The 144,179-nt window shown below is 48.8% G+C and overlaps 2 protein-coding genes and 1 pseudogene across 3 annotated transcripts; 1 reads left to right on the top strand and 2 right to left on the bottom strand.

Annotated features, from left to right (window-relative positions):
- Nucleotides 1-41,562: 41,562 nt before the first annotated feature.
- Nucleotides 41,563-76,219, bottom strand: LOC144485844 (X-ray repair cross-complementing protein 5-like; annotated as a pseudogene). The gene is made up of 11 exons (XR_013496199.1): nucleotides 75,775-76,219; nucleotides 72,567-72,674; nucleotides 71,344-71,482; nucleotides 63,493-63,747; nucleotides 58,290-58,473; nucleotides 55,283-55,469; nucleotides 51,723-51,891; nucleotides 48,008-48,169; nucleotides 45,257-45,386; nucleotides 44,781-44,881; nucleotides 41,563-41,792 (listed from the first exon to the last, which is right to left on the bottom strand). The product of XR_013496199.1 is annotated as an X-ray repair cross-complementing protein 5-like (transcript).
- On the bottom strand, nucleotides 65,272-71,312 carry LOC144485849 (uncharacterized). Its single transcript, XM_078203927.1, has 2 exons — nucleotides 68,503-71,312; nucleotides 65,272-65,836 (listed from the first exon to the last, which is right to left on the bottom strand). The coding sequence occupies exons 1-2, from the start codon at nucleotides 69,607-69,609 to the stop codon at nucleotides 65,828-65,830; spliced, it is 1,116 nt and encodes a 371-aa protein (XP_078060053.1). The 5' UTR covers nucleotides 69,610-71,312; the 3' UTR covers nucleotides 65,272-65,827.
- A 322-nt stretch (nucleotides 76,220-76,541) lies between the features above and the next one.
- Nucleotides 76,542-124,068, top strand: LOC144485843 (X-ray repair cross-complementing protein 5-like). The gene is made up of 10 exons (XM_078203917.1): nucleotides 76,542-76,669; nucleotides 79,301-79,435; nucleotides 97,765-97,872; nucleotides 103,836-104,022; nucleotides 110,470-110,638; nucleotides 114,487-114,648; nucleotides 116,333-116,462; nucleotides 116,838-116,938; nucleotides 119,807-119,923; nucleotides 122,708-124,068. The coding sequence occupies exons 1-10, from the start codon at nucleotides 76,542-76,544 to the stop codon at nucleotides 122,908-122,910; spliced, it is 1,440 nt and encodes a 479-aa protein (XP_078060043.1). The 3' UTR covers nucleotides 122,911-124,068.
- Nucleotides 124,069-144,179: the final 20,111 nt, after the last annotated feature.

Raw genomic sequence — 144,179 nt, 5'->3', positions numbered from 1 at the left:
GGAGAGGAGCAGGAATTTCAGAGGGTCGTTCATGTTCAGAATCCTCTCCCCCAGGGAGCAGTTGAGGGGGAGGAGGGTCATTGCATTTATTCAAGGTTGAGTTAGACAGATTTTGAAATGATGGGGAGGGTCGAGGGTTATGGGGAGCAGGCAGGAAAGAGGATTAAGGTCACAATCAGACCAGCCACGGTCCTACTGACGGGTAGAGCAGGCTCAATGGGCTGAATGGCCGACTCCTGCTCCTCGGTTTTCATGATGTGGAGACGCCGGCGTTGGAGCGGCGGGCTTGGAGCTCCGAAAGCTTGTGTGGCTTTTGCTACCAAATAAACCTGTTGGACTTTAACCTGGTGTTGTTAAACTTCTTCCTCTGTTTTCAGCCAGATTTCCAGAAACGTTATGACATAGTTGGGGGGGTGGGTGGTGGGGAACGTCTCCTGGGTAACAGTAACAGCCTTGACTCATCCAGCCCACCTTCTGCACCGCCCCCCCCCCCACCCCCCGCCCCACCAGCCGTTGTGATCAATCATGTCTTCCAGGTTTCTTGTCCAGTTTGACTCAATTGTAACGATCCCAAGATCCGCTCCGTGAACTGGAATCCGATCCGATCCCGATCGACTGAACTCATCACCTTCTTGTTGTGCAGATTGTTCAGGATGTACAAGTCGGGGAATTCTCTCCCGGCCCTACGCCCAATACCGCTCCTCCCATTGACTCCCCGAGCCAGGTTATTAATGGTGGAAAGCAGTTAGAAGTGGAGACATTGAGAATGTGAAATTCTGTGTGGGATGTATAATAAAACTGTCAACTCTCTGTACCGACGTCTGTGTGTGTTTCTGTTGCTAAGGAGGTGAATTTTCACACGAATGGTCGTGGGGAGTTAAGCACAGCAATATTGAGAATGTCACCGAGTGGGCCACTGAGACAAGGCTCTCAGGCTTCTGTCCAATAGAAAGCCAGTGAGAGCCCTACCTTGCCTCTTATGGGATGACCCGCCCGTATCATGTGCCAATCAGGCATTTAATTCATAGAATCATAGAATCCCTACAGTGCAGAAGGAGGCCATTCGGCCCAATGAGTCTGCACTGACCACAATCCCAACCAGACCCTATCCCCATAACCCCCTGCACTTACCCTAACTAGTCCCCCTAACACTAAGGGGCAATTTAGCACGGCCAAGCCACCTAACCCGCACATTTTTGGACTGTGGGAGGAAACCGGAGCACCCGGAGGAAACCCATGCAGACATGGGGAGAACGTGCAAACTCCACACAGCTAGTGACCCAAGCTGGGAATCGAACCTGGGTTCCTGGCACTGTGAGGCAGCAGTGTTAACCATTGTGCCGCCTCTGTTCAGCATCAGGCCCTCGCCATGATCAAGGACCCCAAGGAGTGGAAGTCCCGCCCTCCCCGAATCCCCACTCCCACCCCGCATCTCTGAGGAACCCAGGTGATCAGTGTGTGATGGCAGGAGGGAGTCGTGGGGGAGGGGGCAGGATCACAGGGGAGAGGGTGATCGACGGCTAGGGCAAGGATGTGGTTCTCCCTTCCGGTTGTGTGGTGCCTCAGTCAAAGAAGAACAAAGAAAATTACAGCACAGGAACAGGCCCTTCGGCCCTCCAAGCCTGCACCGGCCATGCTGCCCGACTGAACTAAAACCCCCTACCCTTCCGGGGACCATATCCCTCCATTCCCATCCTATTCATGTATTTGTCCAGACGCCCCTTAAAACTCACTATCGTATCCGCTTCCACTACCTCCCCTGGCAGTGAGTTCTAGGCACCCACCACCCTCTGTGTAAAAAACTTGCCTTGTACACCTCCTTTAAACCTTGCCCCTCACACCTTAGAACTAAGCCCCCGAGTAATTGACTCCTCCACCCTGGGAAAAAGCTTCTGACTATCCGCTCTGTCCATGCCCCTCACAATCTTGTAGACTTCTATCAGGTCACCCCCCTCAACCTCCATCGTTCCAGTGGGAACTAACAAAGTTTCTCAAACCTTTCCTCATAGCCAATGCCCTCCATACCAGGCAACATCCTGGTAAATCTTTTCTGTACCCTCTCCAAAACCTCCACATCCTTCTGGTAGTGTGGCGACCAGAATTAAACACTATATTCCAAATGTGGCCTAACTAAGGTTCTATAAAGCTGCAACATGACTTGCCAACTTTTATACTCAATGCCCCAGCCGATGAAGGCAAGCATGCCGTATGCCTTCTTGACTACCTTCTCCATCTGTGTTGCCACTTTCAGTGACTTCTGTACCTGTACACCCAGATCCCTCTGCCTATCAATACTCTTGAGGGTTCTGCCATTTGCTGTATATTTCCCATCTGTATTAGACCTTCCAAAATGCATTACCTCACATTTGTTCGGGATTAAACTCCTTCTGCCATCTCTCCGCCCAAGTCTCCAACTGATCTACATCTTGCTGTATCCTCTGATGGTCCTCATCGCTATCTGGAATTCCACCAACCTTTGTGTTGTCTGCAAACTTACTAATTAAACCAGTTACATTTTCCTCCAAATCATTTATATATATTACAAACAGCAAAGGTCCCAGCACTGATCCCTGAGGAACGCCACTTGTCACAGCCCTCCATTCAGAAACGCACCCTTCCACTGCTACCCTCTGTCTTCTATGACCAAGCCAATTCTGTATCCATCTTGCCAGCTCACCACTGATCCCATGCGACTTCACTTTCTGTACCAGTCCTCCCATGAGCGACCTTGTCAAAGGCCTTACTGAAGTCCATGTGGACAACATCCACTGCCCTACCCTCATCAACATCTTTGTCACTTCCTCAGTCAGTCACTCAATAATTTTGAATGCGTGTCACCCCACCCCCACTCCCCCACCCCAGCCTGAAAATGACCCAACTGGGTTTGCTTTTTGGGTCTCACACATGGTAGGAGACCCCTTGCCCACCCCCACACCCCCCACCCCCTGTGCCCCCAGACCCCATCCCCATGCATCCCCACCCCCATCCCTTGCCACTGGGTGAATACTTGCAGGGGCAGGATGAGGGTCTTAAGTCGACATTAATTGCCCACATAAGGACCCCGATTGGGGGTCGGAGCAGGAAAGCCGACCATGAATCTTTCCAGCAGGGAGTTAATCGGGGCAGAGGCAGAAAGAATCAGAGGCTGGGTCAGGGCTGTATGAGCTCAGCAGACGTGATGCCAACTCTCCAATGAATCAAGAGTGGCTCTGGGCAACAGGCATAGTTGGCACAACACAGACATGCCAAAACCAAAGTGGGGGCGAATCAAGTGACAGGAGGCACAATCCCCATGTTGGATGGATCGCTAAATGGGAGCACTGCTTTGTAAGGTCGGTGTCCTCACGTGTTTGCACAGAGACGCTGTGGGCCGTGTACCTGGCAGTAGGTGGCACCCACAGTCAGCACTGTGGACAGGTCCATGCAGCACCAAGGAACAGATAAGGCAGATCATTCAACAATACAACACAGAAGGAGCCATGGAGCCCAGTATGTTTGTGCCAACACATCTCAAGAACTATCCAATCAGTGCCATGCCCTGATGTTTCTCCGGAGCCCTGTCTATTTCCTTCCCTCCGCAAGGTTTCTATCCAATTCCCTTTGGAAAGGGAATTATTGAATTCTATTCCATCTGCTTCCATTACACTTTCAGGAAATGAGTTCCAGATATGAATTCATTTTAAATACTTCTCACATCAACGGCCATTTATCCTAATTATGGAACTATGGCAGAGCTAAAGAAAGCTTTGAGGGGAAGATGTCCTTCGCTGATGACTACCAGGGGAGTGAGTGAATCTGGAAGACCCTTGACGCTGTAACATTGCAAATAGATACCAGGTGACTGTAAGACACCATTCCCACCCTGAACAAACGGTTAGTGATGTAGAAAGTGAGTGACAGATTGGGCATACATCCTTTAACTAACACCACATCTTTACTCTGATTAAAGGACAAGATCAGTTAATAATAGAAAGAACTTTCAATGCAATAGCACCTTGACACAAGGGGATACTGAACTTGAGAAAGAGCGAGTTACTGAGTGAGTGATATACGGTGTGAGGGAGGTTGTTATTGTGTGAGGGAGTGAGTTACTGAGAGTGAGGGAGTGAGTTAATGAGTGAGGGAGGGAGTTACTGAGAGGGAGGGAGTTACTGAGTGAGGGAGGGAGTTACTGAGTGAGGGAGGGAGTTACTGAGTGAGGGTGTGAGTTACTGAATAAGGGAGGGAGTTACTGAGTGAGGGTGTGAGTTACTGAGTGAGGGATTTACTGAGTGAGGGAGGGAGTTACTGAGTGAGGGAGCGAGTTACTGAGTGAGGGAGGGAGTTACTGAGTGAGGGTGTGAGTTACTGAGTGAGGGAGTGAGTTACTGAATAAGGGAGGGAGTTACTGAGTGAGGGTGTGAGTTACTGAGTGAGAGAGGGAGTTACTGATTGAGGGAGTGAGTTACTGAGTGAGGAGGGAGTTACTGAGTGAGGGAGTGAGTTCCTGGAAGTAAGGGAGGGAGTTAGAGGCATAGAGATTTACGGCACAAAAACAGGCCCTTCGGCCCAAATCATCCATGCCGACCACATTTCTTAAACTGATCTGGTCCCATTTGCCTGCGTTTGGCCCATATCCCTCTAAACCTTTCCCATCCATGTACCTATCCAAATGTCTTTTAAATGTTGTAATTGTACCCGCCTCTGGCAGCCCATTCCATACACACATCACCCTCTGTGAAAAGGTTGCCCCTCAGGTCCCCTTTAAATCTTTCCCCTCTCACCTTAAACCTATGACCTCTAGTTTTGGACTCCCTGGGGAAAGACCTTGGCTATTCACTTTATCTATGCCCCTCATGATTTTATAAACCTCTAAGGTCACCCCTCATCCTCCTATGCTCCAGGGAAAAATCTCCTTCCGATTCAGCCTCTCCTTTATAGTTCAAACCTTCCAGTCCCCGTAACATACTTGTAAATTATTTTTGAACCCTTTCCAGTTTAATAACATCCTTCCTATAGCAGGGTGATCAGAATTGTACGTAGGACTCCGAATGTGGCCTTAACAGTGTCTTGTACAGTTGTAACATAATGTCCCAACTCCTGTACCCAATGCTCTGACCAATGAAGGCAAGTGTGCCAAACACCACCTTCACCACCCTGTCTACCTGTGACAACACTTTCAAGGAGCTATGTACCTGCACCCTGAGGTCTCTCTGTTCGACTCCCCAGGGCCCTACCATTAACTGTGTAAGTCCTGCCCTGGTTTGTCTCAGCAAAATGCAACACCTCGCATTTATCTGAATAAAACTCCATCTGCCATTTCTCCAGTCACTGGCCCAGTTGATCAAGATTACATTGTAATCTTAGATAACCTTCTTCACTGTCCACTACACCACCAATTTTGGTGTCATCTGCAAACTTACTAACCATGCCTCCTATATTCTCATCCAAATGACAAACAACAGTGGACCCAGCACCAATTGCTGTGGCACACCGGTGGTCGCAGGCCTCCGGTCTGAAAAACAACCCTCTACCACCACCCTCTGTTTCCTACCAGCAAGCCAATTTTGTATCCAATTGGCTAGTACTCCCTGAATCCCATGTGATCTAACCTTACTGACTAGCCTATCATGTGGGGTACCTTGTTGAAGGCCTTGCTAAAGTCCATGTAGACAACGTCTATGCACTGCCCTCATCGACTTTCATGGTCACCCCTTCAAAAAAGTATCAAATTTGTCAGACACAATTTCCCACGCTCGCAGACATGCTGACTGTCCCTAATCAGTCCTTGCCTTTGCAAATGCATGTAGATCCGATCTCTCAGAATCCCCTCCAACAACTTACCCACCACTGATGTTACGCTCAATGGTCTGTAGATCCCTGGCTTTTCCCTGTCACCTTTCTTAAACAATGGCACAACACTTGCCTCCCTCCAGTCTTCACTTGTGGCTGTCGATGATTCATATATCTCATAAGACCATAAGACGTAGGAGCAGAGTTAGGCCGCTCGGCCCATCGAGTCTGCTGCGCCATTCAATCATGGCTGATATTTTTCTCATCCCCATTCTCCTGCCTTTTCCCCATAACCCCTGATCCCCTTATTAATCAAGAACCTATCTATCTATGTCTTAAAGACACTCAATGGCCTGCAGCAAAGGGTTCCACAAATTCATCACCCTCTGGCTGAAGAAATTCCTCCTCATCTCTGTTTTAAAGGATCGTCCCTTTAGCCTGAGGTTGGGCCCTCTGGTTCTAGTTTTTCCTACTAGTAGAAACATCCTCTCCATGTCCACTCTATCCAGGCCTCGCAGTATCCTGCATGTTTCAATAAGATTCCCCCCACCCCCCCTGCCCCCTCCTCATCCTTCTAATCTCCAATGAGTACAGACCCAGAGTCCTCAACCGTTCCTCATACGACAAGCTCTTTATTCCAAGGATCATTCTTGTGAGCCCATTCTGGACCCTTTCCAAGGCCAGCACATCCTTCCTTACATATGGGGCCCAAATCTGCTCACAATACTCCAAATGGGGTCTGACCAGAGCCTTATACAGCCTCAGGAGTACATCCCTGTTCTTGTATTCTAGCCCTCTCGACATGAATGCTCACATTGCATTTGCCTTCCTAACTGCCAACTGAACCTGCACGTTAACCTTAAGAGAATCTTGAACAATGATTCCCAAGTCCCTTTGTGTTTCCCATTTCCTAAGCATTTTCCCATTTAGAGAATAGTCTATGCCTCCATTCCTCCTTCCAAAGTGCATAACCTCACACTTTTCCACATTGTATTCCATCTGCCACTTCTTTGCCCACTCTCCTAACCTGTCCAAGTCCTTCTGCAGCCCCCCTGCTTCCTCAATACTACCTGTCTCTCTACGTATCTTTGTATCATCTGCAAACTTAGCAACAGTGTCTTCAGTTCCTTCCTCCAAATTGTTAATGTATATTGTGAAAAGCTGTGGTCCCAGCATCGACCCCGAGGCACACCACAAGTCACCGGCTGCCATCCTGAAAAAGACCCCTTTATCTCCACTCTCTGCCTTCTGCCAGTCAGCCAATCCTCTATCCATGCCGGGATTTTACCCTTAACACCATGATTTAAATATCTACGCTAGGAGCCCCGCAATTTCTTCCTGAGCTTCTCACAATGTCTTGGGATACACTTGATCGGGTCACAGAATCACAAAATCACAGAATCCTGCAGTGCAGAAGAGGCCCTTTGGCCCATCGAGTCTGCACCAACGCATGGAAGGCCCTGACCTGCCCACCTAATCCCACTTGCCAGCACTTGGCCCATAGCCTTGAATGTTCTGGCGTGCCAAGTACTCACCCAGGTACTTTTTAAAGGATGTGAGGTGTCCCGCCTCCACCACCCTCCCAGGCAGCGCATTTCAGACCTCACCACCCTCTGGGTAAAAATGATTTTCCTCAAATACCCCCTAAACCTCCCACCGCTCACTTTTAACTTGTGTCCCCTCATAGCTGACCCTTCAACTAAGGGGAACAGCTCTCCCTATCCACCCTGTCCATGCCCCTCATAATCTTGAACACCTCAATCAGGTCGCCCCTCAGTCTTCTCTGCTTCAACAAAAACAATTGTCTGTACCTTTAAGACTTGATTAGCTGTAAAGACTCACATTCCAATCATTATTCATGTAAATTGAGTTTGTGTCTTCGTGCCCTGTTTGTGATCAGAACTCCCACCCACCTGACGAAGGAACAGCCTGTTCCGAAAGCTCGTGGCTTTTGCTACCAAATAAACCTGTTGGACTTTAACCTGGTGTTGTTAGACTTCTTACCAACGAAAACAACCCAAGTCTATCCAACCTCTCTTCATAGTTTAAATGCTCCGTCCCTGGCAGCATCCTGGTGAATCTCCTCTGCACTCCCTCCAGTGCAATCACATCCTTCCGATAACATGGCGACTAGAACTGCACACAGTGCTCCAGCTGTGGCCTCACCAAAGTTCCAAACAACTCCATCATGATCTCTCTGCTTCTGTAATCTATACCCCGATTGATAAAGGCGGGTGTGCCATATGTCTTTTTCACCGCCCTATTAACCTGATTTTCTGCCTTCAGCGATCTATGGACAAAGGTCCCAGGGATTTATCTACCTTTATGCATTTTAAGGCCTCCAGCACCTCCTCTACTGTAATGTGGACGCTTTTCAAGACATCACTATTTACTTCCCCCAATTTCCTAGCTTCCATGTCTTTCTCCACGGTAAATACTGACAAGAACATAGAACATAGAACAGTACAGCACAGAACAGGCCCTTCGGCCCACGATGTTGTGCCGAGCTTTCTCTGAAACCAAGATCAAGCTATCCCACTCCCTATCATCCTGGTGTGCTCCATGTGCCTATCCAATATCCGCTTAAATATTCCTAAAATGTCTGACTCCACTATCACTGCAGGCAGTCCATTCCACACCCCAACCACTCCCTGAGTAAAGAACCTACCTCGGACATCCTTCCTATATCTCCCACCATGAACCCTATAGTCATGCCCCCTTGTAATAGCTCCATCCACCCGAGGAAATAGTCTTTGAACGTTCACTCTATCTATCCCCTTCATCATTTTATAAACCTCTATTAAGTCTCCCCTCAACCTCCTCCGCTCCAGAGAGAACAGCCCGAGCTCCCTCAACCTTTCCTCATAAGACCTACCCTCCAAACCAGGCAGCATCCTGGTAAATCTCCTCCGCACTCTTTCCAGCGCTTCCACATCCTTCTTATAGTGAGGTGACCAGAACTGCACACAATATTCCAAATGTGGTCTCACCAAGGTCCTGTACAGTTGCAGCATAACCCCACGGCTCTTAAACTCCAACCCCCTGTTAATAAAAGCTAACACAAAGAAATATTTGTTTAGGGTCTCACCCATCTCCTGTGGCTCCACACGTAGACAACCTCATTGATCTTTTGCCCTTAATATACTTATAGACTCTCTTTGGATTCTCCTTTGCCTTATCTGCCAAAGCTATCTCATGTCCCCTTTTTGCCTTCCTGATTTCCCTCTTACTTTACTCCGATACCCCCGATACTCCTCAAGGGATTCACTTGACCCCAGCTGCCTGGCCATAGGCGGCACGGTCACACAGTGGTTAGCGCTGCTGCTTCACAGCGCCAGGGGCCCAGGTTCGATTCCCAGCTTGGGTCACTGTCTGTGTGGAGTCTGCATGTTCTCACCGTGTCTGCGTGGGTTTCTTCCGGGTGCTCCGGTTTCTTCCCACATTCTGAAAGACGTGCTGGTTAGGGTGCATTGGCCTGAACAGGCGCCGGACTGTGGCGATTCGGGGAATTTCACAGTAACTTCATTACAGTGTTAATGTAAGCCTTACTTGTGACTAATAAAAAGACTTTAAATCTGCTTCCTTCGTTTTATTGACCAGTGCCTCAATATCTCGAGTCATCCAGTGACCCCTACTCCTGCCAACCTCGCCCTTCACACTAACAGGAACATGCTGACCTTGAACTCCTGTTATTCCGCTTTTGAAAGCCTCCCATTTGCCAGACGCTCCTTTACCCGCAAACAGCCTCCCCCAATCAGCTTTTGAAAGTTCCTGTTTAATACCATCAAAACTGGCCTTTCCCCAATTTAGAACTTTTCACTTATGGACCAGACCTATCCTTTTCCATAACTATCTTAAAACTAATAGTCACTGGTCCCAAAGTGACCCCTCACGAACACTTCAGACATTTGCTCTGCCTTATTTCCCAAGGGGAGGTCGAGTTTTGCCCCTTCTCTGGTACATATTGATTGAGAATTTTTTCCTGAACACACTTGACAAATTCCTCCCATTTAAGCTGTTAACACAATGGCAGCCCCAGTCTATGTTTGGAAAGTGAAATTCCCCCATGATTACAACCTTATCATTCTGGCAGCTATCTGTGATATTTGCTCTTCAATTTCCCGCTGACTATTTGGGGGGCCTATAGTACAATCCCATCAAAGTGATCTCTCCCTTCTTGTTTCTCAGTTCCAACCATATCGCCTCACTGGACGATCCCTCAGGAATATCCTCTCTAAGTGCTGCCGTGATGCACAACTCCCCCTCCTCTCTTTCCTCCCCTTCCACCCTTCCTATAGCATCTGTACCCCAGAACATTGATCTGCCAGTCCTGTCCCTCCCTCAGCCATGTTTCAGTTATTGCCATGATATCCCAGTCACATGTACCCACCCATGCCTTGAGTTCATCGGCCTTACCAGTCAGGCCTCTTGCATTGAAATAAATACAGTTTAATTCATCAGTCTTCCCTCTCGTTCCCTGCCATGCTCATGCCAGCCTTGTCTATTTAACTTTGCTCTCTTTAAATTCTGTATTAGCCTCAATATCCCCTTTTGTCTCACTACTCTTTAGGGTTCCACCCACCCCTCCCCCAAACCCTCGCCAGACCAGTTTAAACCCTCCCAAGTAGCTTTAGCAAATCTCTCCACCAGTACATTTGTCCCCTCCAGTTCGGTGTAACCTGACCCTCTAGTGCAGGTCACCTCTGCCCCAGAAGAGTTCCCAATGCTCCAATAATCTGAAACCTGGCCCCCTGCACCAGCTCCTCAGCCACGCATTCATCTGCCCTACCCTGTTCCTACTCTCACTAGTGCAGGGCACCAGGAGTAATCCAGAGATTACCATCCTTGAGGCCCTGCTTTTTAACCTCTTGCCTAATTCCTTATATTCTGATTGCAGGACCTCATCCTTCTTCTTACCTCTGTCAATGATACCGATGTGGACCAGGATCTCTGGCCGTACGCCCTCTCCTTTCAGGATGCCCTGCAGCCGTTCAGTGACATCCCTGACCCTAGCATCAGGGAGGCAACACACCATCCTGGAGTCACATCTTTGGCCGCAGAAAGGCCTGTCTACTCCCCCAACTAAAGAGTCCCTTATCTCTATTGCTCTTACACCCCCCTTCTGCCCCACCCCAACACCCCCCAACCCCCCCCACCCCCCCCCACCCATATAACCAAGCCGCTAGCGGTGCCAGAAGCTTGGCTCTGACTGTACTCCTCTGAGGTACCAGCGCCCGCATCAACTTCCAAACTAGAATACCGGTTAGTAAGTGGGATCCAGGCAACTCCTGCACTGCCTGCCTGTTCTTTCTGGACTGTCTGGTGGTCACCCATTCTTTTCTTAGAGCTGCGGTGTGAGCACCTCTCTAAACGTGCAGTCTACATAACTCTCAGCCTCGCCGATATGCCACAGTGTCTCCAGCCGCTGCTCAAGCTCCAAAACCCGGAGCTCCAGCTTCTGCAGTTGGGAGCACTTCCTGCCATGGCCATGTGGCCATCTCGGACACTGGCAGCGTCCAGGACTGCACACATTTTTTAAAAATTCATTTGTGGGACATGGGCGTCGCTGACTGGCCAGCATTTATTGCCCCATCCCCAGTTGCCTTGAGAAGGTGGGGGTGAGCTGCCTTCTTGAATCGCTGCAGTCCATGTGCTGTGGGTTGACCCACAATGCCGTTAGGGAGGGAATTCCAGGATTTTGACCCAGTGACAGTGAAAGAACGGCGATGTATTTCCAAGTCAGGATGGTGAGTGGCTTGGAGGGGAACTTGCAGGTGGTGGTTTTCCCATTTATCTGCTACCCTTGTCCTTCTAGATGGAAGTGGCCATGGTTTGGAAGGTGCTGTCTAAGGATCTTTGGTGAATTGCTACAGTGCATGTTGTAGATAGTCCACAGTTTTGCTATTGAGCGTCGGTGGTGGACGGAGTGGATGTTTGTAGATGTAGTGCCAATCAAGCGGGGCTGCTTTGTCCTGGATGGTGTTGAGTTTCTTCAGTGTTGGAGCTGCACCCATCCAGACAAGTGGATATGACATATGACAAGCTACACATTCCGCTTGGCAGGCCGCTCCGGACATCTCTTAAATTGACAATTAACAACTTAGACTAGAATTAACAGACTATTAGACTTATTATGAGACTTCCTACTCCTTATCACTAAGATTATGAAAGAATTAACTGTAGCTAAGATCCTACTGCTCTAACTCTGTTAGGATAAGAAAGAGTTAACCAGTAATTGTCAGGTAACCAGTTCTCACCAATCCAGAGCTTTTCTACCCACCAAGACCGGAATTCCCGCCCAAGGTCAAGCGATATTTCCATTGTCGGCTCCGATTCTGTGGTGGGCGGGATGGTAGAGTTCCAGCAAATGACTACTAACTTCAGAGTTACTGACTACTAACTATAGAGTTACTAACTAGTAACAATCGAGTTACTGGGTGGGATTTTATGGCCTTGCTCGAGCGAGACCGGAAATTCCTGCCCAAGGTCAAGCGATATTTCCATTGTCTGCTCCGATTCCGTGGTTTGCGGGACGGTAGAATTCCAGCAAATGACTACTAACTTCAGAGTTACTGACTACTGACTATCGCCACCAACTAGACTAACCTCTAAATAGTCAAAAAGGAACTCTTACCTTTCAGCTGTAGTCAGATTCCCAGTCCTGTAGAACTAAGGGACTGCTTCCCAGACTGCTTCAGAGTGACGGTGACTGTAGAGTACACTCTTCCCCAATATCTACCCTTGTCCTTCTAGGGTAGAGGTCGTGCGTTTGGAAGGTGCTGCCTAAGGAGCCTTGGTGATTTCCTGACTTGTGCCTTGTAGATGGTGGACAGGCTTTAGGGAGTCAGGAGATGAGTTACTCGCCAGAGTATTCCTAGCCTCTAACCTGCTCTGGTAGACACAATATTTATATTATTAAGGCCCAGGCCAGAAACGCCAAGGTGTTTTGTGAAGTTGGCCTAGACCCTAAGTTTACATTTGTTTTGGCGTGGGTGGGCATAAGGTGTTTCACTCCAGGTATGATTCAAGTGACCCATTAGGAAGCTTTTATCAAAGTTTATTTAAGAACACAGTTAAAATATAACAAAAATAATTAACATAGCTTTTACCAATTACAGGACTTCAACATGACACAGTATAGCTCCTAACAGCTAGCTATCTCTGTTGTTCCAGGTTAAGCACCATCCCACAGACATAAACTCTTCTTCAGACTTAGCACAAAACAAGTATACTCACATGAGGCTGGATTTTCAGCTTTGTAACATCTATGGACATCTATGGACAGGGCGGCACGGTAGCACAGTGGTTAGCACTGCTGCTTCACAGCTCCAGGGACCTGGGTTCGATTTCCGGCTGTGTGGAGTTTGCACATTCTCCTCGTGTCTGCGTGGGTTTCCTCCAGTCCGGTTTCCTCCCACAGTCCAAAGATGTGCGGGTTAGGTTGATTGGCCATGCTAAAATTTCCCCTTAGTGTCCTGAGATGCATAGGTTAGAGGGATTAGTGGGTAAAATATGTAGGGATATGGGGGTAGGGTGGGATTGTGGTCGGTGCAGACTCGATGGGCTGAATGGCCTCTTTCTGCACTGTAGGGTTTCTATGATTTCTATGATGATTTCTATGAAATCCAGGCCAGCTGTTTACAGAGAAGGATATATCCTCAAAACAGCCAAACTTCAGCAAGGTAAATGTAATCTCTGGCGACTTCCAGTCTTCACACTCCAGAGAGTGAAAAAAAACTGCTGTTGCTTCTCTGCTTCAAGCTGCTTCTGAAAATGAAACTAAAGCCTGGAATGCTCTGTGAAAAATAAATGTCCCCGGGCATATCACCTGACCTGTCAATTACCCCCAAATCCAGCTCCATTCAGAAATTCCAGGGCACCATTAAAAACCACAGAACACTGCATTAGTTCAGATTAAAAGCAACTTGGTATCAATTATCCAGCTTCAGTAATAATAAAGGATACTGGCTACTGGCCGACTAAACATCCTGCAGAGAAACATATTAAAATACATTTCTTAAAGGCACGGTATCGTCACAGTATGACTAGTCCAGCTCAGCTTCTGGTCAATGATAACCCCCAGGATGTTGACAGTGGCAAATTCAGCCATGGTAATGCAATTGAATGTCAAGAGACAATGGTTAGATTTTGCTTGGCCCTTGTGTGGCACGACTGTTACTTGTCTCTGGCCAGCCCAAGTCTGGATATTGTCCAGATCTGGTGGCATTTGGACATGGACTACTGCAGTATCTGAGGAGTCGTGAATGGTGCTGAACATTGTGCAATCATCGGCGAACATCCCCACTCCTGACCTTATGATGGAGGGAAGGTCAATGATGAAGCCATTGACGGTTGGACCGAGGACACTCCCCTGAGGAACTCCTGCAAAGATGCCCTGTAGTGAGATCATTGACCTCAACTTTCCTTATATTGAGTGGGGACCAGATGGACAGGTGGATCTTTCCCCTTTGACACTGTGGAATGGGCAAACCTACAGACACGGACAGCTGCAGTTTGTGACTCTCTGTTTTATACATCATTCACTGCGTTATTCATAACAGCTCAGGAAAGGCCAGCAGCAGCTCCTATGGGTCTTCCAGAATGAAGGATGGTAACTCATTGAGTATGCGAGGTGCTGCGGGGTTGAGGGAGGCCATTTACATCTCGAGTACTGAAATGGGATTCCCTCCAGCAAGTACAACGCTGGGCAGATAGGGGACAGCTTCACATGTCTCTTCTGTTATTTGAGGCCAAATGTAATAAATCAAGGGCAACTTGATGTGGCTCAAAGTAACAAGGGATTTATTGCCAATGATAAATAAGCCTTTACAACACAAGGTCAGACTCAAGCTTCTATGCAATTCTACAATTCTCCTCCCAGACTCCAACTGTGGGATCTCCTCGACCCGGGAAATGCACCCTCGCTCCCGATTGGCTTAGCTTCCCTCCTTGAAAGCCCTTAAGGTCCGGTCCAAACGCACAGCCCTCAGGGAACGCCCCCTTAAAGGGGTCACACGACCACATTCTTCCCCCCGCCACACCCCAACTCCTGAACTCACCTATGGAGGAAACAAATAACATCATTTGCAAAGACAAACAAATTTTAAAGGCAACATGAGTAACCCAGGGAAAATTTCAGCATGAGTTTAGTTGTTCCGGTGACTTCCTGGTAGAATGCCTCAGTTCTGTGGCAGGCTCCTTAGGATTTGAAGAATCAGGCCGGGTGGCTGCAAAAGGCATCAATCCGAGGTCTAGTTCCTCCTCGATAGCGGCTGGTTCCTCAGTTACCAATACTGCTAGCTGCTCATACCCTTCATTTCCAACCAGGATTCCAGTAACCAATCCTGACATCTTCGAATATACAGCAGGGGTCGCCTGTGGACCCCTTGTGTCCGTCACTATTCTCCTCCTCAGATAGTCTACGTATTTCTTGAGACAACAAACTTGACATCGGAGATCAATCCTGTTCCAACCACGATCTTGCCAACCACTCATGCCGGTCCTGCTGCAAAGTATCTGACCACGACTGAATCCTCAACTTGGAAACTCTGTCATTTTTCCTAGAATCATGATTGCCCTTCTGAGAGGCTAGCGTAACCTCCACATTCCCTGCCAAATGTGGAAATACCTCCACCCATGTTCTTAAGCAGTGTCCCATCGGTAGCGCGGCTGGTGTGACCCCCCTCTTGGTGTGGTGTTATAAGACAGCAAAAAGCTGGCTGTAGGTAGAGGAAGAGGCCAATTGATGGGTTTCTTCATTGACGACTTGACTGCCTGTCCAGCACATTCTGCTTGCCAATTGGAGGCTGGGTGGTAAGGTGCTGACCTCAAATGGCCAATCCCATTTGATTCGACTCATTTTTGAAACTCCTTTGCGGTGAATGATGTGCCAATGTCCAACACGATAACTTCTGGAATTTTCCTTAATTTGTCAATGGTGGCCATGACTGTTGTGAACTCCATTAACTACACATCTAACAACTTAGATTGCGCATCGACTAATATAAGAAACATGATCCATGAACTGTCCAGCAAAGTCGATATGATTCTTACCCAGGGTCTACCTGGCCGCTCCCAAGGATGCATGCTCGCCGGTGGTGGCAAGGCCTGTTAAGCTTCACAATTGGGGCACTGACTGACCATTCTTTCAATTTCTTTCTCAATGCCCAGCCACCAAACGTGATTCACAGCTCGGGCCTTCATTCTGCTTTGCCCGGGATGGGAGTCATGCAATTCCTGTAATAAAAGTGGTCTCCCCCGGGATTATAACTCTAGCCCCCACACAATAACACCCCGTTTTCACAGGTTATCTCCGTCCTTCTGTGCTGGTAAGATTTCAGCAACTCTGACTTCTCACATCGCCACCCTTGCATTACCATCTTCTTAACTTTTGAGAATACAGTTTCTCTTTCTGTCCACATCTTTATTTGTTTAGCTGAGACTGGCAAGGTCGCTGCCAGATTCAGTGTCAATACAACCTCTTGAGGCACCGATGATGATGGGTGGCAAAGGCAACCAGTTGAGTGCAACTGCATTTGATATCCATGTCCAGGGTGATGCTGAAACGTATAACTGTGATGCACCATCAATCGAGCAAAGACTAGTTTGAACGGAAGAACAAATAGGCTTTTATTAGCAAAAGACTTGGAGCACACCCATGCCGATGAACTGGTCCAGACTGAGGCGGGGGGGGGGGGGGGGGGGGTGGGGAGCAGTCACCTTTATATCTGGACCGGGGGGGGAGGAGTCTCGGGCAGGGCCGGCAGGGGATGTGTCCAGGCATGTCACATATACAGGTAATAAGCTAACAGTGGTTTACCACAAACTGTACGCTGATAATGAAAGAGCCATCTCTGCACCCTTACAGAGGCGATTTGGCAGCATGGACTTATCTTTTCTCAATAGACCGAACAATGGCTTGTGGTCTGAAACTATTGTGAAGTGCCAACTGTAAATATATTGATGAATGGACGGATGAATGAACACCGCTCGACAATCACCAGGCAGGAGCGTTCTCTTCCTGTCGGGGAACACTTCAGCAGTCACGGGCATTCAGCCTCTGATCTTCGGGTAAGCGTTCTCCAAGGCGGCCTTCATGACACATGACAATGCAGAATCGCCGAGCAAAAACTGATAGCCAAGTTCCGTACACATGAGGACGGCCTCAACCGGGATATTGGGTTCATGTCACACTATCTGTCACCCCCATGACTTAGCTGGGCTTGCAAAATCTCACTAACTGTCCTGGCTTGAGACAATTTACACCTCTTTAACCTGTGCTTAACCCTCTCTCCACTCGCATTGTCTGTATCTTTAAAGACTTACATTCCAAACATTATCTTGTAAATTGAGTCTGTATCTATGTATGCCCTGTCTGTGAACACAACTCTTCACACACCTGATGAAGGAGCAACGCTCCGAAAGCTTGTGCTACCAAATAAACCTGGTGGACTTTAATCTGGTGCTGTGAGACTTCTTACATTGCCAGCGATAGCCGCACCTCATGAATGAATAAACAGAGAATGGTCATACCTGAAGTGGATTACAATCCTCTGTCCTTTTTGGGACTATTGTGGATCAGGGATACTCCTCAGATGATCAGTCTCACTCATGATTGAGAAAGATGGGCCCCACAGATACTTCAGTGGGTCTGAAGAACTGATCCAACTCTCCCTGAAGGAAAGGAACCAGCAGAAAATAGCAGTGTTCTCCAGATAGCCTTTCTAACACAAACACAAATGAAGAATTCTGGAAAGACTCTGCAGCTTTGGCCCACAGGTAGTGCCAGACCAACTGGGTTTTACCAGAATTCTCTGGTTTTGTTTCAGACGCCAACCCCCTTTGACAAGGTACCGCATGGTAGGTTGTTGCATAAGGTTAGATCTCACGGGATCCAGGGTGAGGTAGCCAATTGGAAACAAAATTGGCTTGATGACAGGAGACAGAGGGTGGTTGTTTTTCAAACTGGGGGCCTGTGACCAGCGGTGTGCCTCAGGGATCGGTGCTGGGTCCACCGTTATTTGTCATTTATATTAATGATTTGGATGAGAATTTAGGAGGCATGGTTAGTAAGTTTGCAGATGGCACCAAGATTGGTGGTATAATGGGCAGTGAAGAAAGTTATCGAGGATTGCAGCAGGATCTTGATCAATTGGGCCAGTGGGCCGACGAATGGCAGATGGTGCTTAATTTAGATAAATGCGAGGTGATGCATTTTGGTAGGTTGAACCAGGGCAGGACTTACTCAGTTAATGGTAGGGCGTTGCGGAGAGTTGCAGAACAAAGAGATTTAGGGGTACTGATGCGCTATCAATAAGGCGAAAGACTACCGATATGCCAATATAAGTGTAGGCTTTTATTCACAACAGAATCAGGAGCAGATCCCAACAAATAACCAACCTGGACTGAACAAGGGGGAGGAGACAGCCACCTTTATACTAGGTGCCGAGGGGAGGAACCAAACTGGAAGGGGATGTGTCCAGGTATGACAAACACACACAATGGTGGTCCATATAGGACAAAGGCACAACTGAGGTCCACCACATTCACCCCTTCCTTTTAAAAAAACAACACGGGGTGAAGCAGAAACAATATTACAAGTTCAGACGAACCGGTGGCTTGATCCGCCGTCGCGATCGTCGTAGTACAGGTCGCAGAGTCGTCGGAGCAGGGTGCGATGTCGGCCCAGGCTCTGTACAGTGAGCGCGAGAGAAGGCGCCAGGTGGTGTGAAGCGGACCGATCCGTCGTCCCGTCCAGTCGTCGGGTACTGCGTGGCGACGGCTCCGGCGACTCAAGCGAGCTGTACACAGGGGCGAGAGGAGTGAGCAGTGGCCCTGGTGGCGTATGGGGAACAGTGGAAACAGGAGCTGGGGGGTAGGGGGCCACAACAAGCTCTGGGCACACTACATTGGGAACAGGGACTGAGGGAGGAAGAGGCGTAGCAGTCTCCGAATGGACGACACCAGGGACCGTGGGGCGGAAGGACGTGGTGACCTCAGGGGCACCCGCGGGTGCCAAGTCACGGACAGAAACCGTGTCCTCCCGCCCATCAGGGTACGCTACGTAAGCATATTGAGGATTAGCGTGGAGCAGTTGGACCTCCTCGACCAAGGGATCTGCCTTATGGGTCCGGACATGCTTCCGAAGCAGGACGGGTCCCGGGGACATCAGCCAATCCGGGAGCGAAGTACCCGAGGAGGACTTCCTGGGAAACGAAAACATCCGCTCGTGAGGGGTCGTATTGGTCGCTGTGCACAAGAGTGACCTAATGGAATGTAGTGCGTCCGGAAGGACGTCTTGCCAACGGCTGACTGGAAGGCCCCTAGACCGTAACGCTAATAGAACGGCCTTCCAGATGGTTGCGTTCTCCCGCTCTACTTGACCATTGCCCCTGGGGTTATAGCTAGTGGTGCGGCTGGAGGCAACGCCTTTGGCAAGCAGGTACTGCCTCAGCTCGTCACTCATGAAAGAGGACCCACGATCGCTATGGACATAGGCTGGGAAGCCGAACAGGGTGAAGAGCTTGTTCAGGGTCCGAATCACTGTAGCCGTGGTCATGTCCGAGCAGGGGAAGGCAAAAGGGAAATGTGAGTATTCGTCAATGATATTCAGGAAATAAACATTGCGGTTAGAGGAGGGGAGGGGGCCTTTAAAATCAATGCTAAGGCGCTCGAACGCGCGAGTGGCCTTTACAAGGTGCGCCCTACCTGGCCGGTAGAACTGCGGTTTGCACTCAGCGCAGACCCTGCATTGCCTGGTAATCGTCCGGACTTCCTCAAGGGAGAAGGGCAGGTTACGGGACTTGACAAAATGGAAAAATCTGGTGACACCCGGGTGACAGAGGTCGTTATGGAGGGACTGTAGCTGGTCTAGTTGGGCGCTGGCACATGATCCACGGGACAGGGCATCTGGGGGCTCATTGAGCTTTCCGGGCCGGTACATGATGTCATATCTGTAGGTGGAGAGTTCAATCCTCCACTGCAAGATCTTGTCATTCTTAATCTTGCCCTTTTGCCTGGTGTTAAACAGGAAGGCAACTGACCGCTGGTCTGTAATTAAGGTGAATCGTTGGCCCACGAGATAATGGCGCCAGTGCCGGACGGCTTCCACGATGGCCTGGGCCTCCTTCTCGACCGAGGAGTGTCGAATCTCAGGGCCTTGTAAGGTCCGGGAAAAGAAGGCCACCGGACGGCCCCTCTGGTTAAGGGTGGCAGCTAGGGCAAAGTCAGACGCATCACTTTCCACTTGGAATGGGATGGATTCGTCCACAGCGTGCATCGCGGCCTTCGCGATGTCCGCTTTGATGTCGTCGAAGGCCCGACGGGCCTCCTCCGCCAGGGGAAAAGAGGTTGATTTTAGGAGCGGACGGGCTTTATCTGCGTAACGGGGAACCCACTGGGCATAATAGGAGAAGAAGCCCAGGCATCTCCTCAGTGCTTTGAGGGTAGTAGGGAGGGGAAGCTGCATAAGGGGACGCATACGGGCTGGGTCGGGGCCAAGGACACCATTTTCGATCACGTACCCAAGTATGGCGAGGCGGCATGTCCGAAAAACACACTTCGCCTCATTATATGTGAGGTTCAGGAAAGTGGCCGTACGAAGGAATTTTTGTAGGTTGGCATCATGATCCTGCAGGTCATGGCCGCAGATGGTGACGTTATCCAGATATGGGAAAGTGGCCCGTAGCCCGTGCTGGTCTACCATTTGATCCATGGCCCGTTGGAAGACTGAGACCCCATTGGTGACACCAAAGGGGACTCGGAGGAACTGGTAGAGGCGGCCATCCGCCTCAAAGACAGTATATGGGCGATCCTCCGAGCGGATAGGGAGCTGGTGGTAAGCCAATTTCAAATCGATCGTCGGGAAAACCCTATAGTGCGCGATGCGGTTGACTATGTCCACGATACGGGGAAGAGGATACGCATCCAGTTGAGTATACCTATTTATGGTCTGGCTGTCGTCAATCACCATGCGGTGTTTCTCCCCCGATTTAACTACGACCACTTGCGCCCTCCAGGGGCTGGTGCTGGCCCGGATAATCCCTTCCCGGAGCAGCCGTTGTACCTCGGACCGAATGAAGGCCCGGTCATCCGCACTATAGCGCCTACTCTTGGTGGCTATAGGCCTACATCCGGGGTGAGGTTATCAAATAACGGGGGGGGGGGTGATCTTGAGGATCGAGAGACTGCAGGTGGTGCGCGAGGGGCGCTGCCGTGACGGCGCCTGGCAGACGGAGAGCGGGGGATAAGGGCCATCATACTGCAGGGTGACGCTCCTATGATGGCTGAGGAAATCTAACCCCAGCAGTACAGCTGCGCAGAGTCGCGGCAGCACGAGGAGCCGAAAACGCTCGTAGACTGTGCCCTGTACCGTCAGCAAACAGCACCCGAGGACCTCCACTGAGTGGGAATTCGAGGCCATGGAGATGGTCTGGCTCCAGGGTCACAAGGGAAGGGCATATTGACGCACTGTGCGAGGGTGTATAAAACTTTCTGTGCTCCCGCAGTCGAACAGGCAGATTGCTGCATGGTCATTTACCTTGATCTCCATTATGGACTTGGAGAGTTGATGAGGCTGCGACTGGTCCAGGCAAATCGATGCCACTGTTGAATTAAAGAAGAATCGATCTTCGTCGCCGTCTGATGACGTCACGGATGAAGCTTCCTGCTCAGCTCGCCTTGATGCCAGTCGCAAAGATGGCGACTCCCGCACTTCCGGTGACCGCATCAAAGATGGCGATTCCCGCACTTCCGGTGACCGCATCAAAGATGGCGATTCGCGTGCAGCCGCCGCCTGCATCAAAGATGGCTGCACCCTCGGAGCACACATGGCTCCACGAGGCTTCGGAAGCGGCTTTGCTCGGCAGACTTTAACGAAGTGGCCTAGCTTACCGCATCCGGAGCAAATCGCGTCCTTTGCCGGGCAGCAACGCCGAGGGTGCTTAGGTAGGCCACAAAAGTAACATTTGGGCCCCGCCGGAACAGCCGTCGCGGTGGAGCCGTCGGTGGAACGGGATGCAAGGTAAGACCTGAGATTATGGGAGGCCGCTTCTAACGTTTCAGCCATTGTGGCTGTTCTTCGGAGATCTAGGTCATCTTGTTCCAGCAGACGCTGCTGGATGTATGTAGACTCAATGCCCGCAACGTAGGCGTCGCGGATCAGGTCCTCCATGTTCTGAGCTGCTGTAACAGCCTTACAGTCATAAGCTCGAGCTAGGACCCGCAGGGCGCGCAGAAATTGGGCGTACGATTCTCCTGGCTGCTGCTTGCGGGTAGTTAGGAGGTGTCTGGCGTAAACCACGTTAGGGTTCTTTCGGAACTGCCCTTTTAGGAGTTCGATAGCGTCCGCGTAAGTAGCAGCGTCCCGGAAGATTCCATAGACAGCTTCGCTTACCCGGGCGCGGAGCACGTGGAGTTTAGCGGCGTCGGTGTCGATGGCCGTAGTGGTGTCGACGAATGCTTCGAAGCAGTCCAACCAATGATCAAATTTATCAGAGGTTCCAACCTCTTGAGGGTCTAATGCTAACTTGTCGGGTTTTAGAAACTGCTCCATACTGGTAGCTGTTGTGAATAAAATTGATGCGCTATCAATAAGGCGAAAGACTACCGATATGCCAATATAAGTGTAGGCTTTTATTCACAACAGAATCAGGAGCAGATCCCAACAAATAACCAACCTGGACTGAACAAGGGGGAGGAGACAGCCACCTTTATACTAGGTGCCGAGGGGAGGAACCAAACTGGAAGGGGATGTGTCCAGGTATAACAAACACACACAACGGTGGTCCATATAGGACAAAGGCACAACTGAGGTCCACCACAGGTACAGGTTCATAGCTCCTTGAAAGTGGAGTCACAGGTGGACAGAGTGGTGAAGAAGATATTCGGCATGCTTGGTTTCATTGGTCAGAACATTGAATACTGGAGTTGGGACGTCTTGTTGAAGTTGTACAAGACATTGGTAAGGTCACACTTGGAATACTGTGTACAGTTCTGGTCACCCTATTATAGAAAGGATATTATTAAACTAGACAAAAAAGATTTACGAGGATGCTACCAGGACTTGATAGTTTGAGTTATAAGGAAAGGTTGGAGAGACTGGGACGTTTTTCCTGGAGCATAAGTGGCTTAGGGGTGATCTTATGGAGGTTTATAAAATAATGAGGGACATAGATAAGGTAGATAGTCAACATCTTTCCCAACAGTAGGGGAGTCTAAAACTACAGGGCATAGGTTTAAGGTGAGAGGGGAGAGATGCAAAAGGGTCCAGAGGGGCATTTTTTCCACACAGAGGGCGATGAGTGTCTGGAACAAGCTGCCAGAGGTAGTAGTAGAGGCGGGTACAATTTTGTCTTTTAAAAAGCATTTAGACAGTTCCATGGATAAGATGGGTATAGAGGGATACGGGCCAAAAGCTGGCAATTGGGACTAGCTTAATGGTAAAAGCTGGGCGGTATGGACAAGTTGGGCCAAAGGGCCTGTTTCCATGCTGTAAACCTCTATGACTCTATCTATCCCCAGCGTTTTGCTTTTATTTTAGCCTTTTTAACATGTTTTTGCCAGATTTTAACAAGCCGGATGTTATGAGGGTCCGGGCACCTTTCCTCAACAATGCTCCTCTCCACTGAAGAGTGTACAGAGATGGGTTCATGAGATTGGGTATAACAGGTTATATGAGGCAATATACTTTCTAAATTATATAAAAGTTTATTAAAGAATCTAACGTGTAATTCACTTTTGATGATAAGTATAACATTGATGGATCTCGGAAGAATAAATTTAATTTTATTCCTATTGGAGAATCTCGTCCTATCAACGTTACAGACAATAGTTAAGATATCTATCAATATTTAAAGTAATATTCATCCTAAATCCCCAAGTAGAAAGCTATCGAGTCAGGCAAAGTGCCTCTATTCCAATTAAGGGAATAACTACCATCGCCACACTACAGTAGTTATGCCTTTACCTTTTGAGACATTGAAATGAATGTAATAAGTCCTACTGTGTGGTTCTGATATTCCTACTATAAAAGAACAGAACCAGCATATTGGCCACATGTGCTGGAAAACAGTCTTTGCTTTTGTCAACATCTTTCGGTTTAGTCAACATCCTTGAAGCAAACGATACCGTGCAGATAGTGTTCAATACACGCAGTTTCGAGGATTCAATTGACAAGTTATTTAGGGTCATCCATTAGGTTATCCATTGGCAGATGAAGTTTAGTCTGGACAAATGTGAGGTAATGCATTTTGGAAGGTCTAATACAGATGGGAAATATACAGTGAATGGCAGAACCTTAAGAGTATTGGTAGACAGAGGGATCTGGGTGTACAGGTACACAAGTCACTGAAAGTGGCAACGCAGGTGGATAAGGTAGTCAAGAAGGCCTACTGCATACTTGCCTTCATCGGCTGGGGTATTGAGTTTAAAAATTGGCAAGTCATGTTGCTGCTGTACAGAACCTTAGTTAGGCCACACTTGGAATATAGTGTTCAATTCTGGTCACCGCACTACCAGAAGGATGTAGAGGCTTTGGAGAAGGGACGGAAAAGATTTACCAGGATGTTGCCTGGTATGGAGGGCATTAGCTATGAGGAGAGGTTGGAGAAACTTGGTTTGTTCTCACTGGAACGATGGAGGTTGAGGGGGGTGACCTGATAGAAGTCTACAAGATTACGAGGGGCATGGGACAGAGTAAATAGTCAGAAGCTTTTTCCCAAGGTGGAAGAGTCAATTACGAGGGGGCATAGGTTTAAGGTGCGAGAGACAAGGTTTAAAGGAGATAGATGAGGCAAGTTTTTACACAGAGGGTGGTGGGTGCCTGGAACTCACTGCCAGGGGGAGGTAGTGGAAGCGGATACGGTAGTGACTTTTAAGGGGCGCCTTGACAAATACATGAATAGGATGGGAATAGAGGGATATGGTCCCCGGAAGGGGAGGGGGTTTTAGTTCAGTCGGGCAGCATGGTCGGTGCAGGCCTGGAGGGACGAAGGGCCTGTCCTTTTGCTGTAATTTTCTTTGTTCTTTGACTGCATAGACCACCTCCAAACTTCCCTTGCTTATCTGCGAATACTCGTTTTCTGCATCTGGCAGGGTTCTAGAAGCAAAGGCAAGGGGCCTCTCTGCCCTGTGGGATAAATCAGCTCCCACTCTGTATGGTGATGAGGCCTTGCATGGGATTGTTAGAGTCAAAGTATTGAAAAGAGTTAAAAAAATAATTTGCAAAGATGAGTCAGGAACATTTGACACGTTCAGCAATATTGATAATTGAAAGTGCGTTGTCACAAGATTTTACCTACGATGATGTAATTGATAATTATTTGAAGAAAGAGTGAAGAAAAGCTATCTAAATTGCCATGCCAACAAGGGATGAAGCAAGAAAATCTTAAAAATCAGTCCCGCTTCCATATTCTCCTGTTTAAATTCTGTGTTTCAAAGCGGGGAATATTGCTGCTCTGATACAGTGGCTGCAGCTGGTCACATGTTGATAGCTCTAACCATCATCACTCTCAAGACTTCCTCTTCAGAAAGTCTCTACAGGACAAGGAACGGAATCCTCCTGCAGACGGAGCCGCTGATATGGATTCACCAGACATTTCACTCACATGAATTTATGGCAATAACTTCTTTGATTTTGTAAGAGGAAGTGGGGAAGTTAACTTCTGAACCTGAATGATACTCTGGAATGTACGGAATGATGGCGTATTGGAGTATTTGCTCTGGATTGGCTCATGACCATCTGCACTGGCCTGTGCTGCAGTGATGTCATTGGTTGCAATTATACAGGGCCTCGGTGAGGCCACACCTAGAGTATTGTGCACAGTTTTGGTCTCCTTTTCTGAGGAAGGATGTTCTTGCTCTCCAGGGAGTGCAGCAAAAGTTTACCAGGCTGATTCCGGGATAGCGGGACTGATGTGTGAGGAGAGATTGACTAGGTTAGGATTGTTTTCGCTGGAGTTCAGACGAATGAGGGGGGATCTCATAGAGACTTATAAAATTCTAACAGGACTCGACAGGGTAGATGCAGGGAGGATGTTCCCGATGGTGGGGGGAGTCCAGAACCAGGGGTCACAGTCTGAGGATTCTGGGTAGACCGTTTAGGACGGAGGTGAGGAGACATTTCCTCACCAAAAGAGTGGTGAGCCTGTGGAATTCATTACCACAGGAAGTAGTTGATCGCAAAACATTGAATGTATCCAAGAGGCGGCTGGATATAGCACTTGGGGTGAATGGGATCAAAGGTTATGGGGAGAAAGCAGCATTGGGCTATTGAGTTGGATGATCAGCCATGATCGTGATGAATGGCAGAGCAGGTTCGAAGGGCCGAATGACCTCCTGACCTATTTCTAGATCTATGTTGATTTATCCATCTCGTTGCTCATCAGCAAGTTCCACATCTGCTCGTCTCAAAACTCACATTGCATTCTTGACCATCTTTACCGTCATCCTGACAAGACGGAAGCTTGGATTTCAGAGTCATAGGCTGGAATTCTCCAGACCTTCACGCCGGCGGGATTCTCCGGTCCTGCTGACAGCGCACCCCCTGCCCGTGGGATTGCCGCCGGTCTGGGGTGACGTCGATGGGAATTCCCATTGACAGCGGCAGGACCACGGAATCCCGCTGCTCGCAAGCAACACGCCACCTCCTGCAGGCGGGAAGCATGCGGCTGGGAGGCCAAACAATCCTGCCCATAGAGCCAAACAGCACAGAAAAGGCCCTTCCGTCCATCGAGTCTGCACTGACAATTACTACCACTAAAGTTGCGCGAATCGCATTTTCCAGCATGTGTCCCATATCCTTGAATGTTCTGATATTTCAAGTGCTCATCCAAATATTTTTTAAAGGTTGTAAGGTTTCCGGTCTCCACTACCTTCCCAGGCAGCGCATCCCAGATTCCCATCACCCTCTGAGTGAGAAAAAGTTTTCGCAAATCCCCTCTGAATCTTCTGCACCTCACCCTAAAACTGTGCCCCCTTGTGACTGACCCCTCAACCAAGGGGAACATCTGCTCCCTATTCACCCTGTCCACACCCCTCATAATCGTAGACACCTCAATCATGTCCCCCCTCAGCCTTCTCTGCTCCAGAGAAAACAATCCAAGCCTATCCAGTCTCTCCTTATCGCTCAAACGCTCTGTCCCAGGCAGCATCCTGGTGAATCTCCTCTGTACCCCCTCGAGTGCTATCACATCCTTCCTATAGTGAGGTGACCAGAACTGCACACAGTGCTCCAGCTGTGGCCTCACCAACGCTCTGTACAGCTCCAACATCACCTCCTCGCTCTTATACTCTATACCACGATTGATAAAAGCAAAAGTACCATATTCAGCAATTATTCACACACACATGTTTTCACAAGTGAAAAAGCAGTGATCGATGTGTGTATTTATGTGGCTTCCTTTCAGTTCTGTGGGGCGAGGGAGGGTCGGGAGGGACACGAAGTTGTGCCCTGACTGTAAGTGCGGTGGAGACAGGTTCAACTGAGGCATTCGGGGGGGCATTGAACAAACAAAGAACAAAGAACAATACAGCACAGGAACAGGCCCTTCGGCCCTCCAAGCCCACGCCGCTCCCTGGTCCAAACTAGACCATTCTTTTGTATCCCTCCATTCCCACTCCATTCATGTGGCTACCTAGATAAGTCTTAAACATTCCCAGTGTGCCCGCCTCCACCACCTTGCCTGGCAGCGCATTCCAGGCCCCCACCACCCTCTGTGTAAAATATGTCCTTCTGATATCCATGTTAAACCTCCCCCCCCTCACCTTGAACCTATGACCCCTCGTGAACGTCACCACTGACCTGGGAAAAAGCTTCCCACCGTTCACCCTATCTATGCCTTTCATAATTTTATACACCTCTATTAGGTCTCCACTCATCCTCCGTCTTTCCAGTGAGAACAACCCCAGTTTACCCAATCTCTCCTCATAACTAAGCCCCTCCATACCAGGCAACATCCTGGTAAACCTCTTCTGCACTCTCTCTAAAGCCTCCACGTCTTTCTGGTAGTGTGGCGACTAGAACTGGATGCAGTATTCCAAATGCAGCCGAACCAACGTTCTATACATCAGACCCCAACTTTTATACTCTATGCCCCGTCCTATAAAGGCAAGCATGCCATATGCCTTCTTCACCACTTTCTCCACCTGTGACGTCACCCTCAAGGATCTGTGGACTTGCAAACCCAGGTCCCTCTGCGTATCTACACCCTTTATGGTTCTGCCATTTATCGTATAGCTCCCCCCTACATTAGCTCTACCAAAATGCATCACTTCGCCTTTATCTGGATTGAATTCCATCTGCCATTTTTTGCCCAAATTTCCAGCCTATCTCTATCCATCTGTAGCCTCTGACAATGTTCCTCACTATCTGCAAGACCAGCCAATTTTGTGTCGTCCGCAAACTTGCTGATCACCCCAGTTACACCTTCTTCCAGATCGTTTATATAAATCACAAACAGCAGAGGTCCCAATACAGAGCCCTGCGGAACACCACTAGTCACAGGCCTCCAGCTGGAAAAAGACCCTTCCACTACCACCCTCTGTCTTCTGTGACCAAGCCAGTTCTCCACCCATCTAGCCACCTCCCCCTTTATCCCATGAAATCCAACCTTTTGCACAAACCTCCAACCTTTTGCACCAACCATGGATGATTATTTGAATAGAAACATTGTGTAAGGGTACGGGGAAAAGCCAGGGAAATGGCACAAAGTCATGAAGCAGACATGGTGGGCCAAATGGTCTCCTTCTGTGCTGTGATTGTGAACGTCACTCCGACTTCCCGCTCCCATCAATGGACTTTTGTCCAGAGTGGAAAATTCTGCTCAGATGTGGGCGTAACCGTACCCACACAGTGAATGGCCAATCAGGTGAGGTAGCTAGCTGCTGATCGGGGAGATATTTAGTACCACATGCGAGAGCCTTGAGGAGAGGAAGAGAGAAAAACGGGCTGGAGGGGAGGTGCTTCACTGCAACATATCACCATGGATGAAGCCTTCATGCTCCGCTTCAATGGAGCTGTTAACAGAGTCTTGGAGCAAAGTCAAACGACACTTTGAATCATCATTAATCAGCTGGAGGTCTCTCTATTCTCCTTTATGGTCTATTAATCACTGCAGAAAATTACACAAATGCACTTTGATCCTTCCTTCCCTTTCTGCTTCTGGATCTCAATGTTTTACAATCGCTTCATCAAAGGCCATGCTGTTTCAAAGAAACCTGGGCGTTCTCAGTGGCCCGTTCTCTCAGACTCCTGTTCCCAGTGTTCACCCTGCGGGCCTGTTCGATGAGGTTTGACCCCCATTAACCCCGACAGGAATGAAGATTGTGGGAGGGTAATCACCGCCTGCCCCCGCACTAACTCACCCGCAATACCACTCTTCCTTAAGGAGCAGGGCTACTTATCTCCTGGAGGACCCAATTCCCTTCCTATCCACCATCCTCAGGGAAACACGGGCTGGCGATGTGGGGGGTGGGGAGAGGCAATGGGGGGAGGGGACGGTGGGGGGAGGGGGGACAGGGCTGGACCCAGACAGATTTTCCTTCTCTCAGTCAGGAACAGTAGTCTTGTTAGAATCATAGAATCCTACAGTGCAGAAGGAGCCATTCAGCCCATCGAATCTGCACCGACCACAATCCTAACGACGCCCTATCCCCATAACCCCCATTTATTTACCCAGCTAATCCACCTGACACTAGGGGGAAATTTAGCATGGCCAATCCACCGAACCCGCACATCTTTGGACTGTGGGAGGAAACCGGAGCACCCGGAGGAAACCCACGCAGACACGGGGAGAACGTGCAAACTCCACACAGGCAGTGACCCAAGCCGGGAATCGAACCCGGGTCCCTGGCGCTGTGTAGCAGCAGTGTTAACCACTGTGTCACCGTGCCACCTGCTGCTGATGTTGGCTGACTCCTGCAGAGCTGAAGGATTGGGCCTGGATCCCCTGGACTGTGTCAGCCGTGTCTCAGAGACTAAAACAATCGTCACAGGGCTGTGGAGAGAGAATAGAGCCAATGATTCGAGTCAGGAGAGGGTCATCCAGACACGAAACATTGGCTCTATCCTCTCTCCACAGATGCTGTCAGACCTGTTGAGATCTTCCAGCATTTTCTGTTTTTGTTTCAGATTCCAGCATCCGCAGTATATTGCGTTTGCCACAGGGCTCTGGTGGTCTAATCCAAGAAGAGAGTCTTGGTGCTGCCTTTTGGATGAAACATTAAACCGAGGCCCCGTTCGCCCTCAGATAATCGCTAAAGATCCCTTTTCAAGGAGGAACAGTCGAGCTGTCCTCATGTCTGGTTAATAGTTATCCCTCAATAAACATCTCTAAAACAGATGAACAAGTCACTGATGGTGGGAGCTTGCTGTGTACAAATTGGCTGCTGTGATTCCTACTTCACAACTCTTCGAAAGAGAATTGGATAATTATCTGAAGAGAAATAATTTTGCAGGACTACAGGGTCAAGGGGGAGGGGAAGGGGAGTAGAGAGTTTGCTCTTGCATATTTGACACCTCGACAATGATTGAGAGCTTCAAGTTTTTAGGTGTCCAGATCACCAACAACCTGTCCTGGTCCCTTCACACCGACGCTATAGTTAAGAAAGCCCACCAACGCCTCTACTTTCTCAGAAGACTAGGGAAATTTGGCATGTCCACTATTCATCAACTTCTATAGATGCACCATAGAAAGCACTCTTTCTGGTTGTATCACAGCTTGGTATGGCTCCTACTCTGTCCAAGACCGCAAGAAACTACAAATGGTCGTGAATGAAGCCCAGTCCATCACTCAAACCAGCCTCTCATCCACTGACTCTGTCTACACTTCTGGCTGCCTCGGAAATGCAGCCAGCATAATCAAGGACCCCACACACCCAGGACATTCTCTCTTCCACCTTCTTCCATCGGGAAAAAGATACAAACCAACTCAAGAACAGCTTCTTCCCTGCTGCCATCAGACTTTTGAATGGACCTACCTTATATTAAGTTAATCTTTCTCTACACCCCAGCTATGACTGTAACACTACATTCTGCACTCTCTCCTTTCCTTCTCTATGTACGGTATGCTTTGTCTGTATAGCACGAAGTGTAGACTGAGTCAGCAGGAAGTGTAGACAGAGTCAGCGGGAAGTGTAGACAGAGTCAATGGATGGGAGGCTGGTTTGCGTGATGGACTGGGCTACGTTCGTGATCTTTTGGAGTTTCTTGTGGTCTTGGGCAGAGCAGGAGCCATACCAAGTTGTGATACAACCAGAAAGAATGCTTTCTATGGTGTATCTGTAAAAGTTGGTGAGAGTCGTAATCAAGCGGCACTTACTCAGCAGGAACCTGCTCAGTGACGCCCAGTTTGGGTTCCACTCAGTTCCTGACCTTATTACAGCCTTGGTTCAAACATGGACAAAAGAGCTGAATTCCAGAGGGTGAGGTGAGAGTTATTGCCCTTGGCATCAAGGGTGCACTTGACTGAGTGTGGCATCAAGGAGCCCCCGCAAAACTGGAATCAATGGGAATCAGGAGGGAATTCTACGTTGGTTAGAGTCATAGCTGGCACAAAGGAAAATGGTGGTGGTGATTGAAGAGCAATCATTTCAATCCAGGGACATCTCTGCAGGAGTCCCTCAAGGTAGTGTCCTCGGCCCAACAATCTTCAGCTGCTTCATCAATGACCTTCCCTCCATCATAAGGTCAGAAGTGGGGATGTTCGCCGATGATTGCACAATGTTCAGCACCATTCACAACTCCTCAGATACTGAAGCAGTCCATGTTCAAATGCAGCAAGATCTGGACAATATCCAGGCTTGGACTGACAAGTGGCAAGTAATATTCATAGAATCATAGAATCCCTACAGTGCAGAAGGAGGCATTTCGGCCCATCGAATCTGCACCGACTCTTACCCATGCCCTATCCCCTCAATCCTATCCTGGTAATCACACGTATTTTACCCCGTTAATCCCCCTAACCTATCTTTGGATGCTAAGAAGCAATTTAGCAAGACCAGTCCACCTAACTGGCATATCGTTGGACTGTGGGTTGAAACCGGAGCACCCAGAGGAAACCCACGCAGACACAGGGAGAACGTGCAAACTCCACACAGACAATGACCTAAGGCCAGAATTGAACCCGGGTCCCTGGCGCTTTGAGGCAGCAGTGCTAACCACTGTGCCACCGCGTTGCCCAAGAGCCAGACAATGACCATCTCCAACAAGAGAGGATCTAACCATCGCCACTTGACAGGTCCAAGACTAAGCCAGTTTCTGATCCATCTCACCAAGTTTCCCTGAATTCCATGTGCTTCAACCTTCTCAATCAGTCTCTCATGTGGGACCTTGTCAAAGGCTTTGCTAAAATCCATATAAACTACATCAACTGCACTTCCCTCATCCACACACTCGATCACATTTTTAAATAATTCTATCAAAGGTGGGAGGCTCTTTGCCAGAAACTGGCTGAAGGAGAGAGTGGTAAACAGGACAGGCCACCACTGATGTTGTTGAGGTTGGATTCAGATGAAGAGCTTCAAAATTTATTCTATGGAGGCAACGTGTTCCAGTCACTCAGGGGATGAAATTCTCCCAACAGCCTCCACCACCCCCCCCCCCCCCCGCCCCCCCCCGCCACAGGAATCGTAGCGGGCGGGACATGGACCATGCAAAGATCTATTGACCTCGGGCAGGGTTTTCCAGCCTTGGGGAGAGCACGGCCAGAAAATCCCACTCAGGGAGTGCAAGTCACTGCACTTTTACATACATTTTGTCAGCGAGATCTATGGTAGAAGCTGCAAAGTTCTAACATGAGGGAAAGGTGGGCTGTCTAATGAGGTTAGGCTGGTATCTGCCGGAGTTTAAAAGAATAAAAGGTGACTTGATCAGAACATTTATGATCCTGAGGGGTATTGACAGGGTGGATGTGGAGAGGATGTTTCCTCTTCTGGGAGAATCTAGAATGAGGGGTCACTGTTTAAAAATAAGGGGTCGCTCATTTAAGACAGAGATGAAGTGAATTATTCTCTTCTCAGGGAGTGCTCTCTTCTTCAAAAGGCAGTGGAAGCAGAGTCTTTCAATGTTTTTAAGGCAGAGCTGGATAGATTCTTGATTAATAAGGGGGTGAAAGGTTATCGGGGGTCGGCAGGAATGTGGGGTTGAGGTTACAATCAGATCCGTCAGGGTCTTATTGAATGGTGGAGCAGGCTCGTGGCATCTTTTGTTATGATCCCAATTGGTGTTACTACTGAACAGGGAGATCCCAGAATGGAAGCCCAGCTCAATAGACCCTAACTCTTACTTTTGTTTTAGAATATGTAGTAATAACGAATCTCAGGACAACTTTGAAAATTTGATAATAATGCAATATTTCTTCACTCCCCTCTTATTTTCACAAATGTACTCAGATTTCAAGAATAGCACAGGTCACACAACATAACTCATACTACAATGCTCTCAATAACCACACAGTCCCTGTAACTCAAGAGGCTAACTGTGGTCAGACAACACCCCTCTCTGAATCCCAGTGGCAGATGCCACTCAATCGATCTTCCATCTATTTCGCCTCAAATTCCCCCTCCTCAGATGATTGTCACATGAATGATTCTGAATTCCACTCTCAAAACAAATGCTTTAAAATCTTCTTTCAACCAATTATTTCCATCAGGTGTTTTCATCAAGGATCCACCTCCAGGTTTTCCAATTATCCTTTCAAACAAGGCTTTCTCTCAGCTGTTTTAGCAAGGACCCACATCCAGGTTTTCCAACTCTCCTTTCAGTATTCCTTTGTTTTTAATTGCAACATGCATCCAAACCTCTACACAAAAACTCCCGGGTACTGAGTCCCCAACAGAATACTATTGTTTCAAAAGGCTGGAAGTAAGGCTACCAAGCTTATGATTGCTTCAGATGTCTGGCTTTTCCCTCACTGACTTCACACAGGTCTGCACTTCCAGCTTTTCAGGGGCCAGTATCTTGTTCCAATGGCATTCCTCTTTCATCCTTTCACTTCAGTCTTCCGGGAAACTTGGGAGTTTCCAGAATTAACCGCCCTTGAGCTTCTTGGGAGCTTGCTTTCATGCCTATTACTCCAATGTACAGCTTTCCAGTTTCTAGCAGAGCTGGGAGTTGTCCCCTCTCTAGCATCCTATCTCCAACTACCTGGATTCAGTGAATCATTAAGACGCAAAAGGTTTTCTCCCGAAAAGTGCCCCTTTAGCTGCTAAGCAACATCTCATTCTTTCCACCAGCTTGTGTTTACTTTCCTCATCGTAAACTCACTCAGCACAACGCAGAAAACAGTTTCCCCCACATATACAAACAGCTTTGTTTAACATGAATCTAACCTGGGTTGTGCCCTTTCCGGGACAAACACTAAATTAATCCGACCTAAATCTGTACCATGTTTCTAATATTTAACAAAAAATGTATAGATCACTTAAACTACCTCTGTTTCCTGACACTTCTCCTGTTTCTAATTGCTACGTGCCAAAAAAATGCCTAACCAGGTATCTCTCCCACTCTTACCGCCTGCCGCTGGCATGTTTGGAAGGATTTGCAGGTTGATGGTTAACCTGTTTGACCACGTTTAGAATGTGTCGTCCTTGGCCGTCAAGTCCTGGATTGGGATTACGAACCTGGACCTTCTGGCTCAGGGGCAGGGACACTAACCCACCGCGCCACAAGTAAACAGGGTTCGTTTAATATCTTCTCCACCCAAAATCAAAAGCATATTGGAATTCGAGTGAGACTCACCAAGGACTTCCTGGGGGAGAGTGAGTTTGGGGTGGGGGGGAGGGGGGGGGTGTGATCAGAGTTTGAACAGTGTGGGTTTAGAGTGGGATAAGGCATCCTGAGCTGGAAAACGAGTTTCATTTTATTTGTGGCAATGTTAGGCCATTAATCATTCATCTGATCTCAGACATTTCAGTCCAGTAAAGAACAAGAGGTGGCAATGATAAACTTTTGAAAGAAAGCAAAGTTAAAATAAGGAGCCTCTCTGAACTAATACATCCGACCAAAATTATTCATCTATTCTTTTCTAAAACAAAGTCCTGGAACAAAGTTTGCTGATGAAATCAGCAGCAGTTTGAGAAGCTGGGAGGAATGACTGTACAACTCCGTCAGAGATTGTGAAGTAACAATCCTGTCACAAGAAATGTGATGTTTCATTAATTTGACTTCATTATGAGGACAGGCACAGTTAGATCTGCCGTGTTCATTATGCACTGGGTTTATTATTCACGTACAGTCTCCCACTCTCTGCCCAAAGCAATAATCCCACCAACGTGAGTGCTTATAGGTAATCCAACCATGAAAGGCATTACAACTGAGTGTTCGAGACAACGGCCACAGCTTCAAGGCACAACTAAATGCCTCCTTCTCAGCACAAAGTACTCTTCCGCGCAGGAAGTGAGGGATTTGCTGTGGTTTCGACAAGAAGCTGTCAGCTCAGAGTCACTCCAGCAGCACTGTCTTACTCTCTCTCAAAGCTGTCCCTGTCCCCAGTTTCGTTTCATCCTCCGCATCATTCGGTGTCTTAACAAAAAACTTTTCCTGTTTCTTGCCGATGTTAAGGAACACAGGCTTCAACAACTCATCAACACCACTGCCCATCCTCGGCTCTCCGCCAGTCCCAAATCCCTCAAACTCCATCTCTTCTAGCGCCAGCCCTTGCCGTGTGTTCACCATATCCTCCGACCCTCCCCTCTGAGGCTGAGCGTGCTGTTCTCAGCAAAGCACTCAGCTTTGTACCCTTACGTCCCCACCTCAATGAATTCCGGGCTCAACATGATGTGAACTCTTCTTCTGCCGCCTTCGACTCCGTGCCCACTTCTTTGGGCAAGAGTCCTCCCCCTGTTCCACAGATCCTTTCATGTGCCTCCAACATTCTGCCTCCAATTGGACACCCCCACCGAGACAATTACCTGCCCTCAATCTTTTCACTGGGAACAGTCAACAGGACATTGGTCATCTTAATTTTTCTGCCTCCCCCTCACCCATTCCAACCTCTCTCCTTCTGAACTTTCCGCTCTTCACTCCCTCAGGTCCAACCCCGACTTTGTCATCAAACCTGTCGACAAAGGGGCGCTGTTGCCGTCTGGTGTACTGACCGCTTCCTCGCAGAGGCTGTGTGCCAGCTCTCAGGTACTCTCAGATGTCACAAGTAGGCTTACATTAACACTGCAATGAAGTTAGTGTGAAAATCCCCTGGTCGCCACACTCCGGCGCCTGTTCGGGTACACTGAGGGAGAATTTAGCACGGGCAATGCACCTAACCAGCACGTTTTTTGGACTGTGGGAGGAAACTGGAACACCCGGAGGAAACCCACGCAGACACGGGGAGAACATGCAAACTCCACACAGACAGTGACCCAAGCTGGGAATCGAATCGAGGTCCCTGGCGCGGTGAGGCAATAGTGCTAACCACTGTGCCACCATGCCGCCTGTGGTGAACCATAGATGGTTACCACTATGGGTACTGAACCATAGATGGTTAGTACTATGGGTACTTGTACATATGTTACTGTTGTCACTGTTGGGGTTAGGGTTGGGGTGTTCTACCTGTTGGTATTGTTCTGTGGTACACTCCGGTTGGCTCCGCCTACCTGTAGGAGTATAAAGGTCACTGCACTGCCTGGTGACCCTTTAGTCTGGGATTGTATTGTTATATAGTATGCTCCATTCTTGTTACTAATAAAAGCCTTTATTTCCCGGGTACGATCCAGCCTCCCGAGTGATTTAATCGCACATCACCGCCCTAATCAGGACCACATCAACCATTCAACCCCTCCAATTCTCCAAGTTGCTGCACTTTCCCACGCGTGTTGTAGTCTGGAGGTATGGTCAGTGATGGTCGAGGCTCCAACATTCTTTCCATCACATGTCTGACCAGGAATCTTTCCCACTCTCACCGCCTGACATTGGCTTGTGTTTGGAAGGATTTTACAGGCTGATTCTCAACCTGTTTGGCCGCGTTATGAACTTCCTTGGGCATCAAGTCCTGGGGTGGGACTCGAACCCAGAGCTCCTGGCTCAGAGGCAGGGACAATAACCCACTGCGCCACAAGATCGCCAAATCACAGCGATCAATCTCTTATCAATTTGTCTCCAACAGCCTCAGACATGAGGTGAGGAAAACCCCCAGCGAGGGTAATCCTTGGGAACCAGAGATCGAAAAAACACCTGTTTCTTCCATACACTACACACACCAGACATCAAATCCAAAATTATTCATAGAGTATTCAAAAATATTATTTTCTGAAATCAATCCAATTTTGATTTGAATTAATTAATGCTCACCGCTCTCACCACCTCAAGAAGGTGGGGCGCTGCTCTATAAATCAACCAATCATCTCCTTGGAATATTGAGCTAAATTTGTGTCAAACTCCCTGGGCCAGGTTGGAAGGCAAGGTGCTGTTAAAATGGGGAGGGTAGTCAGGGGCTGGAGAATGGGGTGCTCGATTCTTTCTGACCATTTTACCAGCGGCAGAGAATGGAGTAGAAAGACCTCCTCCATCCAGAGGCTAATTAAACCACATACAGAGCCAATCAATCGTCTCTTCCCACATCTCACTGTGGGGGGCGGTGGGGGTCTGCCACCCTGTGGGGAGACCACTCAGTACCAATAGGCTCAGGCAGGTATGTAATCTCCTACCGAAAGAGGAAACGCTGGAAAATCTCAGCAGGTCCGGCAGCATCTGTAAGGAGAGAAAAGAGCTGATGTTTCGAGTCCAGACGACCCTTCGTCATGTGTGGTCTCCTATTTTGTCACTCTTTACTCAATGGGAGGGGGGCTCCCGGGAGCATTATCCAATTCCGTGACTAAAGATACAGCCTGCTGACACCATTCCCCCACCCCAGCCCAAGCATTGGAGCCTCTGTGACTGCCCCTGCCACCAATAGATTCCTCTCATCCACCTTCTGTGCCATCCTCTTCTTCCAGGTGCAGTCCCAGCAGTGGCCAGCACAGCCGATGAAGAAATCATAGAATCCCTACAGTGCAGAAGGAGGCCATTCGGCCCATCGTGTCTGCACCGACCACAATCCCACCGAGGCCCTATCTCCGTAACCCTACATATTTACCTTGCTAATCCCCCTTTAGCAAGGTAATTTAGCATGGCCAAGCGACCTAACCCGCACATCTTTGGAGTGTGGGAGAAAATTGGAGCATCTGGAGGAAACCCACGCAGACAAGGGGAGAATGTGCAGACTCCACACAGACAGTGACCCAAGCCGGGAATCGAACCCAAGTCTCTGTGAGGCAGAAGTGCTAACCACTGTGTCACCGTGGCGCCCATACGAGAGTGTCTTGAATGATGATTTAGGCAAAATAAAAGGCCTGCAAGTGAAGGTCTACGTGGACCCAGAGGTGGACCCAGGGTCTGACTCGTACCATGTGCTTTACAAGAGAATGTAGATACTGAATTGCAGTGATTGGAAGGACTGAGCATTATCCAGCCAGTTCAGTTCACGGAATGAGCAACACCTACAGTCTCCGTATTGAAACCGGAGAAGACTTTCCACACTTATGGTGATTACAAGTTAACAGCTCATTGTGCTGCCAAGTTGGATAAATATCCAATCCCAAAGATTGAAGACCTGTATGCAAAGCTGGCTGGAGGTCAGTCTTATACAAAGCTGGATATGAGTCATGGATATCAGCAACTCGAATTAGATGATGCTTCCCGAGGTTATGTCACGGTAAACACACACGTGTTCCAGTACACACGCCTGCCTTTTGGTGTGCCTTCAGCATGTGCGATTTTCCACAGGACAATGGAGAGTCTGCTGCAGGGGCTGTCACGAGTTGTGTGGACCTTGATGATGTTCTCATAACTGGATCGACAGAAGCCGAGCATTTAGCAAACTTAGAGGAGGCGCTAGAGAGATTTCAAGAGGCTGGAATCCACCTCAAGAAGGAGAAATGTACTTTTCAAGTCACTGAGGTCGCCTATCTGGGGTATTGTGTAGATGTCCAAGGATTACACCTCATGGAAGACAAGGTCAGAGCCACAAAGGAGGCACCTGCCCCCAGAAACACATCCGAGCTCGAGTCACTCTTAGGAATGGTGAATTACTGTGGGCATTTTTACTGAATTTGTTGACATTATTTTGCCCCCTTGTATATTCCGCTGAAGAAACACCAGCGTTGGTTTTGGAAGATTCCCCAGGAAGAAGCTTTCAACAGAGTAAAGCAATTGCTGCATTCTTCAATCCGACTAGAGAGGGGGCTATACTGGACCTAGTTCTGGGAAATGAGCCCGGTCAGGTCGTCAAAGTTTCGGTAGGGGAACATGTGGCAAATAGTGACCACAACTCTGTTAGCTTTAGGATAGTAATGGACAAGGATGAGTGCTGTCCTACGGGCAGGGAGCTAAATTGGGGGAAGGCTAACTATAACCGGATTAGGCAGGAATTGGTGGATGTTGATTGGGAGAGGATGTTCGAGGGTAAGTCCGCGTCTGGCATGTGGGAGTCTTTTAAGGAATTATTGATAAGGCTGCAGGATAGGCATGTGCCTGTAAAAAGGAAAGATAGGAAAGGTAGGATTCGAGAGCCGGGAATAACCAGGGAAATTGAGGATCTGATTAAAATGAAAAGGGAGGCGTACGTTAAGTCCAGGCAACTGGAAACAGATGGAGCTCTGGAGGAATACAGAGAGAGTAGGAAAGAACTCAAACGGGGAGTTAGAAGGGCAAAAAGAGGTCACGAGATGTTCTTGGCAGGCAGGATTAAGGAGAATCCTAAGGCATTCTATTCATACGTTAGGAACAAAAGAGTTGTCAGGGAGAAAATCGGACCTCTCAGGGACAAAGGAGGGGAATTATGCTTAGAACCCAAGGGAATAGGGGAGATCCTAAATGAATACTTTGCATCAGTATTCACGAAGGAGAGGGGCGTGTTAACCGGGAGTGTCTCGGAGGGAGGTGTTGACCCGTTAGAGAAAATCTCCATTACAAGAGAGGAAGTGTTAGGTTTTTTAGGGAACATTAAAACTGACAAAGCCCCAGGGCCTGATGGCATCTATCCTCGACTGCTCAGGGAGACGAGAGATGAAATTGCTGGGCCTCTGATGGAAATCTTTGTCGCTTCTTTGGACACGGGTGAGGTCCCTGAGGATTGGAGGATAGCGAATGGGGTCCCGTTGTTTAAGAAGGGTCGCAGGGATAACCCAGGAAATTATAGGCCGGTGAGCTTGACGTCCGTGGTAGGGAAGTTGTTGGAGAGGATTCTTAGAGACAGGATGTATGTGCATTTAGAACGGAACAATCTCATTAGTGACAGACAGCATGGTTTTGTAAGAGGGAGGTCGTGCCTTACAAATTTGGTGGAGTGTTTTGAGGAAGTGACAAAAACGGTTGATGAAGGAAGGGCCGTGGATGTCATCTATATGGATTTCAGTAAGGCATTTGACAAAGTCCCACATGGCAGGTTGGTTCAGAAGGTTAAGGCTCATGGGATACAAGGAGAAGTGGCTAGATGGGTGGAGAATTGGCTTGGCCATAGGAGACAGAGGGTAGTGGTCGAAGGGTCTTTTTCCGGCTGGAGGTCTGTGACCAGTGGTGTTCCGCAGGGCTCTGTACTGGGACCTCTGCTATTTGTGATATATATAAATGATTTGGAAGAAGGTGTAACTGGTGTAATCAGCAAGTTTGCGGATGACACGAAGATGGCTGGACTTGCAGATAGCGAAGAGCATTGTCGGGCAATACAGCAGGATATAGATAAGCTGGAAAATTGGGCGGAGAGGTGGCAGATGGAGTTTAAATGCGAAGTGATGCATTTTGGAAGAAATAATGTAGGGAGGAGTTATACAATAAATGGCAGAGTCATCAGGAGTATAGAAACACAAAGGCTCCTAGGTGTGCAAGTCCACAAATCCTTGAAGGTGGCAACACAGGTGGAGAAGGTGGTGAAGAAGGCATATGGTATGCTTGCCTTTATAGGATGGGGTATAGAGTATAAAAGCTGGAGTCTGATGATGCAGCTGTATAGAACGCTGGTTAGGCCACATTTGGAGTACTGCGTCCAGTTTTGGTCGCCGCACTACCAGAAGGACGTGGAGGTGTTAGAGAGAGTGCAGAGAAGGTTTACCAGGATGTTGCCTGGTATGGAGGGTCTTAGCTATGAGGAGAGATTGAGTAAACTGGGGTTGTTCTCCCTGGAAAGACGGAGAATGAGGGGAGATTTAATAGAGGTGTACAAGATTATGAAGGGGATAGATAGGGTGAACGGTGGGAAGCTTTTTCCCAGATCAGAAGTGACGTTCACGAGGGGTCACGGGCTCAAGGTGAGAGGGGCGAAGTATAACTCAGATATTAGAGGGATGTTTTTTACACAGAGGGTGGTGGGGGCCTGGAATGCGCTGCCAAGTAGGGTGGTGGAGGCAGGCACGCTGACATCGTTTAAGACTTACCTGGATAGTCACATGAGCAGCCTGGGAATGGAGGGATACAAACGATTGGTCTAGTTGGACCAAGGAGCGGCACAGGCTTGGAGGGCCGAAGGGCCTGTTTCCTGTGCTGTACTGTTCTTTGTTCTTTGATAAACTGCGGTGTTGAGTTAATAGTGCTTGCTTTGTTTAACTCTAAAATACAATAAAGTTTGTTTTTATTTGAAAAAGTTGAAATCTAGTGACGTAGTTCTGTCAGGTAATTATGGTCAGTTAATTCTCTATAAATGTTCCTAACAGGGTTGTAATAAATTACAGCGGCCACTACACTTCACTGACTGTAGTGTTTTACAATGTCCTGAGGAAAGGCGCTGAAGAAATGCAATTCTTTGTTTCTTTTGGCGACCAGCTGGTTCAGTTCTGAGAGAATTGAGCAGAGATTTCCGTGTCCGTGTGGCTCACTTGTATCCCACGCGGAGCATTTACTGACACAACATTTAATTTGCTCCCCTTGCCGCAGTACTCACTGAGCTTCCTCTTCTGTTGGCTCTTTGCACCTGGGTTATAGCCCGGGGGATAAACCAGCTCCAGGAACTCCTCTGCCAGCTGTCCGATTCTCCTGTCCATAACATCATTCTTTGGCACTGTGTGGGGAAAAGACGATTTCCCCTATTACGCTCCTCTATCAAAGTCATTTATTCGCACCTCTCCAGCTTCCTCTCTTCCCCCGCCCCGGCTTCTCCCCCCACGCTCCCTCCAGCCCCCGCGTCCCCACCCCCACCCGCCACGGCTCTCCCTCTCCAACCCCCCTTCTCCACCTCTCTACCTTTCCTCCTCCCCCCCCAGCACCCCATCTCCCCTCTGGCTCCCCCTCTCTCCCCCAGCTCCCCCTCTGCCCCCCAGCTCCCCCTCTCTGCCCCCAGCTCAGAATCACAGAATCCTCCAGTGCAGAAGAGGCCCTTCGGCCCACCAAATCTGCACTGATGCATGAAATGCCCTGACCTGCCCACCTAATCCCATTTACCAGCACTTGGCCCATAGCCTTGAATGTTATGACGTGCCAAGTGCTCATCCAGGTACTTTTTAAAGGATGTGAGGCATCCCGCCTCCACCACCCTCCCAGGCAGCGCATTCCAGACCCTCACCACCCTCTGGGTAAAAACCTTTTTCCTCAAATCCCCCTTAAACCTCCCACCCCTCACTTTTAACTTGTGTCCCCTCGTAACTGACCCTTCAACTCAGGGCAACAGCTGCTCCCTATCCATCCTGTCCATGTCCCTCATAATCTTGAACACCTCGATCAGGTCGCCCCTCAGTCTTCTCCGCTCCAGAGAAAACAACGCAAGCCAATCCAATCTCTCTTCATAACTTAAATGTTCCGTCCCAGGCAGCATCCTGGTGAATCTCCTCTCCACCCCCTCCAGTGTGTTCACATCCTTCCTATAATGTGGCGACCAGAACCGCACACAGTGCTCCAGCTGTGGCCTCACCAAAGTTCTATACAACTCCATCATGACCTCTCTGCTTTGTGATCTATACCCCGATTGATAAAGGCGAGTGTGCCATATGCCTTTTTCACCACCCTATTAACCTGCCTTTCCACCTTCAGAGATCTATGGACAAACACGCCAAGGTCCCTTTGTTCTTCGGAACTTCCCAGTGTCAGACATTTCACAGTATACTTCCACCCTCTCCCCACCCCCACTCCCCATCTCCACCCCCACCTCTCCACCCCAATTCTCCCTCCCCCCAGCTCCCCCTCTCCAACCCTAGGTCACCCCCTCTCCCCCCCCTCCCCCCACCCCCAGCTCCCCCTCTCTCCCGCCCCAGCTCCCCCTCTTCCCCCCCGCCAGCTACCCCCCCAGCTCTCCCCGCCCCAGCTCCCCCTCTCCCCCCCGCCAAGCTCCCCCTCTACCCCCCCCAGCTCCCCCTCTCCTCTCCCCCCCAAGCTAACCCTCTCTTCCCCAGCACCCCCTCTCTCTTCCCTAGCACCCCCTCTCTCTTCCCCAGCACCCCCTCTCTCCTCCCCAGCACCCCCTCTCTCTCTTCCCCAGCACCCCCTCTCTCTTCCCCAGCACCCCCTCTCTCTTCCCCAGCACCCCCTCTCTCTCTTCCCCAGCACCCCCTCTCTCTTCCCCAGCACCCCCTCTCTCTTCCCCAGCAGCCCCTCTCTCTTCCCCAGCACCCCCTCTCTCTTCCCCAGCACCCCCTCTCTCTTCCCCAGCACCCCCTATCTCTTCCCCAGCACCCCCTCTCTCTTCCCCAGCACCCACTCTCTCTCTTCCCCAGCACCCCCTCTCTCTCTTGCCCAGCACCCACTCTCTCTCTACCCCAGCACCCCCTCTCTCTTCCCCAGCACCCCCTCTCTCTCTTCCCCAGCACCCACCCTCTCTCTTCCCCAGCACCCCCTCTCTCTTCCCCAGCACCCCCTGTCTCTTCCCCCAGCACCCCCTCTCTCTCTTCCCCAGCACCCCCTCTCTCTCGCCCCCACTCCCCTCAGCTGCCCTTCTCCAACACGGTAAGAAGTTTAACAACACCAGGTTAAAGTCCAACAAGTTTATTTGGTAGCAAATGCCACTCGCTTTCGGAGCGCTGCCCCTTCGTCAGCTGGAGCTCAACACCCCCAGCTCCCCCTCCCCGCCAGCTCCCCCTTTCCCTGCCAGCTCCCCCTCTCCCCCCAGCTCCCCCTCTCTCCCCCCTATCTGCTCCTCCCCCCAGCTCTGCCCAGCTCTGCACCGCCGCCCCCCCCCCCCCGCCCCGCCCCGCCCCGAGCTCCCTCTTATTAACAGTGGAGGAATAATACAGCAGCTGGTCTTTTTCCTTCAGCAAGTTTATTCTACATGCAGCTCAGTACAGATACAAGCTCCTCTGATTCCCCCACAGTATCTGTTCCTGCTGTGTCCATTTATACTCTTTCAGAGGTTGAGTCAATAACCATCGCCTGTCTTCAATAAGGCAATTACTGTAATTGCCACAGTATGCATTTGCTGATACACTGACTCTCCTCTCCGCATCCCCCAGCTCCCCCACCCTAACCCCCCCCCCACTTTGCCATATTTCTCCCCTCTTCATGCCCCCAGCAACCCCTCTCTGCCCCCCAGGGAGCATTACAACTGGATTCAACAATTACCCAATATTCATACCTGCCCCGGGGCCCTGAATCCAATGGGAAATATTCCCGATATACTGCTCTGTTACAGACTACGTGTGAAAGCTGGGCTTTTTTAGTCTTTACAATCACTATCTTATCATAATCACTATCATTCCTTATCATAATCAAGGACCCCACGCACCTCGGACATTCTCTCTTCCACCTTCTTCTGTCGGGAAAAAGTCTGAGGTCACGTACCAACCGACTCAAGAACAGCTTCTTCCCTGCTGCTGTCAGACTTTTGAATGGACCGACCTCGCATTAAGTTGATCTTTCTCTCCACCCTAGCTATGACTGTAACACTACATTCTGCACTCTCTCCTTTCCTTCTCTATGAATGGTATGCTTTGTCTGTATAGTGCGCAAGAAACAATACTTTTCACTGTATGTTAATACATGTGACAATAATAAATCAAATCAAATCAAATTAATTCCTTTTGCTGCTGGGCAGTGGGTACGAGCTGTACAGCAGGATACTCACGTGTCAAATCTTCAACTTCTTCCGGTTCCTTCAAATCGAGGGCCAGTGCCTCCAGATTACGGAAATGCCGCTGAATAACCGGATTCTCAAAGCTCTCAGGCCTAATCCAGAGGGATAGAAATGGTCACCATTTTATTTTAAGGAGAATTTGCAGAAATTTCCTGTTCATCTGCACAGGGGAAATCATAGAAATCCTACAGTGCAGGAGGAGGCCATTCAGCCCATCGAGTCTGCACCGACAACAATCCCACCCCAGGTCCTATCCCCGTAACCCAATGTATTTACCCCGCTAGTCCCTCTAATCTACACATCTGGGTCACTGAGGGGCAATTTAGCACGGCCAATCCCGCACACCTTTCAGACTGTGGGAGGAACCCGGAGGAAACCCATGCAGACACGGGGAGAACGTGCAGACTCTCCGCACAGACAGTGATCCCCTAAAGGCGCAGAAAGTATCGCTGGAACCTCCGACTGACCTGTATTTAAACCGGAGCTTCTGCACCACTGATTTCATCTTCTCGATCTGATCCTCGCTGGCCACTCGCTTCTCCGTAAAGCCGATCTTCCTGACATCGTCGGCGTAAGGCAAATAAATCAGGTGGAATCCTGATGGGAAAACAATACTTTTTGTTTTGTTTGTACCAGGAATCGGTGAGCATTTCACACGCCCACTCTGCCCGACTCAGGAGTTGCGTTTGATGGGATGACCTGGGATGAACATTCGCGTTTTTGCAGAAATCAGGTCAAAGCTACGACTAGTAAAGTTTTAAAGTTTAAAGTTTCAAAGTTTATTTTATTAGTGTCACAAGTAGGTTTACATTAACACTGCAATGAAGTTACTGTGAAAATCCCCTAGTCGCCACACTCCTGTTCGGGTACACTGAGGGAGAATTTAGCACGGCCAATCCACCCTAACCCGCACGTCTTTCAGACTGTGGGAGGAAACCGGAGCACCCGGAGGAAACCCACGCAGACACGGGGAGAACGTGCAGACTCCGCACAGACAGTGACCCAAGCTGGAAATTGACCCAGGTCCCTGGGTGCGTGTGTGAGTGGGGATTGCAGCTCCGTGGGGTGTTTGGATTCTTCGCGTACTTTAATGCTTTTCAGACGTGACAGAAAACTGCGGTCCCCACATCCCTCGGAGATGGATGTTAACGACCCTGTTTTGAAGAGCAGCAGGGGAGTTTTCCCTGGTGTCTCGGCCAGTATTCATCCCTCAATCAACATCGCTTAAAAAACTCTGCCTATCGTCAGGTTACTGTTCCCAGGGAGGAAACCACAAGTGAAGACCCACGTCTAAAATCACTGCACTGCCAATGTAATGCAGGACTACAGCGATGGTAAATGATTCATTGAATGACACTGCATAGAAGCCATTCAGCCCATCATGGCTATACTGGCTCTTTGAAAGAGCTTATCCAATGCGTCTCAAGAGCCTTCTCTTTCCCCCAGCCCTGCAATCTTTTCTCCTTTATAGATTGGATCAATTTCCTCTCAGCAGTTATTATGTAATCTTCAATTTTCATCCACCCACTGTAACATGTATCCGCTGTAACTCTGAACTATAGAAATCTGAAGTTAGTTCATCTGAGTCCAAGCCCAGGCTGTGGTGCTATCTTTCTCTTACGTTGATCTTTCTCTACACCCCGAGCTGTGACTGTAACACTACATTCTGCACTCTCTCCTTTCCTTCTCTATGAACGGTATGTTTTGTCTGTATAGCGCGCAAGAAACAATACTTTTTACTGTATACTAATAAACGTGACAATAATAAATCAAATCAAATATCTGGTTTCAGTTCCTCTCTGCATTGGAGCTGCACACAATCAGCCAGGCTCCACTGTGTGTATATATGTGTGTGTACGTGCGGTGTGCGCGTACGTGTGTTGCGCGCGTGTACGTGTGGTGCGCTTGCACGTGTGGTGTGCGCGCGCACGTGTGGTGTGCGCACACGTGTGGTGCGCGCGTACGTGTGGTGTGCGCACATGTGTGGTGTGCGCTTGTACGTGTGGTGTGCGCTTGTACGTGTGGTGCGCGCTTGTACGTGTGGTGCGCGCTTGTACGTGTGGTGTGCGCGCATACGTGTGGTGTGCACGTACGTGTGGTGCGCGTGTATGTGTGGTGCGTGTGCGTACGTGTGGTCGTGTGTGTACGTGTGGTGCGTGCATGTACGTGTGGTGCGTGCATGTACGTGTGGTGCGTGCATACGTATGGTGCGCGTATACGTGTGGTGCGTGTGTACGTGTGGTGTGTGCGTGTGTGTGTGGTGCGCGTGTACATGTGCTGTGTGCGTGTACGTGTGGTGTGTGTGTGTACGTGTGGTGCACGCGTACGTGTGGTGTGTGCGTGTACGTGTGGTGTGTGCGTGTACGTGTGGTGTGTGTGTACGTGTGGTGCACGCGTACGTGTGGTGTGCGCGTATGTGGTGCGCGCTTGTACGTGTGGTGCGTGCTTGTACGTGTGGTGTGCGCACGTACGTGTGGTGCGCGCGCGTACATGTGGTGTGCGCGCGTACGTGTGGTGTGCGCGCGTACGTGTGGTGTGCGCGCGTATGTGTGGTGTGTGCGTGTACGTGTGGTGCGTGTGTATACGTGTGGTGCGTGCGTGTACGTGTGGTGTGTCTGTGTACATGTGGTGCGTGTGTGTATCTGAGATGTGTGTAAATGTGTGCTATGTGTGTACGTGTGGTGTGTGTACGTGTGGTGTGTGAACATGTGATGTGTGTACATGTGATGTGTGTACGTGTGGTGTCTGTACGTGTGGTGTGTGTACATGTGATGTGTGTACATGTGATGTGTGTACGTGTGGTGTGTGTACGTGTGGTGTGTATACGTGTGGTGTGTGTACATGAGATGTGTGTACATGATGTGTGTACGTGTGGTGTGTGTACATGTGATGTGTGTACATGTGATGTGTGTACGTGTGATGTACGTACGTGTGGTGTGTATACGTGTGGTGTGTATACGTGTGGTGTGTATATGTGTGGTGTGTATATGTGTGGTATGTGGTGTGTGTGTGGGGAAGGTGAGTGGGGGTAGGATAGGCAACAGCTACGATGCCCTCCATAGACAAATAGTGTGTGAATAATTATCATATGTGGTCAGGCAGAAAAGGTGCCGGGGATTCTGTGGCACTGGTGTGACCATAACTCAGTCAGAAAGGAGAGACAAATCAAGTGTACTCACCCAGTCAGTGAGCGATCCGAGAGAGACAGTGTCACTGACCTGGAGGGATGGTCTGCACTTTCTGATCATCCAGCGCCTCCTCCTGTGGGACCAACGCCACAAATCGGGGTGGGGTGTTCCTCCGGGGAGTGTAGCGGCAAACAGCATACACGTCCTTCTCCAGGCACTTGGTGAGCAGTGCGCTGAATAAAGTGGTGCTTCCTGTTGGGAATGTGAAACATAAACACAGCTCAGAACAATAAGCACCTGGCACCAGGGCTGGCCCAAAGGCTGCTGGAAAGGACCAGGGGGGCTGACCTCTCTGAGCTGCTTAGCAAGCGGCGACGATAAAGTCAAATTGTTACTTCATCCCCTATAACACGATAGAATTCTTCATCAAGGTGGACAGTGAGGGAGTTGATTTTGAGACTAGGGTCCTGAATCTTAATAAAGGAAACTACGATGAATATGAGGCACAAGTTGGCTTTGATAGATTGGGAAATGTTATTTAAGGGGACGATGGTGGATCGGCAACGGCAAACATTCAAAGAATGATTATTTAATCCAGTCTGGCACAAAAATAAAACTGGAAAGGTGGCCAAACCAAGGCTTACAAGGGAAATTAGAGATAGTTAAAGGTCCAAGGGAGAGGCATACAAATGATCCAGAAAAACTGTAGACCTGAGGATTGGGACAGTTTATAATTCAGCAAAGGGACTAATTAATAAGGGGAAAATGGAGTACGGGAGTAAGCTCGTGGGAAACATAAACATTGACCGTAAAAGTTTAGAAACATAGAATCCTACAGTACAGAAAGAGGCCATTCGGCCCATCGAGTCTGCACCGACCACAATCCCACCCAGGCCCTACCCCCATATCCCTACATATATACCCACTTATCCCTCTAACCGACACATCTCACGACACTAAGGGGCAATTTTTAGCATGGCCAATCAACCTAACCGGCACATCTTTGGACTGTGGGAGGAAACCGGAGCACCCGGAGGAAACCCACGCAGACACGAGGAGAATGTGCAGACTCCACACAGACAGTGACCCAAGCCGGGAATCGAATCCAGGCCCCTGGAGCTATGAAGCAGCAGTGTTAACCACTGTGCTACCGTGCCATCCAACTTCTATTAGGTGTGTGAGGTGAAAAAGATTGTTAACGACAAACTAGGTCCTTTACAGTCAGAAACAGGGGAATTTATAATGGGGAACAAAGAAATGGCTGACCAACTAAATACATACTCTGGTTCTGTCTTCACAAAGGAGGACACAAATAACGTACCAGAAAAGTTGGGGAACACAGGGTCTAGGGAGAGGGAGGAACTGAAGGAAATTAATATTAGTAGAGAAATGGTTTGGGGAAATTGAGATTGAAGGCTGATAAATCCCCAGGGCCCGATAATCTACACCCCGGAGTACTTAAGGAAATGGTCTGAGAAATAGTGGGTATATTGGTATTCATCTTCCGAGGTTCTATAGCCTTTGGGACAGTTCCTATGGATTGGAGGGTAGCTAATGTAACCCCACTATTTAAAAAGGGAGGCAGAGAGAGAACAGGGAATTATAGACCAGTCAGCCTGACGTCGGTAGTGGGGGAGGATTTAATAGCAGAGCACTTGGTAAACAGCGGCTGGACAGGACAGAGTCAGATGGATTTACACGAGGGGAATCATGCTTGACAAATCTACTGGAATTCTTCAAGGATGTAACTAGTAGAGTTGATGAGGGGCAGCCAGTGGATGTGGTTTATTTGGACTTTCAGATAAGGTCCCACATAAGAGATCAGTGTGTGAAATTAAAGTGCATGGGATTGGGTAGTGTATTGAGATGGATAGAAAACTGGTTGGCAGGCAGGAAACAAAGAGTAGGAAATAAACAGGTATTTTTCCAAATGGCAGGCAGTGATTAGTGGGGTACCGCTGGGATCAGTGCTGGGGCCCCAGCTATTCACTACATATAAATTAATGATTTAGACGAGGGAACTAAATGTAATATCTCCAAATCTGCAGATGACACAAAGCTGGGTGAGCTGTGAGGAAGATGGAGAGATGCTTCAGTGTGATGTGGACAAGTTGAGTGAGTGGGCAAATGAACAGCAGATGCAGTATAATTTGGAGAAATGTGAGATTATTCACTTTGGTAGCAAAAACGGAAGGCAGATTACTCTCTGAAAGGCCATAAATTAGGAGAAAGGAATGTGAAATGAGACCTGGGTGTCCTCATGCACCAGTCGCTGAAGTGAAGCATTCAGGTGCAGCAGGCGGTGAAAAAGGCAAATGGAATGTTGGCCTTCATAGCGAGAGGATTTGAGTACGGGGCAGGGGTGTCTGGTTGCATATATATGGGGCCTTGGTGGGACCACACCTGGAATATTGTGTGCAGCTTTTGTCTCCTTTTCTGAGGAAGGACGTTCTTGCTGTAGAGCGGAGGTTTACCAGGCTGATTCCTTGGATGGCGGGACTGACTCCCAAGGTGAGATTGAGTCGGTTAGGATTATATTCACCAGAGTTCAGAAGAATGAGGCGGGGGGAATCTCATAGAAACCCGTGTCTACGTGGGTTTCCTCCGGGTGCTCCGGTTTCCTCCCATAATCTGAAAGACGTGCTGGTTAGGTGCATTGGCCATGCTAAATTCTCCCTCGGTGTACCCAAACAGGCGCCAGAGTGTGGCAACTCAGGGATTTTCACAGTAACTTCATTGCAGTGTTAATGTAATTGTGACACAAATAAATAAACTTGAATTTCTAACAAGACGAGACAATGTAGATGCAGGAAGGATGTTCCCCAATGGCGGGGGGTTGGGGCGGCGTACAGAACCAGGGATCACAATTTAAGAATACAGGCTAAACCATTTAGGACAGAGATGAGGAAAAATGTCTTCACCCAGAGGGTGGTGAATATGTGGAATTTGCTACCACAGAAAGTAATTGAGGCCAAAATATTGAATGTATTCAAGAAGCAGTTAGATATAGCACTTGGTTGGGGCGAAGAGGATCAAAAGATATGGGGGGGAAGATGGGAACAGAATATCGAGTTGGATGATCAGCCATGATCATAATGAATGATGGAGCAGACTCGAAGGGCTGAATGGCCTCCTCCTGCTCCTATTTTCTATGTTTCTAACCAGGGTAATAGGATTCAGCACCTGACTCCTCGATTCAAAGTGTGAGAAATCTTTGGCGTGATCTATGATCCAGAGCAGTGGAGAGAACACATTAACGCATTCAGTATGTAACCGCATGCTGTAATGAGAGGAAGTGGACCAGGTACAATGAGCTCAAATTCATCTTCTCATCTCTTAAGATATAATAATGCTCAGGTAGCATCAAACAATCAGTGATACAGCTCCCAAGGATAGGGGATACTCTTCAGGGTATTCTAGGATAGTTATATTCTATGCAGGGTTTTCTAGCGTAATTATATTCTATACAGGGTATTCTAGGGTAGGGGGATTCTAGAGGAGGGGTATTCTATCCGATAACATATTTGCATCTGCTCGATATTACGGCTGCATTGTAAATATATAAAATGTCACTCTCTCTCTCTCCAGTAGGATTCCTTCATGCTGGAACATTAGCTCCTAACGTTTTAACACTTCTCGCTGCCACTGCAGGGTTTCCCATCATTATCTGCATGAATCTGTCTTGTGAACCATCAGCTAACTGAGGAGAAGGGGGATGAAGTTTGGACCCTGTGCTCTATAAATACCCTGGGTAGAGCCATGCCCACTTGGCCAAAGGGCAGCAGTAACAGCGGCTGAGGGTTACCTGTTATCAGCGTCTCATCTGGGTAAATGAACTGTGGGGATCTGATGTGGTGGTGCTTCGTTAGGAGTGACAATGGCTTGAAACCAATGAGAACCAAGCCTGGGCCATCAAATCTCTTCAATTCCTCGGTTTCCTCTTTCTCCAGAACAATCTGCCTCTGTCCATAAACCTGGGAACCAAAAAGAACAAGAACAGGCTTAAATTATATGAAAGAGCAACATCTTTCGAGGTACTCGCCCGCTGACCCTCCCAAAGCCTGTCCACCATCTACAAGGCACAAGTCAGGAGTGATGGAGTACTCTCCACTTGCAGCTCCAGCAACACTCATGAAGCTTGACACCATCCAGGACAAAACAACCGCTTGACTGGCACTCCTCCTACAAGCATTCACTTCCTCCACCACGGACACATTGGCAGCCGTGTGTACCATCGATAAGATGCACTGCAGGAACTGACCAAGGTTCCTTCAATAGCTCCTTCCAAACCCACAACTACTTCCAACTAGAGGGGCCAGGGCAGCAGATACCTGGGAAGACCATCACCTACAAGTTCCCCTCCAAGCCACTCACTATCCTGACTTGGAAATATATTGGCTGTTCCTTCACTGTCGCTGGGTCAAAATCCCTGAACTCCCTCCCTAACAGCACAGTGGGTGTACCTACACCACATGCACTGTCGCGTTTCAAGAAGGAAGCTCACCACCACCTTCTCAAGGGCAACTAGGGATGGGCAATCATAGAATCCCTGCAGTGCAGGAGGAGGCCATTCAGCCCATTGAGTTTGTACCGACCACAATCCCACCCAGCCCCTATCCCTGTAGTCCCATGTATCTATCCTGATAGTGCCCCTGACACTAAGGAGCAATTTATCATGGCCAATCAACCTAACCCGCACATCTTTGGAGTGTGGGAGGAAACCGGAGCACCCGGAGGAAACCCACGCAGACACCGGGAGAACGTGCAGACTCCACACAGACAGTGACCCAAGCCGGGAATCAAACCCGGGTCCCTGGCGCTGTGAGGCACCAGTGCTAACCTCCGTGCCGCCCTAACGGTCCTCTTCTGGATTAGGTCACACTGTGTGATATGAGCGATCACCGTCATGAGTAACACAGCCTCTGTGTTATTTTGTTAAATAACACAGAGGCTCAAGCACGCTCTGTTCATTAGGCTGGACATATTTTGTGGAATAATCCATCAATATAGATGGTCATGTAACCACATCAAGCAGATAAACTCAATGAAGCGAAAGCAAAATACTATGGACGCTGGAAATCTGAAATAAAAACAGAGAATGCTGGAAAAGCTCAGCAGGTGCACGGAGAGAGAAGCAGAGTTAACATTTCGGGTCCGTATGCCTCTTCTTCAAAGAGCTAATCCAGTGAAGGTCTGACTGAAAAATGGAAAGTTAATCTCGGTATAAAAAGAGCAAAGGGATGGAAGCCTCTTCCCACTGGCTGTCTGGATTACGATGGTACAAAATATTCAGGACATTGGAAGAAGGGTGATGCGTATCCCAGAAACGGGGCGGCACGGTGACACAGTGGTTAGCACTGCTGCTTCACAGCGCCAGGGACCCGAGTTCGATTCCCGGCTTGGGTCACTGTCTGTGTGGAGTCAGCACGTTCTCCCCCGTGTCTGCGTGGGTTTCCTCCGGGTGTTCCTGTTTCCTTGCACAGTCCGAATGACGTGCTGGTTAGGGTGCATTGGCCGTGCTAAATTCTCCCTAAGTGTTACCCGAACAGGCGCCGGAGTGTGGCGACTAGGGGATTTTCACAGTAACTTCACTGCAGTGTTAATGTAAGCCTTACTTGTGACACTAATAAATAAACTTTTAACTTTAAACAGGTAACCAGTTAAAGACAGAGCAGAAAATAAAAATGATACCTCGTACTGATCCTTATTTTAAAATAAAAAAGCAAGTTACAGGGAGGGAATCAGTTTGTGGAAGAAAGGGATGGAGAGAGTCAAATGTAAGTAGAAAGATTCCTACATTACAGCAGTGGCTAAACTTCGAAACCAATGCTGAACAAGGAGACAGGTTGTCGAAGTTTTTTGTCTTGCACTCATCAGGACAAACCCCAGAAGGTCAAATTTCAAACAATTGTGACAATTTATACCACAGGAGAAAAGGGTGTTGATTGGTTGACAAGTCGACTCTGATTGGCCGAGGTCTTGCCATGGAGAAAGCAATGGGGAGCTATAGGCTCCTCAAGCTGCCAGATAATTCAAAACAGGTGCAAGGCTTGGGCATATTCCTTTTGTCTGCAGGAAAGTTCAGAAGTACTTCATTGGCTGTGAAGTGCTTTGGGCCATCTTGAAGTTGTGGAAGGCGCTATTTTAATTAATACAAGTTCTTTTTCTCTTTATTTACTCATCTCATTACCATTCTATCTTTGCCTTGCACCATTATCTCTTCTGTTATTTAATCTCTGCTGCCTCCCCTTTCACTCTTTCCAGCCCTCCATGCATACCTTCCTTCTGTACCTGTTTGAACCCTGTGGCATGTCTAACGTGGGCTAGTTGTAAAGAAAAGTCATCGACCTAAAACATTAACTCTTGTTTCTCTCTGTACAGTACGCACAAGGGATACAATAACAGGGGAGTTCTGTTCCTGGATGAGTAATTCAGAGGTTTTGACTAATGATAGAATCATTAGAATACCTACAGTGCAGAAGGAGGCCGTTCAGCCCATCAAGTCTGCACCGACCACAATCCCACCCAGGCCCTGTCCTCATAAACCTATGCATCTACCCGAGCTAGTCCCCCTGATACTAAAGGGGCAATTTAGCATGGCCAATCCACCTAAACCGCACATCTTTGGACTGTGGCAGGAAACCGGAGCACCCGGAGGAAACCCACGCAGACACGGGGAGAACGTGGAAACTCCAGATAGACAGTGACCCAAACCAGGAATCGAACCCGGGTCCCTGGTGCTGTGAGTCAGCAGTGCTAACCTACTGTGCCACCGTGCCGTCGATCTAGAGGCACGAGTTCAAACCACACCACAGCAACTGGGGGAGAAAAAGAGAAGATGCTGGAAAATCTCAGCAGGTTTGGCAGCATCTGTGAATAGAGAAAAGAGCCAATGTTTCGAGTCTGGATGACCCTTCGCCAGAGCTGTATAATAAAGGGGAAATTAGTCTGTGATCATGAAATTACCCGATTGTTGTAAAAACCCATCTGGTTCATTAATGCTCTTTAGAGAAGGAAATCTGCCGTCCTTACCCGGTCTGGCCTGTCTGAGGATCCAGAACCGCATGGCTGACTCTCAACTACCCTCTGATTGACTTAGAAAGCCACTCAGTTGTGTCAAAAGTCATGATGAAACTGCACTGTGGATGTGCCTTCACATCGCAGAGTGCAGCAGTTTTAGAAAACGCCCCATCATCGCCTTCTCGAGGGCAATTAGGGATGCACAATAACTCACATCTCGTTCATGAATTAAGAAAGAGCATTTTCTGTTTGTATTTCAGATTACCAGCATCCGCAGTGTTTTGCCTTTGGTCAGGCAGGAGTTGACGTTTTAATTCAGCACGGTATAGGTTCACCGTCCTTTACCTGGGCCTTCTTGGTGTCGCTGGGCAGGAGCAGACTGCCCGTCTCCCCGTTAAACCAGCGGGTTTTGGTTTTGACGGGCTTGTTGCTTTCTCGGTACAGGCGGATGGCACTGGGTTTCCTGGCACTCCGCACGAGATTGTAAACTCCGACTGAAAGTTCCACGCCTTCTCCCAGCTTCAGGTTCAGCCTGGCCAAAACAAAACACAAAAAAAACAGGACATCAAATACAAGCGGCACCGGAACAAAGAGTTTAACAGGGGCTGAAACTCAAAGACATTCTGATGCACGTTAAGCGGTTGAAGAAGGCGGCAGTTTAGGGATGGGGGGCGGTGGGGTTTAAGCCAAGGTCCTGACGACTTGGTCAGTTGGATGTAAAAGATCCCACAGCACCACATGGAGGATGGCACGGTGGCACAGTGGTTAGCACTGCTGCTTCACAGCGCCAGGGACCCGGGTTCGATTCCCGGCTCGGGTCACTGTGTGGTGTTTACACATTCTCCCCGTGTCTGCGTGGGTTTCCTCCGGGTGCTCCAGTTTCCTCCCACATTCTGAAAGATGTGCTGGTTAGGGTGCATTGACCCGAACAGGCGCCGGACTGTGGCAAATAGGGGAATTTCACAGTAACTTCATTGCAGTGTGAATGTCAGCCTTACTTGTGACTAATAAATAAACTTTACTTTGGAGAGCAGGGAAGCTCTGTCCTGTCAAATTAACCTCCAAAAAACAGATCTGGTCATTATCTCACTGTTCAAGTGTGTGTGGAAAATAGTTGCTATGTTTACCAATGTTTGTGAGGAGGATTGTCAGAGGATGCAGCAGGATATCGATAGACTGGATAGACTTGGGCGGAGAAATGGCAGATGGAATTTAATCCAGACAAATGCGCCTCTGTTTTCTCAGAAGACTAAGGAAATTTGGCATGTCCACTATGACTCTCACCAACTTCTACAGATGCACCATAGAAAGCATTCTTTCTGGTTGTATCACAGCTTGGTATGGCTCCTGCTCTGCCCAAGACCGCAATAAACTACAAAAGGTTGTGAATGTAGCCCAATCCATCACGTAAACCAGTCTCCCATCCATTGACTCTGTCTACACTTCCCGCTGCCTCAGCAAAGCAGCCAGCATAATTAAGGACCCCACACAGCCCGGACATTCTCTCTTCCACCAAAAGATACGGTCACGTACCAACTGACTCGAGAACAGCTTCTTCCCTGCTGCCATCAGACTTTTGAATGGACCTACCTTGCATTAAGTTGATATTTCTCTACATCCTAGCTATGGCTGAAACATTTTTCACTCTCTCCTTTCCTTCTCTATGAATGGTATGCGTTGTCGGTATAGTGCGCAAGAAACAATACTTTTCACTGTATACCAATACATGTGACAATAATAAATCAAATCAAATCAAAGATGATGCATTTTGAAAGGTCCAATGCAGTACGGAAATACACAGGAAATGGCAGGACCCTTAGAAGCATTAACATACAGAGGGATCTGGGCGTACAGGTCCACAGTTCCCTGAAAGTGGCAACACAAGTGGATAAGGTGGTCAAGATGGCGTATGGCATGCTTGCCTTCATCGGTTGGGCCATAGGGTGCAAAATTTGGCAGGTCAAGTTGCAGCTGTCTCGAGCTTTAGTTAGGGCATGTTTGGAATATTGCATACAGTTCTGGTCGCCACATTAAAAGTTTACCAGGATGTTACCTGGTTTGGAGGGTATTAGCTGTGAGAAGAGATTGGACAAACTTGATTTGTTTTCATTTGAACGTCAGAGGCTGAGGGGCGACCTGAGAGAAGTCTACAAGATTATGAGAGGCGTGGATAGAATGGATAGTCAGAGTCTTTTTCCCAGGGTAGAAATGCCAATTACTAGGGGACAGAGGTTTAAGGCAAAAAGGGGGAAAGTTTAAAGGAGATGTGAGAGGCAGGTTTTTTTACACAGAGGGTGGTAAGTGCCTGAGACGCGCTGCCAGAGGAGGTGGTAGAAGCAGACACAATAGCAACATTTAAGAGGCATCTGGATAGATACATGAAAAGGCTGGGAATGGAGGAATTTGCTATGTAGAGACGACAGGTCTTCAGTTTAGAAAGGCGTCCTGTGTCGACGCAGGCTTGGAGGGCTGAAGGGCCTGTTCCTGTGCTGTACTATATTCTTTGTATGGCCGATTCCTGTCAAAGTAACATGATGCACGGTAGCACAGTGGTTAGCACTGCTGCTTCACAGCTCCAGGGTCCTGGGTTCGATTCCCGGCTCGGGTCACTGTCTGTGTGGAGTTTGCACGTTCTCCTCGTGTCTGCGTGGGTTTCCTCCGGGTGCTCCGGTTTCCTCCCACAGTCCAAAGATGTGCGGGTTAGGTTGATTGGCCAGGTTAAAAATTGCCCCTTAGAGTCCTGAGATGCGTAGGTTAGAGGGATTAGCGGGTAAATATGTAGGGGTAGGGCCTGGGTGGGATTGTGGTCGGTGCAGACTCGATGGGCCGAATGGCCTCCTTCTGCACTGTAGGGTTTCTATGATTTCTATGATGCACTTTATGATGTTTCAACATAAGAGACGCAGCAGAGAAACAGGCCATTCAGCCCAACAGCTGCATGCCAGTATTTCCGCTTCCCATGAACTTTCTCCCTCCCCTCTCCCTTTTAGCGTTATCAGCGTAACCGGCCAATGATTTTCTCTCTCATGCTCATTCAGCTTCTCCCTAAATGCAGCTACACCATTCATTACAACCCTGTGGTAGCCAAGTTCCACATTCCCATCACTCTCTGGGTAAAGAAATTTCTCCTGCATTCCTGGCCTGGTCACTACCTGGTGTTGACAGTTTCTGGTTTCGCTCTTCCCTGCGAGTGGAAACATGCCCTGAGTGCCTAATCTATGAAGATCGTCCGTACATTTGAGCAGATTGTGTGCATGAACACGGACGTTCTGTCTGCCAAGGTCCGCAGGGAGTACATTAGAAGCTCTCCGAGGACCCAGGAGACACGGTGCTACTCTGAGTGACTGCTGACCTGGTGACGGTCCTCTTCTTGTAGTCCTTGGCCCACACTTTCCGAAGCAGATCGTCCAACCTGGCTGACCCCTCGCCTTGCACAGCTGCATCCCCATCCTCTGATACACTGACAATGTCGCAGTAAAAGAGAGACATGTCAAACCCACCAGGCTTCTTCAGATGCATCAGGTCAAGGATGATCCCTGTACACAGACAAGGGCAGAGACAAAGACACGACATTCACAGCATAGCAGCAAAAGGCAAAGCTTCTGTTATTATTGCTCGCGAGATGATGGGCGGGATTTTCCAGCCACGCTCACCCCCAAGGGTCCATGTCCCGCTCGCTACGATTCCCGTGGTGGGCGGGACGGGAAAATTCCGCCCAGTCTTTTGACAAAAATGATCGGCAATTTTCCCTGCAACGTTTCTCAGATTCTTTAAGTTGGAGCTGGACCCAGTTCTTGACGAGGGTAAATATTGTGAAGTACAGAAAATCAGATTTGATCTGTGATCTCCTAGGCTGGTTTTGGTTGCCTGACGGGTTTGACTTTGGGCCTGTTTATTTGCCTTGATTAGCAGACTATGTCGGTGACTGTGGGGGAAGCGGGGAGTGGAGGGATAGAATGAGGAAAGAGAGGAAGAAGTGTTTAGTTCCGGTCTTCGTACCATCACGTCACAGGGCAGGCTGGCGTGGACTGCAGGTCTTACCCTTCCCTTTAGTTACCCTTTCCCTTTAGATGCTGGCTGGCAGGACACCAACCCATGTTGGAAAACAGCCTTCTGGCCATCCCTACAGAACCACGCTTCAGGTGACAATCAGGACAGTGGAAGCAGTGAAGGGGTTGTTCGATGAAGCTCCAATGCACAGTACAACACTGGTCTGGCCACTACACTGTCTAACCCTGCTTCAACACGACTGAATAGTTTGAAAGGGAGAAGAGTGGGCCTAAGGCTAGTATTTTAAACTTAAATAAAGGCAACTATGTGGGCATGAAAGTTGTGCTAGCTAAGTGAACTGGGAGATTAGGCTAGGGGACAGATCAATAGACAAGCAGTGGCAGACATTTAAGGGGCTATTTCAGAATATTCTGAATAAGCAAATTTCTACTATTAAAAAGATTTGGAGGGGGAGGACCCACTTCTGTGGTTAACTAAAGAAGTTAAGGAAACTGTCAAACTTAAGCATCTGACTGCAGGCCAGATCATTGGTTAGAATGTGAAGAACAGCAGAGAATGACCAAAGGTTAATCAGGAGAAAGAAATTAGAGTATGAGAGGAAGATGGCTAGAAATGTGAAAACTTATAGCATGTGTTTCTACAGGTGTTTAAACAGGAAAATAGCAAGTTAAGTGGGCCCTCTAGAGAGTGAGAATGAACCATAGAATCCCTACAGTGCATAAGGAGACCATTCAGCCCATTGAGTCTGCACCAGCTCTCCGAAAAAACATCTTACTCAGATCCACCCAATCGATTTATCCCTGTAACCCCATGCATTGACCATGGCTAATCCACCTAACCTACAGTATCAGGAGAATTAGCTAGGTAAATACATAAGGTTATGGGGATAGGGCCTGGGTGGGATTGTCAGTGAAGACTCAATGGGCCGAATGGTCTCCTCCTGCACTATAGGGATTCTATGATTCTACACATTTTTGGACACTAAGGGGCAATTTAGCATGGCCAATCCATCTAACCTGCACATCTTTGGACTGTGGGAGGAAACCGGAGCACCCGAAGGAAACGCACGCAGACACGAGGAGAACGTGCAAACTCCACACAGGCTGTCACCCAAGCCGGGAATCAAACCGGGTCTCTGGTGCTGTGAGGCAGCAGTGCTAACCACTGTGCCACCACGTCGCCCAATGGGTAGACAATAGTAGATAATAGGAAGATGGCCAACAAAATGAACACATATTTGGATTTCGTCTTCACTGGAGAGGATACATAAACATTCCAGAAATATCTGTAAATCTGGAGGTGGAAAGGGGAGAGGAACTTGGTGAAATTACAATCATTAGAGAAGTGGTTTGAGCAAACTGATGGAGCTAAGGCTGGCAAGTCTCCGGGTCCTGATAGACTTCATCCTAGGGTCTTGAACAAATGAGGTGGTAGATAAATTGGTGTTAATTTTGCAAAATTCTCTAGATTCTGGAAAGTTTCCATCAAATTGGAAAGTGGCAAATATAACCCCTCTATTCAAGAAGGGAGGGAGGCCAAAAACAGGAAATTATAGGCCAGTTAGCTTGACATCTGCCGTGGGAAAATTGTTAGAATTGATTGTTAAGTCCAAAGATGCGCGGGTTAGGTTGATTGGCCATGCTAAAATTGCCCTTAGTGTCCTGAGATGCGTAGGTTAGAGGGATTAGTGGGTAAATATGTAGGGATGTGGGGGTAGGGCCTGGGTGGGATTGTGGTCGGTGCAGACTCGATGGGCCGAATGGCTTCTTTTTGTGTTGTAGGGTTTCTATGATTCTATGAAGGAGGCTATAGCTGGACACTTATAAAATCCCAAGGTAATTGGGAAAAGTCAGCATGATTTTGTGAAAGGGAAATTATGTTTAACCAACTTAATGGCATTCTTTGAAGGAGTACCATATACTGTGGATAAAGGGGAACCTGTAGATGTGCTGTACTTCAATTTCCAGAAAGCAAAGCAAGAAGAACAAAGAAAAGTACAGCACAGGAACAGGCTCTTCGGCCCTCCAAGCTTGCGCCGATCATGATGCCTGTCTAAACTAAAACCATATGCACTTACGGAGCCCGTATCCTTCCATTCCCATCCTAGTCATGTATTCGTCTAGTTGCCCCTTAAATGCCGCAATCGTACCCGCTCCCACCACCTCCCCGGGCAGCGCGTTCCAGACATTCATCACCTTCTGTGTAAAAAAATTGCCTCGGCACATCTCCTCTAAACTTTTCCCCCACGCACCTTAAACCTATGTCTCCTAGTACCTGACTTTCCTACCCTAGAAAAGAGCATCTGACTATCCACTCCGTCCATGCCTCTCATAAGCATTTGATAAGCATCAAAGATTATTGTGAAAAATAAAAGCTCACGATGTACGGGGTAACATTTGAGCCTAGATCGAAGACTGGCTGGCTGGCAGAAAACAGAGAGTATGTATAAATGGGTCTTTGTCTGATTGGCAGGGCAGGAGGTCATGAGCAGAGTCTTGTAGAGGTCTGTGCTGGGGCCTCAACCTTTTACATCAATGGCTTAGATGAGGGAAGCAAAGGCATGGGAGATACATTTGCAGACAGTACAATGATAGATAGGAAAGTATGTTGTGAAGGGGACGTGAGTTTGCAGATGAATACAGATAGGTTGAGTGGGCAAAAATCTGGCAGATGGAGTATAATGTGGGAAAATGTGAAGTTGTTCACTTTAGCAGGAAGAATAAAAAAATCAGCATTACTTAAATGGAGAATAATTGCAGAATGCCGAGGTGCAGAGGGATCTAGGTGTTCCTGTGCTTGAATCACGAAAAGTTAGTATGCAGGTACAGCATGGAAATGAGAAGGCTAATAGAATGTTATTCCTTATTACAAAAGGAATTGAACATAAAAGTAAGGATAGTATGCTTCAGTTACACAGGGCATTGGTGAGACCGCATCTCAAATACTGTGTGCAGTTTTTGTCTTATTGAAGGTATGGTGGCACAGCGGTTAGCACTGCTACCTCACAGCGCCACAAACCCCCGGGTTCCATTCCAGCTTTGGGTCACTGTCTGTGGAGTTTGCACATTCTCCCCGTGTCTGCGTGGGTTTCCTCCGGGTGCTCCGGTTTCCTCCCACACTCCAAAGACGTGCAGGTTCGGTTGATTGGCTATGCTAAATTGTCCCTAATGTCAGGCGCATTAGCAGGGTAAATATGTGGGGTTACAGGAATAGGGCCTGTGTGGGATTGTGGTTGGTGCAGACTCGATGGCCTCCTTCTGCACTGTAGGGATTCCATGGGATTTTAAGGAAGTGTGTAAATGAGTTGGAGACGTTTCAGAGGGGGTTTGCTGGATCGATAGCTGGAACGAGCGGGTTATCTTATGGGGAAAGGTTGGGCAGACTGGGCTTGTTTCCACTGAAGTTTAGAAGGGTGAGGGGTGACTTGATTGAAGTAACTAAGATCCTGAACGGTCTGGACAAGGTGGGCATGGAAAGGATGTTTCTTCTTGTGGGAGAGTCCAGAACGAGCGGGCACAGTTTTAAAATTAGTGGTCGCCCTTTTAGGACAGAGATGGAGAGAATTGTTTTCTTTCAGAGGGTTGCATGACTTTGGAACTCTCTGGCCGGAATTTACTGGCACGTCCGCTCGAGGTTCGTACGATCCCGCCCGAGACTAACGGAGAATGCCGTTCTCCGAGCCTCACCCATCCCTGGAATCAGGGCAGGCGTGCCGGTAAAATTCCGGCCTCTGTCTCAGAAGGCAATGGGGGGTCACTGAATATCTTTAAGGCAGGGGTAGAGAGATTCTTGTTTGGCGAGGGAATCAAAGATTATTGTGGGTAGATAGGAATGTGGAATTTGAAACACAAACGTACAAGGCATGATCTCATTGAACGGCACAGCAGGCGGGAGGGGCCGAATGGCCTACTTACGCTCCAATTTTGTGCGAAGCACTATTTTCAATCTTGTCAAATCCATCCATTGCCTCAGCCCTCCCCGTCTCTGCGACCTGCACCCCAGTCCGATAACCCTCTGAAATCTCTGCTCTCAGGTGACAAGCTGAGGAAGAGGGTCTGCAGTGACCCAGAGGGTCAAGGATCGGGGGGGGGGGGGGCGGCAGCCATAAGCCAGAGGGCTGGTAGCAAGAGGAAAGGTGAGGGAGTGGAAGAGGCGGGGAGCTGAAGGGGCAACGACAGGGAGGGTCAGCGAGTGGAATGTGTGGCACGTGGGAGATTCGGCAAGCATGATGGGCAGAAAACCGGAGCAAAGTATATTTATATCTTTAAATTGATTTCATTTCAAAAGTTGTTCCATCGACCGCTATAGTAATTCAGCAACGTTAAATATTTTCACTCGCAGGTTATCATGTTGAGAAATGTCCTACAGACTCTAAAGACAGCTTTCACATTGGTTTTAATGGGAAAACCTGATTTGTTTAAAGTTGTTTCACATAAAGTTGCACTTCACGGCAATGCAACTGCAATCTTAAGTGAGGACTTTGTGATTCAACATCTTTGAACCAGTCGCTGACAAAGGCTTGATGGTAACAGTGGTTTGCCGACCTGTCTCTCGCAGGTCATTGGCCTTTGTTCTGGTCAGTCGTGCTTTGGAGCTGTCTTTAGCATGTGGGTTGTCATTGTTGGTGAACAGCATGATGCGCTTGTGGCTCAGTTTCAGCGTGACGTCACTGAAGAGATTGGAGCAGACCCAGAGAGCATCGCTCAACGAGTCATCGGTACTGTGGCCTATGTTCTTCTTGAAGGACTTGTTCCCCTTCTCCCCCTCATACTGGTCCAACTCCAGTACTCGCTTAGCACCTGAGCCCAGACAGAGAGAGTCAGATTCGAACATCAATCTATTAAACACACCAGGGGAGGCGATGGCCCAGTGGTATTATCGCTAGACTATTAACCCAGAAACTCAGCTAATGTTCCGGGGACCCGGGTTCAAATGGCGCCACAGCAGACGGTGGAATTTGAATTCAATTTTTAAAAAATCTGGAATTAAGAATCCACTGATGACCATGAACCACGGTCGATTGTCAGAAAAACCCATCTGGTTCACTAATGTCCTTTAGGGAAGGAAATTTGCCTTCCTTACCTGGTCTGGCCTACATGTGACTCCAGATCCACAGCAATGTGGTTGACTCTCAACTGCCCTCCAAGGGCAACTAGGGATGGGCAATAAATGCTGGCCAGCCAGCGACGCCCGTGTCCCACAAATGAATAAAAAACAGGAAATGGCCCATGTTCTTTTTACATAGATACAGGATGATGACCTATTAGGGACAGAGGCCTCAGAAACCTGCTCTTACACTTTCAAACTTAAGGATCCTGGGGTTAGAACTCTCCTCCTCTTGGCTTTTTAATTTTTCTTTTATAGGATGTGGGCGTTGCTGGCTAGACCATCTCATATTGCCCTCGAGAAAGTAGGTGGTGAGCCGCCATCTTGAACCGCTGCAGTCCCTGTGGTGTAGGCACACCCACAGTGCTGTTAGGGAGGGACTTCCAGGATTTTGACCCAGTGACAGTGAAGAAACGGCCGATATATTTCCAAGTCAGGATGGTGAGTGGCTTGGAGAGGAACTTGCAGGTGGCGGAGTTCCAAGATATGTGCTGCCTTTTTCCTTCTAGATGGTAGAAGTCATGGGTTTGGAAGGTGCTGTTCATAAGTTGATAAGATATAGGAGCAGAATTAGGCCATTTGGCCCATCGGGTCTGCTCCGCCATTCAATCATGGCTGATATGCTCCTCATCCCCATTTTCCTGCCTTCTCCCCATAACCTTTCAACCCATTACCAATTAAAAAATCAGTCTAACTCCTCCTTAATTTTACTCACTGTTCCAGCATCCGCTGCACTTTGGGGCAGCGAATTCCAGAGTTTCACAAGCCTTTGGGAGAAGTAGTTTCTCCTCAACTCTGTTTTAAATTTGCTTCCCCTTATCCTAAGACTATGACCTCTCGTCCTCGAATGCCCCACCAGCAGAAGCATCCGCTCCACGTCTACTTTATCCTGTTGAAGGAGCCTTAGGTGAGTTGCTGCAGAGCATCTTACAGATGGTACACACGGCTGCCACTCGGTGGAGGAGAGTGAGAGTGTTGAAGGTGGTAGATGTGATGCCAATCAAGTGGACCGCTTTGTCCTGGATGGTGTCGAGTTTCTTGCGTGAAGTTGGAGCCGCACTCATCCGGGCAAGTGGGGAGTATTCCATTACACTCCTGACTTGTGCCCTGTAGATGGTGGACAGATATTGGGGGAGTCAGAAGGTGAGTTACTCCCCGCAGAGTTCCCAGCATCTGACCTGCATTTGTGATGTGCTATTCAGACACGAGGATTGAAGCTCAGTAAATGAAAGGCTTTTATTTACTGTTAATGAAACTACCAGAACTTATATACACTATCCCAGACTGAAGGGGTCCCGGCCAGAGCAGGGACTCTTATACCTCTCCCAGGAGGCAGAGCCCGACTGGGATGTGCCACAACACTACAATACAAAGGTGTAACAACCCCACCCTAACCCAACAGCAACAATAGCACAATCCAACAGTAACATATGTACATCCTTGTAGTCCTGGCCAGCCCCTGGCTCAGCACTATCCAGTGGGAACCAACGATGGTTCACCACATTCACCCCTCCTTTGAAAACAAAGGCCGGCGGGGTACAAAAAACCCAGAATAAAATGTCAGCAGTCCATAAGTTCAGACGGTCAGGGGGACCGCACCGTTGTTGTGACCTCCTCAATACCGGCGGTGACACCGGAGTAGGCACTTGCGGTGGCGTTCTCCCCAAAACGGCGTCCAGCTGTTCTTCCACGGACTCACAGGCCGGTTGACCCTGAGGTGACGGTAGTCCAGGGGATCCTGACACGCCCTGCGGTGGCGACCATCTTCTGGGCTCAGGCAAGCTGTACATGGGAGTAAAATGGTTAAGCAATGGTCCCGATGCTGCCCGCGCCGTGTCCGGGGAAGAAATAAGAGATAATGGGTTTGTTACTGGGGGTATGGGAGCGACAGGGGTTGCTACGTCCCCTGCTGGCGCCAGGTCTCGGATCGAGACCGTGTCCTCTCGCCCGTCAGGGTATGCCACATAGGCATACTGAGGGTTGGCGTGGAGGAGATGGACCTGTTCGACCAACGGGTCAGACTTGCGGGCCCTTATATGTCGCCGCAGGAGGACGGGTCCTGAGTACGTCAACCAAGACGGTAATGAGGTCCCCGAGGAAGACTTCCGAGGGAATGAGAACATCCTCTCGTGGGGAGTAGCATTGGTTGCCGTACACAGGAGGGAGCGAATAGAATGGAGCGCATCAGGGAGCACCTCTTGCCAACGGGAGACTGGAAGACCTTTTGACTTCAACGCCAGTAAGACAGCCTTCCAGACTGTAGCATTCTCACGTTCCACCTGTCCGTTACCCCTAGGGTTGTAACTCGTGGTCCTACTAGAGGCAATCCCGTATGAGAGCAGGAATTGGCTCAAGTCATCGCTCATGAACGACGAGCCCCTGTCGCTATGGATGTAGCTGGGGTACCCGAACAGGGTAAAAAGATCACGGAATGCCTTGATCACCGTGGCAGCGGATGTATCCGAGCAGGGAACAACAAAAGGGAACCGAGAGTACTCATCGATGATATTGAGAAAGTACACGTTCCGATCTGTTGAGGGAAGGGGGCCCTTAAAATCAACACTCAGCCTCTCGAAGGGACGAGTGGCCTTGACTAAATGTGCCCGGTCAGGTCGGTAAAAGTGCGGTTTGCATTCCGCGCAAATCCGACAGCTCCTTGTTACCGACCTGACGTCCTCCACTGAGTAAGGCAGGTTGCGGGCTTTTACAAAGTGGTAGAGCCGAGTGACCCCAGGATGGCACAGATCATTATGGAGGGCGTGCAAACGGTCCTCCTGAATACTAGCGCATGTTCCACGCGAGAGGGCATCCGAGAGCTCATTGAGTTTCCCTGGACGATACATGATATCGTAGTTATAGGTGGAGAGTTCAATTCTCCACCGCAAGATCTTGTCATTTTTGATCGTGCTCCTCTGCGTGTTGTTAAACATGAACGCCACGGACCGCTGGTCCGTGATCAGGGTGAACCGTTTTCCCGCCAAGTAATGGCACCAGTGTCTGACGGCCTCCACAATGGCCTGGGCCTCCTTTTCCACCGCTGAATGCCGAATTTCGGGGCCTTGGAGGGTGCGGGAAAAAAATGCGACGGGCCTGCCCGCCTGGTTAAGTGTGGCGGCCAGGGCGAAATCAGATGCATCGCTTTCCACCTGAAAGGGGATGGACTCGTCTACCACGTGCATCGTAGCTTTCGCGATGTCGGCTTTCAATTTATCGAAGGCCAATCGGGCCTCTGGCGTTAGGGGAAAAGTCGTGGACTTAATGAGCGGACGGGCTTTGTCCGCGTAATTGGGAACCCACTGCGCATAATAAGAGAAGAAGCCTAAGCATCTTCTCAGTGCTTTTGCACTAGTAGGTAAGGGAAGTTCAGCAAGGGGGCGCATACGGTCTGGATCAGGGCCAATGACCCCGTTTTCCACCACGTATCCTAGGATGGCTAAACGGCGCGTACGAAACACACACTTCTCCCTGTTGTAGGTCAAGTTCAGGCGAGATGCAGTGCGTAAGAAGTTCAGGAGGTTTGTGTCGTGGTCCTGCTGGTCATGGCCGCAGATGGTCACATTATACAGGTACGGGAAGGTAGCCCGCAGCCCGTTCTGGTCCACCATTCGGTCCATAGCACGCTGGAAGACGGAGACCCCATTGGTGACACCAAAGGGAACCCTGAGAAAATGATACAAGCGACCATCCGCCTCAAAAGCCGTGTATTGTCGGTCCTCTGGGCGAATGGGGAGTTGGTGGTAGGCAGACTTGAGGTCTATGGTGGAGAACACCCGGTACTGCGCAATCTGATTGACCATATCAGATATGCGCGGAGGGGGATACGCATCCAGCTGCGAATATCGGTTAATGGTCTGACTGTAGTCAATGACCATCCGGGGTTTGTTCCCGCTCTTGACCACCACGACCTGTGCTCACCACGGACTAACACTGGGTTGTATGATCCTTTCTTTGAGGAGCCGCTGAACCTCAGATCTAATGAAGATCCGATCCTCAGTGCTGTCACGCCTACTTTTAGTCGCGATGGGCTTGCAGCCTGGCACAAGATTCTGAAACAAGGAGGGTGTGGTGATCTTCAGCGTCGAGAGGCTACAGGCGGGGCGCGTTGGGCAATTTGGAGGCTGCTGCTCTTTTCCCACTGCCAGTGAAGGGAGTGGCCCACCGTACTGTAGGATTACACTCCTCAAGTGGACCATGAAGTTTAGTCCGAGAAGTATTGGCGCGCAAAGATACGGCAACACAAGGAGCTTGAAGCGCTCCTAAACTGTGCCTTGTACTTTCAAGGTTACCACGCAACTCCCTAGCACGGCAACAGACCGGGACCTCGATGCCATAGAGATTGTCTGTTTGGCAGGTTGAATCTGAAGTCCACACCGCTTCACAGTGTCTGGGTGGATAAAGCTCTCAGTGCTCCCGCTGTCAAACAGACAATAAATCACATGATTATTTACCTGGATATTCATCATAGAACGGTCGAGTCTCTGAGGCTTGGCCTGGTCCAGGATGATCGACGCCACCGTTGGTTCATGAACGCCACTGCAGGCAGCTGAAATCGATGCGGAGGACCCCTGCTGGTCGTTCGTGGTCAGTGTCGACCAACATGGCTGCCCCCATGAATCGCACGTGGGTGAGGGCGCCAAACTCAGCGACCCCTGGTGGTCATACTCCGACTCCGTCGACCGTAATGGCGTCGTCCTGGTCTCGCACGTGGACGAACCCCGCGACAACTTCGACGATGATGACCCAAGCTCTGAAGAATCGCAGGCCGCACTGCTGTTCCTGGGTTTAGATTGGCACACTTTTGCATAATGCCCTTTTTTACCGCATGCGGTACACAATACAGCTTTAGCGGGACACTTTTGCCGGATATGCTTCGCTCCTCCACAGAAGTAGCACCGCGGGCCGCACGGGGCTGCAGCCGTCGTCTGGCCCGAATGGGAGCACGCCATTACACAGCATTTCGAACCCGAGGGACGAGGAGGGATTTGCGACTGCTCCTGCCACGTTGTCTCCACGTGGTCCTCCGGATATAAAACTAAGCTCTTTGAAGCCGACTCGAGCATCTCTGCTAACTCGATGGCCTGGGTAAGATTAAGGTTACCCTTCTCCAACAGTTTAAGTCGAATGTACGACGATCCGACCCCGGCCACAAACGCATCTCGGGTGAGGTCGTACATGCTCTGCTCAGCCGACACAGCTTTGCAGTCACAGCCCCTGGCTAGCTGTAGGAGCTCATTGGCATAGTCCTCCATCGTTTCGCCAGACTGCCGTCGTCGAGTGGCTAGGAGGTAACGAGCGTGTATCTCGTTAGGTGGTTTGGTATAGCGCTTCTTTAGAAGCTCGAGGGCCTTGGGGTAATTAGTGGCCGCACGGATCGCGAGGTAGACAGTGTCGCTTACCCTCGCATGGAGGACCCGGAGTCTGTCATCATCTGTGGTGACCGCTGCGGAGGCTGCCAGGTAGTCTTCGAAACACTTCAGCCAGTGGTCGAAGGTGTTAGAAGCGCCCACCGCACGTGGATCTAGCGTAAGGCGTTCCGGCTTGAGAATTTGCTCCATACTCTCTCTTTTTTTTTCGACGAGAGTTTAACAACAGTAAATAAAATTGATGCGCTATTCAGACACGAGGCTTGAAGCTCAGTAAATGAAAGGCTTTTATTTACTGTTAATGAAGCTACCAGAACTTATATACACTATCCCAGACTGAAGGGGTCCCGGCCAGAGCAGGGACTCTTATACCTCTCCCAGGAGGCGGAGCCCGACTGGGATGTGCCACAACACTACAATACAAAGGTGTAACAACCCCACCCTAACCCAACAGCAACAATAGCACAATCCAACAGTAACATATGTACATCCTTGTAGTCCTGGCCAGCCCCGGCTCAGCAGTATCCAATGGGAACCAACGATGGTTCACCACAATTTGTAACCACAATATTTCTATTCCACCAGGACCTCAAAACAATGCATCCAAGGACTTGTGCGTTTTGAACCTCAGTCTGAGCTGTCCTGCAAAATGGTGCCTCATGCCACAGATATCAGACGGACATATTTTACACAGAGGGTGGTGGGGGCCTGGAATGCGCTGCCAGGCAAGGTGGTGGAGGCGGACACACTGGGAACGTTTAAGACTTATCTAGACAGCCATATGAACGGAGTGTGAATGGAGGGATACAAAAGAATGGTCTAGTTTGGACCAGGGAGCGGCGCGGGCTTGGAGGGCCGAAGGGCCTGTTCCTGTGCTGTATTATTCTTTGTTCTTTGTGCCAGCCAGAGTTCCCCACACCTCCAGTGGAAGTGGGCTCGAGGAGACACATGTTCTGCTCCATGGAAACAGAATCTCATCTGGACTTGAGCTGTCCGCTTAGTGGCTCTGGACGGGCTGAGATTGCGGTAATTAGCAATTAGGTCCAAGAATGGGCGTTAAATCTGGAGTTTCAAATAGACTATTCTTATTAGCAGAATGTTCATTCCGTTCCTGTGGTCCAGACAAGTCCTGGAGAATTGTGAGTTGTAAACATGTGAAATTTATTTTCAAGTTTTGTGGTTGAGGCAGAAAGGATGTTAACCCAACTGGACAGAGGGACAAAGGAAATGGGATCAAGGAAATATAGAATTTTACATACATGGTGGCACGGGTGGCACAGTGGTTAGCACTGCCGTCTCACTGCGCCAGGGGCCCGGGTTCAATTCCGGCCTCAGGTCATTGTCTGCGTGGAGTCTGCACATTCTCCCCGTGGGTTTCTTCTGGGTGCTCTGGTTTCCTCCCACAGTCTGAAAGACGTACAGTTAGGTGGAATGGCCATGCTAAATTAACCCTTAGTGTCAGGGGATTAGCAGGGTAAGTATATGGGGTTACAAGGATAGGGCCTGGGATTGTTGTCAGTACTGGCTCAAATGGCCTCTTTCTGCACTGTAGGATTCTATGATGAGGAGGCCATTCAGTCCATCATGCCTGTTGCCTGCTCTTCATATCAGTGATCCCATGAGAAGACGGTGGGTAAATGTGAAAAGTGCAACCAAAAAGCACCAATTGCATTGATATAGCGCCTTTCCCAATCCCAGATGTCCCAAAACGCTTTACAGTCAATACTTCTGAAGTGTATTCCCAGTATTCCGGCCAATAGTTACTTCTCAATCAACATCACTGAATCAGATTGCCTGGTTATTGTCACTTTACTGCTCCCAGCTGCGTACCTACACCACAACGTGCACAGAGCAGAGTCCCAAGGGAGGGACATACCCCACACCGAGTTTAAACGGACTTGCTCCAGATCTGGGGGATAAACTTGCCTGGTGTGTCCAAGTCGTGGAGGACATAAACATGCTTGAAGTCAACAGAGTTCTTGTGCTTCTGAGTCCCGAAGAACACGACAGCCAGAAGGTCACGGTCGCTGCTAATAATCTTACTGGTGTAAACCCTGTGGACACACTGCAAGTAGAGAGAGTCTAATCAGTCAGCAGCACTATCAACCGACCTTTGCGGAAGGATGTATTGGCCTTGGAGGGAGTACAGAGAAGGTTGACCAGGTTGATACCGGAGATGAGGGGGTTAGCTTATGAGGAGAGATTGAGTAGATTGGGCCTGTACTCGTTGGAGTTTAGAAGGCTGAGGGGAGATCTTATAGAGACATATAAGATAATGAAGGGGCTAGAGAGGGTAGAGGCAGAGAGATTCTTTCCACTTAGAAAGGAAACAAGAACTAGAGGACACAGCCTCAAAATAAGGGGGAGTCAGTTTAGGACAGAGTTGAGGAGGAACTTCTTCTCTCAGAGGGTAGGGAATCTCTGCCCATTGAAGCAGTGGAGGCTACCTCATTAAATATGTTTAAGTCACAGGTAGATAGATTTCTGATCAATAAGGGAATTAAGGGTTATGGGGAGTGGGCGGGTCAGTGGAACTAAACTACTATCAGATCAGCCATGATCTTACTGAATGGCGGGGCAGGCTTGAGGGGCTAGATGGCCTTCTCCTGCTCCTATTTCTTATGTTCTTAAAACACTCAGCACACGCAGACACAGGGAGAACATGCAAACTCCACACAGACAGTGACCCAAGCCGGGAATCGAACCTGGGTCCCTGGCACTGTGAAGCAGCAGTGCTAACCACTGTGCCACCATGCTGTCCCTTTTGCACGGTAGATATTCTTCACAGTATTTTTGAAAAACATCAGGACAAATTTCAAAAACCTTTTTTGAGGTAAAAATGTGCCTTGAATGTTTTCAAGAAGAGGGACTGTGTGTGTGTGTGTCTCTCAGAGATGTGAGGGAGAGACAGACATCTGGTTTTATAGGACCATTCGAGTATCAGGCATAGGAACAGAAGGAGGCCATTCAGCCCATTGAGTCTGTTCCACCATTCAATGAGATCATGACTGATGTGATAATCCTCAACTCCACTTTCCCGCCTTATCCCCAAGACCCTCGATTCCCTGACTGATTAAAAATTTGTCTACCTCAGCCCTGAACATACTTAACGACTGTCACCTACAGCACTGTCACTGGTCTCCTCTTACCTGAATAGTCATGTCGAATGCTGAAGTGGCCTCACCATTCATTTCAAACATGGCCTCCGAGGCATCGATGAGGAAGACTAAGCTATCCCTGCCTGCGTATCAAATGTCCTCTGAAACATAAATCAACACGTCACAACCTTAACTGATAGAAAAGAGCGGCCGGTGACAAAACCGAGTAATCGCAGCTTGTGATCATTCTCCAACCACTACACGCTTCTTTGTATTAGGAGGGATTTATGGTGTTTGTAACAGCTGGACATCTCTGTGAGTGGATGTAATACATTCTCTTTTGTAAAAAAAAATCGATAGCTGTGGCTCAACGACCTTCTAACTGCTAGAACCGCAGTGACATCACTCAGAGAAGGCCCCGGAAAGACTGCAGGGGTTGGGGGCGGGGGGGGGGGTGTCACCCTGGTTTGATTTGATTTATTGTCACGTGGATTAGTATACAGTGAAAAGTATAGTTTCTTGCACGCTATATAGACAAAATATACCATTCACAGAGAAGGAAAGGAGAGAGTGCAGAATGTAGTGTTAGTCATAGCTCGGGTGTAGAGAAAGATCAACTTAATGGAGGTAGGTCCATTCAAAAGTCTGATGGTAGCAGGGGTGCACGGTGGCACAGTGACTAGCACTGCTGCCTCACAGCGCCAGGGACCCGGGTTCAATTCCCGGCTTGGGTGAAAGTCTGTGTGGAGTCTGCACATTTTCCCCGTGTCTGCGTGGGTTTCCTCCCACAGTCCAATGATGTGCAGGTTAGGTTGATTGGCTATACTAAATTGTCCCTTAGTGTCAGGGGGATTAGCAGGGTAAATATGTGGGGTTATGGGGATAGGGCCTGGGTGGGATAGTTGGTGGTGCAGATTCGATGGGCCAAATGGCCTCCTCCTGCACTGTAGGATTCTAAGAAACTGTTTTTGAGTCGGTTGGTACTATGATCTCAGACTTTTGCATCTTTTTCCCGATGGGAGAAGGTGGAAGAGAGAATGTCCGGGGTGCGTGGGGTCCTTAATTATGCTGGCTGCTTTGCCAAGGCAGCGGGAAGTGTAGACAGAGTCAATGGATGGGAGGCTGGTTTGTGTGATGGATTGAGCTACCTTCACGACCTTTTGTAGTTCCTTGCGGTTTTGGGCAGAGCAGGAGCCATACCAAGCTGTGATACAACCAGAAAGGATGCTTTCTATCTGCGGACATACGACTCTCACCAACACCTACAGATGCATCATCGAAAGCATTCTTCCAGTTGTATTTCCTTAGTCTCCTCAGAAAATAGAGGCGTTGGTGGGTTTCTTAATGATAGCGTTTTACTCATCTAATAAAATCAAATAACTGGGGATGCTGGAAATCTGAAATAAAAATGGAAAATGCTGGAAAAATTCAGCAGGTCTGGCAGTGTCTGTGGAGAGAGAAAGGATTCAGATCTTTCTGAAGTTGTGGCTGAGTCACATGGGAGGAATACCTTCACTGTGCCACCTGTCATGAAGCTGGAAATGTGTTTGCAAAAATTGAATTAAGAAAGACTTGGAAGGACTGTGAACTGTCAGATAGTGTTAAACTTGAAGAGGACAAAGACGGGGCTGATGGAATGGACAAGTATCAGATTAAATGTAATGCTGAGAAACGCAAAATGATTCGGCACGCTAGCACAGTGGTTAGCACTGTTGCTTCACAGCTCCAGGGACCTGGGTTCGATTCCCGGCTTGGGTCACTGTCTGTGTGGAGTTTGCACATTCTCCTTGTGTCTGCGTGGGTTTCCACCGGGTGCTCCGGTTTCCTCCCACAGTCCAAAGATGTGCGGGTTAGGTTGATTGGCCATGCTAAAAATTGCCCTTAGTGTCCTGAGATGCGTAGGTTAGAGGGTAAATATGTAGGGATATGGGGGTAGGGCCTGGGTGGGATTGTGGTCGGTGCAGACTCGATGGGCCGAATAGCCTCTTTCTGATTCATTTTGGTTGGAAGAATGCATAGGACACAATATAAAATAAAACAAACAATTCTAAAGTGGGTGCTGGAGCAGAGAGACCTGGGTGTATATGTGCATAAATCATTGAAGGTGGCAGGACAAGTTGAGAAAGTGGATAAAAAGGCACATGGGATCTTGGTCTTTATAAATAACAGCACAGAGTACAACAGCAAGGGAGTGAAAATGAATTTTTACAAAACACTGGTCCAGCATCAACTGGAGTATTGCGTCCAATTCTGGAGATTGCAACTTAGGAAAGATATGACGGCTTCAGAAAAGGTCCAGGTGGTTCCAGGGATGAGGGACTTCAGTGATGTGGATAGATTGGAGAAGTTGGAACTGTTTTCCTTGGAAAAGTTCAAAATCACGAGGAATCTGGACAGAGTCAAGAGGGAGAAACTGTTCCCATTGGTGGAAGGATCAAGAACCAGAGGACCAATGCACCTAACCAGCACATCCTTCCGGAGGAAACTGGAGCACCTGGAGGAAACCCACACAGACACGGGGAGAATGTGCAGACTCCGCACAGTCACCCAAGCCGAGAGTCAAACATGGATCCCTGGCGCTGTAAGGCAGGAGTGCTAACCACTGTGCCACCCTATATAACATCTGGGGGAAGCACTGGTGAGTACTGTTCTGTCACTCATTGAGGCTATGGTTTCAGGTCAGGGTTAGAATTATCAAAACGTGCGCAGTGTGTTGTACTTAAACATAATAAATAGGAACAGGAATGCTCCACCATTCAATGAGATCACGGCTGATTTGATTGTGGCCTTAACTCCACTTCCCTGCCTGTTTCCCTCTCCTATCAAAAACCCGTCTCCTCAGCCTCAAATGTTTATTATCGAGAGGTGTACAGCATGTTAGAATCGTAGAATCCTACAGTGCAGAAGGAGGCCATTTGGCCCATCAGGTCAAAGGTAGGGTTCTGAAGACTGTGTAGGAACAGAGAGATCTTGGGGTTCATATCCACAGATCTCTGAAGGTTGCCTCTCAAGTGGATAGAGCTGTGAAGAAGGTCTATAGCGTGTTAGCGTTTATTAACAGGGGGTTGGAGTTTAAGAGCCGTGGGGTTATGCTGCAACTGTACAGGACCTTGGTGAGACCACATTTGGAATATTGTGTGCAGTTCTGGTCACCTCACTATAAGAAGAATGTGGAAGCGCTGGAAAGAGTGCAAAGGGGATTTACCAGGAAGCTGCCTGATTTGGAGGGTAGGTCTTATGAGGAAAGGTTGAGGGAGCTAGGGCTGTTCTCTCTGGAGCGGAGGAGGTTGAGGGGAGACCTCCCTTCGTTTTCCTCTGCTTCCTCTGGATCCTCCTCATCTTCATTCCGAAAGTGTGACTGCCAATCCGCCATATCTGCTGTGGAGGAAGTGCCAACTCCCCTGTCAGGTAGAAGTACAAGGGACAACATTAACCAAAGGAGACATTCCTGGATCATGGGATTAGCCCAGAGAAGTGACAGAGACAAGGTGGCAGAATAATTCAGTCACTTTGGACTCAAAAAGATTTAAAAACAAAACAGTGCCTTGATTGGTTTCACTTCTTCAAGGGCATACAGCTCTCTCAATCGGAGCTAGTGTAGACCATTCGGCCCCTCAAGCCTGTCCTGCCATTCAATAAGATCATGACTAATCATCTACCTCAACTCCACCTCCCTGCATTCTCCCCACCTCCTTTGGCACCCAAAGTCCTATTGATTTCTGCCTGGACTATGCTCATCGAGTGAGCATCCACAGTCCACAGTGGGGTGGAGCGTTCCAAAGGGAGATGTACGGCTCCAGGCCTCATCCAGTGCTGGCCTCACTGTGGCTGATTAATTTTCTCCAGGCAAAGGGTATTAACAGATTCAAGGTAGGTGACCCAGATCAGTCATGAATTAGCTAAATGATGGAACAGACTCGAGGGACCGAATGGCCTCATCCTAGGTGGAAAGTGAGACTTGGTGTTGGGAAATGTGCCCAATATAAGTCTCTTTTAAATTACACATCTGGATTTTAAATGTTTGGAATGATATACAACAGAGAAGAGCAATGGGAGAAGAAATATAAGTTAGTATTAAAGCAGCAGTTATTGAAATGTGTTCCCCTGGAGGGAGCTGTCCCTTTAAGAGGAGAATATGGCGCTTTAAGAGTGCAGTAAGAAGTCTCACAACACCAGGTTAAAGTCCAACAGGTTTATTTGGTCGCAAAAGCCACTAGCTTTCGGAGCGCTGCTCCTGCATCAGGTGAGTGGGAGTTCTGTTCACAAACAGGGTGTATAAAGACACAAACTCAATTTACAAAATAATGGTTGGAATGCGAGTCTTTACAGGTAATCAAGTCTCAAAGATACAGACAATGTGAGTGGAGAGAGGGTTAAGCACAGGTTAAAGAGATTTGTATTGTCTCCAGCCAGGACAGTTAGTGAGATTTTGCAAGCCCAGGCAAGTCGTGGATTACAGATAGAATGACATGAACCCAAGATCCTGGTTGAGGCCGTCCTCATGTGTGCAGAACTTGGCTATCAGTCTCTGCTCAGCGACTCTGCGCTGTCGCATGTCGTGAAGGCTGCCTTGGAGAACGCTTACCCGAAGATCAGAGGCCGAATGCCTGTGACTGCTGAAGTGTTCCCCAACAGGAAGAGAACACTCTTGCCTGGTGATTGTCGAGCGGTGTTCATTCATCTGTTGTCGTAGCATCTGCGTGGTCTCCCCAATGTACCATGCCTCGGGGCATCCTTTCCTGCAGTGTATGGAGGTAGACAACGTTGGTCGAGTTGCAAGTGTATGTACCGTGAACCTGGTAGATGGTGTTCTCACGTGAGATGATGGCATCCATGTCGATTATCCGGCACGTCTTGCAGAGGTTGCTGTGGCAGGGTTGTGTGGTGTCGTGGTCACTGTTCTCCTGAAGGCTGGGTAGTTTGCTGCGGACAATGGTCTGTTTGTGGTTGTGCGGTTGTTTGAAGGCAAGAAGTAGGAGTGTGGGGATGGCCTTGGTGAGATGTTTGTCTTCATCAATGACATGTTGAAGGCTCTGGAGAAGATGTGATAGCTTCTCTGCTCCGGGGAAGTACTGGACGATGTAGGGTATTTTGTCTGCCGTGTCCCGTGTTTGTCTTCCGAGGAGGTTGGTGCGATTTTTCGCTGTGGCGCGTTGGAACTATCGATCGATGAGTCGAGCGCCATATCCTGTTCTTATGAGGGCATCTTTCAGCGTCTGGAGGTGTCTGTTGCGATCCTCCTCATCTGAGCAGATCCTGTGTATACGGAGGGCTTGTCCATAGGGGATGGCTTCGTTAACGTGTTTAGGGTGGAAGCTGGAGAAGTGGAGCATCGTGAGGTTATCTGTGGGCTTGCGGTACAGTGAAGTGCTGAGGTGACCGTCCTTGATGGAGATGCGTATGTCCAAGAATGCAACCGATTCTGGAGAGTAGTCCATGGTGAGTCTGATGGTGGGATGGAACTTGTTGATGTCATCATATAGTTGTTTCAGTGATTGTTCACCATGAGTCTAAAGGAAGAAAATGTCATCGATGTATCTAGTGTATAGCATCAGTTGAAGGTCCTGTGCGGTGAAGAGTTCCACTTCACCAGGCAAGAGTGTTCTCTTCCTGTTGGGGAACACTTCAGCGGTCACGGGCATTCAGCCTCTGATCTTCGGGTAAACGCTCTCCAAGATGGCCTTCACAACGCAGAGTCACTGAGCAGAGTGATAGCCACGTTCCACACACATGAGGACGGCCTCAACCGGGATCTTGGGTTCATGTCACACTACCTGTAAACCCCATGACTTGCAAAATCTCACTAACTGTCCTGTCTGGAGACAATACACATCTCTTTAACCTGTGCTTAACGCTCTCTCCACTCACAATGTAACCTTTAAGATTACCTGCAAAGACTCACATTCCAACCATTATTCTGTAAATTGAGTTTGAGTCTTTCTGTGCCCTGTTTGTGAACACAACTCACACTCACCTGATGAAGGAGCAGCGCTCCGAAAGCTAGTGGCTTGTGCTACCAAATAAACCTGTTGGACTTTAACCTGGTGTTGTGAGACTTCTTACTGTGTTCACCCCAGTCCAACACCAGCACCTCCACAACATGTCTTTAGGAAGCCCAGGGGCAATGACTCACTGGGTTTGATTGACAGCCGAACAGGAGCTATCAACCAATCGGAACCCGGAGAGAGCAAAGGCAAGAGGCCAATCAACCGAAACGTGGGCGGTTCCCAGGGTCACAATGATTGATCGCCGATTAGGCCAATCAGATACGGTGTAGAGGAGAACTAAGGAGCCAATCAGCAGCAAGATGGGCGGGCGCCAAGGGACAGATTAATTGACTATCGGATTACCCAATCGGAGGCAGGAGACAAGGCAACAAAGCCAATCACAAGCGAGGAAAGCGGACCTTGGGGGGGCTATGAATCACACGTGACATAGCCAATCAGAAGCCGGAGCGAAGGGAACAGGCCAATCAGCCACAAGATGGGTGGATCTAAGGGACAGTGATTGACAGGCATGACAACCAATCGAAACCCTTGGTGCCTCTGATTGACAGCCGCGTTAACCAATCAGAAACGAGACGAGTGAAGCCTCGAGGAGGCGGACGGCCGGTTCGGACGCGAATGTGTTGCTGGCCCCGCGGGTAAAAGTTTGAGTCTGGCCAGGGAGAAGGTGATTCAGCGGTAAAACCCAGTTAGAATTCCCGACGGGAGCGGAAAATAATAATAATTAAAAACTCCGGCCTCAGGCAGGCGGGCGGGGCGGTTAATCGCCGGAACGTGAAGAGAGATTGAGAAACGGCTGCCGGCTGCTCGCGCCTGCTCACTTCCGGTCTCGCGAGGGGTCGGGGCCGCGGCCGCGCAGGCGCAGTGCCACTCCCTGTGGGGACAATGGGTTGTGGCACCAATAGAGACCAATGGGTAAGGTTTGGTGGGGATTCCAGAGACATGGTTAAGGAGGAGCAGGACTGGGAGTTGAATGTCCAAGGGTGCTTACTCAGTATTGTGGAACGATGGACAGGATAGGGCAGGAGATGGAGTTGCTTTATGGGTTAACGATGACACCAAGGCTGTATTAAAGTTTATTAGTCACAAGTAAGGCTTACATTAACATAATGTGATGTCCAGTTGGCAATCAGTTTGTCCCTGCAATGATGTTACTGTGAAATTCCCCGAGTCGCCACATTCCGGCTTCTCTTCGGGTACTCCGAGGGAGAATTTAGCACGGCCAATGCACCCTAACCAGCACGTCTTTCAGACTGTGGGAGGAAACCGGAGCACCCGGAGGAAACCCACGTAGACATGGGGAGAACGTGTAGACTCCACACAGACAGCGAGCCAAGCCGGGAGTCGAACCTCGGTCCCTGGCGCTGTGAGGTAGCAGTGTTAACCACCGTGTCGCCACATCAGAAGCAGGAAAGAAGTGAACAGGCATTATTATTTCCCTGGCCCTGCACTCAACCCTGGAACACCGAGATAACAAAGACACCGATGTCAGACTCCTATTTATTGACTACAGCTCAGCCTCCAACACCATTATTCTAACGGACCGCAAGAAACTACAAAGAGTCATGAATGTAGCCCAGTCCCATCCATTGATTCTATCTGCACTTCCCGTTGCGTCGGAAAAGCCGCCGGCAAAATTAAGGACCCCATGCACCCCGGACATCCTCTCTTCCACCTTCTTCCATTGGGGAAAAAGATAGAAAAGTTGAGGTCATGTACCAACCGACTCGAGAACAGTTTTTTCCCTGCTGCCATCAAACATTTGAATGGACCAACCTTGCATTAAAGTTGATCTTTCTCTACACTCTAGCTATGACTGTAACACATTCTGCACTCCTTCTCTATGAACGGTATGCTTCGTCTGTATAGTGTGCAACAACCTATACATTTCACCGTACAAAGAACAAAGAAAATTACAGTACAGGAACAGGCCCTTTGGCCCTCTGAGCCTGCACCGACTATGCTGCCCGACTGATCGTCTAACTCAATAACTTAATCCTGCTTTTTCCCCATAACCTTTGATCCCATTCGTCCCAAGTGCTATATCCAGCCACCTCTTGAATACATTCAATGTTTTGGCATCAACTACTTCCTGTGGTAACGAATTCCACAGGCTCACCATTCTTCGAGTGAAGAAATGTCTCCTCACCTCCGTCCTAAACGGTCTACCCTGAATCTTCAGAGTGTGACCCCTGGTTCTGGACTCCCCCACCATCGGGAATATCCTCTCTGCATCTACCCTGTCTAGTCCTGTTAGAAGTTTCTAAGTCTCTATGAGATCCCCTCTCATTCATCTGAACTCCAGCAAAAACAATCTTAACCTAGTCAATCTTTCCTCATACATCAGTCCCGCCATTCCCTGAATCAGCCTGGTAAACCTTCGCTGCACTCCCTGGAGAGCAAGAACATCCTTCCTCAGAAAAGGAGACCAAAACTGCACACAATACTCTAGGTGTGGCCTCACCAAGGCCCTGTATAATTGCAACAACACATCCCTGCTCCTGTACTCGAAACCTCTCGCAATGAAGGCCAACATACCATTTGCCTTCTTTACCGCCTGCTGCACCTGTGTGCTTACCTTCAGTGACTGGTGCACAAGGACACCCAGGTACCGCTGCACACTCCCCTCTCCCAATTTACAGCCGTTCAGGTAGTAATCTGCCTTCTTGTTTTTACTTCCAAAGTGAATAACCTCTCATTTATCCAAATTATACTGCATCTATCATTGATTTGCCCACTCACCCAATCTGTCCAGATCATTCTGTAGGATCTCTGCATCCTCATCACAGTTCACCCTCCCACCCAACTTGGTATCATCTGCAAACTTTGAGATGTTACATTTTGTTCCCTCATCCAAATTATTAATATATATTGTGAATATCTGGGGTCCCAGCACCAATCCCTGTGGCACCCCACTAGTTACTGCCTGCCAATTTGAAAAGCAACCATTAATTTTTACTCTTTGTTTCCTCTCTGCCAACCAGTTTTCTATCCATCTCAATACACTTCCCCCAATCACATGCGCTTTCATCTTGCACGATATTCTCTTATGCGAGACTTTGTCAAACGCTTTCTGAAAGTCCAAATATACCACATTGATTGGCTCCCCCTTGTCAACTCTACTAGTTACATCTTCAAAGAATTCCAACAGATTTGTCAAGCATGATTTCCCCTTCATAAATCCATGCTGACTCTGTCTGATCCTGCCACGCTTTCTAAATACTCTGCAATAAGGTCCTTGATGATGGATTTGAGAATTTTCCCCACTTCCGATGTTAAGCTTACTGATCTATAATTCCCTGTTTTCTCTCTACCTCCCTTTTTGAATATTGGAGTGACATTCGTTACCCTCCAACCTGCAGGGACTGTTCCAGAATCTATAGAATCCTGGAAGATGACCACCAATACATCCACTATTTCTGGAGCCACTTTCTTAAGTACTCTGGGATATAGATTATCAGGCCCTGGGAAATTATCCGCCTTCAATCCCATCAATGTTTCCAGCACCATTTCTCTACTAATATTGATCTCCCTCAGCTCTTCTTCCCTCTCACTAAATCTTGCATTCTCCAACATTTCTGGCATCTGATTTGTGTCCTCTTTTATGAAGACAGAACCAAAGTATATTCAGTTGCTTGGCCATTTCTTTGTCCCCTATTATACATTCCCCCATTTCTGTCTGTAGGGGACCTACATTTGTCTTCACCAACCTCTTTCTCTTCACATATCTATAGAAACCCTCAGTGTCAGTCTTTATGTTCCCTGCAAGCTTACTTTTGCACTGTATTTCCCCCTTAATTTCCCCCTTAATTGGGGCGGCACGGTAGCACAGTGGTTAGCACTGCTGCTTCACAGCTTCAGGGTCCCGGGTTCGATTCCCGGCTCGGGTCACTGTCTGTGTGGAGTTTGCACATTCTCCTCGTGTCTGCGTGGGTTTCCTCCGGGTGCTCCGGTTTCCTCCCACAGTCCAAAGATGTGCGGGTTAGGTTGATTGGCCAGGTTAAAAAATTGCCCCTTAGAGTCCTGGGATGTGTAGGTTAGAGGGATTAGCGGGTAAAATATGTGGGGGTAGGGCCTGGGTGGGATTGTAGTCGGTGCAGACTCGATGGGCCGAATGGCCTCCTGCACTGTAGGGTTTCTATGATTCTATGATTAATCAATCACTTGGTCCTTCTTTGTTTGAATTCTAAACTGCTCCCAAATTTCAGACCTATTATTTTTCTTGGCCAATCTATATGCTTCTTCCTTAGATCGGATACTCTCTCTAATTTCCTTTGTAAGCCATGGATTGGCCCTCTTACCCATTTTGCTTTTGTGCCAGACAGGAATAAAGAGTTGCTGCAGTTCCCCCATTTGTTCCTTGAATGTTTGCCATTGCCTATCCACTGTCATCCCTTTAAGTAATTCTCCCCAATCTATCAAGGCCAACTCACACCTTATATCCTCATAGTTTCCTTTATTAAGATTAAGCACCCTAGTCTCCGAATCAACTATTTCACTCCCCACCTTGATAAAAAAATTCCTGATGTTATGGTCGCTCATCCCCAAGGGGTCTCGTACAGCTAGATTGGGAATGATTGGGGCGGCACGGTAGCACAGTGGTTAGCACTGCTGCTTCACAGCTCCAGAGACCTGGGTTCGATTCCCGGCTTGGGTCACTGTCTGTGTGGAGTTTGCAAATTCTCCTCGTGTCTGCGTGGGTTTCCTCCGGGTGCTCCGGTTTCCTCCCACAGTCCAAAGATGTGTGGGTTAGGTGGATTGGCCATGCTAAAATTGCCCCTTAGTGTCCTGAGATGCGTAGGTTAGAGGGATTAGCGGGTAAATATGTAGGGATATGGGGGTAGGGCCTGGGTGGGATTGTGGTCGGTGCAGACTCGATGGGTGGCCTCCCAGTCCAGGTGGCCTCTTTCTGCACTATAGGGTTTCTATGATTCCCTTCTCATTACACAGTACCCAGTCTAAGATGGCCGGCTCTCTAGTTGGTTCCTCCACATATTGGTCAAGAAAACCATCCCATACGCACTCCAGGAATTCTTTCTCTACGGCATTGTTGCTAATTTGATTTGCCCAATCTATGTGCAGATTAAAATCACCCATGATCACCGATATTCCCTTACCACATGCATCTCTAATTTCGTGTTTAATGCCGTTCCCAACATGACCACTGCAGTTTGGGGGTCTACATATGACATCCACGAATGTTTTTTGCCCCTTGGTATTTCTCAACTCTACCCATACAGACTTCATGTTGTCAGAGCTAATATCCTTTCTCACTATTGTGTTAATTTCCTCTTTAACCAGCAGTGCCACTCCACCACCTTTCCCTTTATGGCTGTCCTTCTTAAATATTGAATACCCTGGGACATTCAATTCCCACCCCTGGTCATCCTGCAGCCATGTCTCTGTAATCCCAATTATATCATACCCGTTTAGATCTATGTTGAATCAATATGGTGGGAATAAAAAAAAGAGGATGTGTTGGTGCAGACTCGATGGGCCGAAGGGCCTCTTCTGCGCTGTATGGTTCTATGAAAAAACATCTTGGTCGGAGCAATTTACAGGCCCCCAAACAATACTTCCAAAGTGGGGCATAGTATAAACCAATATAAACTAATGTGGGCTTATGAGAAGGGCATAAGGTAATCGTGGGTCATTTTAACATGAATATAGATGGGATCAATCAAATTGGCAAAGGTAGCCTCGAGGGAGATTTCATAGAGTATATGAGGGATTGTTTCTTAGAGCAATATGTTATGGAACCAACCAGGGAACAGGCTATTTTAGATTTAGTAACGAAGAAGTGTTGATAAATAGTCTTGTTGTTAAAGATCCTCTTGGATCTGCTAGAATTTCGGATTCCGATTGAGTGAGAGAAGCCAGAGTGCCATACTAGAGTTTTAGCGTTGGGCAGAGGTAATTATACAGGTCTGAGGAAAGAGTTGGCCCAAGTAAATTGGACACAAATACTTGAGGGCAGGACTGTTAAGGAACAATGGCGGATGTTGACGGAGATATTGAATATCTCTCGATTAAAGTATATTCCTGAGAGGAAGAGGAATTATTAAAGGAAGGAAAACGTTCCATGGCAAGACAAGGAAGTCAAAGAGGACATAGAATCTACAGCATGGAGACAGGCCCTTCGGCCCAAACTGGTCCATGCTGACCAAAATGCCCATCTAAGCTAACCCCATTTGCCTGCTTTTGGCCCATATCCCTCAAAACCTTTCCTATCCATGTATCTGTCCAAATGCCTTTTAAATGTTGTCAATGTCCCTGCCTCAACCACTTCCTCTGACAACTCATTCCACACACGTACCACCCTCTGTGTAAAAAGAAAAGGTTGCTCCTCAGGTTCCCATTAATTAATTCTTTCCCCTCTTAACTTAAACCAATGCCCTCTAGTTCTCGATTCCCCAACCCTGGGAAAAAGACTGAGTGCATTCACCCTATCATATTCACCCTACATAGAGGCAAAAACTAGGGAAACTACTGCAAAGCTAGTGGCAAGCTGGAGGATTGGGAGAACTTTAAGGTTCAGTTAAAGGCTGTTAAAAATAGAATCAAAGGAGCTAAGGTGAACTACGACAGGAAGCTAGCAGAAAACATAAACACAGAAACCAAAAGCTTCTACAAGTATATAAGGAGGAAGAGAATAGCGAAACTAAATGTTGGCCCTTTAGAGGACGATACTGGTGAGGTATTATTGGGGAACACAGAGATGGCGGAGGCACTAAACCAATATTCTGCCTCTGTCTTCATGGTGGAGAAAAATGAAGATTTTTCAAAAACTGTCTTTAATGCAGGGCAGCTTGGTGCAATAAATATCACTAAGGAGAAGGTATTGAATAAACTAATGGGATTAAAGGAGATAAGTCCCTGGGGCCTGATGGTCTGCACTCGAGGGTATTAAAGGAGGTGGCCGCAGAGATAGTGGATGCATTGGTTGTGATATTTCAAAATTCCCTGGATTCCGGTGAGGTCCCGATGGATTGGAAACACGCTAATGTGACGCCCTTATTCAAAAAGGGACAGAGACAAAAAGTAGGAAATTATAGGCCAGTTAGCTTGACCTCTGTGCTGGGGAAGTTGCTGGAATCAATCATTAAGGAGGAGATGGCTGAGCATTTGGAAGGACAAAGCTCATTGTCAGTATGGTTTTACGAAGGGTGAGTTGTGCTTGAAAAACTTGCATGAGTTCTTTGATCTGCAAGAAGGGGACAGAGTGTAACACAGCAAAATTTGTGGATGAGACTAAAATAATGGGGAAGCAGGCAGTGAAGAGGATATAAAGACTCTACAGGTGGATATAGGTAGGCTAAGAGAATGGGCCAAAATTTGGCAGATGGAGCTTAATGTGGATAAGTGTGAGGTTGTCCATTTTGGCAGAAAAAATAGAAAGGCAGATTATTACCTAAATGGGAAGCAGATTCAAAATGTGTCCGGGCAGAGGGATCTGGGTGTCTTTGTTCATGAATCGTGGAAAGTTGGTATGCAGGTGCAGCAGGTAATAAAAAAGGCAAATAGAGTGTTGCCATTTATTGCAAAGGGACTGGAGTATAAAAGTAGAGGAGTGTTGCTGCAATTGTATAGGGTGTTGGTGAGACCACGGCTGGAGTCATGTCCAGGTTTGGTCTCCTTATTTGAGCAAGGACGTGGTGGCATTGGAGGCAGTTCAGAGGAGGTTCACCAGATTGATTCCGGGAATGAAGGGGTTGATGTATGAGGAGAGATTAAATAGTTTGGGCATGTCCTCACTGGAGTTGACAAGGGTGAGGGGGGATCTGATCGAGGTATATAAAATTTTAACCAAATGTTTCTTCTTATGGGGCAATCTCGAACAAGAGGTCACAGAGTATAGGTTGAGAGGCGGTAGATTTAAAACTGAGATGAGGAGGAACTACTTCTTGCAGAGGGTGGTGAATTTGTGGAACTCGCTGCCCCATTGCGTGGTGGAGTCTGAATCATTGAATGATTTCAAGAAGGGAATAGATATATTTCCAATAAAAAAAAGGGAAAGAGGGAGATGGGGAGCAGGTGAGGAGGTGGATTTGAGACCAGATCTGATTGAATGGCGGAGCAGGCTCGAAGGGCTGAATTTGCTTACTTCTGCTCCTAATTCCTATGTTCCTATGGCAACTCCCATCCCTGGGTCAGCGCATCCCACTCCCAATAGGGACTCCTCCCATCCCTGGGTCAGTGTGTCCTACTCCCAATGGGGACCCCTCCCATCCCTGCGTCAGTGTGTCCCACTCCCAGTGGGGACCCCTCCCATTCCTCCATCAGTGTGTCCACTCCCAGTGGAGACCATTCCCATCCTTGGGTTAGTGTGTCCCACTCCCAATGGGGACCACTCACATCCCATTGTCAGTGTGTCCTACTCCCAGTGGGGACCCCTCCCATCCCTCCATCAGTGTGTCCCACTCCCAATGGAGACTGTTCCCATCCCTGGGTCAGTGTGTCTCACTCCCAGTGGGGACCCCTCCCATCCCTCCATCAGTGTGTCCCACTCCCAATGGAGACTGTTCCCATCCCTGGGTCAGTGTGTCTCACTCCCAGTGGGGACCCCTCTCATCCCTCCGTCAGTGTGTCCCACTCCCAATGGGGACCATTCCCATCCCTGTGTTAGTGTGTCCCACTCCCAATGGGGACCATTCCCATCCCTCCGTCAGTGTGTCCCACTCCCAATGGGGACCACTCCCATCCCTGCGTCAGTGTATCCACTCCCAGTGGGGAGTACCCCCAATGGAGACTACCCCTAATGGAGATCACTCCCATTTGAGAACTCCCCCAATGAAGACCATCCCCAATGGAGACCACTTCCAATGGAGACCAGTCCCATCCCTGCGTCACTGTGTCCCACTTCCAATGAAGGCAACTCCCATCTCTGGGTCAGAGTGTCCCACACCCAATAGGGACCTTTCCAAGTTGGAACCCAATGGAGACCACTCCCATCCGTGCGTCAGTTTCTTCCAGTCCCAATGGTGACCACCCCCTATGGGGGCCAGGTGGAGACCACTCCCAATGGAGATCACTCTCATCCCTGGCTCAGTGTGTCCCACTCCCAGTGGAGACCACTCTCATCCCTGGCTCAGTGTGTCCCACTCCCAGTGGAGACCACCGCCAATGGGGACCCAATGAAGACCACTCCCATCCCTGGGTCAGTGTGTCCCACTCCTAATATGGACCCCTCCCAATGGGGACTACCCCCATGGAGACCACTTCTAATGGAGACCACTCCTAATGGAGACTACTTCCATCCCTGGGTCAATGTGTCCCACCCCCAATGGGGACCACCCCCAACGGGGACCATTCCCAATGGGGACCACCCCCAACGGGAACTGCTCCCATCCCTGGGTCACTATGCCCTGACTTCAAGCTCCATTTCAGAAATTATAAGCACAAAATCCAAAATTGGTGCAGTATAGTGAGAGTGCTGCACTGCCATAGGTGCTGTCTTTTGGGTGGGATGTTAAACCTTCTTGGGTGGGCATGGTCGATAGAGGTGAGGAAAATTTGTTTCTATCAGAGGGTTGTGTGATTTTGGAACTCTCTGCCTCAGAAGGTGGTGGAGGCTGGGTCACTGAATATTTTTATGGCAGAGGTAGATAGATTCTTGTTAGGTGAGGAAATCAGAGGTTATCGTGGGTAGGCGGGAATGTTGAACTCGAAACAGAAATAGATTAGCCTGATCTTGTTGAATGGTGGAGCAGGCCCGAGGGGCAGAATGGCCTGCTGCTACTCCTATTTTGTATGTTTGTTTGATCACGTTGCGCTCTTTGGAAGAAGAGCAGAGGGTGTATTTTTCCTGGTGTTCTGGCCAATATTTATCCCACAATCCACGTCGGATCACAAAAACTGACTATCGGGTAATAATCACATTGTGGGAGCTTGCTTTCCCCAATTGCCTACATTACAACAATGATTACACCTCAAAAGTGCTTGATCAACTGGACAATATTTGGCAACATGAGGCAACATTTTTTAATGACACAGTGTATTATCCAGAGGGCGGCGAAAGCAGATTCAGTATGTAGCAACTTTCAAAAGCAAATAAGAACATTATCTGAAGGGAAATTATTACAGAGCAATGGGGAGAGAGCAGCTGAACAAGAGCACAATGAGATTGCTCTGAAAAGCCAATGTAGACACGATGGAGTGTACAAGAAAGAACAAGGAAAAGTACAGCACAGGAACAGGCCCTTTGACCCTCCAAACCTGTGCCGATCATGATGCCCTAAATTAACTAAAAAAAACCTTCTGCCCTTACTCGGCTGATGAAAGCAAGCATGCCATATGCCTTCTTAATAACCTTGGCCACCAGCGTTGCCACTTTTAGGGAACTATGGACCTGTATGCCCAGATCCCTCTGTATGTTAATGTTGCTCAGAGTTCTGTCACATCATATTATTCACACCTAAATTTGATCGTCTAAAATGCATCACCTCGCATTTGTCTGGATTAAACTCCATCTGCCATTTCTGTGCCCAAGTCTCTGATCTATCTATATTCTGTTGTATTCTCTGACAATCCCCCGCATTATCAGCAACTCCACCAATCTTCGTGTCATCCGCAAATTTACTAATCAGGCCACCCACATTTTCTTCCAGATTATTTCTTTTGCTACCCTCTTGCTCCTAATATATGCATATAAAAGCCTTGGGATTTTCCTTGACCTGTTTGCTAAAGACATTTCATGGCCCCTTTTAGCCCTCCTAATTCTACGTTTAAGTTCCTTCCTACTTTCACTAAGCTTACAATTTCACTCGTCACCTATTGTTCCCGAATCCTGCCATTTCTATCCTTCATTTTTGCGGAGACATGCCTGTCCTGCACGTCAATCAACTGGCCTTTAAAAGCCCCCCGCATGCCAGACATGGATTTGCCCTCAAATAGCCGCTCCCAATCCACATTCCCCAGTTCCTGTCTAATTTGCATGTATTTAGCCCTTGCCCAATTAATCACCCTCATTCGAGGGCCACTCTTGTCCTTATCCAAGACTACCCGAAATCTTATGGAGTTACGGTCGCTAAGTCCAAAGTGCTCCCCTATTGAAACATCGATCACCTGGCCTGGCTCATTCCCCAATATCAAGTCTAGTATGGCCCCCTTCCTGGTTGGATTGTCAACATACTGTATCAAAAAACCCTCCGAGACACAACTAACAAGTTGCCCTCCATCCGAGCCCCTGTCTGTAAGGGAGTCCCAGTCAATGTGGGGGAAAGTTAAAGTTGCCCACCACAACGACCCTGCTTTTTTCACACCTTTCTAGTATCTGACTACACAACTGCTCCTCTGTCTCCTACGGGCTGATGGGAGGTCTACAGTACATTCCCAACATTGTGATTTCACCCTTCCTATTTCTGAGCTCCACCCATAATGCCTCACTAGAAGATCCCTCCAATGTGTCCTCCCTCAACACAGCTGTGATGTGCTGCCTGATCAGCAATGCGACTCCCCCGTGCCCCCTCCCCCCCACAACGCTCCTTCTGTTTCCCCCTCTGTCCCATCTAAAACAATGATATCCCGGAATGTTAAGCTGCCAGTCCTGTCCCTCCTTTAACCAGGTCCCCGTAATTGCAATAACATCATAATTCCATGCAGTAATCCAGGCTCTCTGTTCATCTGTCTTACCTGTTATACTTCTTGCATTGAAGCAAATGCACTCCAAACCTCCAGTCTCGCTGAGCCCCTCTGCCTGCTCTTACTCTGCGATACGTTTATCTCAGTCTCACTTTTTTCCCCAGTCCCTACACTTACTGGCTTGCTGTTCCGGTTCCCACCCCTCTGCCGCACCAGTTTAAATCCTCCCGAACAGCACCAACAAACTTCCCACCCAGGATATTGGTGCCCCTCCAGTTCAGGTGGAACCCGTCCTTCTTGTACAGATCCCACCTTCCCCAGAAGAGATCCCAATGATTCATGTATCTAAAGCCCTCCCTCCTACACCAGCTCTTTAACCATGTGTTCAATTGTACTGTCTCTCTGTTCCAAGCCTCACTGGTAGCATGTAGCGTGAACCCTTTATTGTATATATGTACCTGGTTCTTGTAGTTAATCAATACATACAGTTAACCTACTTAAGATGATGAAGGCTTTATTAAGACCTACCGAGCAGTATCCAACACCCGACAGAAGAGGGGTCAATAACCAGGAGGCATAGCTTTAATGTAAGGGGTGGGAGATTTATAGGGGATTTGAGGAAAAACCTTTTCACTCAGATGGTGGTGGGAAACTGGAACTCACTGCCTGAAAGGGTGGTAGAGGTGGGAACCCTCACAATATTTAAGAAGCATTTAGATCGGCACTTGAAATGCCATAGCACACATGGTTACGGACCAAGTGCTGGAAAATGTGTTGAGACCATAAGACGTGGGAGCAGTAGTAGACCATTCAGCCCACCGAATATGCGCCCCCATTCAATGAGATCATGGCTGCTCTGATATAAAGCTCAACTCCACTTTCCCACCTTGTCCCAAGAACAAAGAAAAGTACAGCACAGGAACAGGCCCTTTGGCCCTCCAAGTTGTGCCAATCATGTCATAACTAAACTAAAACAAACCTGCCCTTACTCAGTCCGTATCCCTCTATTCCCTTCCTATTCATGTACCCATCCAAATGCCTCTTAAATATTGCTAATGTGCCTGCTTCCACCACCTCCTCTGGCAGCGCGTTCCAGACACCCACCACTCACTGCGTGAAAAACTTCCCCCCCCCGCATCTCCCTTAAACTTTCCCCCTCTCACCTTGAACATGTGCCTCCTTGTAATTGACACTTCCACCCTTGGAGAAATCCTCTGACTATCCACCCTGTCTATGCCTCTCATCATTTTGTAGACTTCGATCAGGCCACCCCTCAGCCTCCATCTTTCTAGTGAAAACATTCCAAGTTTATTCAACCTCTCCTCATGGCCAACACCTTCGAGACCAGGTAACATCCTGGTGAACCTTTGCACTCTCTCCAAAGATTCCATGTCTTTCTGGTAGTGTGGCAACGTGAACTGCACGCGATCCACCATAACTCTTGATTCCCTTACTGATTAAAAATCTGTCTATCTCAGCCTTGGCTAGGTGCTGGATGGCCAATGCAGACATGATGGGCTGAAGGGCCTCTTTCTGTGCTGTAAAACTCTATAATTCTACAATAACAAGATTCTGTAGTAGTTTCTCCACATCTACCCTATCACTGATCTGATCGCCTCTCACTGTCCTGTTTTCCAGGGAAGAGCTTGCTAAATCGTTCCTGAGAGTTGGATCCTCTCAGTCCCACTAGCACTCTTGTTAATCTTTTCTGTAATTTTCCTGCTCCTTTTTATAAGAAAGGGACCAGAAATGTACACACAACTGCCAAGCATAGTTGAATCAGAGTTCCGTGGTAAGTTCCACATTATCTCCTTGCTTTGGTATTGAGGTGGTCAGCCTTGGCTCAGTGTGGTCCTCTCATCTCTGAGACAGAGGGTTGTGAGTTCCAGTCCTACTGCAGGGATCTGAGTTATTACATAACCCGAACTTACCTTAATGTTGAGCTTGGAAGTCTGGAACCTCAACTCCTGACAGACCTTGGAATTTCGGCACGTGAGCAGACCTGGGAGTGGGCTTCCCGCACTCAGTTCAGCATAAGTTGTCCCGGCCCACGACAGGCCCAAACTGACTACACATAAAGAGAAAGAATATAAATAGCATGAGAATCCGGGTGCGGATTGCCAGAACCAAACAGTGTCCCAGACAGGGGGGAGAGCACAGAGAGAGGTCCCACAAGGAAGTCCCAAGTAAGAGACCTCAGACAGGGGCAGTTAAGTTCAGTTAAAAGAGAAACACGGTGTGGCCGAAGGTCTGAAATTCTGCCTGTAGTTTGGTGTTTGAGAGTATACTCGGGGATTCCAGGGGAACGGGATCTTGGAAGGTGAGACTGAAACCCAATAAGATGGGCTACCATTGATGCTGCCTGAGGGTTCAAGAGAAGCCCTGAAGATCCAAGAAGACAGCCAAATGTTGGTGACTGTGCTGTGGGCCGTTGGGACAAAGGTACCACTTTTGAATAGTTATGTTCTGCTCAGCATGGCCGAAGAACTGAAATCATGCTGTTGAGTAGCTGTTTGAGTGTACTTGGGAATCCAGGGGCACGTGATCTCAGGAGACGAGATTAAAATCCTGCGAGGTGGGGCGTCATTGAAGCCGTCTGAGTTGGAGCGAGTTTTTGAGATAATTCCAAGGTAAGATCTTCTAAGATGAAAATTGGAAACTTTTGTGAGTGAGAGAGTTACAGTGAGATTGGTTGACTCACAGTGTTACTGATGTCTGGGTGTGATGTTGAGAAATCGTGGACTCTGTTTTGGTCACGCCTGTCATTATGCAATACTCCATAACCCTTGATTCCCTTACTGGTTAAAAATCTGTCTATCTCCGCCTTGGCTAGGTGCTGGATGGCCGTTGCAGATATGATGGGCTGGAGGGCCTCTTTCTGTGCTGTAAAACTCTATGATTCTACAATAACAAGAAGATTGTGTCGTTGGCATGTCTGACCACAATTTGCCTGTTAATTTAAATATACCTCTTGAAACCTGAATGCTAACGTTTAGGATACATGTTGTAAATAGTTTTATCTTTCTGATCTTGCATAGTAAAGTTAATTTCTCTTTCTTCAAACTCTGTGGAATTTTGTGACTTTATTCAGTGAACAAGTGTCTCAAATCTCAAGCTTTGTCTATGTTAAATAAAATGTCATTGGTCACTAACCGGATCTCGCCAACACTTGGAGCTCTGGCCGATGATCATAACAAATTAGATGATTCAAACTGATGTTGCCAGTGCAGTACTGAGGGAGTGCTGCAGTACTGTCCTTTGGGATGAGATGTTTTCCCTCTCAGGTGGATGTAAGAGATCCCATGGCACTGTTTTGAAGAAGGTGTACAAGATTATGAGAGGTGTGGACAGGGTGGATCGGAAGCAGCTGTTACCCTTAGTTGAAGGGTCAGTAATGAGGGGGCATAATTTTAAGGTGATTTAGAGGGGATTTGAGGAAAAGATTTTTCACCCAGAGGGTGGTGGGAGTCTGGAATGCGCTATCTGGGAGGGTAGTAGAGGCGGGAAACCTCACAACCTTTAAAAAGTATGTGGATGAGCACTTGAAATGTCAGAACATTCAAGGCCATGGGCCAAGTGCTGGAAAGTGGGATTAGTGTAGATTTAGTGTAGTTTTGTTGGTACAGGCTCAATGGGCTGAAGGACCTCTTCTGTACTGTATGACTCGATGACTCTAAGAACCAGGAGGGTTCCCCTGGACAATATTTATCTCCTAACTGTTGCGAAGTTGGGTTGAGTAATTGTAGATTGGGAAGTAGGAAGTTAAAGTTTTGGTGTTTGGAAAACCGTAAAATGCTATGGGGGGGGGAGGGGGGAGGAGAGAGGGGGGGGGGGGGAAGCATTGCATAGTCCCGGTAAAAGGTGGTGCTTTTTCCGTGCTTAGAGATTAAAAGTGCAAGTACACAGAGAGCCCAAACTGAAACATTTGTATTGAAAGGCCGAGCAGCAGTTTTTCCAAAACAACAGGCTTTTGAATTTAGCCAATTTGAATCAAGCACTTAGATACCAAGAACCTATTAAATTTAAGTCTGATGGTTTTGACAATCTAGGACCAATCCTATTGTGGAAAATACTGATATGCCATCAGGGGTATAAAAGAAGGGGCAGTGGAACAAAGAGAGAGAGAGAGCAACTGCCGCCTTCTAGAGTTAACAGCTCTTAGTTCAGCTCTCCATTCTAGAGAGAGAGAGAGCGAATTGCTGGCTCTCATAGCTTCACCTATGTCTTAAGAGAAAGCACTATCGAAATAGCAAAGATACTAAAGAAGAAAGAAGTTCCAGACAGAAGATTCAACAGAGAAGGCCCAGAACATTCCAGAAGATGCCAAACATGATTGTAATTTTGAGAGTGACTAAATTCTATTTTGTTAAGGAGTGGAAATTGTATTTATCTGAACAGCATTCCATTAGAATCGTGTTTTATCCGGTTCGTTACTAGTTTAGTTAATTTGTTCACTGTTAGTTAGATAAATTAATTGTTACGTGTTGATTTTAGAGTGAGTGTCAGGGATTTATTTTGTATTTAACCACTAGGAGTTGCCGAAGAGCGGGTACACCACTTCACACACACTTTTTACAGATTATAAGGTGAGGTATTCCTCTTTGAGTGGTTAGGTGTTAGTTCTCAGAGGGGGGCATCAACCTCTGCTTTATAACAGATTGGGGGCTCGGGTTCAGGCTATGACTCGTCCTCGATCTTTAAATAAACCTTCAGTGAGAAGTGGAAAATCTGTTTAAGTTTGGTGGCTTGTTGTCGCTTAAATCAAAAGTGGGGAAATGGTTCTTAAAATTGCTAAAGAGATTCTGGGGGTCGAAGATGCTTCCCAAATTTGCCAAGGAAGCTTAGAAAGACAGAAAAAGACGACACTTGTAGAATTAGCAAACAGGCTAAAAGTGGGTTTAACCAGGGATAATAAGAAAGCTGAAATTGTAACGGAGTTATCCAATCATTTAGGCATATCAGAGAAACAGTCAAGTGCAGTGGAGTTAGAAAAAAAATAAATTGCAAATGAGACAATTGGAGCTAGAAAGTGAACTGAAAAGGCTGGAGTCAGAGAAAGAAGAAAGAGAAAGATTGTTCGAGTTGGAAAAGATGACGTTGGAACTTGAAGCAAAAAGACTTCAAATGACTGAAGTAAAAGTGCAAGATAGAAGTGATGATGGGCAAACTCATCGTGGCCAACCGCCTGGTGGGGATACATACAAATATGTCCAAACATTAGCAAAATTTGATGAAAAAGATGCAGAAGTCTTTTTCATTTCCTTTGAGAAATTGGCTACACAGATGAAATGGCCAGAAGAGGTGTGGGTAACGTTAATTCAGACCAAAGTTGGTAAGCAGGGCTACTGAGGTGTTTGCAGCGCTGTCAGAGGAGGTGTCAGGAAAATATGAAGAAGTAAAGAAGGTTGTTTTGAGTGCCTATGAATTAGCATAGAGACAACGGTTCAGAAATGTAAGAAAGGAACCAGGTCAGACTTATATCGAGTTTGAAAGAATTAAACAGAGCAACTTCAATAGATGGGTGGGAGCATTAAAGATAGAAAAGATATATGAGGTTATTAGAGATATTATTCTGCTGGAGGGGTTTAAAAACTCATATCCAGAAGTGATAAGAACACATGTTGAGGAACAGAAAGTTAAAACAGTGAGAAGAGCTGCAGAGATGGCAGATGAATACACATTACTGCATAAATTGACATCTAGCTTCCAACAGCAATTTCATTCCATGAGGGATAGAAATTGGGAAAGAGGGAGATCCTTCAATGAAAAACAAAAATGTAGATCACATTGGGAACAGTTTACCACCTGTGATAAAAGAAACCCAAGAAGGTGGAAAAGAGGTGAAAGACCTCGGGTGTTTTCACTGTAATAAGGTCGGACACACTAAGTCACAGTGCTGATGGCTTAAGAAAGGCACTGGGAAAAAGGATGTGGTAAAAGAGGCTCAACCAGTGGGATTAGCTAAGGCAGTGAGGGAAATTCCAGAGAGGTCGAGGAGCTAAAGGAGAGTGCACAGCCTCGGCACAGGCTGGATAGTAAGATAGCGTCTGATCTTTTCAACGACTTTACCTGTGTGGGTAAGATTTACTCAGGTAGAACAGGAGGAGTAGGTAAAGAAGTTAAAATATTGAGAGATATGGGAGCTAATCTGTCTCCAATAGTAAGAGGTGAAAATATTTGCACTCCTGAAATATTGCCCGAGAGAGTGGTAATCTGTGGAATAAATGGAGAGAGGAGTATGTCCCCTGTGTAAGATAAGGCTAGAAAGTCCAATCAAGACTGGGGAAGTGATAGTGGGAGTGATGGAAAACTTGGCTATTCCAGGAATACAGTTTATCCTTGGAAATGATATCGCTGGTTCACAGGAGGGACTGATGCTCACTGTAGTGGAAAAGCCAAAAGAAAACCAGGGAACTGAGGCGTTAAAAGAAAAATACCCTGGAATTTTTCCAGATCGTGTGGTGACAAGATCCCACAGCCATTAGTGAAAACTGGAGTGGGAGAACAAAAGAGGAAGATGAAGGAATTGAGGTCCAGCTAGCTGACACTCTGATGAGATGGTAAAGGAAAGACCTAAGCAGGTAGAGGATCAGGCAGAGGTGTCTAGCTCTAAAAGATTAATAGAGTTATAACAAAAAAATGAGGTGATAAAGGATTTATATCATAAAGCCGACTCGGAAAAGGAATCAGAGTGTATTCTAGAATGCTATTACCGAATGGCCTACTTAGACCTCTGTTACATAAATTTGACTGTGAGAGGTATCGCAGTCTGGCCCTGTGCATACCCAACACACACTCTCGCTGTTAGTTAGAGACTGCTGGCTGATTTTATTTACTGCTCCCTGAGCCAGAGGTTCCTGAGGGTAGATGTGTGTAACTGAGCGAGTCAGAATCGTCACGACACAGAAAGGGACCATTGAGTTAGTGCCAGCTCTCTGTCGAACAATCCAGTCAGTCCCACTCCCCCGCTCTATCCCCGTCTCCCCACAAGTTTATCTTCCTCCAAGTGCCCATCCAATTTCCTTTTGAAATCTTTCATTATATCTGATTTCACCCCCTTCCTCATTTTACCCCCTGCACACCTTGCCCGAAACCTCATCTCTGTCTCCTTCAGTCCTTGTACCCTCAGCTAACGGCAATAGCTTTTCTTTGTCCACTTGATCTAAACCTTGTACACCCTTGGCAAATCTCCTCTCAATCTCCTTCACTCCAAGGAGAACAACCCCAACTTCTCCAACCTAACCCTGTAGCTAAAATCCTCCCCATCCCTGGCAGCATTCTGATAAATCTCCCTCTTCATTGTCACAAGGACCCTCACACCCTTCCTAAAGCGACCAGAACTCAGTGCAGTCTTCTAATTGGTGCTTAACCCAAGCTTTATACAGGTTCAGCATAACTTCCCTACTTTTGTCCTCAGTGCCTCTAATAATGAAGCCCAAGATGCTTTGCGAACCGCTCTCAATCTGTCCAGCCACCTTGAAAGATGCACATGAACCCACAAGTGTCTCTGTCCCTGCTCACTCTCCGGATTTCTGCCATTAAGGAATATCCAAAAAATCTCTTCTTTCCAATACAACTTCTATTTGTTCCTTCCACCTTCCTCCCTGGTTCTGTACGTGCTTAAAAACAGTTCATCATCAACAACTTCTTGTTCTATTATATAGAATTACATCAAATGTACGAGATCCTGTGGCACAGTGGGTTGGTGTCCCTGCCTCTGATCCAGAAGCTCCGGGTTCGAGTCCCACCCCAGGACTTGATGTCCAAGGAAGGTGAGTTCATAATGCAGCCAAACAGGTTGAAAATCAGCCTGTATAATCCTTCCAAACAGACGCCAATGTCAGGTGGTGAGAGTGGGAGAGATTCCTGGTCAGACATGTGATGGAAAGAATGTTGGAGCCTCGACCGTCACTGACCATAGCTCCAGACTACAACACGCATGGAAAAGTGCAGGTTACCAAGGCAACTCGGACTCTCTGAGTGAACTGTAACATGAAGTCTACAGCCATTCAGCCAAACGAGGTTGTGCTAGTTTGTAAGTTCCACACAAGTTACTGCCCACTCTGCTTCCTCTCCGCTTCTCAACGTACCCTTTCTCTCTCAGGTGGTTTATCCAGCTTCCCTGTTTTAAATGAATTTATGGAAGGCTCCTGATCTGGAACATTGGGCCGGAAATTCATCGTGCAGGCGAGAATTGGGAGTTGAGTATTTTCCCTCCATCCCTGGAGTGCCCCTCCGCGGGATATCCATCTGCCTGAGACAGAAATGGAGGTAGTGGATGCTAAGGTGGCATTCACAGAGACATTAGCCCAGTTCTGAAGACCATTGTAAAGCAGCCCCCCCCCCTCTCACCACCCTGCACCACCTTGAGTGCCCTCACCCACACACTCAGTGATCACTTTACATACATACAGTCATAGAGACATAGAGTTTTACAGCACAGAAAGAGGCCCTTTGGCTCATTGTTTCCACGCTGGCCATCAAACACTTATCTATTCTAATCCTATTTTCCAGCACTTGATTTGTAGCCTTGCATTCTATGGTGTTTCGTGTGCTCATCTAAATGCTTCTTCTGAGGGTTCCTGCCTTTACCACCCTTTCAGGCAGTCAGCTCTAAATTCCCACCAGCCTCTGGGTGAAAAAGCTTTTCCTCACATCTCTTTTAAACAACCTGCCCCTTAACTTAAATCTATGCCCTGGTTATTGATGATGTGGAGGTGCCGGCGTTGGACTGGGGTAAACACAGTAAGGAGTCTAACAACACCAGGTTAAAGTCCAACAGGTTTATTTGGTAGCAAACGCCACTAGCTTTCGGAGCGCTGCTCCTTCGTCAGGTGAGTGGGAGATCTCCTCACAAACAGGGCATATAAAGACTCAAACTCAATTTACAGAATAATGGTTGGGATGTGAGTCTTTACAGGTAATCTTAAAGGTACAGACATTGTGAGTGGAGAGAGCGTTAAGCACAGGTTAAAGAGATGTGTATTGTCTCCAGACAGGACAGTTAGTGAGATTTTGCAAGTCATGGGGGTTACAGGTAGTGTGACATGAACCCAAGATCCCGGTTGAGGCCGTCCGCATGTGTGTGGAACATGGCTATCACTCTCTGCTCAGCGACTCTGCGTTGTCGTGAAGGCCATCTTGGAGAGCGCTTACCCGAAGATCAGAGGCTGAATGCCCGTGACCGCTGAAGTGTTCCCCAACAGGAAGAGAACACTCTTGCCTGGTGAAGTGGACCTCTTCACCGCACAGGACCTTCAACTGATGCTATACACTAGATACATCGATGACATTTTCTTCCTTTAGACTCATGGTGAACAATCACTGAAACAACTATATGATGACATCAACAAGTTCCATCCCACCATCAGACTCACCATGGACTACTCTCCAGAATCGGTTGCATTCTTGAACATACGCATCTCCATCAAGGACGGTCACCTCAGCACCTCACTGTACCGCAAGCCCACAGATAACCTCACGATGCTCCACTTCTCCAGCTTCCACCCTAAACACGTTAACGAAGCCATCCCCTATGGACAAGCCCTCCGTATACACAGGATCTGCTCAGATGAGGAGGATCGCAACAGACACCTCCAGACGCTGAAAGATGCCCTCATAAGAACAGGATATGGCGCTCGACTCATCGATCGATAGTTCCAATGCGCCACAGTGAAAAATCGCACCAACCTCCTCAGAAGACAAACACGGGACACGGCAGACAAAGTACCCTTCATCATCCAGTACTTCGCCGGAGCAGAGAAGCTATGACATCTTCTCCAGAGCCTTCAACATGTCATTGATGAAGACAAACATCTCACCAAGGCCATCCCCACACCCCCACTTCTTGCCTTCAAACAACCGCACAACCACAAACAGACCATTGTCCGCAGCAAACTACCCAGCCTTCAGGAGAACAGTGACCACGACACCACACAACCCTGCCACAGCAACCTCTGCAAGACGTGCCGGATCATTGACATGGATGCCATCATCTCACGTGAGAGCACCATCCACCAGGTACACGGTACATACACTTGCAACCCGACCAACGTTGTCTACCTCCATACACTGCAGGAAAGGATGCCCCGAGACATGGTACATTGGGGAGACCATGCAGACGCTATGCCAACAGATGAATGAACACCGCTCGACAATCACCAGGCAAGAGTGTTCTCTTCCTGTTGGGGAACACTTCAGCAGTCACGGGCTTTCGGCCTCTGATCTTCGAGTAAGCGTTCTCCAAGGCAGCCTTCACGACATGCGACAGCGCAGAGTCTCTGAGCAGAGACTGATAGCCAAGTTCCGCACACATGAGGACGGCCTCAACCAGGATCTTGGGTTCATGTCACACTATCTGTAATCCATGACTTGCCTGGGCTTGCAAAATCTCACTAACTGTCCTGTCTGGAGACAATATACATCTCTTTAACCTGTGCTTAACCCTCCCTCCACTCACATTGTCTGTATCTTTGAGACTTGATTACCTGTAAAGACTCGCATTCCAACCATTATTTTGTAAATTGAGTTTGTGTCTTTATACACCCTGTTTGTGAACAGAACTCCCACTCACCTGATGCAGGAGCAGCGCTCCGAAAGCTAGTGGCTTTTGCGACCAAATAAACCTGTTGGACTTTAACCTGGTGTTGTGAGACTTCTTACTGCACTCTTAAAGTGCCATATTCTCCTCTTAAAGGGACAGCTCCCTCCAGGGGAACACATTTCAATAACTGCTGCTTTAATACTACCTTATATTTCTTCTCCCATTGCTCTTCTCTGTTGTATATCATTCCAAACATTTAAAATCCAGATGTGTAATTTAAAAGAGACTTATATTGGGCACATTTCCCAACACCAAGTCTCACTTTCCACCTAGGAGGAGGCCATTCGGTCCCTCGAGTCTGTTCCATCATTCAGCTAATTCATGACTGATCTGGGTCACCTACCTTGAATCTGTTAATACCCTTTGCCTGGAGAAAATTAATCAACCACAGTGAGGCCAGCACTGGATGAGCCGTACATCTCCCTTTGGAATGCTCCACCCCACTGTGGACTGTGGATGCTCACTCGATGAGCATAGTCCAGGCAGAAATCAATAGGACTTTGGGTGCCAAAGGAGATGGGGATAATGCAGGGAGGTGTCCCTTGTACTTCTACCTGACAGGGGAGTTGGCACTTCCTCCACAGCAGATATGGCGGATTGGCAGTCACACTTTTGGAATGAAGATGAGGAGGATCCAGAGGAAGCAGAGGAAAACGAAGGTAGGTCAAATGTGAACCCGAGGTTTACAACGGCACGGTGGCACAGTGGTTAGCACTGCTGCCTCACAGCGCCAGGGACCTGGGTTCAATTCCCGGCTTTGGTCACTGTCTGTGTAGAGTTTGCACATTCCCCCCGTGTCTGTGTAGGTTTCCTCTGGGTCCTCTGGTTTCCTCCCACAGTCCAAAGATGTGCGAGTTAGATGTATTGTCCATGCTAAATTGCACCTCAGTGTCAGGGGGGCTAGCTAGGGTAAATGCATGGGGATAGGGCCTGGTGGGATTGTGGTCAGAGCAGACTTGATAGAACATAGAACAGTACAGCACAGAACAGGCCCTTCGGCCCATGATGTTGTGCCGAGCTTTATCTGAAACCAAGATCAAGCTATCCCACTCCCTATCATCCTGGTGTGCTCCATGTGCCTATCCAATAACTGTTTAAATGTTCCTAAAGTGTCTGACTCCACTATCACTGCAGGCAGTCCATTCCACACCACAACGACTCTCTGCGTAAAGAACCTACCTCGGACATCCTTCCTATATCTCCCACCATGAACCCTATAGTTATGCCCCCTTGTATTAGCTCCATCCACCCGAGGAAATAGTCTTTGAACGTTCACTCTATCTATCCCCTTCATCGTTTTATAAACCTCTATTAAGTCTCCCCTCAACCTCCTCCACTCCAGAGAGAACAACCCTAGCTCCCTCAACCTTTCCTCATAAGACCTACCCCCCAAACCAGGCAGCATCCTGGTAAATCTCCTTTGCACTCTTTCCAGCGCTTCCACATCCTTCTTATAGTGAGGTGACCAGAACTGCACACAATATTCCAAATGTGGTCTCACCAAGGTCCTGTACAGTTGCAGCATAACCCCACGGCTCTTAAACTCCAACCCCCTGTTAATAAACGCTAACACACTATAGGCCTTCTTCACAGCTCTATCCACTTGAGAGGCAACCTTCAGAGATCTGTGGATATGGACCCCAAGATCTCTCTGTTCCTCCACAGTCTTCAGAGCCCTACCTTTGACCTGATGGGCCAAATGGCCTCCTTCTGCACTGTAGGATTCTACGATTCTAACATGCTGTACACCTGTCGATAATAAGAACATTCGAGGCTGATGAGACGGGTTTTTGATAGGAGAGAGAAACAGGCAGGGAAGTGGAGTTAAGGCCACAATCAAATCAGCCGTGATCTCATTGAATGGTGGAGCATTCCTGTTCCTATTTATTATGTTTAAGTACAACACACTGCGCACGTTTTGATCATTCTAATCCTGACCTGAAACCATAGCCTCGCCAGTGCTTCACCCAGATGTTATATAGGGTGGCACAGTGGTTAGCACTACTGCCTCACAGCGCCAGGGATCCGTGTTTGACTCTCGGCTTGGGTGACTGTGCGGAGTCTGCACATTCTCCCCGTGTCTGTGTGGGTTTCCTCCAGGTGCTCCAGTTTCCTCTGGAAAGATGTGCTGGTTAGGTGCATTGGTCCTCTGGTTCTTGATCTTTCCACCAATGGGAACAGTTTCTCCCTCTTGACTCTGTCCAGATCCCTCGTGATTTTGAACTTTTCCAAGGAAAACAGTTCCAACTTCTCCAATCTATCCACATAACTGAAGTCCCTCATCCCTGGAACCACCTGGACCTTTTCTGAAGCCGTCATATCTTTCCTAAATTGCAATCTCCAGAATTGGACGCAATACTCCAGTTGATGCTGGACCAGTGTTTTGTAAAAATTCATTTTCACTCCCTTGCTGTTGTACTCTGTGCTGTTATTTATAAAGACCAAGATCCCATGTGCCTTTTTATCCACTTTCTCAACTTGTCCTGCCACCTTCAGTGATTTATGCACATATACACCCAGGTCTCTCTGCTCCAGCACCCACTTTAGAATTGTTTGTTTTATTTTATATTGTGTCCTATGCATTCTTCCTACCAAAATGAATCAGAAAGAGGCTATTCGGCCCATCGAGTCTGCACCGACCACAATCCCACCCAGGCCCTACCCCCTCATCGCTACATATTTACCCACTACTCCCTCTAACCTACGCATCTCAGGACACTAAGGGCAATTTTTAGCATGGCCAATCAACCTAACCCGCACATCTTTGGACTGTGGGAGGAAACCGGAGCACCCGGAGGAAACCCACGCAGATACGAGGAGAATGTGCAAACTCCACACAGACAGTGACCCAAGCCGGGAATCGAACCCAGGTCCCTGGAGCTGTGAAGCAGCAGTGCTAACCACTGTGCCACCGTGCCATCCTCCATGTGATGCTGTGGGATCTTTTACATCCAGCTGACCAAGTCGTCAGGACCTTGGCTTAAACCCCACCGCCCCCCATCCCTAAACTGCCGCCTTCTTCAACCGCTTAATGTGCATCAGAATGTCTTTGTGTTTCAGCCCCTGTTAAACTCTCTGTTCCGGTGCCGCTTGTATTTGATGTCCTGTTTTTTTTTGTTTTGTTTTGGCCAGGCTGAACCTGAAGCTGGGAGAAGGCGTGGAACTTTCAGTCGGAGTTTACAATCTCATGCGGAGTGCCAGGAAACCCAGTGCCGCCCGCCTGTACCGAGAAAGCAACGAGCCCGTCAAAACCAAAACCCGCTGGTTTAACGGGGAGACGGGCAGTCTGCTCCTGCCCAGCGACACCAAGAAGGCCCAGGTAAAGGACGGTGAACCTATACCGTGCTGAATTAAAACGTCAACTCCTGCCTGACCAAAGGCAAAACACTGCGGATGCTGGTAATCTGAAATACAAACAGAAAATGCTCTTTCTTAATTCATGAACGAGATGTGAGTTATTGTGCATCCCTAATTGCCCTCGAGAAGGCGATGATGAGGCTTTGTCTAAAACTGCTGCACTCTGCGGTGTGAAGGCACATCCACAATGCAGTTTCATCGTGACTTTTGACACAACTGAGTGGCTTTCTAAGTCAATCAGAGGGTAGTTGAGAGTCAGCCATGCAGTTCTGGATCCTCAGACAGGCCAGACCGGGTAAGGACGGCAGATTTCCTTCTCTAAAGAGCATTAATGAACCAGATGGGTTTTTAACAACAATCGGGTAATTTCATGATCACAGACTAATTTCCCCTTTATTATACAGCTCTGGCGAAGGGTCATCCAGACTCGAAACGTGGGCTCTTTTCTCTTCTTACTGTGCTTACCCCAGTCCAATGCCGGCATCTCCACATCATGACTACCATCAACGCCGCAAACTGCCGGTTCCAAGTGGAGAGGATCTCCAAGAAGATCGCGCATATCGACACAGACATCAAGTTTCTACAAACATGCAAGAAAGCAGACAAGATACCGAAAGGACTACGGATCACGAACCCACTCAGGTCAACCTATAACACGGACTACGCTGAGAGACTGTGCCGTCGCACCTCTCTCACCCTCCTCAAACACCTCATACACCAACTTTACAGCAAACGCCGCAGCCTGGAAACCAAGATCGAATCCATAGTCTCAACTTGCGCTCAGGATGCAGACCAGCTGCGAAACTCTGCCAAGCAGACGAGACAAAGGAACTACACCATCTACATGCACACCAAGAACAGGAAACTTGAGAAACTCGGCATCACCAGCAGCAGCAACCAAGCCCCCCCCGGTACCACAGTAGAAAACAGCACCACTGCAGGGAAGTCCATTGTCAACTTATCGGACGACACACTTCAGCCAGATGAAATCGAAGTTCTCAGCCGAGGGCTCAACTTTTGCCCCACTACCAAAATAGACCCCATCAGTCTCGCAGCGGACACAGAGGAATTCATCAGGCGAATGAGGCTGCGGGAGTTCTTCCACAAACCCCAAGAGGCCAACAGCGAACACAATGAGACAGCTAATGAACCGGAACAGCAGACAGAGAGACCCGCAGTGCAACCGAAGAGGAAAGAGTCGAATTGGACTCCTCCGGAAGGCCGCTGCCGTCGACTTGACATGTATGCCCAAGCCATCAGGAGGTGCGTCAACACCAAATTCATCAGCCGCACTCACAAGACAGCACCGAACATCACCCAAGCACAACGCAACGCCATCCACGCTCTCAAGACCAACCGCAACATTGTCATCAAACCAGCAGACAAAGGGGCCATCGTCATACTGAACAGAACGGATTACTGCAAAGAAGTGTACCGACAACTGAACAACGAGGAACACTACAGACAGTTACCCACAGATCCGTCAAAGAACACACCCGTCAACTCAACACTCTGATCAAAACCTTTGATCTGGACCTTCAGAGCACCCTCCGTGCTCTCATCCCACGTACTCCACAAGTTGGAGATCTCTACTGCCTCCCAAAAATACACAAAGCAAATACACCCGGCCGTCCCATCGTTTCAGGAAACGGAACCCTGTGCGAGAACCTCTCCGGCTATGTCGAGGGCATCTTGAAACCCATTGTACAAAGAACCCCCAGCTTTTGTCGCGACACTACGGACTTCCTACAGAAACTCAACACACATGGAGCAGTTGAACCAGGAGCACTCCTCGTCACAATGGATGTCTCGGCACTCTACACCAGCATCCCCCACGATGATGGCATTGCTGCAACGGCCTCAGTACTCAATGCCGTCAACTGCCAGTTTCCAGATGCAATTTTACAACTCATCCGCTTCATCCTGGACCACAATATCTTCACCTTCAACAACCAGTTCTTCATCCAGACACACGGAACAGCCATGGGGACAAAATTCGCACCTCAATATGCCAACATCTTCATGCACAGGTTCGAACAAGACTTCTTCACCGCACAGGACCTTCAACCGATGCTATACACTAGATACATCGATGACATTTTCTTCCTTTGGAGTCATGGTGAACAATCACTGAAACAACTATATGATGACATCAACAAGTTCCATCCCACCATCAGACTCACCATGGACTACTCTCTGGAATCGGTTGCATTCTTGGACACACGCATCTCCATTAAGGACGGTCACCTCAGCACCTCACTGTACCGCAAGCCCACGGTTAACCTCATGATGCTCCACTTCTCCAGCTTCCACCCTAAACACGTAAAAGAAGCCATCCCCTACGGACAAGCCCTCCGAATACACAGGATCTGCTCGGATGAGGATGATCGCAACAGACACCTCCAGACGCTGAAAGATGCCCTCATAAGAACAGTATATGGCGCTCGACTCATCGATCAACAGTTCCGACGCGCCACAGCGAAAAATCGCACCGACCTCCTCAGAAGACAAACACGGGACAGACAGAGTACCCTTCGTCGTCCAGTACTTCCCCGGAGCGGAGAAGCTACGGCATCTCCTCCGGAGCCTTCAACATGTCATTGATGAAGACGAACATCTCGCCAAGGCCATCCCCACACCCCCACTTCTTGCCTTCAAACAACCACGCAACCTCAAACAGACCATTGTCCGCAGCAAACTACCCAGCCTTCAGGAGAACAGTGACCACGACACCACACAACCCTGCCACAGCAACCTCTGCAAGACGTGCCGGATCATCGACACGGATGCCATCATCTCACGTGAGAACACCATCTTCCAGGTACACGGTACCTACTCTTGCAACTCGGCCAACGTTGTCTACCTGATACGCTGCAAGAAAGGATGTCCCGAGGCATGGTACATTGGGGAAACCATGCAGACGCTACGACAATGGATGAATGAACACCGCTCGACAATCACCAGGCAAGACTGTTCTCTTCCTGTGGGGGAGCACTTCAGCAGTCACGGGCATTCAGTCTTGGATCTTCAGGTAAGCGTTCTCCAAGGCGGCCTTCACGACACACGACAGCGCAGAGTCGCTGAGCAGAAACTGATAGCCAAGTTCCGCACACATGAGGACGGCCTAAACCGGGATGTTGGATTTATGTCACATTATCAGTAACCCCCACAGCTTGCCTCCTGGGCTTGCAGAATTTCACCAGCTGTTCTGTCTGGAGACAATACACATCTCTTTAACCTGTGTTGAATGCTCCCTCCACCCACATTGTCTGTACATTTAAGACCTGGCTGGCTGTAGAGATTCGCATTCTAATCAGTATTCTGTAATTTGATTTCTGTGTCTGTTTGCACTGTTTGAGAACAGATAACCACTCCATCTGACGAAGGAGCTGTGCTCCGAAAGCTAATGGTATTTGCTACCAAATAAACCTGTTGGACTTTAACCTGGTGTTGTGAGACTTCTTACTGTACTTACCCCAGTCCAACGCCGGCATCTCCACATCTTTTCTCTATTCACAGATGCTGCCAAACCTGCTGAGATTTTCCAGCATCTTCTCTTTTTCTCCCCCAGTTGCTGTGGTGTGGTTTGAACTCGTGCCTCTAGATCGATGGCATGGTGGCACAGTAGGTTAGCACTGCTGACTCACAGCGCCAGGGACCCGGGTTCGATTCCTGGTTTGGGTCACTGTCTATCTGGAGTTTCCACGTTCTCCCCGTGTCTGCATGGGTTTCCTCCGGGTGCTCTGGTTTCCTCCCACAGTCCAAAGATGTGCGGGTTAGGTGGATTGGCCATGCTAAATTGCCCCTTTAGTATCAGGGGGACTAGCTAGAGTAAATGCATAGGGTTATGGGGATAGGGCCTGGGTGGGATTGTGGTCGGTGCAGACTTGATGGGCTGAACGGCCTCCTTCTGCACTGTAGGGATTCTCTGATTCTATCATTAGTCAAAACCTCTGAATTACTCATCCAGGAATATAACTCCCCTGTTATTGTATCCCTTGTGCGTACTGTGCAGAGAGAAACAAGAGTTAATGTTTTAGGTCGATGACTTTTCTTTACAACTAGCCCACGTTAGACATGCCACAGGGTTCAAACAGGTACAGAAGGAAGGTATGCATGGAGGGCTGGAAAGAGTGAAAGGGGAGGCAGCAGAGATTAAATAACAGAAGAGATAATGGTGCAAGGCAAAGATAGAATGGTAATGAGATGAGTAAATAAAGAGAAAAAGAACTTGTATTAATTAAAATAGCGCCTTCCACAACTTCAAGATGGCCCAAAGCACTTCACAGCCAATGAAGTACTTCTGAACTTTCCTGCAGACAAAAGGAATATGCCCAAGCCTTGCACCTGTTTTGAATTATCTGGCAGCTTGAGGAGCCTATAGCTCCCCATTGCTTTCTCCATGGCAAGACCTCGGCCAATCAGAGTCGACTTGTCAACCAATCAACACCCTTTTCTCCTGTGGTATAAATTGTCACAATTGTTTGAAATTTGACCTTCTGGGGTTTGTCCTGATGAGTGCAAGACAAAAAACTTCGACAACCTGTCTCCTTGTTCAGCATTGGTTTCGAAGTTTAGCCACTGCTGTAATGTAGGAATCTTTCTACTTACATTTGACTCTCTGCATCCCTTTCACAAACTGATTCCCTCCCTGTAACTTGCTTTTTTATTTTAAAATAAGGATCAGTACGAGGTATCATTTTTATTTTCTGCTCTGTCTTTAACTGGTTACCTGTTTAAAGTTAAAAGTTTATTTATTAGTGTCACAAGTAAGGCTGACATTAACACTGCAGTGAAGTTACTGTGAAAATCCCCTAGTCACCACACTCCGGCGCCTGTTCGGGTAACACTGAGGGAGAATTTAGCACAGCCAATGCACCCTAACCAGCACGTCATTCGGACTGTGGGAGGAAACCGGAGCACCCGGAGGAAACCCACACAGACACGGGGGAGAACGTGCTGACTCCACACAGACAGTGACCCAAGCTGGGAATCAAACTCGCGTCCCTGGCGCTGTGAAGCAGCAGTGCTAAACACTGTGTCACCCTACCGCCCCGTTTCTGGGATACGCATCACCCTTCTTCCAATGTCCTGAATATTTTGTACCATCATAATCCAGACAGCCAGTGGGAAGAGTCTTCCATCCCTTTGCTCTTTTTATACCGAGATTAACTTTCCATTTTTCAGTCACACCTTCACTGGATTAGCTCTTTGAAGAAGAGGCATACGGACCCGAAATGTTAACTCTGCTTCTCTCTCCGTGCACCTGCTGAGCTTTTCCAGCATTCTCTGTTTTTATTTCAGATTTCCAGCGTCCATAGAATTTTGCTTTCACTTCATTGAGTTTATCTGCTTGATGTGGTTACATGACCATCTATATTGATGGATTATTCCACAAAATATGTCCAGCCTAATGAACAGAGCGTGCTTGAGCCTCTGTGTTCTTTAACAAAATAACACAGAGGCTGTGTTACTCATGACGGTGATCACTCATATCACACAGTGTGACCTAATCCAGAAGAGGATCGTTAGGGCGGCACGGCGGTTAGCACTGGTGCCTCAGCTCCAGGGACCCGGGTTCGATTCCCGGCTTGGGTCACTGTCTGTGTGGAGTCTGCACGTTCTCCCTGTGTCTGCGTGGGTTTCCTCCGGGTGCTCCGGTTTCCTCCCACACTCCAAAGATGTGCGGGTTAGGTTGATTGGCCATGATAAATTGCTCCTTAGTGTCAGGGGCACTATCAGGATAGATACATGGGACTACAGGGATAGGGGCTGGGTGGGATTGTGGTCGGTACAAACTCAATGGGATGAATGGCCTCCTTCTGCACTGCAGGGATTCTATGATTGCCCATCCCCAGTTGCCCTTGAGAAGGTGATGGTGAGCTTCCTTCTTGAAACGCTACAGTGCATGTGGTGTAGGTACACCCACTGTGCTGTTAGGGAGGGAGTTCAGGGATTTTGACCAAGCGACAGTGAAGGAACAGCCAATATATTTCCAAGTCAGGATAGTGAGTGGCTTGGAGGGGAACTTGTAGGTGATGGTGTTCCCAGGTATCTGCTGCCCTGGCCCTTCTCGATGGAAGTAGTTGTGCATTTGGAAGGAGCTATTGAAGGAACCTTGGTCAGTTCCTGCAGTGCATCTTATCGATGGTACACACGGCTGCCAATGTGTCCGTGGTGGAGGAAGTGAATGCTTGTAGAAGGAGTGCCAGTCAAGCGGGCTGTTTTGTCCTGGATGGTGTCAAGCTTCATGAGTGTTGCTGGAGCTGCAAGTGGAGAGTACTCCATCACTCCTGACTTGTGCCTTGTAGATGGTGGACAGGCTTTGGGAGGGTCAGTGGGCGAGTACCTCGGAAGATGTTGCTCTTTCATATAATTTAAACCTGTTCTTGTTCTTTTTGGTTCCCAGGTTTATGGACAGAGGCAGATTGTTCTGGAGAAAGAGGAAACCGAGGAATTGAAGAGATTTGATGGCCCAGGCTTGGTTCTCATTGGTTTCAAGCCATTGTCACTCTTAAAGAAGCACCACCACATCAGATCCCCACAGTTCATTTACCCAGATGAGACGCTGATAACAGGTAACCCTCAGCCGCTGTTACTGCTGCCCTTTGGCCAAGTGGGCATGGCTCTACCCAGGGTATTTATAGAGCACAGGGTCCAAACTTCATCCCCCTTCTCCTCAGTTAGCTGATGGTTCACAAGACAGATTCATGCAGATAATGATGGGAAACCCTGCAGTGGCAGCTAGAAGTGTTAAAACGTTAGGAGCTAATGTTCCAGCATGAAGGAATCCTACTGGAGAGAGAGAGAGTGACATTTTATATATTTACAATGTAATATAGAGCAGATGCAAATATGTTATCAGATAGAATACCCCTCCTCTCGAATCCCTCTACCCTAGAATACCCTGTATAGAATACCACTATCCTAAAATACCCTGTATAGAATACCCCTCCTCCAGAATCCCTCTACCCTCGAATACCCTGTATAGAATAACACTATCCTAAAATACCCTGTTTAGAATACCCCTACTCTAGAATCTCTCTATCCTAGAATACCCTGTCTAGAATCCCTCTATCCTAAAGTACCCTGAATAGAATACCTCTATCCTAGAATACCCTGTATAGAATCCCTCTATCCCAGAATACCCTGTATAGAATCCCTCTATCCCAGAATACCCTGTATAGAATACCACTATCCTAAAATACCCTGTATAGAATACCCCTACTCTAGAATCCCTCTACCCTAGAATGCCCTGTCTAGAATCCCTCTATCCTAGAATACCCTGTCGAGAATACCTCTATCCTAAAATACCCTGAATAGAATACCTCTATCCTAGAATACCCTGTCGAGAATACCTCTATCCTAAAATACCCCGTATAGAATACCTCTATCCTAGGATACGCCGTATAGAATATCTCTACCCTAAAATACCCTGTCTAGAATATCTCTATCCTAGAATACCCCATATAGAATACCTCTACCCTAGAATACCTCGTATAGAATACCTCTACCCTAGAATACCCCATATAGAATACCTCTACCCTAGAATACCCCGTATAGAATACCGCTACCCGCGAATACCCTGTATAGAATACCCCTGCCCTAGAATACCCTCAATAGAATACCTCTACCCTAGAATACCCTGTATAGAATACCACTACCCCAAAATACTCTGTATAAAATATAACTACGCTAGAAAACCCTGCATAGAATACCACTAGCCTAGAATACCCTGAAGAGTATCCCCTATCCTTGGGAGCTGTATCACTGATTGTTTGATGCTACCTGAGCATTATTATATCTTAAGAGATGAGAAGATGAATTTGAGCTCATTGTAACTGGTCCACTTCCTCTCATTACAGCATGCGGTTACATACTGAATGGCGTTAATGTGTTCTCTCCACTGCTCTGGATCATAGATCACGCCAACGATTTCTCACACTTTGAATCGAGGAGTCAGATGCTGAATCCTATTACCCTGGTTAGAAACATAGAAAATAGGAGCAGGAGGAGGCCATTCAGCCCTTCGAGTCTGCTCCATCATTCATTATGATCATGGCTGATCATCCTTTTCGATATTCTGTTCCCATCTTCCCCCCCATATCTTTTTATCCTCTTTGCCCCAACCAAGTGCTATATCTAACTGCATCTTGAAAACATTCAATATTTTGGCCTCAATTACTTTCTGTGGTAGCGAATTCCACATATTCACCACCCTCTGGGTGAAGACATTTTTCCTCATCTCTGTCCTAAATGATTTAGCCTGTATTCTTAAATTGTGATCCATGGTTCTGTCCGCCGCCCCAAAAAATCCCTGAGTTGCCACACTCTGGCGCCTGTTTAGGTACACCGAGGGAGAATTTAGCATGGCCAATGCACGTCTTTCGGATTATGGGAGGAAACCGGAGCACCCGGAGGAAACCCACGCAGACACGGGTTTCTATGAGATTCCCCCCCCACCCTCATTCTTCTGAACTCTGGTGAATATAATCCTAACCGAATCAATCTCACCTTGGGAGTCAGTCCCACCATCCAAGGAATCAGCCTGGTAAACCTCCGCTCTACAGCAAGAACGTCCTTCCTCAGATAAGGAGACAAAAGCTGCACGCAATATTCCAGGTGTGGTCCCACCAAGGCCCCATATATATGCAACCAGACACCCCTGCCCCGTACTCAAATCCTCTCGCTATGAAGGCCAACATTCCATTTGCCTTTTTCACCGCCTGCTGCACCTGAATGCTTAACTTCAGCGACTGGTGCATGAGGACACCCAGGTCTCATTTCACATTCCTTTCTCCTAATTTATGGCCTTTCAGATAGTAATCTGCCTTCCGTTTTTGCTCCCAAAGTGGATAACCTCACATTTCTCCAAATTATACTGCATCTGCTGTTCATTTGCCCACTCACTCAACTTGTCCACATCACACTGAAGCATCTCTCCATCTTCCTCACAGCTCACCCAGCTTTGTGTCATCTGCAGATTTGGAGATATTACATTTAGTTCTCTCATTTAAATCATTAATTTATATGTAGTGAATAGCTGGGGCCCCAGCACTGATCCCTGCGGTACCCCACTAATCACTGCCTGCCATTTGGAAAAAGACCTGTTTATTTCCTACTCTTTGTTTCCTGCCTGCCAACCAGTTTTCTATCCATCTCAATACACTACCCAATCCCATGCACTTTAATTTTACACACTGATCTCTTATGTGGGACCTTATCTGAAAGTCCAAATAAACCACATCCACTGGCTGCCCCTCATCAACTCTACTAGTTACATCCTTGAAGAATTCCAGTAGATTTGTCAAGCATGATTCCCCTCGTGTAAATCCATCTGACTCTGTCCTGTCCAGCCGCTGTTTACCAAGTGCTCTGCTATTAAATCCTCCCCCACTACCGACGTCAGGCTGACTGGTCTATAATTCCCTGTTCTCTCTCTGCCTCCCTTTTTAAATAGTGGGGTTACATTAGCTACCCTCCAATCCATAGGAACTGTTCCAAAGGCTATAGAACCTTGGAAGATGAATACCAATATACCCACTTTTTCTCAGACCATTTCCTTAAGTACTCCGGGGTGTAGATTATCGGGCCCTGGGGATTTATCAGCCTTCAAACTCAATTTCCCCAACACCATTTCTCTACTAATATTAATTTCCTTCAGTTCCTCCCTCTCCCTAGACCCTGTGTTCCCCAACTTTTCTGGTACGTTATTTGTGTCCTCCTTTGTGAAGACAGAACCAGAGTATGTATTTAGTTGGTCAGCCATTTCTTTGTTCCCCATTATAAATTCCCCTGTTTCTGACTGTAAAGGACCTAGTTTGTCGTTAACAATCTTTTTCACCTCACACACCTAATAGAAACTTTTACAGTCAATGTTTATGTTCCCCGCAAGCTTACTCTCGTACTCTATTTTCCCCTTATTAATTAGTCCCTTTGCTGAATTATAAACTGTCCCAATCCTCAGGTCTACAGTTTTTCTGGATCATTTGTATGCCTCTCCCTTGGACCTTTAACTATCTCTAATTTCCCTTGTAAGCCTTGGTTTGGCCACCTTTCCAGTTTTATTTTTGTGCCAGACTGGATTAAATAATCATTCCTTGAATGTTTGCCGTTGCCGATCCACCATCGTCCCCTTAAATAACATTTCCCAATCTGTCAAAGCCAACTTGTGCCTCATATTCATCGTAGTTTCCTTTATTAAGATTCAGGACCCTAGTCTCAAAATCAACTACCTGACTGTCCACCTCGATGAAGAATTCTATCGTGTTATAGGGGATGAAGTAACAATTTGACTTTATCGTTGCCACTTGCTAAGCAGCTCAGAGAGGTCAGCCCCCCTGGTCCTTTCCAGCAGCCTTTGGGCCAGCCCTGGTGCCAGGTGCTTATTGTTCTGAGCTGTGTTTATGTTTCACATTCCCAACAGGAAGCACCACTTCATTCAGCGCACTGCTCACCAAGTGCCTGGAGAAGGACGTGTATGCTGTTTGCCGCTACACTCCCCGGAGGAACACCCCACCCCGATTTGTGGCATTGGTCCCACAGGAGGAGGCGCTGGATGATCAGAAAGTGCAGACCATCCCTCCAGGTCAGTGACACTGTCTCTCTCGGATCGCTCACTGACTGGGTGAGTACACTTGATTTGTCTCTCCTTTCTGACTGAGTTATGGTCACACCAGTACCACTGAATCTCCGGCACCTTTTCTGCCTGACCACATATGATAATTATTCACACACTATTTGTCTATGGAGGGCATCGTAGCTGTTGCCTATCCTACCCCCACTCACCTTCCCCACACACACACCACATACCACGTGTATACACACACCACATGTGCACACACACACCACACATACACACATAGCACACATTTACACACATCTCACGTACACACACGCACCACACGTACGCACGCACCACATGTACGCACGCACCACACGTACGCATGCACACCACACGTATGTGCGCACCGCACGTACACGCATGCACCGCACGTATGCGCGCACCGCACGTACACACACATATATACACACAGTGGAGCCTGGCTGATTGTGTGCAGCTCCAATGCAGAGAGGAACTGAAACCAGATATTTGATTTGATTTATGATTGTCATGTTTATTAGTATACAGTAAAAAGTATTGTTTCTTGCGCGCTATGCAGACAAAACATACCGTTCATAGAGAAGGAAAGGAGAGAGTGCAGAATGTAGTGTTACAGTCATAGCTAGGGGTGTAGGGAAAGATCAACGTAAGAGAAAGATAGCACCACAGCCTGGGCTTGGACTCAGATGAACTAACTTCAGATTTCTATAGTTCAGAGTTACAGCGGATACATGTTACAGTGGGTGGATGAAAATTGAAGATTACATAATAACTGCTGAGAGGAAATTGATCCAATCTATAAAGGGGAAAAGATTGCAGGGCTGGGGGAAAGAGAAGGCTCTTGAGACGCATTGGATAAGCTCTTTCAAAGAGCCAGTATAGCCATGATGGGCTGAATGGCTTCTATGCAGTGTCATTCAATGAATCATTTACCATCGCTGTAGCCCTGCATTACATTGGCAGTGCAGTGATTTTAGACGTGGGTCTTCACTTGTGGTTTCCTCCCTGGGAACAGTAACCTGACGATAGGCAGAGTTTTTTAAGCGATGTTGATTGAGGGATGAATACTGGCCGAGACACCAGGGAAAACTCCCCTGCTGCTCTTCAAAACAGGGTCGTTAACATCCACCTCCGAGGGATGTGGGGACCGCAGTTTTCTGTCACGTCTGAAAAGCATTGAAGTACGCGAAGAATCCAAACACCCCACAGAGCTGCAATCACCACTCACGCACGCACCCAGGGACCTGGGTCAATTCCCAGCTTGGGTCACTGTCTGTGCGGAGTCTGCACGTTCTCCCCGTGTCTGCGTGGGTTTCCTCCGGGTGCCCCGGTTTCCTCCCACAGTCTGAAAGACGTGCTGGTTAGGGTGCGTTGGCCGTGCTAAATTCTCCCTCTGTGTACCCGAACAGGAGTGTGGTGACTCGGGGATTTTCACAGTAACTTCATTGCAGTGTTAATGTAAACCTACTTGTGACACTAATAAAATAAACTTTGAAACTTTAAACTTTAAAACTTTACTAGTCGTAGCTTTGACCTGATTTCTGCAAAAACGCGAATGTTCATCCCAGGTCATCCCATCAAACGCAACTCCTGAGTCGGGCAGAGTGGGCGTGTGAAATGCTCACCGATTCCTGGTACAAACAAAACCTTTCCGTCGTTTTCCCATCAGGATTCCACCTGATTTATTTGCCTTACGCCGACGATGTCAGGAAGATCGGCTTTACGGAGAAGCGAGTGGCCAGCGAGGATCAGATCGAGAAGATGAAATCAGTGGTGCAGAAGCTCCGGTTTAAATACAGGTCAGTCAGAGGTTCCAGCGATACTTTCTGCGCCATTAGAGGATCACTGTCTGTGCGGAGAGTCTGCACGTTCTCCCCGTGTCTGCATGGGTTTCCTCCGGGTTCCTCCCACAGTCTGAAAGGTGTGCGGGATTGGCCGTGCTAAATTGCCCCTCAGTGACCCAGATGTGTAGATTAGAGGGACTAGCGGGGTAAATACATTGGGTTACGGGGATAGGACCTGGGGTGGGATTGTTGTCGGTGCAGACTCGATGGGCTGAATGGCCTCCTCCTGCACTGTAGGATTTCTATGATTTCCCCAGTGCAGATGAACAGGAAATTTCTGCAAATTCTCCTTAAAATAAAATGGTGACCATTTCTATCCCTCTGGATTAGGCCTGAGAGCTTTGAGAATCCGGTTATTCAGCGGCATTTCCGTAATCTGGAGGCACTGGCCCTCGATTTGAAGGAACCGGAAGAAGTTGAAGATTTGACACGTGAGTATCCTGCTGTACAGCTCGTACCCACTGCCCAGCAGCAAAAGGAATTAATTTGATTTGATTTGATTTATTATTGTCACATGTATTAACATACAGTGAAAAGTATTGTTTCTTGCGCACTATACAGACAAAGCATACCATTCATAGAGAAGGAAAGGAGAGAGTGCAGAATGTAGTGTTACAGTCATAGCTAGGGTGTCGAGAAAGATCAACTTAATGCGAGGTCGGTCCGTTCAAAAGTCTGACAGCAGCAGGGAAGAAGCTGTTCTTGAGTCGGTTGGTACGTGACCTCAGACTTTTTCCCGACAGAAGAAGGTGGAAGAGAGAATGTCCGAGGTGCGTGGGGTCCTTGATGATGATAAGGAATGATAGTGATTATGATAAGATAGTGATTGTAAAGACGAAAAAAGCCCAGCTTTCACACGTAGTCTGTAACAGAGCAGTATATCGGGAATATTTCCCATTGGATTCAGGGCCCCGGGGCGGGTATGAATATTGGGTAATTGTTGAATCCAGTTGTAATGCTCCCTGGGGGGCAGAGAGGGGTTGCTGGGGGCATGAAGAGGGGAGAAATATGGCAAAGTGGGGGGGGGTTAGGGTGGGGGAGCTGGGGGATGCGGAGAGGAGAGTCAGTGTATCAGCAAATGCATACTGTGGCAATTACAGTAATTGCCTTATTAAAGACAGGCGATGGTTATTGACTCAACCTCTGAAAGAGTATAAATGGACACAGCAGGAACAGATACTGTGGGGGAATCAGAGGAGCTTGTATCTGTACTGAGCTGTATGTAGAATAAACTTGCTGAAGGAAAAAGACCAGCTGCTGTATTATTCCTCCACTGTTAAGAAGAGGGAGCTCGGGGGGGTGGGGTGGGGGGGGGTGCAGAGCTCAGGGGAGGGGGGGGCAGAGCTGGGGGGAGGAGCAGATAGGGGGGAGAGAGGGGAGCTGGGGGGAGAGGGGGAGCTGGCAGGGAAAGGGAGAGCTGGCGGGGAGGGGGAGCTGGGGGTGTTGAGCTCCAGCTGACGAAGGGGCAGCGCTCCGAAAGCGAGTGGCATTTGCTACCAAATCAACTTGTTGGACTTTAACCTGGTGTTGTTAAACTTCTTACCGTGTTGGAGAAGGGCAGCTGAGGGGAGTGGGGGCGAGAGAGAGGGGGTGCTGGGGAAGAGAGAGAGGGGGTGCTGGGGGAAGAGAGAGGGGATGCTGGGGAAGAGAGAGGGGGTGCTGGGGAAGAGAGAGGGGGTGCTGGGGAAGAGAGAGGGGGTGCTGGGGAAGAGAGAGAGAGTGGGTGCTGGGGGAAGAGAGAGGGGGTGCTGGGGAAGAGAGGGGGGGTGCTGGGGAAGAGAGAGGGGGTGCTGGGGAAGAGAGAGGGGGTGCTGGGGAAGAGAGAGGGGGTGCTGGGGAAGAGAGAGGGGGTGCTGGGGAAGAGAGAGGGGGTGCTGGGGAAGAGAGAGGGGGTGCTGGGGAAGGAGAGAGAGGGAGCTGGGGGGGAGAGGGGGAGCTGCGAGGGGGGGGGGAGGGAGAGGGGGAGCTGGGGGGGAGGGGGGAGAGGGGGTGCTTGGGAGGGGAGAGGGGGAGCTGGGGGGGGTGAAGAGAGGGAGCTGGGGGGGAGAAGCGGGGGAGCTGGGGGGGGAGAGAGGGGGAGCTGGGGGGGGGAGAGAGGGGGAGCTGGGGGAGGGGGGTGGGAGGGGGGGACCTAGGGTTGGAGAGGGGGAGCTGGGGGGAGGGGGGGGGGTGGAGATGGGGAGTGGGGGTGGGGAGAGGGTGGAAGTATACTGTGAAAGGTCTGACACTGGGAAGTTCCGAAGAACAAAGGGACCTTGGCGTGTTTGTCCATAGATCTCTGAAGGTGGAAAGGCAGGTTAATAGGGTGGTGAAAAAGGCATATGGCACACTCGCCTTTATCAATCGAGGTATAGATCACAAAGCAGAGAGGTCATGATGGAGTTGTATAGAACTTTGGTGAGGCCACAGCTGGAGCACTGTGTGCGGTTCTGGTCGCCACATTATAGGAAGGATGTGAACGAACTGGAGGGGGTGCAGCGGAGATTCACCAGGATGCTGCCTGGGATGGAACATTTAAGTTATGAAGAGAGGTTGGATTGGCTTGCGTTGTTTTCTCTGGAGCGGAGAAGACTGAGGGGCGACTTGATTGAGGTGTTCAAGATTATGAGACAGGATGGATCGGGAGCAGCTGTTCCCCTGAGTTGAAGGGTCAGTTACGAGGGGACACAAGTTAAAAGTGAGGGGTGGGAGGTTTAGGGGGGATTTGAGGAAAAAGGTTTTTACCCAGAGGGTGGTGAGGGTCTGGAATGCGCTGCCTGGAAGGGTGGTGGAGGCGGGATGCCTCACATCCTTTAAAAAGTACCTGGATGAGCACTTGGCACGTCATAACATTCAAGGCTATGGGCCAAGTGCTGGTAAATGGGATTAGGTGGGCAGGTCAGGGCATTTCATGCATCAATGCAGATTTGATGGGCCGAAAGGCCTCTTCTGCACTGGAGGATTCTGTGATTCTGAGCTGGGGGGCAGAGAGGGGGAGCTGGGGGGCAGAGAGGGGGAGCTGGGGGGCAGAGAGGGGGAGCTGGGGGGCAGAGAGGGGGAGCTGGGGGGCAGAGAGGGGGAGCTGGGGGGCAGAGGGGGAGCTGGGGGAGCCAGAGGGGAGACGGGGTGCTGGGGGGGAGGAGGAAAGGTAGAGAGGTGGAGAAGGGGGGTTGGAGAGGGAGAGCCGTGGCGGGGGGCGGGGCTGGAGGGAGCGTGGGGGGAGAAGCTGGGGGGGGGGGGTGGAGAGGAAGCTGGAGAGGTGCAAATAAATGACTTTGATAGAGGAGCGTAATAGGGGAAATCGTCTTTTCCCCACACAGTGCCAAAGAATGATGTTATGGACAGGAGAATCGGACAGCTGGCAGAGGAGTTCCTGGAGCTGGTTTATCCCCCGGGCTATAACCCAGGTGCAAAGAGCCAACAGAAGAGGAAGCTCAGTGAGTACTGCGGCAAGGGGAGCAAATTAAACGTTGTGTCAGTAAATGCTCCACGTGGGATACAAGTGAGCCACACGGACACGGAAATCTCTGCTCAATTCTCTCAGAACTGAACCAGCTGGTCGCCAAAAGAAACAAAGAATTGCGTTTCTTTAGTGCCTTTCCTCAGGACATTGTAAAACACTACAGTCAGTGAAGTGTAGTGGCCGCTGTAATTTATTACAACCCTGTTAGGAACATTTATAGAGAATTAACTGACCATAATTAACTGACAGAACTACGTCACTAGATTTCAACTTTTTCAAATAAAAACAAACTTTATTGTATTTTAGAGTTAAACAAAGCACTATTAACTCAACACCGCAGTTTATCATTCCTCATGCCTGTGAACTCAGTTCAACTTTGTGCTCCCTGCCCAAGAATTCCCCTATACGTGGCAAGAATATTGAAGGTGCATTCACTTCTGTAGAAACCAGCCCGTGAGGTATGCCACAGCCCTCCAGAATTCACTTTATCGTTCCTTCCTGTTAGTTATTTCCTGAGGAAAGGTTTTATGGGGATCCTGCCCATTGATTTTTGGCAAAGCAACCTTCCAACCTTTATTTAACATCACACAACTGTGGAAGTTCAGCTCCTTGTTCTGGTGGCTGGCAGGTACCCAACCTGCTCCTCAGAGTTTCCAAACAATTCTGTTGACTGCTTTCGGCCTCAAGGTTCTGGGGTGGACGACTGTAGATAATCCAGGGAACAAATAGCTGTTTTATTATACAGGACAGATGCAAGAATATCAAATTTCAAAGAGCAGCAATTAAAGATTATCAGTCGGGCTCGTAATGTGGCCCATTTACGCCTGCTAGAAATTACGTGTATTCATATGGAGGGACCTGTCCTCTACAGGCAAAAGGAACATGTCCAGGCACTGCCCTTTTTAATTAAATGGAAGCATGGGGAGGGGGGGGTCAATAGTTCCCTGGCGCACCCACCATGGCAATACCTCAACCAATCAAAATCGATATGCTGACCAATCAGCACCCTTTTTTTCGTGGAGTATAAATTGTTACTCCCTTTGAAATTTGGCATTCTTGTGTCTGTCCTGATGAGTGCAAGATGAAAAGCTTCGACAGCACGCCTCTGTTTTTGCAGCGGTATTCAAATCCAGAGGAAAAATGTGGGTTCAAATGCCCACCATGACTGTCTGAGAATTCTAAGCTAGTGTTTGTTTTTTTAAAACTTGATCAATATAAAGTAGCTCCCGGTAAAAGTGACCCCAAAACCTGTCAGATTGTCAGAAAAATCCAACGACCGAGCTCATGTCTATTATGGAAGGGGGTGGCACGGCGGCACAGTGGTTAGCACTGCTGCCTCACAGCGCCAGGGACCCGGGTTCGATTCCCGACTTGGGTCACAGTCTGTGCAGAGTTTGCACGTTTCTCCCCGTGTCTGTGTGGGTTTCCTCCGGGTGCTCCGGTTTCCTCCCACCATCCCGAAAGACATGCTGGTTAGGGTGCATTGGCCGTGCTAAATTCTCCCTCAGTGTTACCCGAACAGGCGCCAGAGTGTGGTGACTAGGGGATTTTCACAGTAACTTCATTGCAGTGTTAATGTAAGCCCACTTGTGACGAATAAATAAACTTTAAACTTGCTGTCTTTACCAGCCTGTCCTCCTGGTGATTCCAGTCCCAATGAGGCTGACAGCTGAACGTTCTCTGAATTAACTTGGCAAGTCCCACACAAAACTGCCCTATTCATGGCAACTAAAGAAGGGCAATAAATGCCAGCGATGCCCGCTCCTCCAGAATGATTATTGTTTTACTGTCCCTTATAGAACATAGAACAGTACAGCACAGAACAGGCCCTTCGGCCCACGATGTTGTGCCGAGCTTTATCTGAAACCAAGATCAAGCTATCCCACTCCCTATCATCCTGGTGTGCTCCATGTGCCTATCCAATAACCGCTTAAATGTTCCTAAAGTGTCCGACTCTACTATCACTGCAGGCAGTCCATTCCACACCCCAACCACTCTCTGAGTAAAGAACCTACCTCGGACATCCTTCCTATATCTCCCACCATGAACCCTATAGTTATGCCCCCTTGTAATAGCTCCATCCACCCGAGGAAATAGTCTTTGAACGTTCACTCTATCTATCCCCTTCATCATTTTATAAACCTCTATTAAGTCTCCCTTCAGCCTCCTCCGCTCCAGAGAGAACAGCCCGAGCTCCCTCAACCTTTCCTCATAAGACCTACCCTCCAAACCAGGCAGCATCCTGGTAAATCTCCTCTGCACTCTTTCCAGCGCTTCCACATCCTTCTTATAGTGAGGTGACCAGAACTGCACACAATATTCCAAATGTAATTCCAAATTATAAACAATCAACAGGTGTAAAGTAAATTTAAAAGTAAAGTTTATTTATTAGTGTCGCAAGTAAGACTTACATTGACACCGCAATGAAGTTACTGTGAAATTCCCCTAGTTGCCACACTCCGGCGCCTGTTCGGGTAACACTGAGGGAGAACTTAGCACGGCCAATGCACCCTAACCAGCACATCTTTCGGACTGTGGGTGGAAACCGGAGCACCCGGAGGAAACCCACGCAGACACGGGGAGAATGTGCAGACTCCGCACAGACAGTGACCCGAGCCATAATTAACTGAAGTGGAATTGCACGGTGCTGTTTCTTATTAGCCGAATATTCAAGAGTGGGGCCATTGTTTGTCTTCGGTACTTCGGAGATTTGTCACGGTGACTGTCTGAAGAATGAACTGCTGTTCTCTGTGATCAGGCGACGCAGCCGGGGGAGCCGAGAAGAAGCCAAACGTGGAGGTGTCGCTGGGGAAGGAGGAGGTCAGGCAGTACCTGCGGAGCGGGACGCTGGGCAAGCTGACCGTGCCGGTGCTCAAGGAGGTCTGTAAACAGTACGGGCTGAGGGGCAGCAAGAAGCAGGAGCTGATCGACGCCATCACCGGTCACTTCGCTGAGAACTGACCGCGGTGGAATTCAGGCCATGGCCTGGGGGGGAGGGCGGGGGGGGCTGCGGGTTGTGTACGAGCAGCGGAGACTGTCGGGTTTAGCTGGGGAAAAGACCCAACTGGCCTTCCCAACTGAATCAAAACATCACAGGAACCTTCAAACAGTGACCCCACCTCCCCCAACCCCCCCCCCCCCCCCCCCCCCCACCGCAGCGAGCAGCCAGTATCCAAATCAGCTCTGATCCAAATATAACAGAACCAGGACTTGCTCTGACTCCATGATTCCGGCCATCTGCGTAATGAGGAGAGCCCAGACTCTCCTTCCGAGGCCTCCAGGATATACAGGCCACCTCGCTGACAAGGAACTCAGAAATCTGCCCCCGGGATATTTTTGTACCTGTTGAATTTGTCACAAGTTTATTTTATACTTTGTGTTTTACAGGCCACCTGTAACCTACTCACCTCCAACAAAACCCAGTCCTGGGAAAGTCACTGCCACGTCTGAATATTATTTTCCTCCCTGTTATTTTTACCGGGGGGTTGGTGAGGAAGCCCCGGACTTGGTTATGGCAGAAAGGTACCTGTTAACAACCAGCTGGCACCGCCCAAGGGTAGTATACTGACCCTTGGCTGCGCTCTTTACACTTGTAGTTCTAGTGAGTGGAGAGAAAAATAGGCAGCACGGAGCTGCAAAGGTTAACCTAAACATGCAAGATCCATGTGCGGGCTGGGTGGATTGGCCATACTAAATAGCGCCTTAGTGTCAGGGGGATTAGCAGGGTAAATATGTGGGGTAACGGGGATAGGGCTTGGGTGGGATTGTAGTCAGTGCAGACTCGATGGGCCGAATGGCCTCTTTCTGCCCTGAAGAGATTCTATGATTTTTTTTTAACAACGGTACAAAGTAATAACGAGGTTTTGGGACCTCGCTTTGATGGGAACAGTTACCGTATCAGATCAGTAATCTCTCGCTGGAAACAGAGGCAGGCCATTCAGCCCCTCGAGCCTGTTCTGGGTGAAGGCAGTTAGGGTTGCTCTGAGGTGAAAAGTTCAAATCAAATACAAACCATCTCTTCTCGCATTTCCCTCGCACGCGAACCAACCTCCAATCCTGATTTTGGCTGTCTGTATTTTTATATAAGTGACAAGATTAAAGAGTTTACTGGGGATGATTTTTTTTGGGTACTTCCTGCCTGTTTTGTTGCCGCTCCTGTGTGTTTTTCTTCTCGAAACTCTCTGGCCGGAATTTTCCCGTTCCGCCCGGCACGGGAATCGGAGCGGGCGAGGGGCGGAACGCGAAAAGGTCCGTTGACCTCGGGTGGGATTTTACGGTTTCAGGACGAGTGAGTCTGTAAAATCCCGCCCTTTCTTATTTACTTCCTCTCTCGGACCTCAGAGTCCTGAGATTCCACATCACCATCTCCAGACCACCACCATTGCTCACTCAGTGTTTAATTGAACCAGACTCTAAACATCTTTTTGTAGCTTCCTCAGAGCTCCATCGTAGTTGCCTTGAGTTCCACAGCATCACTCTCAGAGCCCCATCGCAGCTGCTTCACAGCATCACTGCAACTCCCTCGCAGCACCACTGCAGCTCCCTCGCAGCACCCCTGCAGCTCCCTCACGGCACTGCCTGCAGCTCCCTCTCAGCACCACTGCAGCTCCCTCGCAGCACCACTGCAGCTCCCTCGCAGCACCACTGCAGCTCCCTCACAGCACCACTGCAGCTCCCCCACGGCACTGCCTGTAGCTCCCTCTCAGCATCACTGCAGTTCCCTTGCGGCACCGCCTGCAGCTCCCTCGCAGCACCACTGCAGCTCCCTCGCGGCACTGCCTGCAGCTCCCTCACAGCACCATTGCAGCTCCCACACGGCACCGCCTGCAGCTCCCTCGCGGCACCGCCTGCAGCTCCCTCGCGGCACCGCCTGCAGCTCCCTCGCAGCAACATTGCAGCTCCCACACGGCACCACTGCAGCTCCCTCGCAGCACCGCCTGCAGCTCCCTCGCAGCACCGCCTGCAGCTCCCTCGCAGCACCGCCTGCAGCTCCCTCACGCCACCGCCTGCAGCTCCCTCGCAGCACCATTGCAGCTCCCACACGGCACCACTGCAGCTCCCTCGCAGCACTGCCTGAAGCTCCCTCGCAGCACCGCCTGCAGCTCCCTCACGGCACCGCCTGCAGCTCCCTCACGGCACCGCCTGCAGCTCCCTCGCAGCACCATTGCAGCTCCCTCACGGCACCACCTGCAGCTCCCTCACGGCATCCCTGCCGCTCCCTCGCGGCACCACTGCAGCTCCCTCGCAGCACCACTGCAGCTCCCTCGCAGCACCTCTGCAGCTTCCTCCTTCTCGTTCCATAGTAATGATGTTCACCTCCTAGATTGAGGACAAGACATGCAGCCGCTGGTGATTATACCCGAGCAACGAGTCTGGCTCCCAGGAGGAAATCTTCCATTTATATGTTTCTAAGATAACTGTTTAAAGAAGCGGTTGTGTACGGGTCAGGACTTCATAATATCGAGAAGTTAAAATAATTCACTGTTTTGAAGTAAAATATTTGAGAATCTGTTTCTGTTTTTCTGATACGGCTATTATTGGGAAATTGGGATTACCCAGCGGCAGCTGGATTCAGTGTCACGACAGTGAGGGGCAAACTCCGCCCAGTGTGATTCTGAAGCTCCATTATCATGAGAATCATAGAATCCCTACAGTGCAGGAGGCCATTCGGCCCATCGAGTCTGCACCGACCACAATCCCACCCAGGCCCTATCCCCATAACCCCACATATTTACCCTGCTAGTCCCCCTGACACTAAGGGGCAATTTAGCACGGCCAATCCACCTACCCCATGCATCTTTGGAGTGTGGGAGGAAACCGGAGCACCCGGAGGAAGCCCACGCAGACACGGGGAGAATGTGCAAACTCCACACAGACAATGACCCAAGCCAGGAATCGAACTCAGGTCCCTGGCGTTGCGAGGCAGCAGTGCCAACCACAGTGCCATCCTGGCATTTATCTGGCATATCTGAGGGAGGGGGTGATTCTCTCCAGGCTCAGCCAGTATTAATTTATCGCACTCTCACTTTGGGACTGGAGTCTGCTGACAGAACCCTGCTCCAGGGTTAGTGCACATTAGGCTGGCACTGCAGGGCGATACCAGGCGGATGCTGCATTGTCAATGGTGCCATTCCCCCAATGGAACATCAATTCTGACCATTGTCTGGTTTCAGGGCAGCATCGAGATCTATGATTCAAACACAGTCACCCAGTGGCACACTGGTTGGCACTGCTGCCCCACAGCGCCAGGGACCCGGGTTCAATTCCCGGCCAGGGTCACTGTGTGGAGTTTGCACATTCTCACCATGTCTGCGTGGATTTCCTCCCACAGTCCAAAGGTCTGCGGGTTAGGTGGATTGGCCATGCTAAATTGTCCCTTAGTTCAGGGGGATTGGCTAGGGTAAATACATGGGGTTACGGGGATAGGGCCTGGATGGGATTGTGGTTGACTCAATGGGCCAAATGGCCTCCTTCTGCATTGTAGGGTTTCTATGATTCATACCCACTGCTGTAAGGAACTTTGAGTGCGACAGCAGGGGACAAATTGTAGAAAAATGGAGATTTATTAAGCATCAAGGATGTTAAATAAGATGGGCAGTAATTGACACAGGTTTATGTGCCCCTGTTTTAGCTTTGGACAACAGCACACACAAAAACCTGGACTGCTTTTCATGGAGTCGTAGAATCCCTACAGTGCTGAGGGAGGCCATTCCGCCCCCGAGCTTGGACCACAGTGTTTAAACTTATACAGACGTGCTCTCTGACAACGCATAATTAATTGTCAGGCGTGATATTCTCAGTGTCCTACCCAACAGTCCGCCCTCTGCCAACTCCAAAATAAAACCGATTGGTCACTGATACATCTGTGCACAAAATAACGACCATATTCATTTTTATTTATTGATGGGATGTGGGTGTCGCTGGCTAGACTAGCGTTTATTGCCCATCCCTAGTTGCCTTGAGAAGGTGGTGGTGAGCTGCCTTCTTGAATCGCTGCAGTCCCTGTAATGTAGGTACACCTAAAGTGCTGTGAGGGAGGGAGTTTCAGGGTTTGACCCAATGACAGTTAAGGAATGGTGATAGAGTGCAAGTTTGGATGGTGTGGTTTGCAGGTGGTGATGTTCCCGGGTATCTGCTGTTATCCGAGCTGATTTTGATTTAATTTATTATTGTCACATTATTAGCATACAGTGAAAAGTATTGTTTTTTGCACGCTATACAGACAAAGCATACTGTTCATAGAGAAGGAAAGGAGAAAGTGCAGAATGTAGTGTTACAGTCATAGCTAGGGTGTAGAGAAAGATCAACTTAATGCAAGGTAGGTCCATTCAAAAGTCTGATGGCAGCAGGGAAGAAGCTGTTCTTGAGTCGGTTGGAACGTGACCTCAGACTTTTGTATCATTTTCCCGAAGGAAAAAGGTGGAAGAGAGAATGTCTGGGGCGTGTGGAGTCCTTAATTATGCTGGCTGCTTTTCCAAGGCAGCGGGAAATGTAGACGGAGTCAATGGATGGGAGGCTGGTTTGCATGATGGACTGGGCTACATTCACAACCCTTTGTAGTTTCTTGCGGTCTTGGACAGAGCAGGAGCCATACCAAGCTGTGATACAACCAGAAAGAATGCTTTCTGTGGTGCATCTGTAAAAGTTGGTGAGAGTCGTAGCTGACATGCCAAATTTCCTTAGTTTTCTGAGAAAGTACAGGCGTTGGTGGGGCTTTCTTAACTATAGTGTCGGCATGGGGGGACCAGGACAGGTTGTTGGTGATCTGGACACCTAAAAACTTGAAGCTCTCAACTCTTTCTACTTCATCCGCATTGATGTAGACAGGGGCATGTTCTCCTTTATGCTTCCTGAAGTCGATGACAATCTCCTTCGATTTGTTGACTGAGGGAGAGATTATTGTTGTCGCACCAGTTCACCAGATTCTCTATCTCATTCCTGTACTTTGTCTCGTCATTGTTTGAGATCCGACCCACTATGGTGGTTTCATCAGCAAATTTCAAAATCGAGTTGGAGGACAATTTGTCCGCACAGTCATAGGTGCATAAGGAGTATAGTAGGGGGCTGAGAACACAGTCTTGTGGGGCACCGGTGTTGAGGATGATCGTGGATGAGGTGTTATTGCCTATCCTTACTGATTGTGGGCTGTAGGAAGTTCAGGATCCAGTCACAGAGGGAGAAGCTGAGGCCCAGACCACGGAATTTGGAGATGAGTTTTGTGGGAATAATGGTGTTGGAGGCTGAGCTGTAGTCGATAAATAGGAGTCTGACACAGGTGTCCTTGTTATCTCGGTGTTTCAGGGTTGAGTGCAGGGCCAGGGAGATGGCGTCTGCTGTGGACCTGTTGCAGCGATAGGCAAACTGTAGTGGATCCAGTCAATGGAGTGTCAGTCAAGCGGCTTGCTTTGAGTCCTGAATGGTGACAGGCTTTGAGGAATCGGGAGCTGAGTTCATCGCCACAGCGACTGACCTGCTTTTGTAGATGCAGAACGTGGCTGCTCCAGTTAGGTTTCAAGTCATTAGTGACCCCCTCATGATAATAATGGAGCATTCAGCAATGGTAATATTTGAATGTCAAGGGAAGCAGCTGAGATTCTCTCTCATTGGGAATGGTCACTGGTGCTGGATGTGCAAGTGTTACTGTTAGATTTGCCTCCATGTCCCTTTTCCAGTCTTGTCCATTACTTGGTGCCCCTCAGTGACACCATCTGAAGACATGATGCCAGGCTCCACAATATGCTGATGACATCCAAGTCTACCTCATCACCCCCTCTCGTGACCCCTCCATGGTGTTATCGGACTGAACAACAAAGAACAGTACAGCAAAGGAACAGGCCCTTCAGCCCTCCAAGCCTTCGCCAATCACTTTTACCGATCTAACCAACCGCTTATATCCCTCTATTCCCCGTTTGTTAATGTGTCTATCAAGATAAGTTCAATAAAAAAAATCTGGAATTAAGAATCTACTGATGACCATGAAACTAGAGTCATAGAGGTTTACAGCATGGAAACAGGCCCTTCGGCCCAACTTGTCCATGCCGGGCCACACTTGGAATACTGTGTGCAATTCTGGTCACCCTATTATAGAAAGGATATTATTAAACTAGAAAGAGTGCAGAAAAGATTGACTAGGATGCTACCGGGACTTGATGGATTGAGTTATAAGGAGAGGCTGGATAGACTGGGACTTTTTTCTCTGGGGCGAAGGAGGCTGAGAGGTGATCTTATTAGAGGTCTATAAAATAATGAGGGGCACAGATCAGCTAGTTAGTCAATATCTTTTCCCAAAGGTAGAGGAGTCTATAACTAGAGGGCATGGGTTTAAGGTGAGAGGGGAGAGATACAAAAGGGTCCAGAGGGGCAATTTTTTCACACAGAGGGTGGAGTGTCTGGAACAAGCTGCCAGAGGTAGTAGTAGAGGCAGGTACAATTTTATCTTTTAAAAAGCATTTGGACAGTTACATAGGTACGATGGGTATAGAGGGATATGGGCCAAATGCAGGCAATTGGGATTAGCTTAGGGGTTTTTAAAAAAAAAGGGCAGCATGGACAAATTGGGCCGAAGGGTCTGTTTCCATGCTGTAAACCTCTATGACTCTAGTCCCAATTGCTTGCATTTGGCCCATATCCCTCTAGACCCATCTTACCCATGTAACTGTCTAAACGCTTTTTAAAAGACAAAATTGTACCCGCCTCCACTACTACCTCTGGCAGCTTGTTCCAGACACTCACCACCCTCTGTGAAAGAATTGCCCCTCTGGACACTTTTGTATCTCTCCCCTCTCACCTTAAACCAGTGGTTCCCAAACTTTTTTCACTGGGCCGCACTTTCGGAATAAAAATTTGCTCGCGCCACACCGGATTTTTTATTGATAAGAAATACATTTTAAAAAAACAACTCCTAGCAGTGCTTGATTCATAACATAGAACACAACTACTTTATAATATGACCATGGGACATCCAGAAAGTATAAAACAATGCTTGTTTAAACCATGTTTAAATGTTTCTTTGATTGTCCTTGAATCTTCCCACCACTCTTGCCATCCTCTCTCGCCGCACCAGTGTGGCGCGCCGCACCCTTTGGGAACCACTGCCTGAAACCTATGCCCTATAGTTTTAGACCCCCCTACCTTTGGGAAAAGATATTGACTATCTAGCTGATCTGTGCCCCTCATTATTTTATAGACCTCGATAAGATCACCCCTAAGTCACCTACGCTCCAGAGAAAAAAGTCCCAGTCTATCCAGCCTCTCCTTATAACTCGTCAATTGTTGGAAAAACCCATCTGGTTCACGAATGTCCCTTTTGGGAAGGAAATCTGTCGCCCTTACCCGGTCTGGCCTACATGTGACTCCAGAGCCGCAGCAATGTGGTTGGCTCTCAACTGCCCTCCAAAGGGCAGCTGGGGAAGGGCAATAAATGCTGGCAGCCAGTGACGCCCGGGTCCCACAAAGTAAAAAAAAAAGCACAACCTTGTGTGATTTATTTTGTTGTGATGTGTTGGTACAAAGGCCCCAAATAAGCCCCAGTGTCAGGGTTGAAAAGGGCTCCCTCCAATCCTTTATTATTGTCACAAGTAGGCTTACATTAATACTGCAATGGAGTTACTGTGAAAATCCCCTAGTCGCCACACTCCGGTGCCTGTTCGGGTACACTGAGGGAGAATTTAGCACAGCCAATGCACCCGAACCAGCATGTCTTTCGGTCTGTGGGAGGAAACCGGAGCACCCAGAGGAAACCCACACAGACACGGGGAGTATGTGCAAATGCCACACAGACAGTGGCCCAAGCCGGGAATCGAACCCGGGTCCCGGGTGCTGTGAGGTAGCAGTGCTAACCACTGTGCCACCATGCCGCCCCCAAAAATAAGCCAAATTTCAAACGTCAATCCCCTCATGGTCTGTATCATCCTGGGGAATTGCCCTGGACTAACCCCATAACCTGGTGTTCTGTCTGTGGGAGGGTGCCTGGAACTAAACTCCATGAGGTGTGGCCAGCGTTCTGTGTGAGCGCTGTCGTAATTCCGTGCCCCGGATGGCGCACTCCAAATCCATGAACTTGACCCTGACAACTGCGGATACACACCTCACCATGGTTCAGTTACTGCTCCTGCTAAACATTAGGCTGTATGATTGACTGAAGAATTAAATCCTTTTACAGGAGTCAGTGCCTTCAAGCTGAGTCGTGCTATCGAGGCTGTCGGCGGAAACTTACGGTAATCATTTCTCTTCCCAAAACTGCACTTTGATACATTTTGAAATGACCAATTGGGTTCTGCTCCTGGTGCAGTTGCTGAATGTACCACGTGTTGTGTTGTTAAACTATAAACACGAGTGGGGTGGCTCTGGGGAGGGTGGTTAAAACTGATCTCTGTGCTGCCCATTATTCAGCCTTTACGAGGCCTCTTAAACTCCCAAGATGGCGTCAGTGACATGTGTACACTTGCAATGGGAAGAATGCAGGGCACCATATTTGTAAAGGTATTAGTATCTAGGGGCAGTGAGGTGGCACAGTGGTTAGCCCTGCCACCTCACAGTGCCAGGGACCTGGGTCCAATTCCCAGCTTGGGTCTCTATCTGTGTGGACTCTGCATGTTCTCCCCGTGACTGTGTGGGTTTCCTCCGGGTGCTCTGGTTTCCTCCCACAGTCCAAAAGATGTACTGGTTAGGGTGCATTGGCCGTGCTAAATTCTCCCTCAGTGTACCCGAACAGGCGCCGGAGTGTGGCGAAGAGGGGAATTTCACAGTAACTTCATTGCAGTGTTAATGTAAGCCTACTTGTGACACTAATAATTTTTTAAAAATCTATTGACCACTGGCAGCTTTCAGCTTTCACTGGCAGGTTGTGATGTTAATCACTTTCTTAGTGTTGATTTAATGGCAGAGTTGCCATTCTGGACCTCCAGCCGCCCCACCCGCTACCTCCCACAGCTGAAAAACTGCTTCTTGTTCAGTCTCTGGATTATTCCTTCTCTACTGAATGTATTCAAGAGGCGGCTGGATATAGCACTTGGGGTGAATGGGATTAAAGGTTATGGGGGGAAAGCAGGATTAGGCTATTGAGTTGGACAATCAGCCATGATCGTGATGAATGGCGGAGCAGGCTCGAAGGGCCGAATGGCCTCCTCCTGCTCCTATCTTCTATGTTTCTATGTTTCTATTGTTGCTGCAATTCTACAGGCTGAATTCCAACTGAGTCGTGATGACTCGGAAGCCCTTTAAAAATGGCGGGCAGGTCCCGATTCCAGGATTCCTGACCGTTCCTGGGCCTGTTTGATTCCCGGGAGTGCCTTTGCAGTCCTGTCGAAAGCCGGTGTCCGGCACTCCCACCCTGGCCAACTCCATTGCAGGGATAGTCATGTCCTCTGCAATTTTCACAGAGTCAGGCCAGGGTTTAACGAGCTGTGGCTCAAAGTGTCTGAGAGGAGTCACAAATCCCAGTGTGTATGAGGGACCTTTGAAAAAGTGAATTTCCAGGGTCCTCTTCATGCCTCTCCCCCCCACCCCCCATGCCACTGTAAGACTCCTGGCATTAAACGCGACTGGGAGACTGAGCAGAGACCATGCAGAGCAGGCTTCCCACTGAATGTCTCCTTCAGCATTCAGACATTGGGTAGATGCAACATGTATTGCAGTAGCAGCTGAGATGTCCGCAGTCAGATGCGACATCACGGTTGCTGAAGGTAGCTATGTATTTTGTGTTGCCGTCACGCTCTGCACAAAACCATGTGCCACGTTGGTGCCAGACTCCTCCATGCTCTTTAGCAGACATTCCCCTGTTCCAAGCATTTGGATGTTTACACCCACCAGCCTTCTTCTGAAGCCTGGCCCAGTGAAGACCTCACCTGAGTCCTCAGCAGCAGATCTGATGTCCTCCAGCAAACTGGCATCTATGCTACCCTTGCCCCCTGCCATAGTCCCTGAGCAATAATGCCCAGTGTCTCATCATGTGCAGGTCCGTCTCTGTCCAGATTACCCTGATGGGGCAGTACAGCGGTCAGCACTGCTGCCTCACAGCGCCAGGGACCCGGGTTCGATTCCCAGCTTGGGTCACTGTCTGTGCGTAGTCTGCACGTTCTCCCCGTGTCTGCGTGGGTTTCCTCCCACAGTCCGAAAGACGTGCTGGTTAGGTGCATTGGCCATGCTAAATTCTCCCTCAGTGTACCTGAACAGGTGCTGGAGTATGGCGACTCAGGGATTTTCACAGTAACTTCATTGCAGTGTTAATGTAAGCCTACTTGTGACAAATAAGTAATAATAATCTGGTGGCTGCAAGTGTGTAACCGAGTAGTGCAGCACAGGAATAGGCCCTTCGACACACCAATCCTGTGCTGACAGGTCAAAGAGATGACTGAAAAGGGTGTTATAAAGGTGACAGGATCATTAATGTCCTTTGAGTGTTCCTCAGGGTATAAAAGAGAGGGAGGAGACATGAAGAGATTAAGGAATTGGGGCGGCACGGTAGCACAGTGGTTAGCCACTCCTGCCTCACAGCGCCAGGGACCCGGGTTCGATTCCTGGCTTGGGTCACTGTCTGTGTGGAGTCCGCACGTTCTCCCCATGTCTGCGTGGGTTTCCTCCGGGCGCTCCGGTTTCCTCCCACAGTCCAAAGATGTGTGAGTTTGGTTGATTGGCCTTGGTAAATTGACCCTCACGTCAGGGGGATTAGCAGGGTAAATATGTGGGGTTATGGGAATAAGGTGTGGGTGAGATTGTGGTCGGTGCAGACTCAATGGGCCGAGAGGCCTCCATCTGCACTGTAGGGATTCTATGATTCCATGGTGATTCTATGAATTCAGTGAGAAGTCAGCACAATATTATGCAGCTCACATATTCTGATTTAATGAGTATCATTGGCAGGTCACGCACTGTGTCATCTGTGGCTCAGTGGGTAGCACTCTCACCTCTGAGTCAGGAGGATGAGGGTTCAAATCCCACTTGGGGATCTGTGCACAAAGTGCAGGATCACACAGCGGGACACTGCGGAGATGCTGTCAGAGGTGCTGCACAAGCTTTGGTTCAAAATGTTAACCTGAGGCCCCATCTGTCTGCTGGGCTGGATGTGAAATATCCCATGGCATTATTGTGAAGAGCAGTGAGAGAGCTCTCTCCAGTATATCTATACTACAGTCGGCACCGCAAAATCTGGTCATTATCATATTGCTGGGAGCTTGCTGTGCGCAAATTGGGTGTTTTTCACTAAACTACAAATTGACTATTGTTCGGGTCCCGGGTCAGAACCCCAAGGTATATTCTGAAACGAGACGAGACCCCAACAATTTTCTATTTTGATATAAATGTGAGAACAAATAACATTACAGCACAGGAACAGGCCCTTCGGCCCACTAAGCCTGCGCCGATATGCGGTTTCTATTCCCCTGTTTGCCCTCCGGTCATGTGTCTATCAAGATACACCTTGAATGTTGCTAATGTGCCTGCTTCCATCACCTCCACAGGCAGCGAGTTCCAGGCACCCACTACTCTCTGCGTGAAAAACTTCCTCCACACATCTCCCTTAAACTTTCCCCCTCTCACCTTGAACCTGTGCCCCCTTGTAGTCGACCCTTCTACCCTGGGAACAAGCCTCTGACTATCCACCCTATCTGTGCCTCTCATAATTTTGTAGAACTCTATTGGGTCACCCCTCAGCCTCCGTCTTTCCAGAGAAAATAATCCGAGTTGATCCAACCTTTCCTCATACCTAAAACCCTCGAGACCAGGCAACATCCTGGTGAACCTTCTGTGCACCCTCTCCAAAGCATCCACGTCCTTCTGGTAGTGTGGCGACCAGAACTGCACACAATATTCCAAATACGGTCTAACTAGACTTTTAAGAGCTGTAACATAACTTGCCAACTTTTATACTTGATGCCCTGGCCGATGGCTGTACGCCTTCTTGACCTTAAAGGAAAGGATATTTCTTTTCAGGAGTACAGTTTTGTGAATTGTTGTGGGAAGGTTTGTCGAAAGCAGGAATCACTGCAGCTGGAGTAGGGTAAAGTAAAAGTAAAGTTAGTTTATTAGTCACAAGTAAGGCTTACATTAACACTGCAATGAAGTTACTGTGAAACTCCCCCTAGTTGCCACACTCCTAACCAGCACATCTTTCGGAATGTGCAGGAGTTCAGGAATGGGAATTTGGGAATCTCTCCTCCGTTGGCGATGGTGGTGTGACAGGAATCTTCCTCATGCAGTTAGTGAGTAGGATCTGGAACTCACTGCCCGAGAGTGTGGTGGAGACAGGAGCAGCCGAAGCTTTCGGAAGTGAATTCGATCATAGTCTAAAATGAAACATTTCACAGAGCTACAGGGACATGGGGGTGGGGGTGGGGAGTGGCACTCTGTAAATTGCTCCTTCAGAGAGCCAGGGTGATAGGGTGAATAACCTCACTCTGTGCTGTCACCATTCTATCAGTGACCCTTGCCCTCCAGCTGTGTGTTCACTGAGCAGTGGCCGTCCCTCCTCGGAGTCAGAGGTTTGTGGGTTCAAGTCCCGCTCCAGAAACTCTGTCCTTTCTCTTGTCACACTGTTGGATTTGATGAGAGCCAGGGTTCGAGAGTTCAATGCGCCTGTCTCTCCTGTTACTGGTTCTCAGTTAGAGAGTGTGGGCGAATGCTGTGAATGAGCTGTGCTCCTAGCCTGCTCCTGATTGTCCAATCTGGGCTGCCGTGGGCCAAGCCCAACCCTGGGAGCCAAGTCTCAGGTAGCTATGGAAATGCAGTGTTCTCACTGTGAGATTAATATGAAGCATTCATATTATGAAGCATTCATGAAGCATTTTTCGAAAATGTGATTAAACACATTGACGAAGGGAAAGCGGTAGATGTGGTTTATATGGATTTTAGCAAGGCGTTCGATAAGGTCCCCCATGCAAGGCTTCTAGAAAAAGTGAGAGGGCATGGGATCCAAGGGGCTGCTGCCCTGTGGATCCAGAACTGGCTTGCCCAAAGGTCTTGCACCTCTGCAAGACGTGCCAGATCATCGACACAGATGCCATCATCTCACGTGAGAACACCATCTACCAGGTACACGGTACCTACTCTTGCAACTCGGCCAACGTTGTCCACCTGATACGCTGCAGGAAAGGATGTCCCAAGGCATGGTACATTGGGGAAACCATGCAGACGCTATGGCAACGGATGAATGAACACCGCTCGACAATCACCAGGCAAGACTGTTCTCTTCCTGTGGGGGAGCACTTCAGCGGTCACGGGCATTCAGCCTCTGATCTTTGGGTAAGCGTTCTCCAAGGCGGCCTTCACGACACACGACAGCGCAGAGTCGCTGAACAGAAACTGATAGCCAAGTTCCGCACACATGAGGACGGCCTAAACCGGGATGTTGGGTTTATGTCACACTATCAGTAACCCCCACAGCTTGCCTCCTGGACTTGCTGGCTGTCCTGTCTGGAGACAATACACATCTCTTTAACCTGTGCTTAATGCTCCCTCCACTCACATTGTCTGTATCTTTAAGACCTGGTTGATTGTAGAGATTTGCATTCTAATCAGTATTCTGTAACTTGATTTTGTGTCTCTGTGCCCTGTTTGAGAGCAGATTTCCACTCCATCTGACGAAGGAGCAACGCTCCGAAAGCTAATGGTATTTGCTACCAAATAAACCTGTTGGACTTTAACCTGGTGTTGTTAAAACTCTTACTGTGATTGCCCAAAGTAAGAAGTTTAACAACACCAGGTTAAAGTCCAACAGGTTTATTTGGTAGCAAAAGCCACACAAGCTTTCGAGGCTCTGAGCCCCTTCTTCAGGTGAGTGGGAATTCTGTTCACAAACAGAACTTATAAGACACAGACTCAATTTACATGAATAATGGTTGGAATGCGAATACTTACAACTAATCCAGTCTTTAAGAAACAAAACAATGGGAGTGGAGAGAGCATCAAGACAGGCTAAAAAGATGTGTATTGTCTCCAGACAAGACAGCCAGTGAAACTCATTCCAACCATTATTCATGTAAATTGAGTCTGTGTCTTATAAGTTCTGTTTGTGAACAGAATTCCCACTCACCTGAAGAAGGGGCTCAGAGCCTCGAAAGCTTGTGTGGCTTTTGCTACCAAATAAACCTGTTGGACTTTAACCTGGTGTTGTTAAACTTCTTACTGTGTTTACCCCAGTCCAACGCCGGCATCTCCACATCATTGCCCAAAGTAGGCAGAGAGTGTGTATAGATGGGTCTTTTTCTAAATGGAGGTCGGTCACCAGTGGTGTGCCCCAGGGATCTGCTCTGGGACCCTTGCTGTTTGTCATTTTCATAAATGACCTGGATGAGGAAGTGGAAGGATGGGTTGGTAAGTTTGCCGACGACACGAAGGTTGGTGGGGTTGTGGATAGTCTGGAGGGATGTCAGAAGTTACAGAGAGACATTGATAGGATGCAAGACCGGGCGGAGAAGTGGCAGATGGACTTCAACCCAGATAAATGCGTAGTGGTCCATTTTGGCAGGTCAAATGAGATGAAAGAGTACAATATAAAGGGAAAGACTCTTAGTACTGTAGAGGATCAGAAGGACCTTGGGGTCCGGGTCCATAGGACTCTAAAATCGGTCCTGCAGGTGGAGGAGGTGGTTAAGAAGGCGTATGGTGTGCTGGCCTTTATCAATCGAGGGATTGAGTTTAGGAGTCCGGGGATAATGATGCAGCTATATAAGACCCTCGTCAGACCCCACTTGGAGTACTGTGCTCAGTTCTCGTCGCCTCATTACAGGAAGGATGTGGAAAAGATTGAAAGGGTGCAGAGGAGATTTACAAGGATGTTGCCTGGATTGAGTGGCATGCCTTATGAGGATAGGCTGAGGGAGCTCGGTCTTTTCTCCTTGGAGAGACGTAGGATGAGAGGAGACCTAATAGAGGTATATAAGATGTTGAGAGGCATAGATCAGGTGGACTCTCAGAGGCTTGTTCCCAGGGTGGAAATGGCTGCTACGAGAGGACACAGGTTTAAGGTGCTGGGGGGTAGGTACAGGGGAAATGTTAGGGGAAAGTTTTTCACACAGAGGGTGGTGGGCGAGTGGAATCGGTTGCCGTCAGTGGTGGTGGAGGCAAACTCAATAGGGTCTTTTAAGAGACTCCTGGATGAGTATATGGGACTGAATAGGATGGAGGGTTATAGGTAGGCCTAGAAGGTAGGGATATGTTCGGCACAACTTGTGGGGCCGAAGGGCCTGTTTTGTGCTGTAGTTTTTCTATGTTTCTATGTTTCCATGTTTCATTCAGGTAAAGGTTAATGGCTGCACTCTGGACTTTGGCCAGCTAAGTTCAAATCCCAGTCCACAGTTAAAGTTAAAGTTTATTTATCAGTGTCACAAGTCAGGCTTACATTAACACTGCAATGAAGTTACTGTAGAAATCCCTGAGTCACCACACTCCGGCACCTGTTCGGGTACACTGAGGAAGAATTTAGCACGGCCAATGCACCTAACCAGCATGTCCTTCGGACTGTGGGAGGAAACTGGAACACCCGGAGGAAACCCACGCAGACACGGGGAGAATGTGCAAACTCCACACAGTGACCCAAGCCGGGAATCAAACCCAGGTCCCTGGCGCTGTGAGGCAGCAGTGCTAACCACTGTGCCACCGTGTTACCCCGAACACAAAGATGCAGTGCTGAGGGAGTGCTGCGCTGTCACAGATGCCATCTTCTGGATGAGATGTTAGACCAAGCCCCATTCGGCCATACCAAATGGATGGAAAATGCCATGGCTGCTTCCTGAAGGGCAGCATTTACCGCCCCCCCCCTCCCCCACCCGCCCCCCCAACCAACTCTGTTCATTTATCACACTGAGGTTTGTGAGAATTTGCTCTGCACAGATTGGCCGCTGCGTTTCCTGCAGCAACCGTAGCGACTACACTTCAAAATTACCTCCAAGCGCTTTGGGACGTCCTGATGCTGTGAAAGGTGCTATATAAATGTAACTTCTTCCTTCTTTGGACAGATTCTGTTCCTTTGCATCGAGAATGGTGTGGAGGGCGGCGGGGGCGGGGAGCGGGGGGGTGGGGGGGGCGGTGGGGGGCATGGGAAACCATTGGCTAATGTGAGGGCTGGAGGCTGAAGGGGGTGGGGTCAGAAAGAGGAGAAAAGATCCCCAGGAGGAATGAGGACAAAGCAGCAGATAGATGTCCCACTTGTCTGAGGTGGTGACCATCCAGGCTGTGAAACCCCAACTGAGGGAAGCACATTTCCGAAACACGACATAGAACGGGGAGAGAGAAACCGGCCAACGGCCAACCGAGTCTTTGGAAGGAACCAGGTGGGAATAAATCGAATCCAGTTCGTTGTGAGAGTCCTCAGGTTGTTAACAGGTATCACCAGCCTCTCACCAGAGGTAAGCCAGGAGAGTCAGAGAAGGATTACAAAGAACAAAGAAAATTACAGCACAGGAACAGACCCTTTGGCCCTCCAAGCCTGCACTGACCATGCTGCCCAACTGAACTAAAAACCCCTACCCTTCCGGGGACCATATCCCTCTATTCCCATCTTAGTCATGTATTTGTCAAGACGCCCCCCAAAAATCACTATCGTATCCGCTTCCACCTACCTATCCCGGCAGCGAGTTCCAGGCACCAACACCCTCAGTGTAAACACTTGCCTCGTACATCTCCTTTAAACCTTGCCCCTCGCACCTTAAACCTATGCTCCCTAGTAATTGACTCTTCCACCCTGGAAAAAGCTTCTGACTATCCACTCTGTCCATGCCTCTCATAATCTTGTAGACTTCTATCAGGTCTCCCCTCAACCTCCATCGTTCCAGTGAGAACAAACCAAGTTTCTCCAACCTCTCCTCATAGCTAATGAAAAATTAATGAAAAATGGCAGATGGATTTTAACCCTGATAAGTGTGAGGTGATTCATTTTGGTAGGACAAATTTGAATGCGGATTACAGGGTCAACGGCAGGGTTCTGAGGAATATGGAGGAACAGAGAGATCTTGGGGTTCATATCCACAGATCTCTGAAGGTTGCCACTCAAGTGGATAGAGCCGTGAAGAAGGCCTATAGTGTGTTTGCGTTTATTAACAGGGGGTTTGAGTTTAAGAGCCGTGGGGTTATGCTGCAACTGTACAGGACCTTGGTGAGACCACATTTGGAATAGTGTGTGCAGTTCTGGTCACCTCACTATAAGAAGGATGTGGAAGAGAGTGCAGAGGAGATTTACCAGGATGCTGCCTGGTTTGGAGGGTAGGTCTTATGAGGAAAGGTTGAGGGAGCTCGGGCGAAGGAGGATGAGAGGCAACTTAATAGAGGTTTATAAGATGATAAGGGGGATAGATAGAGTGGACGTTCAGAGTCTATTTCCTCGGGTGAATGTAGCTGTTACTAGGGGGCATAACTATAAGGTTCATGGTGGGAGATATAGGAGGGATGTCCGAGGTAGGTTCTTTACTCAGAGAGTGGTTGGGGTGTGGAATGGACTGCCTGCTGTGATAGTGGAGTCGGACACTTTCGGAACTTTCAAGTGGTTATTGGATAGGCACATGGAGCAAACCAGAATGATAGGGAGTGGGATAGCTTGATCTTGGTTTCGGACAAAGCTCGGCACAACATCAAGGGCCGAAGGGCCTGTACTGTGCTATGTTCTAATGCCCTCCATACCAGGCAACATCCTGGTAAATCTTTTCTGTACCCTCTCCAAAGCCTCCACATTCTTCTGGTAGTGTGGCGACCAGAGTTGAACACTATATTCCAAGTGCGGCCTAACTAAGGTTCTATAAAGCTGCAACATGACTTGCCAATTTTTAAACTCAATGCCCTGGCCAATGAAGGCAAGCATGCCGTATGCCTTCTTGACTGCCTTCTCCACCTGCGTTGCCACTTTCAGTGACTGTGTACCTGTACACCCAATCCCTCTGCCTATCAATACTCCAAAGGATTCTGCCATTTACTGTGTATTTCCCATCTGTATTAGACCTTCCAAAAAGCATTACCTCACATTAAATGTGAAGATGTGTTAATGCGAGTTTGAAACAATATTGCTGACAGCTCCAGCAAGTGGCAGCAACACAGTCACAAACACAGCAAAGGAAGATATCAGGGTATGGAACTCAGGACCAAGGGGTCAGTGATGCTCGGGACACCGGGGTCGGTGCTCCTCGGGACCCCGGGGTTGGTGGTCCTCGGGCCCTGGGGTCGGTGATGCTCGGGACCCCCGGGGTCAGTGGTCCTCGGGGCCGTGAGGTCAGTGGTCCTCGGTCCCCCGGGGTCAGTGGTCCTCGGGTCCCCGGGGTCAGTGATGCTCGGAACCCCGGGGTCGGTGGTCCGTGGGACCCCAGGGTCAGTGGTGCTCGGGACCCCCAGGTCAGCGGCCCTTGGGACCCCGGGGTCGGCGGTGCCCGGGACCCCGACGTCGGCGGTCCTTGGGACCCCGGGGTCGGTGATGCTCGGGACCCCGGGGTCAGTGGTGTTCGGAACCCTGTGGTCAGTGGTCCTCAGGACCTCGGGTTCAGTGGTCCTCGGGACCCCGGGGTCAGCTGTGTTCAGGACCCCGGGGTCGGTGGTCCTCGGGACCCGGGGTCGGTGGTCCTCGGGACCCCGGGGTCGGTGATGCTCGGGACCCGGGGTCGGTGGTGTTTGGGACCCCGGGGTTGGTGGTCCTCAGGACCCCTGGGTCGGTGATGCTCAGGACCCCAGGGTCAGTGGTCCTTGGGACCCCAGGGTCGGTGATGTTCGGGACCCCGGGGTCAGTGGTCCTCGGGACCCCGGGGTCGGTGGTGTTCGGGACCCCGGGATTGGTGGTGTTCGGGACCCCGGGATCGGTGGTGTTCGGGACCCCGGGGTCGGTGGTGTTCGGGACCCCGGGGTCGGTGGTGTTCAGGACCACGGGGTCGGTGGTGTTCGGGACCTCGGGGTCGGTGGTGCTCGGGACCCGGGGGTCGGTGGTGTTCGGGACCCCGAGGGTCGGTGGTGTTCGGGACCCCGGGGTCAGTGGTGTTCGGGACCCCGGGATCAGTGGTGTTCGGGACCCCGGGGTTGGTGCTGTTTTGGACCCCGGGGTCGGTGGTGTTCGGGACCCCAGGGTCAGTGGTCCTCGGGACCTGGGGTCGGTGGTGTTCGGGACCCCGGGGTTGGTGCTGTTTTGGACCCCGGGGTCGGTGGTGTTCTGGACCCCGAGGGTCGGTGGTGTTTGGGACCCCGAGGGTCGGTGGTGTTCGGGACCCCGGGGTCGGTGGTGTTCGGTACCCTGGGGGTTGGTGGTCCTCGGGACCCTGGGGGTCGGTGGTGTTCGGGACCCCGGGGTCGGTGGTGCTCGGGATCCTGGGGGTCGGTGGTGTTCGGGACCCTGGGGGTTGGTGGTCCTCGGGACCCTGGGGGTCGGTGGTGTTCGGGACCCCGGGGTCGGTGGTGCTCGGGATCCTGGGGGTCGGTGGTGTTCGGGACCCTGGGGGTTGGTGGTCCTCGGGACCCTGGGGGTCGGTGGTGTTCGGGACCCCGGGGTCGGTGGTGCTCGGGATCCTGGGGGTCGGTGGTGTTCGGGACCCCGGGGTCGGTGGTGTTCGGGACCCTGGGGTCGGTGGTCCTCGGGACCAGAAACCCAAAGCCAATCAGGTTCCTTTCCCCAGAGCTATTGACAGGGGAACCAGCCAATCACGCGCACCAGGAAGCAGCATCAAACCAATCAACTGCTTCCGGGGGCGTGGCTCCACTCTGGTCCAATGAGCGGCGAGCAGGGACTGTAGCAATCCGAGGCAGCAGCCAATCAGCAGGCGGCGGAGGGGAGAGTATCCATCGTGCGGGCCGAGCGGCTCCAGCTGATTGCCGGACCCGGGAAAAGGCGCTGAGAGGCGGGGAGAGGATGAGGGGGCAGCCGGGGTCCCCGGTCCTTTCCTATCAGAGTCTGGTCCACACTGTGGCCGGGGCTGCGGTAAGTGCTGCTCCCGGAGCCGGGCTCCCAGTCCCTGGATTATAAACCCAGACCCTGACCCTGTCCCCAGAGCTGCCCCCACACCAACCTGCACCCAGACCCTGTCCCTGATCCGGGCTGGGGCAACTCCAGTTACACCCACACCCTGTCCCTGCCCCCAGAGCTGCACCCACACCAACCTGCATCCAGTCCCTGGGTTATAAACCCAGACCCTGTCCCTGATCCAGGCTGGGGCAACTCCAGTTACACCCACACCAACTTGCACCCAGTCCCTGGAATATAAACCCAGACCCTGTCCCTGCTCCCAGAAAGAGTTTTAACAACACCAGGTTAAAGTCCAACAGGTTTAGTTGGTAGCAAATGCCATTAGCTTTCGGAGCGCTGCTCCTTCGTCAGATGGAGTGGAAATCTGCTCTCAAGGAGCAGCGCTCCAAAAGCTAATGGTATTTGCTACCAACTAAACCTGTTGGACTTGAACCTGGTGTTGTTAAAACTCTTACTGTGTTCACCCCAGTCCAACGCTGGCATCTCCACATCAAACAGGGCACAGAGACACAAAATCAAGTTACAGAATACTGATCAGAATGCGAATCTTTACAGCTAATCAGGTCTTAAAGATATCTTTAAGACCCTGTCCCTGCTCCCAGAGCCAGGCTGGAGCAACTCCAGCTGCACCCACACCAACCGGAACCCTGTCCCTGGAAAATAATGATGTGGAGATGCTGGCGTTGGACTGGGGTAAACACAGTAAGAAGTTTAACAACACCAGGTTAAAGTTCAACAGGATTATTTTGTAGCAAAAGCTACACAAGCTTTTGGAGCCCCGAGCCCATACACCTGAAGAAGTGGCTCGGGGCTCCAAAAGCTTGTGTGGCTTTTGCGACCAAATAAACCTGGAACATAAATACAGATCCTGCATTATAAACCCAGATCCTATCCCTGGACAATAAATCCAGACCCTGCCCTTGCTCCCAGGGCCAGGCTGGGGCAACTCCAGCTGCACCCTGTCCCTGGATTATAAACCCAGACCCTGTCTCTAAATTATAAACCCGGACCCCGCCCCTAAATTATAAACCCGGACCCCGCCCCTAAATTATAAACCCGGACCCCGCCCCTAAATTATAAACCCGGACCCCGCCCCTAAATTATAAACCCGGACCCCGCCCCTAAATTATAAACCCACACCCTGTCTCTGGATTATAAACCCACACCCTGTCTCTGGATTATAAACCCATACACTGTCTCTGGATTATAAGGCCAGACTCTGTCCCTGGAATATAACCTCCACCCACAGTCTGTGGTCTTTCTAAAGCTTGGTGGAGGGGGGGGGTGGGGCGGGTGCGGCGGAGAATCTATG

The sequence above is a fragment of the Mustelus asterias genome, unplaced genomic scaffold (genome assembly GCF_964213995.1).
Source record: "Mustelus asterias unplaced genomic scaffold, sMusAst1.hap1.1 HAP1_SCAFFOLD_240, whole genome shotgun sequence".
Classification (NCBI taxonomy): Eukaryota; Metazoa; Chordata; class Chondrichthyes; order Carcharhiniformes; family Triakidae; genus Mustelus; species Mustelus asterias.
Note: the sequence above shows the minus strand (reverse complement) of the source record. Positions and strands in the feature narration are given on the sequence as shown.

Coding starts and splice junctions, on each gene's coding strand:
- LOC144485849 (XM_078203927.1), bottom strand. CDS start 69,609: ATGGAGCAAATTCTCAAGCCGGAACGCCTTACGCTAGATCCACGTGCG.
- LOC144485843 (XM_078203917.1), top strand. CDS start 76,542: ATGATATACAACAGAGAAGAGCAATGGGAGAAGAAATATAAGTTAGTA. Junction 79,436..97,764: donor GCACCAATAGAGACCAATGG/GTAAGGTTTGGT, acceptor TCTATTATATAG/AATTACATCAAATGTACGAG. Junction 97,873..103,835: donor GGACTTGATGTCCAAGGAAG/GTGAGTTCATAA, acceptor TGTTTTGGCCAG/GCTGAACCTGAAGCTGGGAG.